Source organism: Acartia tonsa, chromosome 6 (genome assembly GCF_053477335.1).
Source record: "Acartia tonsa isolate MP-2025a chromosome 6, ASM5347733v1, whole genome shotgun sequence".
Lineage (NCBI taxonomy): Eukaryota > Metazoa > Arthropoda > Copepoda > Calanoida > Acartiidae > Acartia > Acartia tonsa.
In genome coordinates, this window is record NC_137265.1 from 14179114 (window position 1) to 14307329 (window position 128216).

At 32.6% G+C, this 128216-nt stretch overlaps 4 protein-coding genes and 3 long non-coding RNA genes across 9 annotated transcripts in view; 4 read left to right on the plus strand and 3 right to left on the minus strand.

The window, feature by feature from the left end:
• Positions 1 to 15412, plus strand: part of Gclc (glutamate--cysteine ligase) — an 18461-nt gene extending 3049 nt beyond the window's left edge. The window contains exons 1-17 of one of the 3 annotated variants that reach the window (XM_080163587.1): positions 590 to 622; positions 4879 to 5044; positions 5484 to 5573; positions 5804 to 5928; positions 6551 to 6649; positions 7071 to 7220; positions 7564 to 7658; positions 8245 to 8304; positions 8898 to 9027; positions 10192 to 10280; positions 10429 to 10556; positions 10943 to 11054; positions 13180 to 13278; positions 13439 to 13538; positions 13785 to 13858; positions 14196 to 14291; positions 14556 to 15412. In XM_080163587.1, coding sequence (XP_080019713.1) covers positions 599 to 622; positions 4879 to 5044; positions 5484 to 5573; positions 5804 to 5928; positions 6551 to 6649; positions 7071 to 7220; positions 7564 to 7658; positions 8245 to 8304; positions 8898 to 9027; positions 10192 to 10280; positions 10429 to 10556; positions 10943 to 11054; positions 13180 to 13278; positions 13439 to 13538; positions 13785 to 13858; positions 14196 to 14291; positions 14556 to 14703 — 1785 coding nt within the window. In that variant the 5' untranslated portion in view covers positions 590 to 598 and the 3' untranslated portion in view covers positions 14704 to 15412. Of the gene's footprint in view, positions 1 to 589; positions 623 to 2319; positions 2354 to 4878; positions 5045 to 5483; positions 5574 to 5803; positions 5929 to 6550; positions 6650 to 7070; positions 7221 to 7563; positions 7659 to 8244; positions 8305 to 8897; positions 9028 to 10191; positions 10281 to 10428; positions 10557 to 10942; positions 11055 to 13179; positions 13279 to 13438; positions 13539 to 13784; positions 13859 to 14195; positions 14292 to 14555 lie in introns of those variants that run through there. The other 2 variants (XM_080163586.1, XM_080163585.1) reach the window with 2 other exon arrangements.
• Positions 15413 to 20670: 5258 nt separating this feature from the next.
• On the plus strand, positions 20671 to 38340 carry Larp4B (La-related protein 4B). The gene is made up of 17 exons (XM_080163588.1): positions 20671 to 20852; positions 21059 to 21663; positions 21970 to 22041; positions 22484 to 22636; positions 23377 to 23474; positions 26047 to 26183; positions 27042 to 27157; positions 27435 to 27571; positions 27978 to 28293; positions 28534 to 28647; positions 29032 to 30124; positions 30426 to 31251; positions 31650 to 31851; positions 34249 to 34303; positions 34554 to 35635; positions 37376 to 37442; positions 37995 to 38340. Exons 2-15 carry the CDS (start codon positions 21112 to 21114, stop codon positions 35024 to 35026), a joined length of 4344 nt encoding a protein of 1447 aa, XP_080019714.1. The 5' UTR covers positions 20671 to 20852; positions 21059 to 21111; the 3' UTR covers positions 35027 to 35635; positions 37376 to 37442; positions 37995 to 38340.
• A 3682-nt stretch (positions 38341 to 42022) lies between these two features.
• LOC145321925 (uncharacterized) lies at positions 42023 to 42581 on the plus strand. Its single transcript, XR_013880454.1, has 3 exons — positions 42023 to 42163; positions 42280 to 42354; positions 42535 to 42581. It is a non-coding gene; the product is annotated as an uncharacterized LOC145321925 (long non-coding RNA).
• Positions 42582 to 45601: 3020 nt separating this feature from the next.
• LOC145322980 (homocysteine-responsive endoplasmic reticulum-resident ubiquitin-like domain member 2 protein) lies at positions 45602 to 48195 on the minus strand. The gene is made up of 2 exons (XM_080165367.1): positions 47502 to 48195; positions 45602 to 46988 (listed from the first exon to the last, which is right to left on the minus strand). The coding sequence occupies exons 1-2, from the start codon at positions 47751 to 47753 to the stop codon at positions 46074 to 46076; spliced, it is 1167 nt and encodes a 388-aa protein (XP_080021493.1). The 5' UTR covers positions 47754 to 48195; the 3' UTR covers positions 45602 to 46073.
• A 6015-nt stretch (positions 48196 to 54210) lies between these two features.
• On the minus strand, positions 54211 to 55683 carry LOC145321926 (uncharacterized). Its single transcript, XR_013880455.1, has 3 exons — positions 55338 to 55683; positions 54854 to 54941; positions 54211 to 54304 (listed from the first exon to the last, which is right to left on the minus strand). It is a non-coding gene; the product is annotated as an uncharacterized LOC145321926 (long non-coding RNA).
• Positions 55684 to 55875: 192 nt separating this feature from the next.
• On the minus strand, positions 55876 to 113821 carry LOC145322981 (uncharacterized). Its single transcript, XM_080165368.1, has 21 exons — positions 113628 to 113821; positions 101279 to 101382; positions 89828 to 89881; positions 88875 to 88928; positions 87420 to 87484; positions 85196 to 85242; positions 78896 to 78951; positions 78192 to 78309; positions 77114 to 77199; positions 76702 to 76789; positions 76232 to 76303; positions 75969 to 76079; positions 75082 to 75142; positions 74659 to 74685; positions 74132 to 74230; positions 73563 to 73793; positions 73071 to 73193; positions 59677 to 60513; positions 58686 to 58792; positions 56726 to 56829; positions 55876 to 56167 (listed from the first exon to the last, which is right to left on the minus strand). The coding sequence occupies exons 1-21, from the start codon at positions 113640 to 113642 to the stop codon at positions 55876 to 55878; spliced, it is 2751 nt and encodes a 916-aa protein (XP_080021494.1). The 5' UTR covers positions 113643 to 113821.
• On the plus strand, positions 65021 to 72319 carry LOC145321927 (uncharacterized). Its single transcript, XR_013880457.1, has 4 exons — positions 65021 to 65223; positions 65782 to 65842; positions 70709 to 70772; positions 71514 to 72319. It is a non-coding gene; the product is annotated as an uncharacterized LOC145321927 (long non-coding RNA).
• Positions 113822 to 128216: the final 14395 nt, after the last annotated feature.

Here is a 128216-nt window from a genome sequence, read left to right on the forward strand (position 1 = left end):
GAGTTATAGTTGAATATATGATTGTGAAACTAGACCACAAGGTAATATATATAGAGTATCTTCACTACTATATGAGAAGTGTAGAGATATAGTTGAATATATGATTATGAAACTAGACCACAAGGTAATATATATAGAGTAGCTTCACTACTATATTAGAAGTGTAGAGTTATAGTTGAATATATGATTGTGAAACTAGACCACAAGGTAATATATATAGAGTATCTTCACTACTATATGAGAAGTGTAGAGATATAGTTGAATATATGATTGTTAAACTAGACCACAAGGTAATATATATAGAGTAGCTTCACTACTATATTAGAAGTGTAGAGTTATAGTTGAATATATGATTGTGAAACTAGACCACAAGGTAATATATATAGAGTATCTTCACTACTATATGAGAAGTGTAGAGATATAGTTGAATATATGATTGTTAAACTAGACCACAAGGTAATATATTTAGAGTAGCTTCACTACTATATTAGAAGTGTAGAGTTATAGTTGAATATATGATTGTGAAACTAGACCACAAGGTAATATATATAGAGTATCTTCACTACTATATGAGAAGTGTAGAGATATAGTTGAATATATGATTGTTAAACTAGACCACAAGGTAATATATATAGAGTAGCTTCACTACTATATTAGAAGTGTAGAGTTATAGTTGAATATATGATTGTGAAACTAGACCACAAGGTAATATATATAGAGTAACCTCACTACTATATGAGAAGTATAGAGATATAGTTGAATATATGATTGTGAAACTAGACCACAAGGTAATATATATAGAGTATCTTCACTACTATATGAGAAGTGTAGAGATATAGTTGAATATATGATTGTGAAACTAGACCACAAGGTAATATATATAGAGTAACCTCACTACTATATGAAAAGTATAGAGATATAGTTGAATATATGATTGTGAAACTAGACCACAAGGTAATATATATAGAGTATCTTCACTACTATATGAGAAGTGTAGAGATATAGTTGAATATATGATTGTGAAACTAGACCACAAGGTAATATATATAGAGTAACCTCACTACTATATGAAAAGTATAGAGATATAGTTGAATATATGATTGTGAAACTAGACCACAAGGTAATATATATAGAGTATCTTCACTACTATATGAGAAGTGTAGAGATATAGTTGAATATATGATTGTGAAACTAGACCACAAGGTAATATATATAGAGTATCTTCACTACTATATGAGAAGTGTAGAGATATAGTTGAATATATGATTGTGAAACTAGACCACAAGGTAATATATATAGAGTAACCTCACTACTATATGAAAAGTATAGAGATATAGTTGAATATATGATTGTGAAACTAGACCACAAGGTAATATATATAGAGTATCTTCACTACTATATGAGAAGTGTAGAGATATAGTTGAATATATGATTGTGAAACTAGACCACAAGGTAATATATATAGAGTATCTTCACTACTATATGAGAAATGTAGAGATATAGTTGAATATATGATTGTGAAACTAGACCACAAGGTAATATATATAGAGTATCACTACTATATGAGAAGTGTAGAGATATAGTTGAATATATGATTGTGAAACTAGACCACAAGGTAATATATATAGAGTATCACTACTATATGAGAAGTGAAGAGATATAGTTGAATATATGATTGTGAAACTAGACTACATGGTAATATATATAGAGTATCTTCACTACTATATGAGAAGTGTAGAGATATAGTTGAATATATGATTGTGAAACTAGACCACAAGGTAATATATATAGAGTATCTTCACTACTATATGAGAAATGTAGAGATATAGTTGAATATATGATTGTGAAACTAGACCACAAGGTAATATATATAGAGTATCACTACTATATGAGAAGTGAAGAGATATAGTTGAATATATGATTGTGAAACTAGACCACAAGGTAATATATATAGAGTATCTTCACTACTATATGATAAGTGTAGAGTTATAGTTGAATATATGATTGTGAAACTAGACCACAAGGTAATATATATAGAGTATCTTCACTACTATATGAGAAGTGTAGAGATATAGTTGAATATATGATTGTGAAACTAGACCACAAGGTAATATATATAGAGTATCACTACTATATGAGAAGTGTAGAGATATAGTTGAATATATGATTGTGAAACTAGACTACATGGTAATATATATAGAGTATCTTCACTACTATATGAGAAGTGTAGAGGTATAGTTGAATATATGATTGTGAAACTAGACCACAAGGTAATATATATAGAGTATCTTCACTACTATATGTGAAGTGTAGAGATATAGTTGAATATATGATTGTGAAACTAGACCACAAGGTAATATGTATAGAGTAGCCTCACTACTATAAGAGAAGTGTAGAGATATAGTTGAATATATGATTGTGAAACTAATCAATGTAATATATATAGAGTAGCTTTGCTTATATATGTATGAGATTGTTATGTAGTAGCTTCGCTCTCAATCACTTTTAAATATACCCCCAGAAGTACTAGCAATTTCAGACATATTTAGATAGATGATACTTTCTTACATTTTGCTTTATCGTCAAAGGAATTACCAAATAAAAAATTATAATGGTATAACTCAATTTATGTGGGCAATTGATGAAAAATCAACCTAACTAATAAAATATTGTGCCAGATTTTTATGTTAATGATTTATTATACTTTATTTTTAAGGGAATCCTCATGCAGGGTTTACATTTGATAGGACGATTATAAAATGTCTTAACTTGAAATCCTAAGTGTAGAAAAAAAGATATTTAGCTAGCAAATAACATGTAGACTTGTAGATCAGCTTCATGTCAGTTCTAAAATTTGATCAGGACTTTCAAATCAAGTTTCTAATTTCACCATGCTTTCTTAGTTGAAAATATCATCAGGATAAAATAAACAAAAAGTTTGTGGTGTTTTGTGTATGATGCTAAAGATCTTTAAAGTTGCGACATAATAACAATTGTTTTTTTTCATTAAAAATAAAATTTGCTTTAGAGTGAGATGGGGTGGGTTAGTAATAAATCCACTTTTTCTTCTTAAAGAAGTTGTATCAACTTTTTTGCTTTTTATTTAAGATAGCTAGCCGGTCCTTTCAGTAAGTAGTAGATGTAAAATTTTTCATAGAATTCAGATATGCAATCGTTTTTTTTGTAGACCTCTTATTTTTTAAGTAATTTAAGTTTTTAAAAAAAATAATTAAGTTGGTTTTAAGGTACTAAAACGCAACAAAATAAAAGAAGAAAATAGCCAGTATAAACAAAAATAGTAAGATCTTTAATTTGACACCTTACTTTTAAAATTCTGTTGAGTAATTGTTGAAAAAATCTATTTTTTTAACCTCGGTTTAATCAAAACATTAAACCTAAATATTTTCTCATACAGACATAAAAAATATGGGTTCATATATACCATTAGAATGAGAAAAATAATATGAATCCATTGTAAGCAAAATTGAAAAAGTTTAAAAAAATTGTAATAAAAAATAGAAAAAATAAAAAAGTTATTTTAAGAATTGTAACTACTAAACTAGCCAATCACAAATCGCAAAAATTGACGAATCGGGAAGCTTAATCTATAAAATTAACCTATAGAATTGCCAGAAAAAAAGGAGAACGTTCATACAATATATACAATAGATACTACAATAAATATAGTGATATTAAAGATCATGTAAAGAATGAAAAATTATGAACAAATATGCATCAGTCTGTTTATAAACTTCAAAACAATGCAGTTAAAAATACATTATTGTTTCTTGTGTTTAAAAAATATCTGCTACATTGCATTGTCTTTTGTTTAGGTTTTGTTCAGGTTTGGTTCAAGCTAACCCTTTAAAGCCGAAAATTATGATTCTTAAAATAAACTTATTTTTTTTATTATAGTTTTATAAAACTTTTTCAATTTTGCTTAGAATAGATTTGTAATATTTTTTTGATTCTAAAGGTATATATGAACCCATGTTTTTTATGTCTGTTTGAGAAAATATTTAGGTCTAAAGTTTTTATTAAACCGAGGTTAAAAAAATAGATTTTTTCAATAATTACTCAACAGAATTTTAAAAGTAAGGTGTCAAATTAAAGATCTTACTATTTTTGTTCATACTGGCCATTTTCTTCTTTTATTTTGTTGCGTTTTAGTACCTTAAAACCGACTTAATTATTTTTTTTAAAAACTTAAATTACTTAAAAAATAAGAGGTCTACAAAAAAACCGATTGCATATCTGAATTCTATGAAAAATTTTACATCTACTACTTACTGAAAGGACCGGCTAGCTATCTTAAATAAAAAGCAAAAAATTTGATACAACTTCTTTATAAGGTTTTAAATAATATTTTTTTGTTAAATTAGAACAAACAAATGTTTTTCTATAATTTTACACAAAGATTTGGTTAGAAAGCTTGAATTTCTTAATAAAACAAATCCAGTTATTTTTCAAAATCATCAAAGATTTATGGTTTGTGTAATGCATTAATTCTTTAATTTAGCTGTTACCATGCAAAAGGACTTCATGCGGCCATGTAATAAGAATTAATTACACATAATATTACCAGTTATGCATGTTTTCTTAAATTACTTATTAATTTAATTTAATTTCAACTAATGGCTTGTTCCCTAGCCACTAGGGGCTCCGCCCCTGCTAGTTAAGGTGAGATTTCTTCTTTTTTTCATTATCAACAAAAAACTCCATAGGATCAGTAGGTTTTTTTTAGAAGCACATCTCGTTGGTTTAGCGGTTTCCGAGATCTTATGCTTTAGACTGATAGACTTTCTACTACTTTGTATTACAGATTGTTTTAGCTTTTTATTGCTACGCTACGAATATCATAATCATTCTTGTCTTTAGGAACGGAGGGCAAGGTTAAGCCTTCGTGCAGAGGAACTGCTGCCACAACTAAACGAGGCCGAGGAGCAGATGAAGGCCGAGATGGAGGCCACTGGCAAATCTGAGATCCAGCCAGAGTCGCTCTGGAGGCCGGAGTATGCCAGCTATATGGTGGAAGGCACTCCAGGTAACATTTGTACTCTTTTATTAGAGATTTTTTATTTTGGGTGGGGTATTTACCCCCCCAAAATTGTTTGGGGGGGGGTAAATACCCCCTCCTAAATGGTTGGGGGTGCCTACGGCACCCCCAGGGTAGAGGTAAATTTTGAATGGGGGGGGGTAATCGCCCCATTACCCCCCCCCTTGGACGCCTATGATAACCCCTAAAAAATTGCACTAATTTAAAATAATTTGTATGCCTAACCTCTGCGAGGGCCCTATACCTGCGGTGCCAAAACGCTGAGGGGCTGCTTAAATACCAATATAACCTAACCTTACTTGGTCAATAGTATAAAATATAAGAAAATGGACAAGAAATAAGTTCCGTAATGGATTTTTCTTAGAAAGTACAGGCACAATATATACCACAAATTTAATTTTTGTCTTTTTTTTATAAATACTATTAGGTATCCCATATGGAGGTAGCATGAGTTATTTCAACACTGTAGAGCACAATATGAGAATGAGGAGGCAAATGTTAGAAAAGCTACTCCAAGGTAAAAATTTCTTCTGTAAGATTTGTCTTCCCTCGTTCTATCGTCTGACATTCTATCCGCATGTATTAAACGTAGTTTTAATTAAAATTTATGTTGCTTTTTCACATTTCAATACTTTACCTTAAATCTTTTAAGATTCAAAAATAAGCAAAATACATATGAAAATAATTTTCTGTAATGTAAAGCACATAAACCCGAGATGATAGACAGTAAGGTGATTTTGTTTTTAGATGATGAAATCTGCATATCTCTGTCTGCCTACCCGCGGTTAGGATGTCTGGATTTCACATCTCCGTTTACAGAACCAGACCCACAGAATCCAGACAACTTTAGCAAATCTTTGTTCTGGCCCAGTCAGGAAAAAATTCATTTATTATTGATTATGTTTACTTTTTTAAAATTGTTTTTTTTCTGTTTTAAACTATTTATCTGCTATACCTAACATGCAAAGCAAATGTCGTAAAATGATTTTTGTTTTCATTAACTGAATTTTGAATATTTAATTACTTAACTGGGTTACACCTGGCACCAAGAGGCTAACGGTTCCAATGCTAGCAAAATATACAAATCTTTAGATCAAATTAAGATTGAATTTTATTTCTGGTGCTTTCCCTCAAAGCTCTGACCCACCCCCTCTTTTCTCTATTTCTAAACTAAATTGAAGGAGGGGGGGTATTTTACATGCCTAACCCATTGGGTCCTATATCTGCGGTCCTTAACCCTGCGAAGCTACCCTGTACCCTGCTCTCGGCGAAGCCCAATCTGTCCTACTTTTGATTCCTGTGACGACATAAAAATGAGGGATTATCCATCTCTTTTTTAGGGGTCCATCTCCCTCATTTTTATGACGTCACAGGAATCAGAAGTAGGACAAATTGGGCCTCGTCCCTGTTCTCGACTAGGCACTTTGATGAAAACTGCCTTCATACTTATTCATCAGTGTTTTATGTTTTCATAATGAAAAGATTTTTAAACGGCAGGCAACCTTTATGGGACACCCTAGATTTTCTAGGTTATCCGCCAATATCAGGGAGAGAAGAGGGGAGAAGGTGGCCATCAATATTCCTATTTTTAAGGTAAGTTTTGATATCTTATCAAATAACAGTTTAAGGCAGGAGTAACTCAGGGAGAGATAGGACATTGGGCTGTAAATTATCCAAAGTTCCATACACATGCTTCCTGATTGGTCGACTCAAACACTTTGGGTACTTTTATTGAATCTTTTTTTAAAAAACTATTGGTGTCCAAACTTTACAACCAACAATTGTAATCTACAGAAGAATTGATTTTATTATCAAATAGAATTTAATCAAATATTGACGATTGGATTATCCCTTAAGATCCCTGGAGTAACTAGATAAACCATCTAAATATATAATAATTTACAGCCCTATTGAAGCATGAACATTTATCTAATAACGTGTTAATGTTGTTCCTGTAAAGGGATTTTTAAAAACTTTTTAGATTTATTGTATCCATCAATGATAATTGTTTTAGGATGAGAAGACCCCAGATCCTTTTGTGGAGGATTACCCGCGGATAGGCAGCATTGACGGTAAGGAGGCAGATGCAGCCCTTCCAGGTCATGTTTACATGGATGCCATGGGTTTTGGTATGGGTCTCTGTTGTCTACAACTTACATTTCAGGCAAGTTAAACATTATATGTGCAGTAAAAGATATTGACTATTTGACTTTTCACTTGTAAAATGTTTCATAGCATATCAAATGCATTATAACATTGTACAATATTAATGATTATTTATGATTCCAATGCTCAATGGTTTAAGACATTTGAATTGACAAACAAATTGATCTTATGATTTCGGGCATCCATCTTTAATATAAGCCGCATAAATCAAATTTTATCTTAGGAAGGATAGTCAAAGTGAGTTATATTTGCTTTGCTACTAAAAGTGCTCTTTTATCTCCAAGCACGGGTTTTTATTTTTTGTAATTTATTAGGAAGATCTTAAAAAATTTATGATTTAGGCTGATAACATAGCAGAAGCAAGAAATTTGTATGATCAGCTGACTCCATTGTGTCCCATCATGTTGGCCCTGACAGCTACTACACCTGCACAGAGGTAAATATATGATCAGCTGTGTCCCATCATGTTGGCCCTGACAGCTACTACACCTGCACAGAGGTTAATATATGATCAGCTGTGTCCTATCATGTTGACCTTTACAGCTACTACACCTACACAGAGGTAAATATATGATCAGCTGTGTCCTATCATGTTGGCCCTGACAGCTACTACACCTGCACAGAGGTAATTATATGATCAGCTGTGTCGTACCATGTTGACCCTGACAGCTACTACACCTGCACAAAAGTTAATATATGATCAGCCGTGTCCTATCATGTTGGCCCTGACAGCTACTACACCTGCACAGAGGTAAATATATGATCAGCTGTGTCCTATCATGTTGGCCCTGACAGCTACTACACCTGCACAGAGATAAATATATGATCAGCTATGTCCTATCATGTTCACCATAAAAGCTACAACAACAGAGGTGAATATATTATCAGCTGACGTCATTGTATCCTATCATGTTGGCCCTGACAGCCACTACACTTGCACAGAGGTAAATATATGATCAGCTAATATTATATTATTAATAGTACATGAAAACGTAAAAAATTAATGATTAACATTTTTTTAGAGGTTATCTAGTGGATACAGATTGTAGATGGAATGTCATTTCAGCTAGTGTTGATGACAGGTAAATAGATAGATAGGTTTCAGGAGAGATAATTATAGATGGCTTAATAGAGAAATACGTGGATAGATATAGGAAAAAATAGCTAGTTTTAAAAGTTGTCATTTTGATACAGACAATAGATGGAATTTCAACTAGTGTAGATGAAAGGTAGTTAAATAGACAGATTTTAGCATAGATAATAGCTTTATAGTGAAATAGATGGATAGATTCAGGAACAAATGGATGGATTGATAGATAGAAAAATCAATGGTATTAAACAATGGAAAGATTGGTAATGAATTGATGAAAAGTTAGAAATATGATCTAAGAGATAAATGTATATGTAGTAATATTGGTAATACTTGATAACAAAGGGGGAGGTAGGTTGAGCAAAAATTCCGTAAATATGTGAGTTTTAAGAATTTAAGATAGAAGTAGAACTCTAAAATTTGGAATGGCAGTTGCTTTAATGGGCTATAACGTGGATATGTACTATATTAGAGCAACAGCCATACAATATTTTAGAGTTCTACTCCTATGTTAAAGTCTTAAAACTCACACCTTTACGGAATTGTAGCACAAACTATTTCCCCCTTATTGGATATCCCTTTCAGAACTCGTGAGGAGAGAGGCCTAGACCCATTGAAGAATAATCAGTTTGTGATCCCTAAATCCAGATATGATTCAATTGATTCATATCTGTCTACATGTGCTGAAAAATGGCCTCATTACAATGATATCAAGGTATGATTAGATAATTATTTGTGATAATCAGACAGAAATATAAAAACTCTACTTATAGAGTAACTGCAATAAGAAAATAAGATTGAGAGCTCTATGTTTGAAGTAGCCTGAAACCATTCCAAAATATGAAATAAAAAGGAAATATACTAAAACCATCCTAGAGCCTATTTCTTTCCATAAATGTAGATCAATTAATCTATTTATCAATCTATACATGAATCTATCGCTAGATTAATTATTATCACACTAAATAGATAGATATCTATCTATTCATATGATAATAAATATATCTAGATTATGTATGATCAGATGAGCTAAGGGAAGATGGAGTAAATGAATTGATAATCTATTTATTAATCTATCCATATGATAATAATTCTATCTATCTATCTAGGTTATATATGAACAGAAGATCTATGATGAGCTAAGGAAGGGTGGAGTAGATGAATTGATAATCTATTTATTAATCTATCCATATGATAATAATTCTATCTATCTATCTAGGTTATCTATGAACAGAAGATCTATGATGAGCTAAGGAAGGGTGGAGTAGATGAATTGATAATCTATTTATTAATCTATCCATATGATAATAATTCTATCTATCTATCTAGGTTATCTATGAACAGAAGATCTATGATGAGCTAAGAAAGGGTGGAGTAGATGAATTGATAATCTATTTATCAATCTATCCATATGAAAATCTATCTATTTATCTATTTAGGTTATCTATGATCAGAAGATCTATGATGAGCTGAGAGAGGGTGGAGTAGATGAATTGATAATCTATTTATCAATCTATCCATATGAAAATCTATCTATTTATCTATCTAGGTTATCTATGAACAGAAGATCTATGATGAGCTAAGGAAGGGTGGAGTAGATGAATTGATAATCTATTTATTAATCTATCCATATGATAATAATTCTATCTATCTATCTAGGTTATCTATGAACAGAAGATCTATGATGAGCTAAGAAAGGGTGGAGTAGATGAATTGATAATCTATTTATCAATCTATCCATATGAAAATCTATCTATTTATCTATTTAGGTTATCTATGATCAGAAGATCTATGATGAGCTGAGAGAGGGTGGAGTAGATGAATTGATAATCTATTTATCAATCTATCCATATGATAATAAATCTATTTATCTATTTAGGTTATCTATGATCAGAAGATCTATGATGAGCTGAGAGAGGGTGGAGTAGATGAATTGATGGCACAACATGTTGCCCATCTGTTTATCAGGTGAGGGGTTTTCATTGGGTCAAAAACTATGATTACTTTTATTACATTTTGATTTCTTATGATTACCTGTGGGGTGCAAAAAAAGATAATAGTAAATATATTTTATATATCAAAAAAAATTATCTATTTAATCTATTGTCATATGAAGGGACTCAGTGAGTATGTTTCGTAACAAGATCCATGAGGATGGTAACTATGAAGAAAGTGATCTGGACCATTTTGAGAACATTCAGTCAACCAACTGGCAGACAATGAGATTCAAACCTCCACCTCCAGGTATAAACATGCAGTAAACCAAATGGCAGACAACGAGGTTAAATCCCTTCTCCCCCTACAGGTATAAACATCCAGTCAACCAACTGGCAGAAAGTTAGGGTCAAACCTCCACCTTCTTGTATAAACATCCAGTAAACAAACTGGCAGACAATGAGGTTCAACCCTCCTCCTCCAGGTATAAACATCTAGTCAACTAACTGATTAGACAATGAGATTCATCCATAGACCTTGTAGGCCTTTCAAACAAATATAATGCAATAAAAGGGTAGGTTTGACCTAAAAGCTTCTTGAAATAATTGAATTACCCCTTGTTTCAGCAAGCGTAATTTTCAAGTAATTAAATTAAAAACTAATGTTAGAAAACCATAATCTATAAATACTTATAGGTGATAGTATTGGATGGAGAGTGGAGTTTAGACCATGTGAACTACAAATTTCTGACTTTGAGAATGCTGCAGTCTGCTGTTTTGTTGTACTACTCACGAGAGCTCTACTCAGGTAAAATTTCAATTAGCTGTGAGACCCCTAGGCACTTGAGGGAAGGGTTCAGTTGATCCTACACTTTCAATTTTAGTTTAACTTCCCTAGACATACAAGAACCTTCACTGTAAAAGAGTTTCATCCAGTTCAGTGGTTAGAGAGATCTTACGTTAGTCATCCTGTTATTATATAAATGAAAATAGTAACCTCTTTAGATGCATTTTAAAGTGATATTAAATAGAACTTATTAGCTAAAGATATTGTGGGAAAGTTGGCCTATTAAACGCTTTAATTAAGTCTAAGGCGTTGCTACAAAAGACCTACTCTACAAAAGACCAACGCCTACAAAAGACCTACTCGTCGGTTCTACAAAAGACCAACGCCTACAAAAGACCTACTCTACAAAAGACCAGCGCTTACGCCTACAAAAGACCTACTCTACAAAAAATCGTAATGCTAGAAGGTCATGGCCGCAGAGCTCGGCCCCCTGGCCTGCCTAGCCGCGGGCGCTCGGCCCCCTTGCCTATAACCTAACCTAACCTAACTTATATGTAATAATGTAATAATGTTTATCGTACATTAACTTAATTATATTTTAGAATTTCGTTGATTTACAAAAAGTGGTTGGTAGATTTTTTTCAAAGAAGGTGTATCAACTATTTTTTTTATAGCTAGCCGGTTCTTTTAGTAAGTAGTAGATGTAAAATTTTTCATAGAATTCAGATATGCAATCGGTTTTTTTGTAGACCTCTTATTTTTTAAGTAATTTAAGTTTAAAAAAAAAAAAATTAAGTCGATTTTAAGGTACTAAAATGCAACAAAAAAAAGAAAGAAAATGGTCATTATGAACAAAAATAGTAAGATCTTTAATTTGACACCTTACTTTTTCAATTCTGTCAGGTAATTATTGAAAAAATCGATTTTTTTAAACCCACGAGAATAAAAACTTTGAACTTAATTTTATTATTTCACAAATAAAAAAATATGGGTTCATATATACCATTAGAATCAGAAAAATATTACGAATCCATTGTAAGCAAAATTGAAAAAAAAGTTTACAATATAGTATATAAACTACAATAAAAGGAATTATATGAAAATATCATATTATGTTGTACAGGCAACGTCTTAATTCTTCAATTGAGTATAAAAATGGGAAGGGGGTAAAGAGGGGGTAAAAAAGGGAAGACAATAGTGTTGTCTGAACAAAAAAAATAATTGGCCATTTCTGTAATTTTTTAATTTTTTAATTTTTTTCAATTTTGCTTACAATGGATTCGTAATATTTTTCTGATTCTAATGGTATATATGAACCCATGTTTTTTATGTCTGTTTGAGAAAATATTTAGGTCTAAAGTTTTTATTATACCGAGGTTAAAAAAATAGATTTTTTCAATAATTACTCAACAGAATTTTAAAAGTAAGGTGTCAAATTAAAGATCTTACTATTTTTGTTCTTACTGACCATTTTCTTCTTTTATTTTGTTGCGTTTTAGTACCTTAAAACCGACTTAATTATTTTTTTTAAAAACTTAAATTACTTAAAAAATAAGAGGTCTACAAAAAAACCGATTGCATATTTGAATTCTATGAAAAATTTTACATCTACTACTTACTAAAAGAACCGGCTAGCTATAAAAAAAAAAGTTGATACAACTTCTTTTAATATTTTTTTACAATATTTAGGTAAGGTTAGGTTAGGTTATAGGCAAGGGGGCCGAGCGCCCGCGGCTAGGCAGGCCAGGGGGCCGAGCGCTGCGGCCATGTATTGATTAGGTATGTATTACTTTATTAATAAATTTGATGTTTATATAACAATATATATTCGTAGGTCTTTTGTAGAGTAGGTCTTATGTAGGGGTAGGTATTTTGTAGAGTAGGTCTTATGTAGGGGTAGGTCTTTTGTAGAGTAGACCTTTTGTAGAGGTAGGTCTTTTGTAGAGTAGGTCTTTTGTAGCAACGCCAAGTCTAAAGAACACCAAATACAAGTTTACATAAAAGTTTATGAAATTATAAAAATAAAAAAAAATAAATGGCTGTCATATTTGTTAAATTATTTTAGCTCCCTAATGAAACTTGTTCAAATTTATAAGAATATATATTATTCTGCTTTGCTATTAGACATAATTGTCCTTGTTTTTAGCTACAAATGGAACTTACTGATGCCCATAAGCTTGGTGGATGAGAACATGAAAAGAGCTCAGAAAAGGGATGCTGTCATCAATCAGAAATTTTACTGGAGGTCAGTTTTAATACAGGGATAGTAAAATGTAAAAAAAATATGTATTCACCCAAGTATCATAATGTATGAAAAAGGACATACGTCCTTACATGCAGCAATCGATGCAATGGCTCCTTCGAAAGACCCAGTATTCAGAGTCTAAATGTTTGACTATATTTAGGACTGATATATTTACCCTGTGTGATGAGACCATGGAACCTGTAATTCAAGAATTAAGCATTGATGAAATTATTAATGGAATTCCTGGCACCGAGTACCAGGTTAGACCTTTCAATTGTACAACCTTTGTCTTAGTGTCATTGTCATAACAAACCACTATGCATACCTCTGGATAGACAGTTAGATAGAATATATGATAGATGAAAAGTTTAAAAATTTAAGATAACATTTATGAAATGGATGAGTTGAAAGAAAATTTGTAGATGAACTGAACATGAACGATGTTAGGTTGAATATAGAACACAATTTTTAAAATAAAATTCTGAATAGTGTTTTTTTTTTTTCAGGGACTTTTAACCTTGGTAAGAGAATATCTGAGGGGCCAGGATGATGTTGAGGTTGATACTAGCTGTACACTCAGGTATATAGATAGATAGACAGACATATTTTAGTTATATTTAGAATATCTGTGGGGACAAGATAATGCTAAGGTTGATACTAGCAGTACACTTAGGAACATAGATAGATAAATAACAAACATACCTTAATAAGTGAGAATCAGACAAACAGAAATGGTTTATCAAGACGGACGTAGGGAATCTAGTTATAAAGTAGCTGTGCTAACTTAGAATCCTTTTGATTACTGGAGTCTATTGTCACAGCAAGCCTCAGGCACGCTAGAATGATTCAGCCAGAGGGACATACGGACAGAATCTAGTTACAGAGTAGCTTCGGTAATTCAAGTATTATAATTTTAGTAATTACTGGAGGCTGTTGTCGCAGCGAGCCTCAGGCAAGCTGGAAACCAATGCAAAATGGATCAGAGAGTTTATCAGAAAGCACCCAGAGTATAAGTAAGCATAATTATACTTTTTATGGGAAGGCGGAAAAAAAGGGGCCTATAGTCTACTCAAATAGATCAAACTTGCCCAGAATCAATATTAGTTCAATTATGTTCCACTAGAGTTCATCATCATTGCCAATTATTTATTCTTTTTAGAGCGTAGGCCACGCACAATGGGTCTCTAATCTTTTTTAGATTTGGGAAGACTAGAGGCATCGCTGAGTTATCAATAAATTTTTCAATAACTAATTTTAATTAAAAATTATTCCGCTAGGGGTGACAGTGTAGTGCCTGACGGAGCTGTGTACGACTTAATGGTAGCCATAGATGAGATCCAGAAGGGAACAAGAAAAGAACCCAAGCTTTTCGCCAATGCTGAAAGAAAGACCAAGACAAAAGATATTAAAAACATTGTAAAATAAAAGACCGCATTTATTATATGTATTTTATATTCAAATATGATTAAAATTATATTTAGCACAAAAATGACCAATACTCCTTTTTTAGAAGCGTAGCTATTCTTCATCGTTTGTTTGTCTGTCCGTCATTTAGTTATTTGAGAGAAGCAAATTATTTCTGTATAGCACTTTGCTACCTATTCTTTTTTCCTGCAAAATTGTGTTGTCTTGTTGTAGCTGCACCACTTTTGGACATAACTGTCCTTGTAAAGAAACATTTTTCACGTATTTTTCTGCCTTTGATAATGTAATAAAATAACATTGAGTGGCAAATACCAATGCAATTTTAGAATATTTCTACAGTTTTATAAATGAATTTTTAACATTTGAACTCTTATTTTCTAAGCATTTCCATAGCAAGTTTTAATTGTTCTTTTATTACTATAAAAAGAATTCTTATATGAAAGTAACAGGATATTTGTTTATCTGTATTCAGATATGACCCTTCTTTGCAAGGAAGCTTCTAATTGGTCACAGAGAGTTTTTTTTATGTAATATTTTTCATGTTATGTTAAATTTTATTTCTACACTAAAATGCAAAATACAGCATTTTGTTTTACTAATGATTTTTTTATTTGTAAAAAATTTGGAAGTAATATTCCTTTATATAGTTTGTTTGATTAAAAAAATTGAAATATGCATTAACAATTATGAATATATGTATTTTTATCAACCTATTAATTCTTCGTAAAGGGTTTTAGAAGCAAAGCGACTCTATATTACTTTCTTTCCTTCATCTCGTCTGTTTCAGGGGGATTTTTTTTATTTATCGATAAGAGTGCGTTAGGGGCATAATTACAATGTCAAATCAACTGTAAGATTGAGTTTTATTTACGTCAGCAGAAAAATTTGATAACTTAAATTACCCTGCATTACAGGATATCCAGAAAAGTCTACTTTTAAAATAGGGCGAAGCCGCTAGTATATAAAATATTTATATATAAAGTAGTAGGATGTTTGTCTGTCGTTAAGATCTCGTATCGTGAATATGGTGATTTATAAGACCCAAATATAAGATTTAAATTTTTTCGCTGCCCAAAATTAAATATACACTTTTTAAGAATTTACATTCTATTTATAGATTGCCTCAAAACGAATTAAGAAAATTTTGCCTTTGAATAACAAAATATATATTGTACCAAACTATACACAACAAATAAAATTTTTAGTTGAGACACCTCGCGGCAAAATCTCAAACTACATATTATACAATTTCCAGTTGAAACTTGATAACATTGTAAACAAAAATCATAATTCAACATAACGTTTTTAGATGCGCAACTACTCTTTAATTGTATATTATATACTAGCGGCTTTCCCCTAGCCTCTAGGGGCTTCGCCCTATGAAGTAATGGAAAGTCAACCCTCCTAAATAGAAATATTCAAAAAAGTTATCCTTTGTTTAATTACTCTGTGGTAAAATTAATCCCATGTTGTGCGCTGTATGCACAAAAATTTCAATTCGTAAAAATTAAACCTAGGTTGTTTTATACACAAAAATTAAAATTTTTTTTTTTTTGGGGGGGGGGTAAAATTTAAAATCCAAAATTTTTTTGGGGGGGGTAATCACCCCCTTTACCCTCCCCCCCCCTCTTGGACGTCTATGACCACAGGACCAGTAGGTATATTCCCTGAAGAGTAGAATCTGATCTGTTTAGTAGTTACCGAGATTTTAAGGGACGGACAGACAGACGGACACACATCAAGCTACTTTGTATTATAGATAGTATGAGATTTACTATGACTGAATTTTAAAGTTGAATGGCATGTCAGATGGAACACCTAACCTAAACTATAATTTTTGTGACTTGTGCTATTCCTTTTATTTCAGAAATATATAGGTAAACATTCCATAAAAGCGAAGCTCTGGATTCAAAACGGTGAACAAACGAACATAAACATTTGTAGAGTGTCACTCAGAACTTTATACATTACAGTACATTAATTTATAAGTCTAAACAAAATTGTACACAAATCTGTTTATAGGATTTTATTATAGAGATGCCTCGTTTATATGTACCTTGTTATCCTAGGAAAATTATGACAAAAAACGAATAAATAGGATTATTTTATCATTTAAAAATTTGTTGCCAACAAAAGTAAAAAATATAATCATCTTTTAAATGGGCGTACGGACTTTTTGGTGGCGACAATAGAGTTGCTACACTTATTAAATTGTACCTAATTATTAAAGGAATCATCATGCAAAGTTTGAAATTGATGGATGAATTAACTAAAGAGCTAACCGTTACGGACGTAAAGACCCTATAATTATAGAAAAGCTTTGCATTAAATTATAATTGATAATTTGAAATTTCAATAATCCACTATTTTATGCACGCTCGCATTCTTATTCATCTAAATTAAGTGGGCTTTTAAAATAAGGAAATCACAGTAGAATTATAATATTTGGTATTGCTGTAGTGTGATGTGATTATTCAATGATCAATGGCTTCAGTTATGATATCCCGGCCACCCCTATAGGAATGTGCTAGAAAGGGAAGGTGGTGAAACAACTATCCATATAGGGAAGTAGACAAGGGTAAAAAAGCCGTCTATAAGATAGAGAAAGGGATAAAGGGGGAGAGTCTAAGAAAAAAGGGGAAATGATTACAATCCGGCTTCGCCATTTGTTCAGGGAGAAAGGGAACATTAAACTGTAAATTTTACTAGTACCCAATATTTTTTATAAAAACTTTCTCTGATTCGTGTAAATGAAATTTTTAGGGGACATACTTTAGTTAATTTTTTTTATGGCGCTATGTCACTTATATTCCTGCATTTGGGAGACAATTTTATGGTCACGGTAACGAGGGAGGAGGGGGTAAGGGGTGAAGAGGAAAAGGGATATATCAAGTAAAACACACACACACACAAAATGTAGCCTGAACGAGTTTTATTAGTAAAATACAAAAGCTAGCTTTACATTTTCCAAAAATTTTAATCGAAAAAAGATTTACAAAAATTAATGCATTTTCAATGAATTAAAATACTATCATTAGGGAAAAGCTGACTTTTGTTTTAAAATGATAAAATATGTATCTAACTAAACTGCGGTGAATAAAATTCTCATGTAATCTAATGCAATGGTTATGTGCAAATGCAGGGAGGGAGGATTTAGTGGTTATCACTCAATCCTTTTCATGCCTTTAAAAAACTGTTTCAACTGTCTTTAGGTGAACTCTATAGTATTCCATGAAACACTGTTTAATACCATCGTAGATAGCTAAATTTTCAAATATACCTTCATAAAACATGTATTGAGACGGGGTTTGAATATTCACCCCCACCCCAACTCTAAAAGAAAGTGTCCAAGGGTGTACAAACTGTACATACAGTTAGCCGGGCGAGGAGACTTATAAAGATGCTATGCCTGCAATGCCACAATTATTACATCGGTGGTCTAGCGTTGTTCAATATTTTCTAAAAACTGTGCTTTTAGTAGGAGTGGAAATTTATTCACATTTATTCTCTACACTTTTCTCCTTTTTATAATCTATAATTTAATCAAAAAGATATATCAAAAAAGAAGACTTTAAACGTGATAATTGAATAAAATTACATTTTTCTTCAACTTTTGTCTTCAAAATCTTTGTTTTGCTCTAAATATTTATTTATTTTTTACTGTTTTCCTTGGGGGGAAAATTAGTATAAAAGTATTTGTCCTTTCTATATGTGAGGAGTGCTATAAGCGCCATCTTGCTAACCCAGCTCCGGTTGTAATGATACTGGCATGCTTTAGGCTTTTCTCGGACCTGACACTGTGAAATTCGGGGCTAGCTCACGCCGTTGTAGCCTAAAACCTGCCCCGAACCGCCGTTGCAGTGAAAAAGGCGATGATTAAACTAATTATGTTAGTTTAAGTGACATAAACAAAAATATGATAAAGTGACTTAGAAAATCAAATTCAGAAATGAAAATTTGTCATTTATGAAAAAGTGAGATTTACCTAATGTATAAGTTAAAATAGCCTAAAACCTGAGACATTGAAGTGACATTAATTACGTGAATATTATATTCAAATAATCTATAACGGTGACAAAATACATTCAATTAAGTTTGATAAAATTGATTAGTTTTTAAAATCCAGTAATTTACAATTAATTTTATTAATGCATATGATTAATAATCCTATCATAAAAATATTAAAGGTTTATTGCTTGTCCGTAAAGATCTTAATATCTACGTACTGAATTGAATAATATCTCCATATTATATAGGGAAGATACTCTAAATTAAGCCGTGAATGAATTTAGAGTAATTTAGATTAGAAATTATTAAGTCTTAGTCTGAATAAGTCAAATTAAATGTCCTCCCTAGCTCATTGGGTGCAGCCACTTGTTAAATCATACAGGGACAGTTTCTTGATGTAGATTATAAGGATTATTAAATGTATCTCAAGATTTGTAAACGCAAGACTAAAAATTACCATAAATATATTTTATCATATCATAAGTAGATCTAGTTAAATAACTGTTATATTCTTCCATGTAGAATTTAGTTTTAAATATTCTCTTCAAGCTTTTTTTCTTTGATAGCAACTTGCATAGACATAGTCTAATCATATATTAAAAGATTGTCTATCATTTTCTTATTGTTAAAGTTAATTTCTACAAGAGAAGCTACCTAAACTTTTTGAACTATACCTTTTTGTTGAAAATATGTTTTCCCTTAACGTATTTGCATAAGCTATATTTAATATCAAAATTTAGTATTTTCTATCATGTAGTTTTCAATTTATAATGTGCATTTCTTTGAATTTCAGACTCTGACCTGACTCTGTAGTTGGGTCACTGGTTGTCAGTGTCTCTCTGTGTATGTAACCTGTAACCAACCTTCTCCTACACATACAATTCTTCTCTTCAGTGGCTGACACACACACATCTACAGTGAGCTTCAATCCTAGCTCTATGAAAATAATATCATATGATAAACATTCCATTATACACATGATTTACTAAAAGGAACGGACATTTTTATTTAAAGAAACTATTTAAATATTTGTTAAGTTTTTTTTTATATTTCTGTTAATTAACAAAAAAAAATTCCTCATAAGGGGGTGCAAGGTGTTGGAAGCTCGTAAACCTTGAGCAAAATGGACTAAATAAATATTGTTTTCTGGAGTCGGCCTTTGATTTACCGAATCATTATAAATAATGTCCTTATGAATCGAAACAGTGTATTCAAGGAAAATCCTATGAAAAAATAAACAAATAAAAAGTAAGTTTCTACATCAAAAATAAATAGACCAAAAAGCCCTAAAAACTCCATTTCACAGGTTTTTTCTCATATAGATGGAGTACCTATTGGACTAAGCTTATGTATAAAGGTTTAAAATTCTAGCTCAATATTTAGTCTATTTCGCTTACGGTTTTCGTGCTTCTGGCAACTAGCACCACCTTAAAAAATCATTTTATTATGTATTAATCAACAAACTTCACTGCATAGAGCATACTTTTTTACATAAATATAATGTCCGTTATTTATCTCAGAATTATTAAAGAATCAGCCACTCCATTCTCCCTCAAATCAGTAAATCCACACTTTTCTCTCTTCAGTTATCTGTTCATGTTGTTCGTCATTTGTTAAAGTAAGTTAATGTTATATCAGAGGCAAAGATACTGTATAACTGTAATTTGTTCGTCCATTAAATGCAATTATTAATATTGGCATTTATCTTTGTAAGATAAGCATTATCAAACAAATGCCTTGGATTAGATGTACTGTTCTTTTTTATATCAATGTCATAAGGTAATGTGTCTTTCTTCTATTAAACCAGATGTACCTAAATATTGTTTTTAAAGTCTCAATTAACTGCTGGCTTACTTTCTGAAAGTCCAAAAATGATGTATTTTTTTCAATGTTGAATTACTATTTATGAAATATAGCACATTAATGTCGATATAAAAATATAATCATAATTTATTTCAGTTTGTTTTGACACACCAACATAACAGAATATTTTATTGTTGTGACTAACCTACCTATCTACTTATTACAAGATAGATTTATCTACCTATCCAAGTCTACCTAATTGCTAAGCAGACGCTAGAGACACAATAACAATGGAATACCAAGCCCCAGTCAGCTCAAGTATTACAGTATTGTAAAAGGTAAGTGCTACACAATTACTTTTTTTTAAAGGCACGTCATACGAAAAGATTTTAAAAATAGCACATGATTTTGTTATATTGGACAACTAGTTAGGACTTGCTAAAAATCTTGCAAATCAATTTTTGGTTGTCCTAATAACATTGATCCTGAAAGTTGCCTTTTCCGTCTTTTATTTGAAATTAACTAATGCGAATTTATTTTGCAGGGTATAAGCTCGGAGCAGAGGGGTGGTACGAGTAGGGCGAGGCGTGCTCTGTTATGTACGGGGCAACTATCCCCCCGCCATCAGTCCAGCCTTCACAGGCCAGTCTTCACCACCACCACCATACCATGGAGTATGGAATACCAGCAGCTGCCGGTATTCCGCAGGCGGCCTTTGCCGACTATGGTAACGCGGTGGCGGTCAATAGTGCCGGCGGTTTAGACATGATGATGATGGCGGCCGCCGCCGGCGGTCCTGGTGCCCACACAATGCATCCAGTCCACCACCCGGCGGCTGTTCAGCCGCAGTCGTACACGCCGGCTGCTGCTGTTTCCGCGTCCGCGGCCCTTGCCTTCAGCCAATACACGGCGGCAATGGCTGCTAATAGCCAACAGCAAGCCGCATCCCAAGCTGTTACTCAGGGCGGACAAGGTCAGGCGGCTGGAACCGCTACCGGTGGTTATGTAGTAGCCCCGGCGGCTGCGGGACAGCAACAGACCAGCACTTTTTCGCCAACCTATACTGGCGGCCACGGTGCCTACATCAGTATGGCCCAGCCGCATCCCAGTTATGATGGATTGGCGGGAATTCCTCAATATATTCCACAGGTAATTCTCACCTAATATCTCTTAAACGGCAAAGGGTTTGATATCTTATTAAATATACAAACGGTAATTTTTGTAGCGAAGCTTATCTATAATAATAATGGTATTTCTTAACGTTTGTTGTATGACAAGTTGACTGTTTTAAATACTTAACCTATGGATTAATTCACAATATACCTTTAATTAAATACTTAAGAATACTTGGTTTTAAGTATTCAGTATTAACTAATATTTAAAAAAAAAGTATAAATTACACATTACATTGATTTTCTTGACTAGGGTAATACAACTAAACTTGTGTATTTTTAGGGTACTACAACACAATTGCAGCTAGTGAGCCCACACCAACCCTATGATCAACAACACATGACAAACACGCAGGTAAATAACAAAACTTGTTTACCTTACACTAGTTACAGGTTTCATGTTGTGTTGACTAAATGTAGGGATTAGATATTTAACAATATTATTAGGGTTTAAAAACTTTGAATACCTATTAGTCAGGCAGGGAGAGAGGGGACATTGAACTGTACCCCAATTTTTAAAACACGTTTCTCTGTCTTAAAGACTTTGTGTTCGTTCTATTAAATCTTGATTGGTAAGTTCAAACTAAGCAATGTCCAAACTTTTGAACCAATATTTGTAATCTACAGAAGTAATTATGTTAATCATTATTGGGAATATACATTGATTTTTCGTCGTCAATTGTTTTAACCCCTCAGATCCCTGTTTAGTTATATGATACACGTTCTGATATCAGTTTATGAAGGATTCTGAAATTTCTATTTTACTTAATCAATGCTAATGACTTACACTATTTCAGGTGCCTCATATTGTTGGAAGCGGCTCCCAGCAGCAGTTGGGTGGCAGCCAGCAGCCGCAGCAGTTGGGTGGCGGCAGCCAACAACAGCAGCAGCAGTCAGCCGCTGGCACACCAGCTCCAACACAACAAGTAACCCAAGGCACTAATTCACAGGTAAAAAATGCTTCTCATAAAAACAAAATTGAAAAAAAAACCTGTTTCTAATATTGAATAAAACATTTTTAAGGAAGTAAACAATGACTTCATTCAATCATACAACATTATGAAATAAATTCTACTTTAGATAATTGAATAACATTTTTTTATACGAACCGTCTGTTTATTCTTGTGTGATTTTTATATCTCTGCTTTCTATGATCGTAACCAAAATAGTGTTGACAATCCGTCTAATTTTTGAAAAATTTTGTAAATAAAAAAATCTAGCCCCTACATCGGCTATTTTCTAATCCTTACTTAACCTAACCTAAAATGACCATGAAAAGCTATTATAAAAGTATAAAAGAAAAAACTTTGAATGCTAACCAACTATTTTACCTGAAGTTAATATACAATAAATTACTTTTTTGATTTATTTACTGTCACATTTAAAAAAAAAAATTTTTAAGTGCTAGGACAAAAGTCATAAAAGTTAACAATCCGAACCCGCAATTTCAATTGCGGATTCGGATTCTGTATCCAAATGGGATCCTTAAATTGGGCGGATTCCAACCCTAACTAAAATAGTTATAAACCATCCCTATACCATAAGGTGCTTCACTGCAAAGGAGAATCCTGTCGGTCCAACGGATATTAGGATCCTCTTACTTTGATATGTGGATATATATTTTTGTTGGGGTAATCAATTAAAAGTCCCATGACCACGAATTATCGAAATTAAAATTGTTTTTATCTAGGTTGGTGTGGAGGGCGGTGCAAAGCCCCCCGACCCCGCAATTCCCCATGATCAGTTGAAGCAGATGCTGCTTAACCAGCTAGAATATTATTTTTCCAGGTAAAACATTTTTTGCCTTACCCTAGGTTTTATGAAATACTTTACTCATTCGTTGGTTATAAAATTGTTATGACTTATTCTTTTCTTTACTAAATCTTGATTGATTGGTTTAAAGTAGCAGTGACCAGTAGCATAATAATTTTGGATGAACATCAATTATCCTCCAATGTCTTAACCTTTAAGATCCTGGAGTCTCGTATGAAAAAACTTTAAAATATATGTTATAATTAAGAATTTAAAATATATGTTATCATTAAGAATTTATGAAATTCAGACATAACTCCTTGCTGTATGAAAAAGAACTTGTCGTTGATATACAAATATAATTCATTTATTTTAAAAGCTTTTCCGTGTTTTGGGAAATTGATTTTATTTTTATCTGATAGATAATCAATTAGGGTGAATTAACAGCTTTTTCTTTTGCAATAAAGAAGTGTATTTTTTTCCTTTTTATTAAATTGAGGAAACACCTGTAGTTATTTACGTTCATGTAGAACTTAGATCGCCCAAACAATAGTACAATGGACGATAAATTGATATACATCCTCAATGACAATTAACAAAACCCCCCCCCCCCTTTCCAAATTTAAAATTTTTGGTTGAGAATTTTGAGACCAACAATTTAAGATTCATTAAAAGTACACAAAGTTTTGGGCCAACGAATGGGAAAACTTGGTAATAAAACTCTAAGTACTGATGTGCAATGTCCCCTCCATACCTGCTTAGTTTTCTAAACCTTTCTTACAGTCAATATGATTTAGTACTTTTTTGTACTCTGTGACTAAAAATCCTTTTTGACTTCGTCACTCATTAAAAAAAATCTTTGTTTATATTTTGACAAGGTCAATTTTATTTATATGTAGCGTAGCATCTTATTATCTAAAACTTCGTGATAAAATGTTAGTTTTAATAAGTGATTTTAAAATGTTCAGATACCTATAACACATTTTTTGTAGTTAGTTAAAAAGATATAACTTTTACAATCAGGTTTTCAAAGAATCACATTAAAAGCTGTCAGTCAATGACGGACGGACAGTATTCAAGTGTGTAAATGATAAATAGCTGCGCTACCTTAGACATACTCTAATGCAAGATTGCACTTTTGTGGATATTTGTGTAAAGATAACCTTTGTTCAGCATTATTCATTAGATTTGGGAACAATACTTTTTATTGCCAGTGGACTATCCATAACACCCTCTCCTCCCCTTTTTAGTTAAAAACTAGTGACTTCGCACAACATATCCTTGTTTTGGTGTCTAAATAAACTGGGGATTTTTTGTCAAAGTTGTCGAGCCGTTTGCGAGATAGTTCTGAATATACTACATAAATTTAAACAAACATCCAGGGTTGCTGACTCCAAACCTGCTTGGATCTTAAACATAAGTGAACCTTCCAGAACAACAAGGAATTACTTGGATCTTACACCAGATTTTCATGTACTCTATTAAAGTAAAACTTATAGCTAGCTAAAATCCCATCCACCCCCTATACCACATCCTCTCCTACTACTGGATGAACGAACTGACCAATTAATGATGTACATGTAAGTTAGCAACCATTCTTTATATACAAATAATGAAGAAAGGGTTAATTGAAGTTCTACTTGCGATAAAGGGATTCTTGCTTTATTCATGATGACATAGTTTTAATAAAATGTATAATGTATATGTATATACATTAATTTGATCATTTATTTTATTTACATTATTTAGCGATATATGGATATTTAAATGTGTTTAAAAAAGATTTTTAAGATTATGTCTTATATATCTCTAGCCGCTTAACTGATTTGAATGTTCTTTTCAAAAAAGTAATTTACGAAGCTCGCGGGTTGGTTTTAGGCTATTTTATTTCCAACTTTAAAGTCTTGGGATGTTTTTAGTACAGCTGTTTATTATTATTGTGCTGTTTAATATTCTATGCTGCGCTTTTTATAAACATAAAATGTCCTTGTTTGCTATTTATATTTTCCTAAAGCCCTTTATTTGTTTAATAATTGCTATTTTTACAACTAATATTGAAAATTGTGACGTCAGAAGATTTTTATTTTTTGCGGATTTTTCCATTTGTTTTCGCGGAAATAACGGGGTGGGCTTATTATACACATTATTATATAAAAGAAATAGGAGTTTTGTCTATTTTTTTTTTGTTTGTGTCTGTCTGTAGCGAAGGATCTTTCTAACCGCTAAAATGATACGGTTCTTTTTTTCATTAATGCTGTACTTCAGACATTTATTAAGCTGTATCTCTTGTAATACTCTAAAAGTACTAAAAAAGCAAATATTCAATCTTAAATTTCACGATTGTTTTCAGGAAGGCCAAAAAACCATGGCAGTAGGGTTAACCTAAATTATCTAAACATTTTGCCATAACCAGCAACCATATATTTGTACCAATACAGGCAACCAACCATTTCTTATAAAATAATGTACAAGTTCTTAGTAGACTATGTATATGATTCTTGTCTGTTAATTCTAGTGATTATTTTTCTGTATTAAGGTCACTATATTTCTAGTTCTGTCACGTGCCTAGCATTGCAGCAGTAGGCAATCTAATGTTTTTTTATTTCAGAGAGAACCTGGACCGTGATAAATACTTGAAGACCCAGATGGATGGTGAACACTATGTACCCATCTCAACCATAGCAGGATTCAATCAGATTAAGAAACTCACAAGTGATATTAATCTCGTAACGCAAGTTCTAAGAGGTGAGTTTACATGGAACTTGTTCTCTTATTTGTTGGTTTCAAAACTTTAGGCATTTTTAAAAATGGTTGGTTAAGCAGCGCCTAAACTTATCAAACAAAAATTGTAATTTACAAAAGGGGTTATTTTGTTTATCATCATTGAGGCCGGGTGAATCTTTTCTTACTTTAGCTGGTAAATATTGGGGATGAAAGGTTGTAGGTTACTTTAACTTATAGTGCTCTCTACCTTCTTGAATGATATGACATGTTATAAATCTTTGTACTTTCTAACAACAAGTGTTACCTAATATTTAACAGACAATTTGATTTTTATTAGATTAAGGCTAAGTTTTAATGGAAAACCCACTCAATAATATTTACCTCGTCTGTTTGTCTGTCGGTTGTTAACTTAAACGTTAGTTAATATATTATTAATGACTAAGTGTAGCCTTTGTTTTAACAACTAAGTTCAGAAGGATTAATGGCATAGAAGTCACCCTTCTTCATTATCATAAGTACATTTCATTCTGACCCTTAGTTCTTTTAATTTAATTCATAATTAAACATATGTTAAATTAACAACCCTTACTTAATTAAAATTAAATTTTTAGAATGTTAATAAGAAAAAAAATTCTGTAAAAGTGGCTTCGTAACTAGCATCTAGAAGCTCTGTATTTTGAAGGAAAGGGGGAATAAAAAAATAGCTTAAATCATCCTAAGACCACAATCTATAGATGAAATAGCCAAAAACCACGCCGTAAACTGTGAAAAGCTTCCCTAAATATAGAAAATTCTTTTATCAATTCAATGATTAATAAGATGTTAATTGATTTTTTTTAGTCTACGGAACTTTCATACTAATTTACATTTGTTACCTAGAATCTCCGAACGTGCAAGTTGACGCGGAGGGGAAGAAGGTTCGTCCCGCGCACACCCGTTGCTCCACAGTCATACTCAGGGAGATACCCAGCGATACTCAGCTACAAGAAATTAAGGTAATTATTGCCGTAACTTACTGTGTCCGTCCGTCTGTCTTCATCTTGAGTAACCTAACTTAAGTGATCCTATGAAAGCACCAATGAGTACTAATTACTAGTGGCTCCTTCCATAGCCTACCAAGGATTTATATGAATCCATTGGGTGATTGCCTCAAACCATCCCAAGACATATACATTGTTTCCATGATAAGCAGAAATTATCAAAAAATATTACTGTAAGCTAGTGCATTCAATATCTTTATAGAAAATATTTAATTTTACTTATTTTTTTAAGGATTTGCTGTCGAACCCGAAATGTCCTAAATTTTTCTCCATCGACATGACGATGAACTTGTGTTACGTGTTCTTCGACAACGACGAGGATGCAATCAAGGCTCTCACCTTCCTCAGGGAGGATGTCAAGACATTCAGGTAGGTCACCTGTCATACGCAGGCCAGGTTTATATCATGGTATACTAATCAAGGCTCTTCCTCAGGGAGGAAGTCAAGACATTCAGCTAGGACACCTGACATTACTTGGTCAACTCAATGCTCATTACACAAGTCCCAAAGTTTTTGATTTGTTGGCTTATAAACTTAGGGTACTGTTATTGATCTTTGATAGCTTGGTTTAATAAGTTGAGTGTTTAAACATTCCTACCACTAACTGAATTCTACAGAAGGGGTAATTTTGTGTATCGTCACTTAAGATTTACATCAATTTATCAGCCATTGTCTTGTCCCTTATGTTTTATATATTTGGTTAATTTAAGTAGGATACCTGCCATTTATAAGCTAATTTAGTAAAGACAGCTGATGTTCATGTCAAACTTTTAAGGGGTACCCCAATCTTGGCTAGAATAAAGCACAAGCCCACCAACAGAATCACAAACTTTGTGGCCAGCAAGACCACGCCAAATGCCGCTGCCGCCGGAACCGCCGCCGTCAACAATCCGCCGCCCACTGCTGGTGGTCCGCCGCAGGCAGCTGTCGCCACCACTGTATACCGTCCACCACCGCCGCAGACGGCCGGAATGCCGCCGGTTGCGGGAACTGCCACCCCGGCAACCAACCAACCACCTCCGCCGTCGGCGGGACAAGCTGTTCAGATTCCATATCCGGTTCAGGCGCCTTCGCCAGCTCAAGTTATCCAGGTAATCTAATTTTGATATGATAAGGGAGGGAAGGTACATTGGATTGTAAGTTACACAGACCGCAAATGGTTATTATAATCAATTTGACTTAAAAACTTGATATTAAGTTTTGTTGGGGTTGTACAAATCCTTTTATCTCCATTGTCTCATGACTTATTATTGCTTACTATATCTATAATCAAAGTTTTATTACCTATGCCATATTATTTTTAACTTTCTAATGATCTCTATCTCTTATAGCAGCCTGTAGTAGTGACAGGAAGTTCTGTGGGTGCAAGTATGGTGTTTACAACTGTTACACCCAGTTCTACATCAACACCCACACCTGCGGCTGCTCTGCCTCAAGGAAGTCAGGTAAAATAGCCATCCGTTAAATGTCAGATACACACCCTATTTTTGGAAAAGATTTGCTTTAAAAACCTTGGTTTGATACCTAAATGATCATTAGAATAAGTATAAAAAGATCAAGTAGTCTATATATATATTTTTTCCCCATAAAATAAGTTTTAAAATAAGTCTTAATGTGATACCTAAATATTTCATGCTAGATACGATTTTTGTTATTAATATAAGGAAAGGTCAATGAAATACAGATTTATCTTTCCCCTTGCCAAAATCGTAAATATCTTTCTGCATTTTAGATATGATTCTACTTTCCTAGAGAATTAGAAAAGTTTAGATATTTATTTTGGTTTCGTTTCCAAAGGGTTAGAATTCAACTTATTCTGTTTGTTTCAGACTTCAACTGGTAATTACATCCCTAACACCGCCTACATCATCCTGCAGACCCCCACCTCTGGTGGACCCGGCCACCATAGCCACATCCAGCCATACTTCCACGCCCAGCCCACGCCAAACAGCGGCCTGTTGCAGCCCGCTTGGGCGGCAGCCGCTGCCGCGGCCCAACATAATCCAGCACAGTTCAACTACTGGGATCCAACTGCTGCCGGCTTTTTCACGCCAGCGGCTGCAGCTGCCGCCGCAGGCATGGCCCAGACTGGGGGCCATAATGGCGGATTCAAACCTCAGTCTTCCAACCATCGCGGCCATTATAATAAGAATAGGCGAGGCGGGGGCCGAGGAGGAAATAACAACCGCGGTGATGATATGCGGTCTTCCCACCATCACAGCCAACACCAGCAGCATAATAATCATTACGGCGGTGGCGGCGTGGCTAATAGCTACATGAATACTATAACCAGCGGCGGTGCTCAACATAATCATTCCTACGGCGGCGGTAATCAACATATGCAACAACAACAATCACAACAACAACCTTACTCTGCCACAGCAACACATCAGAATCACATCCAACAGCCGCAAGCTCAGCAGCAACAACAGCAGAACCAGCACAGCAACAGTGGTGTTGTGTCGGTCAACAGTTTCCAGTCGCGCGGCGGCAATAGCGGGACCCAGCACAACAACACACGAAACAACAACCACAATCAGCCGGGCAACAACTGGGAGACTGGGAGCCAACAATCCAACTCGAGCGGGGCCGGGGGAAAGAAATACAGCAGTGGGTCGATAACCAACACCACCAGTAGCTCTAACCCAACTGGGGGGATGGATAGCACCACGGCGCCTCCAAGCAGTAATAATTCGGCGGGCCACAGTCAGATGAGCGGCGGTAGTAGCGGCAATAACCATCTGCCGGCCAGAAATAATGCACCGCTGTCGCACCAGAACAGTGTTGGCAGCAGCGGCGGAGCCGCCTCTCACCAACATCATTATGGAGCCCCAGTGGTGTCGGGTTCGAATGCTGGCAATAATTCGTCCGCTAGCGGTGGCGGTGGAAATTCTAGCTATCAACAACACAATCATCAACAAGGTAATTCAAATTGGTTATATTTTATTAGTCAAAAATAATTTGTGCATTTTGTTCTTACAATGTTTTTTTTTATCTATTAAATAGGCAACCTTCTAAAGGTTCTTTTATTAAAGGTAATAATGTAAGAATTATCTGTAGCTTTTATATTGGTTTTTATATACATAAATCTCAAGGTGATCAAGGAGAAATATTGATATTAGTAAAGGTAGCCTAATGAAGCATTTTAAATTTTGAAATAAAATATTTAATACCTAACGCATATTGATAAAGAAACTGAATTTTATTATTTTCTATTTTTTAGTTATGCGAGGAAACAAGGACAACTCTGACCAAAGCAGCGTGTCCAACCACCACCAGCAACAACACCACCAACAAGGCCATGTACCACACTATTCATACAATCCTAGCGGTCACCACAACCAGTATAACAACTCCCGCATGTCCTCAGCGGACAAGGAAAATCCGCGGTCCACTCGTGGTGGTGGTGGTGGACGTGGCGGTAGCCGCGGTGGTATGCGCGGCAGTGGTCCGCGCGGCGGCCCAGGCGGTCCCCAGGATGATTATGGTGCTATGCAGACAAACCCAAGCAATTCTGGACCGGCTTCCGGTACCGGTAATCGCGGAACTGGTCTGTTAGGCGGTCCTCCCACTCATTATCACCGCGGCCATCAGTCGGGCTACACCAGCGGTGGAGGGCAGCGCGGTGCTGGCGGTGGCCACAGCGGCGGCGAACGCGGACATCATAATCATAATCACAGCGGCCAAGAGAATATTGGAGGCCACCAGGCAGGCTCAAACCGTGGCGGAACTGCAACTAATGCGGCCGCCACAACCACCGAAGTGAAACAGCCGCCGCCAGAGTTTAACATGAAAACCAACGATTTCCCCGCCTTGCCCGGTGTCAGCCCACCCGCTGTTGGCGGCGTGCCAAGCGTCGGTAAACATAAAACTACCGCTGCGCTGACCGCTGAGCAGGAAGAGCAGCGGGCCGCCTTCCTTGAGGTTGTCAAGGGCACGGGAAAGATAAAGTTGGATTCCGAATCCGGTGATAATCCTGCTGGGGATGTGGATCAACATACACCAGCTGCTGAAGATTCTTCTAGTCATTCTGAGGCAAATAATCACAGGTAACGTGTGGACAAGTTTTTTTTTTTGAGTTTTTCTTCATAAACCGCGTCATACTACAGCTTTATTATAGTATCAACTCTTGTTCGGTTCATGGTGGAATAAAAGGTCTTTTGGGTTAGATAAGATTAGATGGTTGTTTGCCTTACCTTTACCTATGCATTTGTATTATAGACAGATTTAGTAAAAGATAGACTAAATGATGGATTAAAATACTGCTTAGTAGATGGATGAAATGAAAGATCGATTTACCAATTCAATAGAATGCTATAAATAGAAAAATAGGTATGTTTACAGATGGGGAAGGACAATTAAACCTGTTTACTAATAGATTTTATTACAGAGTAAGACATACATTAATTTCAACTTATGTTTTTTTTAAAGAAAATATATTATTTAGATCAAGTGAAAGCAAAGTTACGGAAGTTGTACCCGCCCCCTCCAACGCCTCGGGGGACGAGCACAAGCAGCGCGGGGAGGAGTCTGTCCCCCACGGACTGCCCAATGGTGATGTCAAGAGCTTGGGGGGAAAGCAAGCACCTCCCGTGGTGTCGATTAATAGCTCTGTGGACAGGGAGGGTGCCACCTCCCCTAGGGGACAAGTAAGTGAACTTAACTCCTTAGGAATCTTTTTTTAAAAAACTATAAAGTAAACTGATTTAAAAATGGACTATATCAAAGCGTAATTGGTTGAATAATAGATAAAGTTTCACTCTCCTAACTATAACACACTTGGGCCTATTCCTATATACATATATTTTCGATATCATAACATTTATACTCATAAATTTTCCTCCTTTTACTTTATGCTAAAATATGCGAAATAATTTTAGATACACAGAAATAAGAATTTTGATTAGTTTTCTGGTAAATATTTTATATTCGAAATGGTCAACTAATATATAGATAAATAGTAATCAGAGGGTATAAGGGGATATTAAGCTGTTTATTACACTAGTCCCCAAAGTCTTGTTTCCTTATTCGTTTACTGAACAATCTTGGGGACTTGAATTAAATTCTGATTGGTTCAGTGTCCAAACGTATCAACCACACTATTTGTAATCTACAGAAGGGTTAATTTTGTGTGTGATCATGGGGGATGTGCATTAATTTATCGGCCATTGTCTTATCCCTTTAGATCCTTGGTATAGTAGGCAATATTATTTTCTCCAGATGAGATTTCCCTGTCTGAGTTAATACATATTTTAGCCTATTCATTTCAATTACTGCATTCCTAAATATCATATGCAGGGATTTAGGGATACATCAATTGTAGATAAATAAAGATTTCCCTTTACTCGTATGGGTCGCTGGTTGTTTGTACATATTACGGAAAAAAATGATGTTCATATAAATTTTACCGTCATTGACCTTTCCCTCCCTGGTTAATGTGTACCGAATATTAGACAAAATATTTGTTTTTGCTAGTTGACTCTAACCTCCCCCCCCTTGCTTTTGCTTGATTTTTAAAAACTTTTTTGGCGCTTCTGAGTAGTAGAGAATTTATCAGGTTAAGGGTCCTGTATGGTAGAAGCTGGTCTGATTTAAAAGATTTGAGGGGGGGGGGGGAGTTTTTTACAACATGTAGATAAGCATTGCACTCATTCCTAAATATGTATCTTTTTGTATGTATCCCAATAGAGTGTACAAAATAATGTTATCAGGGTTGAAAAAGGGAAAATTAGGCAGAAAAATGGCCTAAATCCATCCAATAAAGTATCTTCCATAAAATCGGTCCAGATTGGTTAAAAAAAATTAACGGACTGACCATAAATCTTACTGCAATATTATCAACAAAAAAGGAAATTTTTGAAACACATTAAATTCCGGTTGTCCTTTCCCCCCAAATACTTGTATTAATATAGAGAGTACTTTCCTTCAAGTCTCCATGCTGTTGTTCTATCACTTCCACATATTATCATATTCGCATCCTTTGATAAAAGCAACAAGATGGTTGTCTGCCTATGTGTAGCTTAAAGAATCAAATTCCCTTACAAAAGGAAAATTGTTAAAGTTTTTAAAATCTACAATAAAAAGTGGAGGGTAGACTTGATTATCTTCCATTTTCTTTAAAGTTCTTAGGGCGTAGCTGCTGGTAGCAATTAAAGTAGGCGTTTATTTTAAGTGTAGAGTAAAGATACTGTAAATAGGCTTTTTGCGATGTATTTAGCGATTCTGAAATGGCGATACATTTGACGGTATTGATATGACACCCTCCATGCGTTTAGATACAAGGCAATGACCCTACTAGCACTTAATTAACAGTGACACTAGCGTCCATAAATAGCGCATCAATAACAACCCAATATTTCTGCAATTATAATTTAAATTTAAAATTGCATCTTGTTAAAATTTACAACCTCTGTACCTTAGGAAAAACCGTTATATTTGTTAGAACATGTTTTAAAAAAAAATATTTGAAACATTTTTCACGTGTATTTTAAGTATATGTATATAGGAACAAGTTTTTTTTAAATAGCCGAATTGATAAATTTGGAGTTATGAAAAAGTTTATCATAAGGCTATGGTAGTCAGCTAATTTTAATTTGTCATTTAAGATACAGCCTAGAACGTCGATTTCAATTTTAGATCATCTGTAAATGAAAATATGCTGTTTAATCTAATAGTTGTGTGTGTGTAAGTGTGTATGTGTTAATGAATGTGTTTGACATTTCTTTAGATGCATATACTACATGAATGGTATTCAAGTCATTATATTTTATAAAAATCAGGGAGGGGAGAGGATATTGGACTGTAGATTACATTGGTACCCAAAGTTTTATAAACATATTATCTTATTCGTTGGCTCCTAAACTTTGGGTACTCATATTTAAATTTTAATGGTTGGTTTCAAACTTAGTTACCATTAACTTTAATCTACAGAATCTTTGAGAATATATATTGATTAATCGTCCATATTCTTATCCATTAAAATCCCTGAAAAAACTATATATTAGAAAATAATATTTATATTATTACAATTGATTATTTTTTTTTAGGAAAAGTTGTCTTATGCTCAGATGATAAAGAGACAAGAACTGGAATCGGAGAAAGGTAGGCTTACATTTTGTTTTTGTTGTTAACTTATCACATATTTTAATTAGCTATAGTAATACGGATGATTTATATGTTATACTAGCTTCTACGCCCACCATAGAGGCCTCTAGGGGGAACCTAAATTTTTTTAAATAGAAAAAAAATGCATAGTATTTTATTATTTTTTCATTTAAGCTATTTTAGTCTTTGTGTTTAATTTGGTTTCAAAATCTTAATGATATTTATTTATTATTATTTATCTTTTTAGCAAAAGCCGAAGAAGGCAAGAAATCCGGCGGTGACGATTCAAAAGACGGCAACTCAAGCACCGCCGCCAATCCCGCCGACGCAAAACAGTCCACTGTCGGCGACAAGAATAGCTCATCCCTAGATGCAAAACGCGATGCTCATCACTCAGATTCAAACGTTACCTCGCCATCGGCGGCATCCGGCGGCGACTCATCTCGCTATAATAGCGGCGACGGCGGCAAGTATGACGGCGGTTACAATAAATATGATAAACCGCGCATGTCAAGCGGCGGACAGGGTGGTAAAATGATGAACTCCACTGGTGGCAAAGACAGCGGAAACAACAGATCAGGCGGCAATAGACAAGACGGCGGTGGACGCAATAACAGGCCGCCAAATGGTGGTCCCCGCGGCGGCGGAAAGGTGGAGCGAACGGATAGTTCGTCTACCGCCAAGTCGCCGGCCATAGGGTCCAGCGGTGGAAACAAGTGACCTAGGTTTTATTCTTACCATCACCAACCAAATAATTATTATCAATAGTGATCACAAAACAATTTTATATATTTACAATTTGATATTGACAAACAAGAAAAAAAATAACCGCGGCATGCACAGTTTTCTATGCGCGTGTCATGCTCAAGGTAATAAACTTTAGTCTAGTGAAAACTTGGGCAGCAGCCGCGCGGTAAAGCTCACAAATACAGCTTGGAATAGCGCTGCCATTTTACTGGCAGCGGAAAAAAATTGTGCGAAAAAATGCTGCGACTGTCAATATAAAAAATAACTAGCCTTAAAAAGCTGCGAAGCTTATTGTTAAAGTTTATACATTATATATGCAAGGAAAACAACTAAGTTATTTACGATGGATCCTATACGAGATATGAGACAATAGTATTTTATTTCTATATAAGGTTTCAAAAGTGAAAAAATCCTCTAAAATAAAAACAAAAATCTTCCAAAATTTGTTAGGAACAATAATGAAAATATGCTTTTAATGAAGAAAAAACAAAAATCTAAAAAAAACAAGAACAAAATGTTTTGAACAAAGCGGAGCGCAATCCTACAACAACTAACTCATACTCACGGATGCATCGTGTTCAGGTAAGGAATAATTTGTAAAGCGACAGTATGTCTGTGTGTTATTGTTACGAAAGAATCTAGCTATGAGTCTATTTTTTCTTTTGACTACATTCTGTCATAAATGATTTTTTCGCTAAAAGTGTACCTACCTAATATTTTTACCAATGTCATAGAAAAATGTTTTTGTATAGGTTTAACATTATTTAAATAAGATCTCAATAACAGCATTTGTCAAAAATGAAACTACATAGAAGATACGTAGATATTAGGATAGGGGAAAATATCGTCAATTTAGGTTGCTAACATGGACATCGCTTATTGTTCAGTTGGTTCATTCAGTACAATGGAGGTAATTGGGTTGATCTTAATTAGCCAGTTACAAGCTTTATTTTATTAGAGTACATGAAAATATGGTGTAAGATTCAAGTAATAGGTACAGGGGTGTATATTCTACATGGGATCCCCTGCTCAGGGAGGGGGGGGGGGGAAATAAAAAATAAGTGGTTGGAGGGGGAAAAAAATGTAAAAATTTAATTAGGAAAACTGAAAACATTTTTCCCATTCCCCCCTCTCTTTGGTGAAAAAAACTTTTAACAAGGATGACAACATCCATAAGTAGCGAAGCACAAAAAATTGTGGATGGGAATACGTAGAAGTAGATTTAAAGTGTATTTATTAAAATCAAGAATAGATTTATTGGAGAAAATAAACACGAAACCTTGTTTATTTTGCATGATAAAAACGGTTAAGGTAAATTACATACTAGATGCACATAACAATGGGAAAAAATACTTTGAAACTGTTAATGCAAAAAAGTTTTAAAATTGAACCAAAAATACCAAAGATATGGGGAAATGTGTCAAACATATAAAAATAGCCAAAAACCTGCTAAAAGGCAGTTTGGCTGCCATTGTTTCTTTACTTAAAACGCCAGAAATAATTTTAATATCTTTAACTGAAAATTTTTTGAAAATTAGACCATAAACACCAAAGATATGAGGGAAAATGTGAAAAATATAAAAATAGCCAAAAACCTGCAAAAAGGAAGTCTGACCGTCATTGTTGTTTTCTTCAAATGACAGGAAATTTAATTTTGATATCTATAAGTGAAAAAATTTCGAAAATTGGACCATAAACACCAAAGATATGGGGAAAAATGTAAAAAATATAAAAATAGCCAAAAACCTGCAAAAAGGAAGTCTGACCGTCATTGTTGTTTTCTTCAAATGACGGGAAATTTAATTTTGATATCTTTAACTGAAAAAATTTTGAAAATCGGACCACAAACACCCAAGTTATGAGGATAATTTGAAAAAATATAAAAATAGCCTAAAACCTGCTAAAAAGTGAACCGACCGCCATTGATGTTTTATAGTTAATTGTGCTCCTTAATGATAGGAATGTTGTCAAAAAATTTCAGCTCTCTATCTTTTATAGGAGCCGAGAAAATCACGTTTCCCCCAATTCATTAATTACGGACGGACGGACAGTCGGACGGACGGACGGACAGACGGACGGACATTGTGAATTATAGAGTAGCTTCGCTACTAAAAATGTGTGGTAGGAGGGATAAAATATATAAAATATAGAGTTCTTGTAAATATTTTTTCATTTTCCCCCTACTTGGTGAGAAAAAACTAGGGGGGGGGGGAAGAAAAATATAAAAATTTGTAGCAGGGGAAAAAAATAAATCTTGTGCAGAATATACACCCCTGAATAGGTAATAAATCCATTCCAAAATGTAACTTTTTTTATTTTCAGATGGTGCTCTTCGTTATTCATATCCAATGTAGAAACAATTTTTAAATTTAGCTGTAAAAACCTCTAGGTATGTACGTATTTTTATATGATATTATAAGCGCACCAACTTTGTAATTGTATTTGTTTGAATGTCTATTTCACATCCAATACGGTCTGTTATTTGTTGGTTTTGAGAATTTATTTATCTAAGTTTGATTTGGTTGAACATTCTTGCAGTATCAAACCATAACTCCTTTGATCTGCAGTAAGATTAATTTTGTTTATCATAATTGGGTGTTGGTGTACATCAATATATCGTCTATTGTCTTATCCCTTAAGATCCCACTGGACATAAGTGTCTTTGATTGAATAAGATTTAGCATCTTGATGTAGTTAAAATAATTCATATATACATTAAAGAAACCTTCTAATTTCGTAAGGTTTTATTTCAAAGATATTTTATTCTTGCAAATATTATAAATCAAAGGGTTATTGAACTTTCAAGAAAGAGAAAGGAATACTTATTGTTTTTTATTTGAGTAAAATAATTTCTAATTTCTGCCCTCTCTAAAAAAGCTTTGACGTCCTTGCATAAAATCTTAATGTTTTAAAGAAAAACTAATTCTTTTATTATTTTCAGTTAGGATTCAGAGCTGTGAATATTTTGTATTGAAAAAATAAATATGGACTATAATTATAATTATCAAATATACACAAGATGAATATATCTTCAGTATATATATCTCTCCAATTTTGCGAGGAAAATTCACAAGAAAATTAGAAAAAAATACACAAAATGTACCAAAAAACAAGAAAAAAAAGTAATAGAACTCGAAAATTAGGTGATATTTCAGTGAAAAAAAGAAAAGAAATGAAAAACCAAGCAGCCTCCAATTAAAGTACACCCAGCTATTTTTATCATGGGTCAACTTTAAAGTCCCGGTTTTGTTAACAGAACTCTGAAACAGATTCCTACCTATCTTCAGACTCCAGCAAAGTTGGTGGATTATCTGTACAAGATTGAAGAGATGTATATACAATGTTTTTGTACTCACTCGCCACGCCACAGTTTCCTGTCAAACAGGTAGGACAGCGAGGACAATTGTAGAGAAGCTTATCTTCCTTGCAAGTTGTATCCGTTGGGCTGCAGGGAGGGAGGGGACATTGGGCTTCTTATTTTACTTGTCCCTAAAGTTTTATAATAACCTTTTTTAATTTGTTGGATAAAGGGAGGGAGGGGACATAGGGCTCTTAATTTTACTTGTCCCAAAATGTATATAATAACCTTTTTTAATTCGTTGGCCTTTCAACTTTGGGGACTTATTTGATTGGTTAGTTCATAAGTTGAGTGTCTAAACGTTTAAACCACTATTGTAATCTACTGAAGGGGTAATTTTGTGCATCTACAGTGGTGAGGTTGTACATCAATTTGTCAGCCATTGTCCTTGGAGATTTGTTCAAATGCATCGTTAATTGTCTTGATTCTTTTTATCATTATGCATATCGGAAAATGACAAACACTAAGTTTAAGTAATTTTAGAACAACTATTTTCAGGACTGACTGGGCCCCATTGTAAAGCTAGTCCAAACCTGTAATTATGAAAATTTCAGAATATTATACAAGCAGAATTTGTACTGTAGGTAAGGTTTTACATTATATAGATAATGATAATTATCCATGAATAACTACTCCATAATTCAAAATGTTCTTCTGTCCTTAACGCCATGGCAGAAATTATAATTTTCTTAGCTATTCTCGTAGTCTGCTTATTTTTTTTTGGGGGGGGGGGGGGTGGGAGTAGATATTCCTTTCTGGAATGCTTTGTAAAAAACTCACTTGGACTGTCCTTCAGTCTGTTGGTCATGCGACCAATGAAATTTGTATATTGAAATGTAAAGGCTTCGATATTTATATTATTTATCTCATACATATAGTTTTCTAATTTTTTTATGACCACTTGAACGTTAACAGCATGTTAACTCACTCTAAACTTCGTCTCTTGTTGGTGTTGTCATCCTTGTTTCAACAAAAAAATAATTTTAGGTGCCATCGGATCCCAAGAATGTTAGATTGAAGCTCCGGGCAGGAGGGAATTTTACCGCAGCAATTTGCAGTTAGGTACACCTATCCAATGAGATAGGCCAACCTATAAAGAATGCTGTGGAGTAATAATATTTTGCCTGCCCATGGTAACTAGACGAGCTAAACAAAAACAGTGAACACACACAAACACACACCCTACAATAATTCCAAAACATCAACATTAACATACATGCGACAAGTGCACACCACACACTCAAAACACACACACACACAAATCGAGCTTACCAGTCCTACGGATCCAAGCAAAGTTGTGGCCACAGTACAAGTTCTCCTCCAAATATTTTGCTGTTATTATATTAATATATATATTATTATTATATAAATCCTCTACTTATCCCAAAAAAAATCTTCCAATTAAAAGATAAACTCCTCACTCGTTTTGTCTTGTGAAATTCAAAGGCACCAAAAAAAAATCTCCTTTACGCCCCCTCTCCAACCTTCCATTCCAACTTGAAAACTACCATTTCCCAATGTTATTGATTTGATGAATAATATGTGATACATTATGATTTGCCTACTACTTATGTGTGGGTGCAACCCTAAACTGGTTCCAACAAAATTGCCTTCTGTAATTCAATCTCTGAGGTTTGGTTTTAAACAAAATATCAAAGGCAAATTTTTTTATCAACAGCCTTTGACTTCTGGTTCTTTTACACTGAAACGTGAACCCAATAATGCTGTAGTCTTCTAAGAAAATTGAAACTAACTTAAAGCATTCACATGTTGGTATCAAAAGGCCAGAAAATGTCTTCCAAAATAAACCTCTAAAATCTCACTTCAAGAAGATTTAACTAATTTTTCAATTCAAATAGAAAATGAATTTCAAATCCTACTATGCAGAAAAGTTTTGGAGAAAAAAAAATAAAAAATCTTCTAAAACAAAAGAATAAAATGTTCGAAAGTGGAAAAGAAAAACAGAAGGACAATTCAGTGCCACTCCAATCATAAAAAAACTCTTCCAATAGAGTGATAAAAAATACTATTAGATGCTATTAATAATAAAAAGTGATTAGATTTAGTTTTAATATTTGGCAGCAGATTAAAAACACAAATAAAAAAAAAATGAAGTGTTATAATATTGTTACCAAAAGTGAAATATAGAAAAAAAAGTGAACGAAAAATGACAAAACGTCGAAATTGATTTCGACTTCTCGACTAGTTATATATATATCTGGTGTATATAGCTGCATACATATTATTAAAACATTACACTACGGACCAAGTGCCTCAAAAGTTTTTTTCTCTTCATTTTTTTGATCCGATTTGAAACAAGTTACAATTTTGTTGAGAATTTTTTGTGTATATTCTTAAAGTTTAAATAATTTGGGGGGTAAACGTGCCAATATTTTATAATAAAAATGTATTTAACTATAAAATTATAAAGTATAAGGATTTTAGAGATTGATTTCACGGTCTAAAATCCGTTTATTTCCGTCTGAAAGAATAGATTTTATGATTGTAATTTTAGAAATTACACAATTTTGGCATACTACATGATAATGTTTTCCTCCCTTGTTATTTATTCTATTTCAGATTTAAAAACTTTATCTATACTTTTTAATTGATGAAGATAAAAAGTATACTAAGTACCATGGATTTTTTTAGACTGAAATTTACTAGGACCTAAAGAATATAAATTAAAAAATCTGACATATTTTGTAACTTGTTTTCTAATAAATACATTACATAAAATATCTGGCTATAATGAATTAATAATAAGCAATTTAGATTTTTTAGTTTTCTATTTTTTATTTTGAATGTGCCCAAATAGATTTTTTACTATAATTATAAAACACTTGCAGTTATCATTTTTTTTTATTGCAGCTTTTAACCATTAATTTGGCTGCTAATATCTACTCCCTTTTAACTACAAGGTAAAAAATGGTTATTTATTTTAAATACAACTTTTTTTCATCAAAACTAAATCAAATACCTACCAAACAAAACTTAATTTCTTTGGTTTTTTATTAAAAATTGCCATGTAATTAAATGGGAGAATTTCTAAAAAAAAACTAATTGAAAGCGGCATCTTCTTTATATACGAAATGTTATGTGGGCAGTCTAGAAGTATGATTTTAAAATAAAGGGGAGAAAAATAATTTTATGAATTACATAATGGCTTTCTCGATTATTAGGTTGGGTTAAACAGAATTAAGGGAAGCTATTTATAGCTTTTCATTTATTGTTATACCACTAGTAGTTGCTTAAAATATCATTACATTTTTCTTAATATGATATGCTATAATAGTTATTTATCGCGTTGTAATATAGACAGCTTTCCGCGGATATTAAAAAGAAATTTATAAGATTAAAAACTAGTTTTGGTAGCCCCGAGGGGCAAAGGGCCGGTCTTAAAAAAAAACTGGTAGTAAATTAATGATATTTTAATTTTAAATTTCGTAGAAATTGTCTTTAATACGATGCTATACATGATTTCTCAATATGGCTGAGAACTGGTTCTAATCCAGCGGATATAATCGGATTCGAAGACATACTGGAAATAATATTCCTATTTATTCTTATTTATGAAATAAAATTGAATGATATTTTAAACAAATATTTAGTGTCGATTTGTTGTAATTTATTTTGATTTCTATAGATGAATTCTTAAAAAATTGAAAAATTATTTAAACAATATTTTTAAAAACTTATGTTTTTTTCTTTCAATAGAAATTTGTTTGTTATTTTTTGCACACTTATAAAAGGTAATCGGAACTTTTTAGTTTTTACTACAAAAAAAAAAACAATTTTGATATCAGTTTTCTTAATTTCTAATCAATTAAATGGTTAAAAATTAAGAATGTGATATAATTTTTTTTAGAAAAAAACAGCCATGCAATATTTTGGATTAAAAAGGAAAATTTACATTGCTACAATTTTGTCACGTACGGAGGAGGTTGGTCATAGTGAAGCTTCTTTGATAAGCTTACTTTATTTTATAGTTTTATAACTTACATATCATTTAATATCAAGATTAAATGGGTTTGGATAACGTATACATAAGAATGATAAACCCAAAATCCCAGCATTTTTGGAAGATCGTAGCTTCCTAATGATTGACCTTATCCGTACGCAGGTAACTTGTATCATTCGGCTAAACAAATAAATTTGATTTTCACCTAAGTTTTGGTTTCTTACTTTTAGTGTTGGTAGCAGAGCTACTCTTATAGTCATGTGTTGGTATGTCTGAGATCTTTTAACTATTAACTCACCCTTCCAACACCCCTCTTTTAGAACTATTTTCTTTTTATATTATAGAATGTCTTATGACATAGAGTGATCAACACAGTTTAATTAAACATGTTATTTTTAGTAGCGAAGCTACTCTATAATTCACTATGTCCGTCCGTCAGTCAGTCCGTAACGCTATGGGGGAAATGGGATTTACTCAACTCCTATAAAAGATAGGATTCTGAAATTTTTTGACAACATTCCCATCATTAAGGAGCACATTTAACTATAAAACATCAATGGCGGTCGGACGGCTTTTTAGCAGGTTTTAGGCTATTTCTTTAATTTTGCACATTTTCCCCCATATCTTTGGTGTTTATGGTCCGATTTTCAAAATTTTTTCAGTTAAAGATATCAAAATTAAATTTTCCGTCGTTAGGAGAAAAAAATAATGACGGTCAGACTGCCTTTTTGCAGGTTTTTGGCTATTTTTATATTTTTTACATTTTCTCCCATATCTTTGGTGTTTATGATCCGATTTTCAAAATTTTTTCAGTTATACATATCAAAATCAAATTTCACATTGTTTGAAGAAAACAACTATGACAGTCAGACTGCCTTTTTGCAGGTTTTTGGCTATTTTATATTTTTTACATTTTCCCCCATATCTTTGGTGTTTTTATTCCGATTTTCAAAATTTTTTCAGTTAAAAATATCAAAATTAAATTTTCCGTCGTTTGGAGAAAACAATAATGACGGCCAGACTGCCTTTTCGCAGGTTTCTGGCTATTTTTATATTTTTTACATTTTCCCACATATCTTTGGTGTTTTTAGTCCGATTTTCAAAATTTTTTCAGTTAAAGATATCAAAATTAAATTTCACGTCGTTTGAAGAAACAACCATGACGGTCAGTCCCATCCACAAAATTTTGTGCTTCGCTACGTATGGATGTTGTCATCCTTGTTATTTGATAAGTCCAATACACAGTGTTTCATGTTAAAAACAATCTTTAGTTGGGTTCATAAATAACAAGGATGACAACATCCATAAGTAGCGAAGCACAAAAAATCGTAGATTGGGATACGTAGTAGAAGATTTAAAGGGTATCTATTAAAATCAAGAATAGATTTATTGGATAGCATAAACACGAAACCTTGTTTTATTTTGTATGATGACGATGGTCAAATTAAATTAAAGATGCACATAACAATGGGAAAAATTCAAAAAAGTTTGAAAATTGGATAAAAAATAACAAAGATATGGGGAAATATGTAAAACATATAAAAATAGCCAAAAACCTGATAAAAGGCAGTCTGGCCGCCATGGTTGTTTTCTTAAAACGACAGAAAATTTAATTTCTATATCCTAAACTTAAAAAATTTGGAAAATTGGACCATATACACTGAAGATATGGAGAAAAATATAAAATAGCCTAAAACCTGCTAAAAAGGCAGTCTGGCCATCATGGTTGTTTTCTTTAAAAGACGGGAAATTTAATTTTGATATCTATAACTGAAAAAATTTGGTAAATCGGACCATAAACACTGAAGAATTGGAGAAAAATATAAAAATTTAAAATGCCGCCATGGTTGTTTTCTTAAAACGACAGAAAATTTCTATATCCTTAACTTAAAAAATTTTGAAAATTGGACCATATACACTGAAGATATGGAGAAAAATATAAAATAGCCTAAAACCTGCTAAAAAGGCAGTCTGGCCGTCATGGTTGTTTTCTTTAAAAGAAATTTAATTTTGATATCTATCATTGAAAAAAATTTGAAATCTCTTAAAATCCTTACCATTAGTTGAGACAATAAGGAGTTGCTTTTATTTGATCATTTTAGAGTTGATACGCTTTTGTTACACAAGTTTTTAGTAGCGAAGCTACTCTATAATTTGAAATGTCCGTCTATATGTCTGAAACGTTTTGGGGGAAACGTGATTTTCTCATCTCCTACAAAAGATAGAAGGCTGAAATTTTTTGTCAACATTCCCATCATTATGGAGCATAATTAAGTATAAAACATCGTTAGCGGTCGGACTACTTTTAAGCAGCTTTTTAGCCGCTTTTAATTTTCAAAACTGATTTTCTTGGCTCCTTTAAATGAGAGAAGGCTGAAACTTCTTGTCATCATTTCCATCAATATGGAGCATAATTATGTATAAAATATCAATAGCGGTTGGACTGCTTTTAAGCAGCTTTTTGGCCAAATCTTATTGATATGAAGCTTCATTAGGTATTAATAAAAACATCAATAGCGGTCAGACTTCTTTTAAGCAGCTTTTAGCCGCTTTTATTTTTCAAAACTGATTTACTCGGCTCCTGTAAAAGATATAAGGCTGAAACTTCTTGTCAACATTCCTATCAATATGGAGCATAATTAAGTGTGAAACATCAATAACGGTCGGAGTGCTTTTTAAAAACTGATTTTCTCGGCTCCTTTAAAAGATAGAAGGCTGCAACTTCTTGTCAACATTCCCAACAATATGAAGCATAATTAAGTATTCATCACAGTGGCCAGACTGCTTCTAAACAGCTCTTTGCCCGCTTTTACTTTTTGCAATAGATTTTCTCGGCTCCTACAAAAAATACACTACTGAAACTTGCCAATATTACTGACTATACCCCATACTTAGGTATGAAAAATCTTTGGTAGTCTGATTGCTTTTAAGCTGCTTTTCTTTTTAAAACTTTCAGATATAAACCTTATTTTTTCAAAGTTTCATGATTTTAAGTTTTTGCATATTTATTTGCATATCTTTCTTTTCTTTGTTATGGAAACAGTTAATCAACTTGATTAAGTTTTAAAAATTTGTTTTGGCACTTTCCTTTTAATGGCTAGTGGGATTGAACACCCCCCAAAAATCAAAATTGTAAGTCTTTTTTAAGGAATACATAATTCCTATACTTGTAGAGTCGCTTCGCTTCTATTAATGACACAACAAAAAGATAAAAAATGTACACTTGTTTGAAAATTTATTTTTTAACAACATAAATTATTATTTTTATTATATACGTACTTCTACATACAATATAAATAGATTTTATATTTTTTTTATGAGAATTTCTGACTAAATTCACAATTTTTATCACATTTTTGTTAAACATTGAATTTTTATAAATAAAATGTTTATAATAATTTAACAGAAAAATTTTGCAAAATATATTTTGCTACGTTAAAGTAAATTTAATGCAAAAAAAAACTTAAGAAATTAAAGAGATTTTTTGACTCGAAGTTTTTCTTTAAAAAAGAAAAAAAACGAGTTATATTAATTCAAAACTTGGCCTCAATGTTAGGTTTTAAAACTACATGGTATACAATACCAACTGATAACATTAAATACTTTATTCATGTGGAGAAAAACTGGTTTTATTTTATCACTTTATAAGAAAAATGTTTCAAATGTTTTTTTTTCAGCACAACTTTTCTATAGCTGGGTATTTATTGAATAAGATTTGTTGGATTATCTGGAAGAATAGACGAGACCAGGGTACTAACAAAAGTAAATGCAACGCTCAAAATATTTGGCTTTGGTTCCTCCTGTTCTTGTTGAATGCCCTCTGGATCAGCTGTTTCTGCTCCCTGGTCAGCTACAGCTGTTGATTCATCACCATCATTTCCCGCGTTTTCTGGCGCAGCTCCTGTGTTGGTAATTTCATCTCCGTTTGTATTTTCATTGTTGTCTTGTCTGTTATCATCAGCAGGTTGTCTGTTTCTGAAGAAATAAACAGCTGCGAGGGCAATAAGGACGAAGAGCAGCCTAAAGAAGCTGCTATGGGTGTACATAATACAAAACAGAATGGCAACACGAAGTATTGAGTAAGCATACTCAAGAGGATCAACGCCAGCGGCGGCAGCTGCATTATTTTCAACACCGGCAGCATTAACAGGAAGCATTTCACGGTTATCATTGTTAACATTATTTATGTTTCCATTAGCGTTGCCTTCAATGACAGGAACTGCGGCCAAGCTGCCCTGCTGCTGCAGAAACTGTGTGTTAAGGCTGATGTACTGCATGTAAAGCTGGTGGTAGACGGCCAGCTCGTCGGCGGATAAGTTGGGCGTCTGTGAGATGAGCTGCTGCAAGGATCTGTGTATGGACTCAAGTTGGTCTTCATCCGCTGGTGTGTTGGTGGTCTGTAATGCGGTTGGTTGTCTGGTAAAGGCTTGGATGTTATCCTGGTCAGGTACATGCACATTACGGCGGCGCAGGCCGTCGCTGTTGTCATTCGAAGCTGCCTGGCTGCTAACAGCTGCAGAAGCTGCTGGCGGTTGGGGTTGGTGGATCTTACAGACCAAGTGAATTGTATAATGGGCACAATCGTCATCAAACCTGTTTTTAACAAGATATTCAATTAATTATAAGTTACTAGCGGCTGTGCCCCTAGCATCTAGAGGCTCTATATTTGAAGGGCAGAAAATAGCTTAAAACCATACCCAGTCTTATTTATAAAAATAAAATATCCTAAAACCATCTCAGGGCTTATACTAAGCTTCCCTCTAAAGGAGAATCATATCGGTTCAGTGGTTAGCGAGATCCTTCGCTAAAGACAAAAAAGCTTAGTACTTTATATTATAGGGTAAAAGGCAGAATATATAAAATTGGAAAAAGATTTGTATTTTCGCTAGTCAAAGTTATAAAAATTTCTTTTATGTAACAAATTAATTTTTTGTTGATAAGCAATGAAGCGTAACCTTATGTACACAAATGCAAAGAGAATACATTTTGTCTAAATAATGCCTATTTTAGCCAAACGAAAAGTTAGATGAAAAATAAAAAAAACCTTACATCCCATAAAGTGTGTGAAAGTACAAAATATAAGATTCTATTGGTATAAAATTTAAAAAAAGGACAATTTATAATTTTTAGGTCTTAAAAATGCAGTTTTTTATGATAAAAATTGTTTGAATATCTTTCCTAAGGACATTTTTAACTAGATCAGTATCCTGCAGCAGGCGGCCTGCGTACACCAGTTTCTGATCCGCTGCGGCCGGATGGGTCGGATATTCGGCCGTTATCAGCTCCTTGACATGCAGCACTGTGTGGGTAAGCTCGGCGTCCACATAAATATCACCAATAGCCGCGCTGGGGCTCTTTATTCGGAGTTTAACTTCGTTCATTTTTTGTGTTTTTTGGGGGGTGCTTTTGTTTTTTAACCTTGACTAGTAAAGTTTAACTGCGCAAAGCACTAGAACAGCCTGTTTTTATGTGTGTGTGTTTTATTTAACGAAACAAGTGAGTGTGTGGGACAGGCCTAGGTGTGTGTGTGTGTGTGTGTGTGTGTGTGTGTGTGTGTGTGTGTGTGTGTGTGTGGAAGGGAGGTAGCTTAACACACACTTGATCTTTCACTAAGTTTAATGTTTTTCTTACAAACTAACGGGTTTTGGTTCGTATAACTGTTCAATCAATGTTCAGTATCATGCACTTGCAATCTCATTCGTGTACCTTTTAAAGGTTAATATCAAATAAGTCTCTTAGAAATGAGATTTTACTTTTTATCAAGTTTTCATATATATGTAAAGGAATGTTTTGATTTCATCAGGCCTCGGAAAATAACGTGGACCAATGAGAGCGCGGCAAATTTCTGACTCAGCCAATCAGAGGCCGTGAAATATGTTATAATATGTTTGACGTCAATACATGTACATAGGGATGCCAATTACAAAAATATATATAAATCTTTTTTCCATGGAAATTATAGGATAAGTATGTATATAGGAAATAAATAGAATTTATTCCTATTATATAAAGTAGAGTGATTTTTTTTGTCTGAAGCTTAAGAAGCAATAATAACTACTGTACCAAATAGGTATAGGTTCTCTATTTTTGGTAATCTTCACAATTGGTTCTTTGCTGGTTTTAGGCTAATTTTTCAAATTTGAATCTTTAGATGGTTTTATGCTATCTTTCTATCCCCTCTCCTCTTTACCATTGTATTTCTACTACAATACGTCCCTAGATGCAAGAGGCGTAGCATTATAAGCATTCTTATATAAAAGTAACATGATGTTTGTGTATTTGTCTGTCTGTAGTTTAAAAACAGCGTAAAGTGACTCCAAAAAACTACGTCATACAATAAAATGACCAATGAGTGGCCAGTAAAAATTTTACCATTGGTCAATTACAATGTATACTGGCCTATCATTGGTCATTTTATGGTATGATGTAATTTTTTTAGTCACTTTAAGCTGTTTATTTACAGTGTAGGTCCTGAAAGGTTTTAAACTATTTTAAGGTAAGGTACCTCTACCCTTTGCCAAAAGAATTTGTCCTTATTAATACCCTACTTATTTCATATATCTTAGAAAAACTAAAATCAAAATAGGAGTGATTGTTTTTACGAGTGATAGGACAATATAAGATATATTAGTCTTCTCATAAATTCTCACTTTGGGAGCTTATTAATGTCAGTGGAAAAAAATTTAATCGTCTTGGTTTAATATTTTTCAAAAATCAGAATCTAATTGAATGTATTGACATCCCTATTTCATGTTATCAAGTTCTTTAGTTGCATGATTTTGTCCTTTCTCCTTTTAATCCTCTAATATCCAATCCCCTCCCCCCTCCACTCATGCTCTCTCCCCCTTCCCCCCCCCCCTCCACTCATGCTCTCTACCCCTATTATAAAATAGATTTATGATCTTAGATGGCTAATCAGAAACCTCCGGACGCAAAATCAAAATAAATTTATTTTTTAACTCCTATTGTTAACATCTTAATTGGAACTGATGATCTATTTATTACTGAAACAAAAAAATATAAATATAAGATAAGTTATATGTTTAGATTTTGATATCAAGTCTTTTATGATTTTATCCTATAATACGATAAGTGAATAAATCTTTAGACATTATGATTTACCCATTTAAAGCTTTATAATAGGAAATTATTCCTTTATAGCTGACTTACTATATGTGTGAAATTAAAAACCCACAATTTTTACTGATTTCTCTTGGGAGGGTGGTGGCACTCTCCCCAAAAATAGTTATAAGCCTTCCCGGGACCTATAAGGAGCTACCCTGTTAAGGAGAACCTGATCGGTTTAGCGGTTAGCGAGATCCTTCGGTACAAACAAACAAACAGACAGACAGACATCGTTCTACTTTGTATTATAGATAACTAACAATAATGTTCCTACACTATGTTCCAATTAGTATACTTAAAGGATTAAGGATCTAAACATTTTATCTCTATTATAAAATTAATCTCCCCATTCCCTTTCTCTTTATAGGCTTATGCAATACTTGTAACTTGTAAATAAGACGACAATTCCTGGTATGATCGAGGAGACAAATATAAATTTGTTCATAAGTAGCGCAGCAATTATAAACAATTAAGTTCTAAATACTTAAACTCATTGGGAAGAGGGGTTAAGCCACTGTATATAATGAATATATTATTACATGGATTTTTTATGCAGATCAGCATGTACTCTAATAAAGTGCAATATATAGCTGGCTAAATTACCCCATCCTCTCCCATCCTACTGTATATGAACGAACTGACCAATAAATGATGTCCATGTTAGCAACCTAAATTGATAGTATTTTCCCCTGTCATTATATCCTCTTATATTCTATATCAATTGAGACAAGAATAAATTTGATCATAAGAAGCGCAGCAATTAAAAACAAATATGTTCTAAATACATTGATTTATTAGTAAGAAGTATAAGAGAAATGGATATAGTATAGATTATACGTGGATATTTTGACGGGGAAAAAATTGTCGTCAATTTAGGTTGCTTATATGAACATCGTTTATTGGTCAGTTCGTAGGAGGGGAGGGTAGGTGATAATTGAGGGGATGGGGGTATCGTTATTTAGCCTGCTGCGAGTTTGATATTTTTTGATATCATGAAAATCTGGTGTAACATCCAAGAAATAATATATCTTTTGCTACAGTAAAATTGATAGAGCAAATCACAAAGTTTTTTTAAAAAGGTTAAGTTAGGTTTTTATTTGCTGTCCTACTACACTACTCAAGTATATAGAAACTTATTTACAACGTACATGTCTACTAATCTGACTTTCTATTTTGAAAATAAAAACCGAAGCAACTTTTTAATCGATTCCTATGACAACAAGGTACAATATTATAAGCGAGGCATTTTCATAATCAAGTCTAAACATGTGATATGTTCTTAAACAATATCCTGCATAAGGCAGTTTTTATTTACAATTTTTTTAGACTTTTAAAATTCTGCGTATTAAATAATGACTCTCTAAAAAGAACTACATGTCCGTTTGTCCTGCCGGCCGAATTTAGAGCTTCGCTTTTATGGATGTTGTTATCCTTGTTAAATAATATGTGACTAGAGCATTCATAGAAACATTATTCTAAGAAAACCTATTTGGTTGACTGAATAAAACTGTAAGTTTCTTGGCAATTATAATAGAACTAATAAATTATACATTTTGTGAAGTAGAAAATTTTGTAATGTTTAAATCAAACTCAAGCTATCTTGTTAACAAAAAAATATGCCAAAACTCGAAGAAAATCACGAAACCTTAGAATAATAATATTTACATTTTATGAAGCGTGACCGACAGACAGACGGACAAAATAATGTATAGACTCGATGCGCATTTGTCAAAGTAATCTTCACTAAAAATTCCAGATTTCTATCTTAAATAATAGCAAAGAAAATCACATTTCCCCCATAGCGTTACGGACTGACTGATGGACGGACAGACAGAAATAATTATAGAGTAGCTTACAGCTGCTAAAAACAACAAAACTAATAATAAAAATATTAATATATTTATTTATAATAAACTAAAATACATTTTAACTAAATATATTCACAGAATCACAACAGAAAAGATTTTTAACATATCTTATATTTTGTTTAACAAAATTAAGACTTAAATAATCAAAATTTATGCAGATTTTAAAAATTTAACAGATAAAATAATGTTTAATATTTTTTTGTGACAAAATTTGATGAAAATTTGATTTTTAATTTCAATGTTTGATAATTAATATTTTTGCTTTATTATTTAGTGAGGACTTTAAATTGATTTAGTAAAATTGTTGTAAAATGTACTACATGGATCTTAAGGGATAAGACAATAGACAATAAAATGAGTGGACATCAGACTGTCAATTACACTAGTACCCAAGGTTTTAATAATCACGTTTTCGTATTCTTATTCTCATTTCGGATACTCCTATTAAAATTGGATGATTCATTAAGTCAAGTGTCCAAACATGTCAACCAATAGTTTACATCTAAAGAATGGGGTAATTTTGTTTGTCATTATTGGTGATGTACATGAATTTATCGTTCATTGGATTATCTCTTATAATAGATAGTAAAAATGTCGCTCTAGCACAACTAAAACAAGTTAATTTCCTCACTAATAATAATTTTATACAACAGTATGAATTTAAGAAAAATACATATATGAGAATTATGTTTAAAAATTATATGTTTATTGGGATTAAATCAACATGACGAAGGAATGTAATTTTCCGATAACTTTAAAGTCAGAAATCTTAAAGGATAAGACAATTGACGATAAATATATGTACAATGTACTTATTCAATGATAATGAAATCATTTGTTGAAAATTTTGAATCAACTAATCAAACTTTTATAAAAATACAAAAAGTTTTAAGTTAGTGAATAAGAGACAAAAGTTTTTTTTATATAAAACTTTGGGTATCGTAATAATTTACAGTTCAATGTACCTACCCTCCCAGGTTTTTATCAAAATCTACAAACTTTGAGATCAAAAATGTATGGTAAATTATAATTTTTTGCTTGTTTTCTCTAGCTGCGTGACCCCATGCAGAAAATTTAAGATTAGTTTTAGTCCTTATAGGTTTATTAGAAAAAGGACCTCATTTCATAATTTGAGCTTGATCCAAATATCAATTAAATGTACGTAGAGGGATCGATGTGAAATTGGGAATTTGAACTATTGAAAACTTTGTATTAGAAAGAGCGAGGTATTCTTAAAAACAATTATATATTATTAGATTTAGCAGTAACCCTATTATATAAAGTAGTAAGGTTTTTTTGTATAAAGTTTAAGATCCCAATAACTATTGGACCAATTTGGTTCTCTTTTTTAGGTAAGCTTCAAATAGGTCCAGTGATGGTTTTAGGCTATTTCATTTTCAGACTTAAGACTTTGGAAGGTTTAAGCTTATTTTTTGGCCCCTTTGAAAACAGAGCCCCTAGATGCTAGGGGCGCCGCTGCTAGTATTTATGACAAATGCCATTTTTGTATTAAGAATATTTGTCCTAATTCCCTCTGAAGGTTCTTTGCCATTGTCTGGTTTGTCTGCTAGTTATCAGGGAGGGAGGGGACAATGGACTGTTAAATACACTGGTACCCAAAGTTTTATAAACCTTGGGTATATATTTATAGAATTTGGATTGGTTAATTCCAAACTTAGAGTGTCCAGATTTTTTAACCAATAATCTTAATATACAGATAATTATAATTTTTCTTTATCATCATTTGGATGTACATGGTCTTATTTCTTAAGATTCCTGGTTATTTATTGAAAATTGATTTTTATGCACTGATTATTTCATTCACTGTCTATTTCTTTATCAAGTCACAGGGATAGGACAATGGAGAAGTTTATAATTCCCTCTCGTGGCGTGCACATGTTTTTATCAGGGGCGTGTGGGATTTTTATATATTTTAATATTGAAAGGTGTGTTGAATTAAACCCCCTTCTGCATGATCTAGTTGTTAAAAAATCTTTTCTTTTAAAAGTTAAAGCCTAACTCATTTTTTAAAAAAAATACAAGAAGAGAGGAAACATTCTATACAGAAGGAGCACCTTTGTTTATAATCATTTTAGAATTACATACATTTATCTTCCATTGTCTTATCCCTTAACATCACTGACTAATTATTAAACAGAATACTTATTTATCGCATCGTATTATAAACAACTTTCCGCAGATATTAAAATGAGAAATAATAAGATTAAAACCAGTTTTCTTAGCCCCGAGGGGCGAAAGACTTACAAAACTGGTAATATTCTTATGATTTTTATTTTATCATTTGTAGACAATTGTCAATAATACGAGGCTATACATGATTTTTCAGTATAGTTGTTAACTGGTTCTAATCCAGCGGATATCATCGGCTTCGAAGCCGCATTGGAATATCTGTTCTTGAACATATAATGCCACTAACATTTCTTTAAGTCACAATTTTAAGTTTTTGTCTATATCACAGAATGAATTTAAATGCCAAAGATGTCAAAAATGCCTCCAACCACTGATAAACTCTAAATAAAAGGATTAATACTTATAATTCAGCTTAAAATAATATTTATCTTTAGCACGCCAATGACGAGCCAAAATTTTTGTGGTCATCCTTATATAACATGTAACAGGATTTCGCTCTGTATTGCTCTGAACAGATATGGTTCTTCTTTACAATGGGAAGGTTTATAACTAATTTGGGAGGAGACACAACAAACCTTCCATGAGAAATCGCCCCTGTAAAAAATACCCCCTATCTTTTTTGAAACTAAAATTAAAAAAGGGGTGTTTGACTCCCCCCCTCCCCCTCCGACTTCAAGTGCCCTTAGATCCAGTGTCATATTTAAAGACAATGTGCAACGCTACTCTATAACTCATTAAATGTTAAGTATTAATCTTTTCCTGTTCGTCTAATTGTTGATGATCGTTATCTAAATCATATACACCACCAGATAAGTATTAAAACATTCTGTAAGTTGTTCAGAAAATTGGAAGAAAGTGAAAAATCTAATTAAAAATGAGAAAGATATGCTAAATAATTGAAGAAATCTTTAAAGAAATAAATAAATTTGTCTTTTATCGCATGAACAACAGATCGACGACGTACCAAGTATTTAAGTTATTGCAGAAAAAAAAACAGCCTAACTTTCATAGCAGACGATGAAATAAGAACAGACTGACGGTCAGACAAAAAGAACAATAAAGAAGCCTCGCTTCTAAAAATCCATAGAGAAAAATCAATCATCTTTTTCTTAGGCTAAAAAAACTTGTCTGAGATTAGCGACTGAGCCCCTGGCGTTTAGGGGCTTTATATTTGAAATGTTATAGAAAGGCCAAACCTAAAACCACCCCATGACTTCAATGTAAAAATGAAATAGCCTAAAAACTACCCACAACTTATGTAAAGCTTCCCTAAAAGTTATGGACAAAAAACCTTACTATTTTATATTATAGGACAAGTATTTATTGTTGGTGTATACCCTGTTGTACTTGATGTTGTATATTATGGTCCGTGCTATGGTCACCAGATACATTCGAGTCTATTCGATCCTCAGAACTTTTCTGATCCTAAATATTATTTCTTGTTAATTCGAAGCTTTTTTATAATTAGGGTCCGCCAGTATGCAGTATGTCAAAATAATTTAGGAATGTTAGAATTTTTCTATTGATGTCAAACTTGGCTAAATGATTCCTGTAATAATTAGATAGTATGTAATTGTAGAATGCGTTGTTATCAATTTAAATTGGTCTGTCTGAATGGTTGAGATTGTTTTCTTTTTGGTTGGAGGGAGGGTTTAACTCCCCCCCCCCCAAAAAAATGTAAATTTTCATTGACACCATAATGATAAAAATGAAATTTTGTGAATTTGAATTATCAAAGTTTAGAAGGAAATTGTTAATCTTTTTACTTTTACTTGAATATTAAAGATTTAACTTATATAACATTTAAAAACTTATAATTACCTGATCTTCTGTACTTCTAGCGTAGACATCATGTGGTGCTCCGTACACTTGTACGGGTACGGCAACAGCTGTCGCGCCGTACCCAGTATCGTACACCAGTGGCACAGCTGTACTGCCGTACACTAGCAGAGGGGAGGGGGTGCTGCTGCCATAGTGAGGCTTGGGCGAGGGGTGGGAAGGGGGGTTGTATGTTGAGGAGTGATGGTATGGAGTGGTGGGTGGATGTGGGGTGGTGTATGCAGGGGAATAGGGGTCAGTTGTGGAAGCATACAAAGCCTATTTTATTTGAAAAAGTAGGAAAAATTTTTAAATCTTAGCTTTTAAACTTATTTTTTGTTGCAAATTTGAAGGATGCAGGGGTTGTTCCCACCCATTGAGGTTTGAAAAATCAATCCCAAAATGAAAAGCTTAGATGTCACTCTACAGTATATATTTAAAAGAATTATTAGCTTTTTGTTCTTATAGACAAAGTTGGTAAGTGGGTATTCTGTCATTTTTTTATCACATGGCAAAACTTTCAATATTTTGAATAAAAATTCTAAAATTTTAGACTTTCCTGGATATAAGGAGAAACATCATGATGTGGTGAGGGCGGAGCCGCCTCAAGCCTGGCATACCCCTTCTTGTGGCTAAAATAAGGCGGATACTTGGGCTCAGGGGCGTGCTGCGGATAGCGATGTACGGGTGGAGGTGGGGGTGGGGGAGCATCACAAATATAGCAGAGAATCACGTCCTCACAAATTGTGTCACATTTCTTCTTGGGAACTTTGGTGCAAATTTCTTGGGGCACGTTGTGGCAGTTCTCCTTGGGGAACTTCTTACATTTTTTCCTAAAAATTTAATGTAAGGAAAATTCAAAAAGGTGATTTAACAGCCTTCCCCCCCCTCCCCCACTCTAAAAATATACCTATATGGTTTTATACATTTCCCAAAAATTTTTTGTCTTTACAGTTCAAAGCCCCTAGTTTTTACAAATTATTTAAAATTTTGACCCTCAAGTAATCAGCTTGCCAGGGATTAAGGGACAGGAAATCAACTTGAAAGTATTTCTCCTAAATGCAATTTATAATACTGTTTATTAAACCTTAAATTTTGGGGATTCTATTATAACAAACACCTTACTAAAGTCTAAAGTACACAAATTAATTTTACCATATAAATATCAAGCAACGTTCCCTTAAAGTGCCTGTTGAGCGCTAACCCCCCCTTCCCCTCCCTAATAAAATGAAAATTAGGGAGAGAAGTTAAATTTTTTAATTGTGTCACACCCTTGCGTGAAGGTCCTAACCCTGAGGGAAAACGTAAATAACAATAAAATAATATTTAAGGCAAAGCTTTAAAATTTATAACTAAATCTCTTGTAAATGAGATTGTCTAACAATTTATACCTTGGTATAGTGTCACAGGATTTTTTGGGAACTGTTTTACAGTTCTTCTCTGGTACCTGGTCACATTTGGTCTCAAATACCTGTCCACACTTCTTCTTAGGTACCTAGATATTTAGATAGATAGATAGAAAGCAAGTTAGATATATAATCATATAGATAGGTATAAACCTGATTACACTTCTGTGAGAATGTAGGATTATAGACTTGTCTTGGTACATCCATACATTTAGATTCTGGTACTTAGATATATAGATAGATAGATAATCATATAGATAGATAGATACCTGATTACACTTCTGTGAGAATGTAGGATTACAGACTTTTCTTGGTACATCCATACATTTAGATTCTGGTACTTAGATAGATACATAGATAGATAATCATATAGATAGATACCTGATTACACTTCTGTGAGAATGTAGGATTACAGACTTGTCTAGGTACATCCATACATTTAGATTCTGGCACTTAGATAGATAGTTAGATAGATAATCATATAGATAGATAGATAGATACCTGATTACACTTCTGTGAGAATGTAGGATTACAGACTTGTCTGGGTACATCCATACATTTAGATTCTGGTACTTAGATAGATAGTTAGATAGATAATCATATAGATAGATAGATACCTGATTACACTTTTGTGAGAATGTAGGATTATAGACTTGTCTTGGTACATCCATACATTTAGATTCTGGTACTTAGATATATAGATAGATAGATAATCATATAGATAGATAGATACCTGATTACACTTCTGTGAGAATGTAGGATTACAGACTTTTCTTGGTACATCCATACATTTAGATTCTGGTACTTAGATAGATAGTTAGATAGATAATCATATAGATAGATAGATACCTGATTACACTTCTGTGAGAATGTAGGATTACAGACTTGTCTAGGTACATCCATACATTTAGATTCTGGTACTTAGATAGATAGATAGATAGATAATCATATGGATAGATAGATAGCTAGATACCTGATTACACTTCTGTGAGAATGTAGGATTACAGACTTGTCTGGGTACATCCATACATTTAGATTCTGGTACTTAGATATATAGATAGATAGATAATCATATAGATAGATAGATAGATAGATAGATACCTGATTACACTTCTGTGAGAATGTAGGATTACAGACTTTTCCGGGTGCATCCATACATTTAGATTCTGGTACTTAGATAGATAGATAATCATATAGATAGATAGATAGATAGATAGATACCTGATTACACTTCTGTGAGAATGTAGGATTACAGACTTGTCTAGGTACATCCATACATTTAGATTCTGGTACTTAGATAGATAGATAGATAGATAATCATATGGATAGATAGATAGATAGATAGATACCTGATTACACTTCTGTGAGAATGTAGGATTACAGACTTGTCTAGGTACATCCATACATTTAGATTCTGGTACTTAGATAGATAGTTAGATAGATAATCATATAGATAGCTAGATACCTGATTACACTTCTGTGAGAATGTAGGATTACAGACTTGTCTGGGTACATCCATACATTTAGATTCTGGTACTTAGATAGATAGTTAGATAGATAATCATATAGATAGCTAGATACCTGATTACACTTCTGTGAGAATGTAGGATTACAGACTTGTCTAGGTACATCCATACATTTAGATTCTGGTACTTAGATATATAGATAGATAGATAATCATATAGATAGATAGATATACAGATAGATACCTGATTACACTTCTGTGAGAATGTAGGATTACAGACTTTTCCGGGTGCATCCATACATTTAGATTCTGGTACTTAGATAGATAGATAATCATATAGATAGATAGATAGATAGATAGATACCTGATTACACTTCTGTGAGAATGTAGGATTACAGACTTGTCTGGGTACATCCATACATTTAGATTCTGGTATTTAGATAGATAGTTAGATAGATAATCATATAGATAGATAGATACCTGATTACACTTCTGTGAGAATGTAGGATTACAGACTTGTCTTGGTACATCCATACATTTAGATTCTGGGATAGTTCGACACTCCACCCGAGGGTTATTTCGACATTCTGTGAGCAAATTTAACACTTTATAATTATCTTGCGGCTTCTCCCCTATCAATCTAATATTTCGTATTTTAGATTTAAAAGAAGAATTTCCAAAGAAAACTTTTTTGGGGGGGAATTTTTTTTTTTTTTTTTTGGGGGGGGTTAGTCGACCCCACTATTTTAATTTTAGTTTTAAAAAGAAAAATAATTTGCGGGGGGATATTTTAAAAAAATTTTGTCCCAACCCCCATGAAAATAGTTATAAACCTTCCCGGGACCTATGCGAAGCTACCCTGTAAAGGAGAACCCGATCGGTTTAGCGGTTAGCAAGATCCTTCGCTACAAATAGACAGACAGACATCGTTCTACTTTGTATTATAGATACTAGCTGCTGCGTACCTAGCATCTAGGGCTTTGTATTCAAAAAGGGAAGGGTAGATATATAGCTAAAAACCATTGAAATCTAAAACTAAATTGCCTAAAACCATCAAGTAAAGCTTCTATTTAATGGAGAACACAATCGGTTCAGTAGTTATCGAAATCTTAAGCTACAGACATAAAATTCTTATTGCTTTATATGATTTTCAAAACGTTCAGCGTGTCCTATAGAAATATGGTCCCACTTTACCTTATGTAGGTTTATATCTATTTAAGGGGAGGGTACCTCCATTCTTTTAAGACAAATCAACCCCCAATTTTTTTTCTTATTCCAACATTAACATTGGCCTGTTAGTTTCATTGGTACTCTAAGTTATATAACCACGTTATCTTATTTGTAATTATTTTGACTATTAATGGTTGATACCTAAATAATTTAATTCTAGAGAAGGGGTAATTTCGATCATCATTGGATATTTTCTTTAATCTATCCTCCTTAATTATAGAAATTAGAAAGTGTTATTTTCCTTTTCTCTCCACAGGTTTACACTCCCGCCTCTCCTTAGTCTGACACTCCTGACGGGGAACATTCCGACAATCCTCACTTTGCTCAATCCGACACTCTGTCCGCGGCACCGCTATGCACTCCAGCCGCGGAATATTCTGACACTGCTCCGTCTGAAATGTTTCGCAGCGTTCGCGGGGCACAGTGTTGCACACCTGCCGCGGCAAACTTTGGCACACTTCGCGCGGCACAAAACTGCAGGATTGTTTTGGCACAGTGCGGCACTCTTGGCGCGGTATGTTGGTGCATGAAGTTTCCGGCACAGAAGTGCATTCTTGCCGCGGCACCTGCCGACACTGTTCTTGCGGCCTGGTCTGGCATTCACCGCGCTCCAGCTGGCACATCTGTCGCGGCACAACTCGACAATCGCCTTGCGGCAGTCTGTCACACTGACGACGGGTAACTGTTCTACACTGTGTGCCGTTAGACGGCGTTAAACTGTTACCACCAGCGTTTGGGTTGTTGACAGTCCCCCCGACCCCGCCGCCCACAATTACAACAGTTTGCCGAGTATTTCTCACTTTGTCCTCTAGATCATCAGTAGCATATTCCTCCATATTGACAATATCAATCCTATCGTCAGCATCTCCGACCTGATCAAAATCCGCGTCATAATCATAGTTATAATCATAGTCATAATTACCATAATTATACTCGGGCCGTTTTGACCGTTTTCGCCGCCGCCGTCGTTGTTTGGGATCACTGTGTTCCGGCGGTTTTGTCTTTTCGTTTTCAGTCGGCGGTTTTATTAACTTTTCAAATGTGACACTTTCTTGACTGCCGCTGGGTTCGCTGTCTCCTTTATCACAGGGTTTCAGGGATTAGATTAAAAGTTAATGGAGAAAAAAATTTAGTTTAAAGAAAATCTTCCTACTTATAAATTGAAAAATAAAAAAAGGTTAAAATAAATTGCCCCAAACCATCTAGGAACCTAAGGGAAGCTTTCCTTAAATGGAAAGATCAATAGGTTGAACAGTTATAGAGAATTCAACTAACAAACAGAAAACCTTACTACTTAGTATGAAAAGATTACTACTTCATGTATGGACAAAGCTATGCAACTACTAGAGTTTTGAGTTTAAACAAAGATGAGAGATGGCTATATAAAAGAGCCAAATATTACAAAGACTATCTTTTTGAGACAATGCTTTGTAACCCCTTTTTAATTTTGGGGAACATTACTGGAAACGGTCATTGGATGCATATAAGTATACTGTACACTTTCAAAGCAATAATATGGCCGGATTTTTGCTATTTTATCTATTGAGTCACAGATGCTATTTTATTGCTAAGAAGAAGTATAATAAATATTGACAAATTGTTTTTATATTTTTAAAAATAATCGGGTATGGTCCCTTTCGTGACATTAAGTGGCATTTCGTCGTATTTTCACAGTAGATATTCTTCTGTATCTAGCCCATGCTAGGAGCTCTAACCGGCGGGGCAATCACCTAACATAACATTACATAACCTAAAATAAGCAAAAGCTACTGTGAAGGTACGACGAAAACCCCATTAAGAGGCGTTGTCACGAAAGGGACTATACCCAAATTATCTTATAAAATCATAACATGTAGAAAAAGAAGGATTAAAAAACACATGTCAATGAACGCAATTAATATTGCGTTAAAATCCTCTGCATGCAACTTAAACTGTTTTTAACCTATTTTTTTTATCATGTATCAAAAATATACTATGACACCAGTAGAATCAAACTGCAGAGCCCAAATTTGAATTAAGTCCCCAATAAACTTTTTTGGGGGGATTTAAAAATCAATTTTATATGTTGCTGTGATCATTTTGATGGAAGCAAAAGCATTTTTTAGTTTGGGGTCAAATTGTTTCTTACAGAACAATTTGATGTGAATCAGATTATATCAATACAATAATAAAAACTCTACTCTGTACGATGCAAATAATTTTTTTCTAAAACAATAATTTATATAGAAGAAATTTAACATTAAAATAAAACATATTATTCTGCAGTCTGAACCAATTAAAAGTCTTGTTTCATTTCAGTTTTTTTCAATTCAAAAAAGAGTGTTTTCACAAAGTGACTTAATTCCAATGTAGTTAAATAATTTTTATTTAATTAAAATGAAAAGAATGAAAACTATACACATAAAAGATACATGCTTTTTAAAAATATTTAAAAAAATAAGATTGAATAATCTTATAATTTATCATATTTGTATATGTGACAAAAAAAAATTTGTTGTATTGCGCAAACGTTTGTTGTCATCTTTCACTATTTAACCCTTTACAGCCAATTTTTTTGTGTTTTAAATAAGTGATGGAAAACAAGCACGATAAAGTTAATTCATTGATATATTGTAAAGAATTAAGTTTTTAATGAATTAATTTAGATGAAATCAAAAGGCCTAATTTTACTCTATACCAGAATACTATATATATGAAGCAAAACACTCTAAAAGCTACGAATTTTACCCAAATAAAAAAAGACCTTTTGCTCTGATCAAAAAAGACCACAGCAACAGTAAAATTAATTTTTAAATCCCCTCAAAAAAGTTTATTCGGGACTTAATTCAAATTTAGGCTCTGCAGTTTAATTCTACTGGTGTCATAGTATATTTTTGATATACGTTTTAAAAATAGGTTAAAAACAGTTTAATCTCATCCTAAACTATCCTCCACCAGAATATGAAACCAGGGAGGGAGAGGAAATTGGATTTCAAGTTGAAAGTCTACTGAATAAATTCTTTCTGATAAGGCAATCTATAATACAAAGTAGAACGATGTATGTCTGTCTCTCTTAAGCTTAAGATCTCTGTAACCTCATTCTTCAGGGAATATACCTACTGGTCCTTTGATGGTTTTAAGCTATTTTCTTGGAGGGTGGAATACCCCCTTCCCTCCCTCAAAAAAATTCTCCCCCGTAAACAATTTTTTTACTTTTTATTTTTATTAACCAATAATTTAAACATAATATGACTATTTTCAAAAGTAAGCCATTATATTTTTTATATAATTCGAAATGTTTAATCGTCCATATGTTTGTAAGCTACCCTGCAATCTTTTGTGATATCTTTTAATATTTTGTGCTTTGCTACTATTAAACGTTATCATCCTTGTTAATATCTAAATATGTCTGACTTGTTGTTTTTGTCTAGCTATAAATAGAAATAGAAATTCAATTTGCACTAAACATTTGTAGTAAACAAGATATGTTCCAGACAGATGCGTGCAGGAGGGGGGTGCATCCACCTTTATAGAAGTCCAACCCTCTATACCCCCCCCCCTTGGAAATTTTCGGTTAGTTTGAAGAAAAAAATTACCGCGCTTCTTGAGGTAATAAGAGAATAGAGATGCTTTGGTCTTTTGATTATGTTATTGTAAACGATGTGGGGGGGGGGGGTGGACTTTAGGGGGGTGTATCCAGAGTTAATCTCCTATTATTGTCTGTACTACACCCCAGTAGATTTTGGCTGAATGTAAAGGTTTTCCAGTGTGTCAAAACCCTGTGCACGCCACTGCTATGTTTATGCATAGAAGTTTAAAGTGAACAAATTTTTAAACGCATATGTGAATTCTTATTTATAATCATAGTCAAAGGTGAGGGGGGGGGGGGTGCTTAAAATAATTAGGAGGGGAAGAAGCAACGTTATCTATAGGTAAAGGTATTGCTGGATCCAGTATTCATATGTCCTAGATATGGCCTACCTAAGGGTAAAAAACGGATTTTTTAAATTCTCAATGTTATTTTATGTGTGGAGAAAAAGAGGCATAAAGAATCTGATTTAGTATTTTTAGGCACCTTCAAAATATACCTGGATTTTGAATGGCTTCTGATGCCGCCAGGATTAATGGACCAAAAAAAATTCACGAAAAGTTGCCTATTTGAGCCATTTGAAACTCTAGCTTTTTCACAAAATTAAAATGAGATGCAAAAAAAACGTTAGGAGGTGGTGTTTTATCCCCCCCCCCCCCCAAATCCAGTCCCGCGCAATAGGATTAAGTAAAAATGACATGTAACAGTCAAAGATCAGTAGATTTCCCTTTAAATAAAAAATACAAGATTAACAACATCCGTAGCAAATAAAAAATCATAGAAATAAAAAAAAGTTATATTAAAATATCAAGAAAACCAGATGGTAAGAGAACGAAATCAAATCTCATATGTAGATTATGGTTCTCCTTTAATATGTAGCTTTTCACAGGTCCTGGGAAGGGTTATAACTATTTGGGGGAGGGTACCACCGTTCCCCCAAGAGAAACTGCCCCTTGAATCACCGATTGAAAGTTTTGGGTTGATGGACACCCATGGTGAATTAAAGATAGACTAGCGGCTTCGCCCCTACAAAAGGACCAAGGAAATCTTCGGCAAAAAAAAATGGGGGTGATTTTTTTTGTTTTTGGGAAAATAGCCTAAAACCACCACGGGACCAGTAGATATATTCCCAGAAGAGTAGAATCCGATCGGTTCAGTGGTTACCAAGATCTTAAGGGACGGACAGACATCAAGCTACTTTGTATTATAGATATATATTCTCTATTTTTAAAATGGTTTTACCAGAGGCTTGCAGAGGAGGGGTGTAATCACATATAAATACCACCCTGCCCATAGAATTACACATTTCTTGTTATATTTACTACACCCCCCCTAAAGCTCACAACCCTTACACCCCCATCAATTTTATTTATGAGTTGTGTCAAATTTCACTAACATCTTCAGGCTTTTGAGAGGCAATAGAGGACAAAAACACAAACATACATATTAATACTTCATAAATATTGATATTAAGAATTTTAAGTTTACTTCTGTAAAGACGGTCAATCTTATTTTAGAATAGCGTAGTTACTAAGTTCTTAAATTGCCAAAGAAAAAAAGAAATTTAGTCAGTACATTTTCAACTTTTGAACTGCTTACATATTGTTAAAGGTTAAGTTTAACTTTAGTTATGGTCCGTCGGTCCGTCCTCTGTATTGGATAGCTATTTTTAATAATTAAGGCATGTTAAAATAATCATATTTATTTCAAAGTTGGCACTGGAATTTTTGCATTAAGTACTTTAAAAATTTAAAAATGTAGAGATAGTTTTCAAAGATTTTTTAAAATATCGTTAAAAATCTAACGTGATGTTACTTTATGCCTGACAATGATTATTTATCTGTCTGATTAAGTGAGCTTTGTTTTTATGGATGTTGTCATTCTTGTTTAAAAACACATGTGCTATGAGTTTATTTTTATTTAATTTTTAATAACTTTGTTAATCTTTTAATACTGCATTTACTCTATGATTCAAATTGTCCGTCTTTTTAAGTTTTTTTTCGACATGTTATATGGACCCGAAACAATCCTTTTAAAAAAAGTTATTTTTATGCTTTATTTAAGTTAGGAAAGGGTTAGAAGGGCTTAAAAGTGTTAAAGCCCCCGCAGGACTGCTAAGATATTTGTTTTCAAATTGAAAATTAGCAGGAAAAGTATGTTTTTTTCAGAAATAAAATGAAATTGACTGTTCTTTTATTTTGTTTGTTTCTTATTTTTCAGGTAAGAATTATATTTCTTTGTTTAACCTTTAAAATTTGTTTTTGAATTGCCCCCCCCCCCCCTCCCCCAACCTTTGAATATTTTCATCCTAGCAAGCACAGGATACCAGCGATACCAGGTAAACGCAAAATTAGTGTTTGACTGAAACAAAGCATTTTTATTTTACCAAAATACTAAAATATCCCATAGCAGTACATCTTAATAAAAAATAAAGGTGTTGAAGTCAATCTTAGGTACTAGGTATGTTCCTGAAGGTCCTGATCCTCCAGGTCTCCAGCAATCTTTGACAAATTTTGTTTACTTAGAGAGTGGCTTTGCTTATAGCAATATAGATTTTATGGGGGCATCGCAAGGGACAATACTTTAATACGAAGATGATTAAAGTCCCTCCACAGATCATGACGTCATACGATAAAATAACCAATGAGAGGCCAGCATAAATTTTACCATTGGTCAATTACAGTGTATACTGGCCACTCATTGACTATTCTATCGTTTGACGTCATAATCTGTGGGCGGACTTAATACCGTTTACAAGATCTTAAACTTGTATTGAAGGAATGGATCGGTGTGAGTGATGCTTCTATGCGTTGTACAGTGGAATCTTGTTGCAGAACAGGTGAGGCATACATTGGTGAAAGGGAAAAACCTATAATGTCACATGTGACATCAAAAAAAATGCGTCTAAAAAGGAAGGATGAGAGGAGAAGTGGGAAAGGAAACCCCCAAAAAAGAGATGGATTGTTATGACGTCACACGTGACATTTTAGGAGTTCTCGTAAAAGGTTAAAAGAACACTCAAAATTGAAAAGGGGCTTGATTATAAAAAAAATTGAAAATTTTCAACAGAGTATTTCCACGAAATTTTAGTTTAAGAACTTTTTATATTAGTGTATGATTTCAATCTTGCCCATCAAGTAGTGCAGCTATTTTAAAATATACATTGTTTGTCTGTCTGTCAATATATAACGCAATGGGGAAAATGGAAAATGGTTTCTGAGCTGCTATTAAATACGTAGACTGCAATTTCCTGTTTTTTAGATTAAAATTAGTGGTTAAAACGTTTGAACACTCAGCTTAATGAGCCAACCAATCAAAATTCACTAAAGTCCCCACCGTTGTTAAGCCAACTTTGAGGACTAGTGCAATATACAGCCCATTGTTCTCTCTCTCTCTGGGAATTATTTCATAAGTAAGGTCAGCTGAATTTGAGTTGCCGATTGTGTACACTAGATCTTTTCATGAAAATACACTTTTTCGAATATTAGTCTTCTGCTAACCTAAAAAGTTACTTTAGGAGCCCAGAAATACATGTGCAAAATTTCAGCTCTCTATCTCTACTGGCGACCTAGCGCCAGGCATGTAAAATTTCAACAGATAACGGTAGCACGGCGGTTTTAACAATATCTCAGCAATGTGCAGGTTTTAAGCTCTTCTGCATATTTCAATTTAAACACATAAGGACAAAGGTATATTATCCCAAAAATCTTTTGTCAAGGTCTACTCTACACCTAGCGCCAGTCAGTTTTCTAAAATCATGCATTTTATACCTGTGAAAATAGAAATCGCCAGCGCTAGGTGTAGAGTAGACCATGACAAAAGATTTTTGGGATATTATATCTTTGGCCTTATGTGTTTAAATTAAAATATGCAGAACACCTAAATTCATCTTCCAAGCCATTCTCTTAGCATTTTAATTTTTTTTATGAAATAACGGGATTTCAAAACTGCCCTTTGAAAGGGCCTAAAAAATATCTTTTTTTGTCACTTTTTTCACTGCTTATAGTTACAACTTATTAAGATATTATGCTCAGTTAAAAAAAAATTGGCGCCTCCAGCATCAAAACCGGCAAAAACTGGCAGTTAAACTTCTGTGCCCCTACTTGCCCCCCTCATCGGCCATCAGTAGTTATCTCAAGAATTAAAAGAGATATCACACAGAAAGATGACTTTTTAAATAAAACTGAACTAAGTAACCATTACAGATTTCATTTTGGGACTTTCCTTCTAGGGGCTTGTGGAGCAAAAGACCCCCCAAAACACTAAAAATATGAGTTCTGAGCTTTTTTTTAAAGATATCAACCTGTTTTTTTTTTTGAAAACTTTGTTAACATAATGGAACTCAGTAACATTTACAGATTTCATTTTGGGACTTTCCTTCTAGGGGCTTCTTTGGCAAAAGACCCCCAAAAACTAAAAATATGAGTTCTGGACTTATTTTTAAAGATAACCACCTAATTTTTTTTTAGAAAACTTTTTTCACATAACCAAATTCAGCAACCTATACAGATTTCATTTTGGGACTTTCCTTCCAGGTGCTAGTGGAGCAAAAGACCCCCCAAAACACAAAAAATATGAGTTATAAGCTTATTTTTAAAGATATCAACCTGATTTTTTTATAGAAAACTTTTTAAATAAAACTGAACTCAGTAATATTTACACATTTCATTTTGGGACTTTGCTTTGATGGGCTTGTGGAGCAAAAGACCCCCAAAACACTAAAAATATGAGTTCTGAGCTTATCTTAAAGATATCAACCTAATTTTTTTTGAAAACTTTGTTAATATAATGGAACTCAGTAACATTTACAGATTTCATTTTGGCACTTTCCCTCTAGGGGCTTGTTTGGCAAAAGACCCCCAAAAACTAAAAATATGAGTTCTGGACTTATTTTTAAAGATATCAACCTAATTTTTTTTTAGAAAACTTTTTTTACATAACCAAACTCAGTAACTTATACAGATTTCATTTTGGGACTTTCCTTCTAGGTGTTAGTGGAGCAAAAGACCCCCAAAAACACAAAAAGTATGAGTTCTGAGCTTATTTTTAAAGATATCAACCTGATTTTTTTATATAAAACTTTTTAAATAAAACTGAAATCAGTAATATTTACACATTTCATTTTGGGACTTTACTTTGATGGGCTTGTGGAGCAAAAGACCCCCAAAAATACAAAAAATATGAGTTCTGAGCTGATATTTAAAGATATCAACCTTATTTTTTTTAAAGAAAACTTTTTTAACATAACCAAACTCAGTAATGTTTACTGATTTCGTTTTAGGATTTTCCTACTAGGGGCTAGTTGGGCAAAAGACCCCCAAAAACAAAAAATATGAGTTCTGGACTTATTTTTAAAGATATCAACCTAATTTTTTTTAGAAAACTTTTTTTACATAACCAAACTCAGTAACCTATACAGATTTCATTTTGGAACTTTCCTTCTAGGGGCTAGTTGAGCTAAAGACACCACAAAACACAAAAAAATGAGTTCTGAGCTTTTTTAAAAGATATCAACCTGATTTTTGTAAAGAAAACTTTTTAAATAAAACTGAACTAAGTAACCATTACACATTTCATTTGGACTTTTCTTTGAGGAACTTGTGGAGCAAAAGAACCCCCAAGACACAAAAATATGAGTTCTGAGCTTATATTTAAAAATATCAACCTGATTTTTTTAAAGAAAACTTTTTTAATATAACCAAACTCAGTAATGTTTACAGATTGTTGTGAAGCAAAAGACCCCCATATTTTAGTGTTTTGGAGGGTCTTTTGCTCCACAAGTCCCTAGAAGGAAAGTCCCAAAATTAAATATGTAATCGGTACTTAGTACAGTTATTTTCAAAAAGTTTTCATAAAAAACTAGCTCAATATCTCTAAAAATAAGCTCAAAACTCATATTTTGTTTGTTTTTAGGGTCTTTTGTCCCACCTGCCCCAGAAGGAATAAAAGTGTTAAAGAAGTCTTTTACTCCACAAGCCCCTAGAAGGAAAGTCCCAAAATTAAATCTGTAATGGTTACTGAGGTTGGTTATGTTAACAAAGTTTTCAACAAAAAAATGAGGTTTATATTATTAAAAATAAGCTCAGAACTCATATTTTTAGTTTTGGGGGGTCTTTTGCCCAACTAGCCTCTAGAAGGAAAGTCCTAAAATGAAATCTGTAAACATTACTGAGTTTGGTTATGTTAAAAAAGTTTTCTTTAAAAAAATCAGGTTGATATCTTTATATATCAGCTCAGAACTCATATTTTTTTTGTGTTTTTGGGGTTCTTTTGCTCCACAAGCCCCTCAAAGCAAAGTCTCAAATTGAAATGTGAAAACATTACTGAGTTCAGTTTTATTAAAAAAGTTTTCTTTAAAAAAATCAGGTTGATACTCATATTTTTTGTGTTTTTGGGGGTCTTTTGATCCACTAGCTCCTGGAAGGAAAGTCCCAAAAATTAAATCTGTATAGGTTGCTGAGTTTAGTTATGTGAAAAAAGTTTTCTCAAAAATAATTAGGTTGATATCTTTAATAATAAGTCCAGAACTCATATTTTTAGTTTTTGGAGGTCTTTTGCCAAAGAAGCCCCTAGAAGGAAAGTCCCAAAATGAAATCTGTAAATGTTACTGAGTTCCATTATGTTAACAAAGTTTTCAAAAAAAAATCAGGTTGATATCTTTAAAAATAAGCTCAGAACTTATATTTTTTAGTATTTTGGGGGGTCTTTTGCTCAACAAGCCCCTGGAAGGAAAGTCCCAAAATGAAATCTGTAATGGTTACTTAGTTCAGTTTTATTTAAAAAGTTTTCTTTCTGTGTGATATCTCTTTTACTTCTTGAGATAACTACTGTTGGCCGAAGAGGGGGGCAAGTAGGGGCACAGAAGTTTAACTGCCATTTTTTCCGGTTTTGGTGCTGGAGGCGCCAATTTTTTTTAACTGAGCATAATATCTTAACAAGTTGTAACTATAAGCAGTGAAAAAAGTGACAAAAAAAGATATTTTTTAGGCCTTTTCAAAGGGCAGTTTTGAAATACCGTTATTTCATAAAAAAAATTAAAATGCTTGGAGAATGGCTTGGAAGATGAATTTAGGTGTTCTGCATATTTTAATTTAAACACATAAGGCCAAAGATATAATATCCCAAAAATCTTTTGTCAGGGTCTACTCTACACCTAGCGCTGGCGATTTCTATTTTCACAGGTATAAAATGCATGATTTTAGAAAACTGACTGGCGCTAGGTGTAGAGTAGACTTTGACAAAAGATTTTTGGGATAATATACCTTTGTCCTTATGTGTTTAAATTGAAATATGCAGAAGAGCTTAAAACCTGCACATTGCTGAGATATTGTTAAAACCGCCGTGCTACCGTTATCTGTTGAAAATTTACATGCCTGGCGCTAGGTCGCCAGTAGAGATAGAGAGCTGAAATTTTGTACATGTATTTCTGGGCTCCTAAAGTAACTTTTAAGGTTAGCAGAAGACTAAAATTCGAAAAAGTGTATTTTCATGAAAAGATCTAGTGTACACAGTTTCCTCGGTGTTTCCTTATCCCATCTCAATATTTACTACTAGCTATAAAAGCTTCCAACTTCCTAATTTTTTTTAATTTGAAGTTTTTAGCTAGTAGTAAATATTGAGATAGAATGAGGAAACACCGAGGAAACTTTACATAATCGGCAACTCAAATTCAACTGACCATAAGTTAATAATTAAACCCTTTCAGGATGTTTCCGTTATGTACACAGAAATTTTAGCATTTGTCTACCTAAAGGCCTTGCTAGACGCAGGTCATTGCTAAAAACAAGGACAATTATGTACATAAGTAACATCATATCTATACAAATTTTTCTCGTATTTATTCGAATCCGGTGGATAGGAACCGGTTCTCATCCATACGAAAAAACTATGTCTAGCATCGTATTATATCCAGCTTTCTACGAATATAAAAATGTACTATCATAAGATTAAAACCAGTTTTTATAGCCGGTGCCTTCGGCACCGGACAGCCGTTTATAATACGATGCGAAAAATAACTATTATTATTTTCATATAAAATTGACAGTAATCTACTGTCAATACCTTCTAAAAACGAAGCTTTTTCTATAATTAGAATAGGTCCGTCTGTTCGTCCGTTATTAACGGTTAGCTCTTTTTTGAATACTAATTCCTATGACAACATATTACAAGTCCTTAAAATATAATATCCTGTATTTAAGCAGGTTTGCAACAAATTTACTTGATATTTTGTTTTAAATTAAATATTTGTCTTTTGCTTATTCAGTTCTGATACTCTACAAGTGTTAATGTTCGTTTGACCTACCGTTTCAGAGATTCGCTTTTATGGATGTTGTCATCCTTGTTATTTTATGATATGGCAGAAAATAACAGAAACCTCCCTTAGCGTTAGGGAGTGATTGATTGACGGAAGGACAGACAGACAGACAAAATTAATTATTGCCTGTAATATGTACTTTTGTTTAAAAATACTTGCTTTTTAATCAAAAACAATAAACAAATTAATTATTTAGGGGTGAGCTGAACAGGCTAGTAAAATCTGAAATAGGACGAAATTATATGATAGAGATACTGAGTTGTTAATACAAAATTTTAAGTATAATGTGATAAAAATTAATAAAATAAATAATTGCAATTCCAATATGGCTTCGAAGCTGAGGTGGATTCTTAAAGAACTTTTTGGCTCACTGCCTCACTAAAATTAGTCAGGATCTCTAAAATTTTTTTGGAAAAATCCTCCAAAATCGCATAAAAAATCTACAAAACTAAATAAAATCATAAAAGGGTTATTAACATAAGATTTTGTTTAATTTTTGTAGATTTTAAAGCGATTTTGGAGGATTTTTCACAAATTTTTTTCAGCGAGCCTCACTAATTTCAATGAGGCAGAGAGCCAAAAAGTTTTTTTAAAATCCACCTCTGGTTAATATTCGATTCTTAGCCCTTTTGAAATATCATGTATCGTATCATATTACAGAAAAATTTCCACGAATGATATAATAAAAGGCCTAAGCCTCTGGCCCCTCAGTTCCAACAGAACTAGAATTTATCTTATATTTTTTCATTTACTATCCGCGGGAAACTGTCTGTATAACGATGCGATGAATAAGAACCTAGTAATAGTGTCTAACTTTTTATCTTTGTGACGTAACAAAAATCCATCTCTTTTTTAGGGGTTTCCTTTCCCACCTCCCCTGTCATCCTTCGATTTTTGTTACGTCACAAAGATAAAAAGTTAGACACTATTACTAGGTTCGATGAATAACTATAACAAATAATTGTTCATGATAACCTAAAATAAATAAACTTTATTGTAACATTGTCATCATTTTAGTAGCAAAGCTACTCTGTAATTAACATTGTCTGTACGTCTGTCTGTAATGCAAGTGAGTATTTCTGCTTGTAATACACATGAATGCTATTTCTTAGGTAAGATACCATTAACAAAAGAGCATCTAGTCTTTTATATATACTAACTAGCAGCTGCGCCCCTACAGCATCTAGGGTCTCCGAGTCTGTATTTGAAAGGGTAGGGAAGAGCAGACAATATAGTGTAAAACCATCACAAGAGTTAAATAACAAAAAAAATGAGCCTAAATCCCTGCATAAATTATGGGAAGCTACCATAAAGTGGAGAACTCAACCAGTTTAGTATCTAGCTTAAGCTACAGATAAAATACCTTACTACTTTATATACTAGGACATACTTTAATAGGTCTAAGAACAATCTGTTAGCATATAGTGAAATAACAAAAATTCTGTTGGAAGTAGTGAGGGAAGCGGATACTTCAAGAGATGCTACGTATAAAAAATGTTGATCAACGTAAAATCAATATGCTTTTTAAATATAGGCAGAATACTGAAACATTCAAAATTAAATAATCAATTAGGAGCCAAAATTTAATTGAAATTGACCAAAAATTGTAAGATTTTTTGTGTTAATACTTAGAAGATTTTTTATCACTTAAAATCTAAAAATATTGAGAAAAAAATATTGGAAGCATAACCTCAATTAGGCTAAATACTGATGTATGCAAAATTAGCTTATCAATTAATCCCTGTATCCCTGCCTTTATCATCCTGTTTAGTGAGTCTATTTAAGTTTAATGAGTTAAGCCTAACCCCAGCGTCAACGAAAACAGCTGGTGAATTTTGTCCACCTGTGGTCACAGTGTTGGGTAGCGCATTACGACCTGAAACAAATATACAGATTTAACCTTCAAATTATGTAAAAAAGCATAAAACCTGAACACGATATTGTTTTATTCACTTCTACAAGAGACAAAATGCAATGAAAATAATTGTTAAAATCCAACATATCTTTATGAATTATTATAGTCTATTTCTATTAAAAATATATTGAAAAACATACTAACTTTAAAATACGAACAAAAAACAATGTTATATTTTTTGCTGGCTCAATTTATATTCATTGGTTCCAAATTAGATGTGTCTAAATTTTGCAACCAATAATTGTAATTCACAAAAAGAGTAAACTCGGGGATGTTTATAAATTTATCGTCCATTGTCTTATCCCTTAAGATCCCTGAAAGAATTTTTACCTGAATTTCCAGAAAAGCCGGTTGTCGTTCTGAAACCAGTGTTTGTACCTGTGTTGAAACCAGTATTTGTGCCAGAACTAAAACCGGTACTTGTTCCAGTGTTCGAGCTGAATCCGTTTGTTATCCGGTTTCCGTTTGTTGTGGTGGTGCCGCCGGATAAGATCCGGTTTCCGCCGGACACAATCCGGTTTCCACTTGTGTTGATCCGGTTGCCTGTTGTTACTCTGGTCCCTAATTTTGGAAAATATTAATATTATGTTTTCTAAACGGGGTTACCTTCGTTTAATAAGGAAGGGATGAAACATTGGTCTGTAAATTACACTGGTAACAAAGTCTTATGGCCATGTTAGCTTATATGTTGGTTAAATTTTTTTTTTTTTGTTAATTGAATTGAATTGTAATTGGTTGGTTCAAATCTAGTAGTGTCCAAACTTATCAACCAAAAATTTTAATCTACAGATGGGGTGATATTGTTTTTTATCAAAATTGTGGATGGACATAATTTCCATTGTCTTATCCCTCCAGGGAGAGGGGGATTCGTTTTTGTAAAGGAATAAAGTAAAGTATACAAATAAAAAACAAAGAAATTTTCTTCCAAATTCCTGTGTTGGTGTTTGATGTAATTGCTGTTCTTCTCCCCCTGTTACTATTCACTGATATTCTATTTCCTAAGATGAAAAAAGATTTATAAGAATTTTTAAAAATACTGGTTGCTTTGCCTCTAGCCTCTATAGGGGAGGATGGGGGTGATTAGAAAATAGTATAAAACCACCCCAAGTCAACAAACAACGATGCAACACATTCGGTACACCATGATTTGAGATCTGAGAATTCAGACAAAAAAACCTTACTACTTTTATAACAGGTAAGTCTGTAGTATATACTTAATACTTATATAGGTTTCTAGTATCAGTACAAACATATCCTATAATATATAGTAATAATGTTTTAGAGGGAGTAATATAATATGTTTTTTAGAAATTTTGAGAGGAGTAAAATAAGGAGTTTAATCATTTGAGGGGGATAAACACCCCTTTACCCCAACCAAAGGACGTCTGCAGACTGTAAAAATGTTAAATATTTTTGCTTATCTTGCCTGAGTTACTTGAAGTAGTTCTTGAACCCTAACAATTAATTTTTACCATTATGAATAAAAAACTTATCTTTGTCAATATGTCAACCTTCCTAATTATATATGGACATTGTACTGGTGTCCAAAGTTTTATAACAAAAGAGGGTCAAATGCTCTTATTAAGTCAAACTGTACTTAATAATAGACTGTTTCATACATTTGGTTATAATTAAGAACACTTTGACGTAATAAGAGCATTTTACTACAGTCTAATCCCCAATTTTATGGAATTACGCGGAAAAATAATCTCTTTATCTTGTGTACTTTTATTAGATTTTGATTGGTTGGTTCCAAACTAGTAGAGTTTAAACTTTTTAAACTATAACTTTAGTCTAAAGAAGGGGTACTTTATCTGTCATGATTGGGGTATAAATGGTATAAATTATTCCTGGTTGAGAACCGAGTTGACTTGATTTACAGAATTCTGAGGCAAATCACAAACCAATTCCTAAATAAGATTAGTTTTAATCAGCCATCAATCTGAACATCCCTACACCCTGTAGTAGTAGTAATACTACATATAAACTAACTTGAACATCCCTACACCCTGTAGTAGTAGTATTACTATAAACTAACCTGAACATCCCTACACCCTGTAGTAGTAGTAATACTATAAACTAACCTGAACATCCCTACACCCTGTAGTAGTAGTAATACTATAAACTAACTTGAACATCCCTACACCCTGTAGTAGTAGTATTACTATAAACTAACCTGAACATCTCTACACCCTGTAGTAGTAGTATTACTATAAACTAACCTGAACATCCCTACACCCTGTAGTAGTAGTATTACTATAAACTAACCTGAACATCTCTACACCCTGTAAGTAGTAGTATTACTATAAACTAATCTGAACATCCCTACACCCTGTAGAAGTAGTATAACTATAAACAAACCTGAACATCCCTACACCCTGTAGTAGTAGTATTACTATAAACTAACCTGAACATCCCTACACCCTGTAGTAGTAGTATTACTATAAACTAATCTGAACATCCCTACACCCTGTAGTAGTAGTATTATTGTAAACTAACCTGAACATCCCTACACCCTGTAGTAGTAGTATCACTATAATCTAACCTGAACATCTCTACACCTTGTAGTTTATAGAAGTAGTATTACTATAAACTAACCTGAATATTCCTACTCCCTGTAGTAGTAGTATTACTATAAACTAACCTGAACATCCCTACACCCTGTAGTAGCAGTATTACTATAAACTAACCTGAACATCTCTACACCCTGTAGTGGTTGTATTACTATAAACTAACCTGAACATCCCTACACCCTGTAGTAGTAGTATTGCTACAGACCATCTCATTAACAGTTCTACATCTATTTCTCTGATTCACACATTGTTCTACATTTGTTGTTGAACATTCCTGTAAAAAAAATATTTAAGTTCAGAGAGAATAAGAGAAAAATCTTTTTTGGATCTTCGGATTGTTTTAGGCTATTTTATACTTCCTCATCCCCACATAGCCCTTTTATGCTAGTGGTGCATTCGTTAGCACATAATAATAAAGAATCATACCTGTTCAAATCTTGTATTACAATTCTGGTTGTTTATAGTTCTACACTCCTTATCCTGTACTGTTGCACATACCTATATATTGATCTTTAATAATATAGAGAGCAAAAGCTATTTAAACTTCCCCTACAAGGAAAGGACCCCTTCTCAATTTTGTATTGGGTCTCTGAAAATCAGCTGATGATAAGTTTTTGAAATCATAACATTGTCAGGTCCATATAAGAGAACAACAGGCAAAATGTGAACTAAGTAAATAAAAAAAAAATACTTATTGATCTTAAAAAACTAACAAAAACCCTACATGATTAGATAATTTACAGCCACTTTAACCCTTCAGTGGAAAACTAACAAAAACAATGAAAAATTACAAACATTAACAAAGGTATCCTGTATCTTAATTTTATAGAAAGGTTCTTTGATAAATTAATTAAGAAATCAATCCCTCCCCCCCCCCAAAAAAAAAAACTATTTACCTGTTCCTGAACTGTGTTACACTGTTGTTCATTGATGGTCGAGCATACTTGCTCATTTACTGTGTTACATACTGTTTCATCTTCAGTTCTACATAGATAGATAGATAGATAGATAGATAGATAGATAGATAGATAGATAGATAGATAGATAGATAGATAGATAGATAGATAGATAGATAGATAGATAGATAGATAGATAGATAGATAGATAGATAGATAGATAGATAGATAGATAGATAGATAGATAGATAGATAGATAGATAGATAGATAGATAGATAGATAGATAGATAGATAGATAGATATATAGATAGATAGATAGATAGATAGATAGATAGATAGATAGATAGATAGATAGATAGGATAGATAGATAGATATATAGATAGATAGATAGATAGATAGATAGATAATACCTGCATTGTTTATCATCAACTATTCTACACTCAGTGTCAGTGACAGTATTGCATTCTTCCTCCTCATAGGTGTCACAAATTTCCTCCTGAATATCAGTAACTTAACTTTAAGTGTCTCAAAACCAGCCATGTGACGTCATAAAAATGAAGGAGATGAGAGGAGAAGTGGGAAAGAAAACTCCTAAAAAATAGATGGATAATCCCTCATTTTGTGACGTCACATGGCTAGTTTTTGAGACATTTTGTAAAGTTACTAAATATCATATGATAATGGATATAAAATACAGGGATATTGTGACAGCAGAATTTTTGTCCTTAATTTGGGTTGTTTATATAGTTCTCCTTTATGGGTCAATACGATCTATATCCATATATATAGAATGTCTTATTTAACGAAGAGGGATGTTTTGGTAACCATTAGAGACTTTAATGCTCCATAGAAAGATGTTTTTTTTATATTTATTCTTTCTGATTTTTTTCAAGGGTTTTGTTTTACTCCTGTGCACATCTCCCCCTATTTTTTTCTCAATTACTGAAACCCTTAAACTTTCAGATAAAATCAAAATGACAGATTTTTAATGCTCAGGATTGGAACAGTTTTTTTTACCTTATTCTACTAATCCTATGCATTGCATTGTACTAATTTATTATCTATGAACAAAATGAGTTATGAATTGAATCTTCCTTAAAGAAAAAAAAAGATTCTTTAATCTTGTAAAGGAATATTATCACGTTTCACTGCCAATATCCCTATACTTACCTCTTTTGAATCACTTATGTAATTATGAAACATTCTTATAGAAATATTTTCATGTTTTACCTCCCTTATCCCTGTACTAACCCAGGAAGGGAGGGGACATTTGGCTGTTTATTATCCTGGTCCCCAAAGTTTTATAATCACGTTTTGTTATTAGTTGACTAATTAGGGACATTTTAATTTATAAATTTTGATTGGTTTGTTCATTAAGTTGATGGTACAAACATTTCAACCACTAATTGTAATCTACATAATGTAAGAGATTCATATAAATTTTTCGGCCATTGTCTTATCCCTTTAGATCGCTGCACTGGTACTAACCTCTATAGAGTCACAGACTTCATCTTCTATTGTATAACATTCTTCCTGAGGAACATTCTGACACTCCTCTTCTCTGATTGTGTCACAAATCTCCTCATTCTTTGTGTCACACTCCTCCCTATAAATCATATTGATTGATTGTTTTAATACTTTCCATGACGCGGCATCTGCGCTCATTAGTTAAATCCAGGTTATCACGTGTACAGTGTACACTAGTGCCCTAAATTCTGACACTTCTCTGATTGTGTCACAAATCTCCTCATTCTTTGTGTCACACTCCTCCCTATAAATCATATTGATTGATTGTTTTAATACTTTCCATGACGCAGCATCTGCGCTCATTAGTTAAATCCAGGTTATCACGTGTACATTGTACACTAGTGCCCTAAATTCTGACACTTCTCTGATTGTGTCACAAATCTCCTCATTCTTTGTGTCACACTCCTCCCTATTAAACATATTGATTGATTGTTTTAATATTTTCCATGACGCGGCATCTGCGCTCATTAGTAAAATCTTTGTTACCACGTGTACAGTGTACACTAATGCCCTAAAACTTATAAAAACATAAATGATAAGCATACTGTGTTGCCTAAAACTTTTTCACTAGTCAGAAATGATATCATGACTTTCTTTTACAAAATAATTTCATGGCACTAAAATGAGTTGTTGTTACAGACTTCATGTCTAAATAACTTTCTTACCTTGTTACAATATTGCATTTTGTGTCTACTACATTTGTACATGTTTGTTCTTGTACCTAGAATTTATTTTTATTAGAGAAGCTGTTTTACAACAAGGACAGAAAGTAGGTCTGTCCTTCCTAAAATCTGGAAATATGTTTTATATATTTTGAGATGTTTCTCTTGGGAGGATGGTGGTTTAATCACCTAAAATCTTTATAAACCTTCCATGACCCATGAGATGCTGGATTGTATTTAGAACCATATCGGTTCATTGGTTAGCGATATCCTTAAGTACAGACAGTAATCTTATGATGCTGCTATTCTTATGTTATATATTGAACTAGAGGATACGCCACTAGAGGCCTCTAGGGACACTTGAGGAGGGGAGAGTCAAATTTGATAACCCAATTTATTATTTTAGATTTTTAAAGAAAAAGTAAAAACTAAATTTTTTTTTTTGGGGGGGGGTAATTTTTTTTCTAGGGGCGATTTCTCTTGGGAGGGTGGTGGGTACCCTCCCCTAAAATAGTTATAAACCTTCTTGGGACTTATGAGAAGCTACCCTGTTAAGGAGAACCCGATCGGTTCAGCGGTTAGCTAGACCCTTCGGTATAAACATACAAACACACAGACAAACAGACAGACATCCTGTTACTTTAGTATAAGAATATATGTATACCATAAATTTTTAGTATCTATCTTACAGTTTTTACCACAAAAATTTTTATTCAATGGTTATTTTATTTTTACTCCAACACTATTTTTGCAGGGATCTTAAGGGATAGGACAATAGATGATAAATGTAATAATAGTTATTTCTTTTATCGTATTATAAACCGCTTTCCGCGAATATAGTATGTACAATTATAAGATTAAAACTGGTTTTAATCTTATGATTGTACATTTCTATATTCGTAGAAAGCTGGATATAATACGATGCTAGACATAGTTTTTTTCGTATGGATGAGAACCGGTTCCTATCCACCGGATTCGAATGAATACGAGAAACAAAATTACATGTGTTGTTGAAACTTTATGGGTACCAATTTAACTTAAAGCCCAATGTCCCCTCCCTCCCTGCTTTTTTGGGAATTCCAAAATAAAAATTTAAGGTTGGCCTAAAGTACATGAGATGTCTGTATGTCTCAAAAATGATAAATGATAAAATCAAAAGATTATTCCCTTTTTTGTTGGCCCGATGAGCCTACGGCCAGAACCAACTAAAAATCATACTATTTTACAGTTGTCCACAGATAAAGAAATTAAAAGTTACAGAATTAATTCCTTCGATCTATTTCATAATCTATAATAGAAAGTAGAACGCTGTCTGTTTTTACTTTTTTTTTGTCTGTGTGTCTGTTTGTCTGTTTGTTTGTAGCGAGGGATCTCGCTAACCGCTGAACCGATCGGGTTCTCCTTTACAGGGTAGCTTCTCATAGGTCTTGGGAAGGTTTATAACTATTTTCTTGGGGGGTGGGACATCCCCAACCCCCCCAAAAATAAAAATATCCCCCCCCCCAAAAAAAAATTTTTTTTTTAACTAAAATTAAAAATAAGGGGGGGGGGGCACCCCCCCCAAAAAATTTTTTTTTTCGCCCCCCCAATATTTTTTTTATACTTTTAAAATCTAAAATAAGAAATTTAATTTTTAAATTAGACTCTCTCCTCAAGTGCCCCTAGAGGCCTCTAGGGGGCGTAGCCGCTAGTGTATTTATAATTAAGTTGTTTTAATTTTGGTTCGCTATTCATGGCTATAATTGTTTTGCAATCATAAAATTACAGAACGTAATTATATTGATGTAAAAATGGTTTAGTATAACTGTATTACTGTATTAACTTTAACAAGAGTTTGAAAAGTATAAACTTTGTGAACCATTTGAAGTAAAGACATTGCTCATGAAAACGAAAATAAAAATCCTAGGACAATATTAAATGGCTCTTCAGCAGCAGACGCTTTTAACGAATGCGGCTATAGTGAACACGAATCTGCCCTATCTGAATTAGCCTATGCAGCTTTGAAGAATTAGCAGCTAAAGCTGCTAAATTTGTAGTCAACCAAAACCGCTTGCGCTTAAAGTACAGGTGCAAGGCTTTTCATTGATACAACCAATCTTTTACTTGAAATTCTAACCCATTTTTGGCCGTCGCGGATTACATTAAGACCATACGCATCTAAGATGGAAGCTAGTAAAAGTGGCGGCACAGATTATGACGTCAAAAAAATTAACCAATGAGAGGCCACTATAAATTTTACCGTATTGGTCAATTACAGTGTATAGTGGCCTTTCATTGGATAATTTTCTTGACGTCATAATCTGTGCCGCCACTTTTACTAGCTTCCTAAGATGTATAAATTATCCATAATTATTCAGTTAGAGTAAGGGAAGCTAAAACTTCGAGTACTTTTTTGATCAAACAAAACTTTTCAACCCATAATTTTAATCTATAAAATGTGTAATTTAGTCAATCATCATTTTGGATATACACATCGTTTTATCGTCCATTGTCTTATCCCTTAAGATCCCTGGTTCATTGTCTAATAGATACATATTCATACCCAGGGATCTTAAGGGATAGGACAATGAATTTGCATGCCCAGTTAAGATAAACAAAATTAACTCCTCTTTAAATTAAAGTTATTGTTTAAAGAGTTTGGAAAATGTTAGTTCATTACAAAAAAACAAGATTTATTAAAAGTACCCAAACTTTTTGAGCTAATAAAACAAGAGAGCATGGTATTAAAACCTTGGGCTCCAGTAAAATTTCCAGTCTAATGTCCCATCCCTCCGTTCCCGCTTTACACCACATTAGACAATGTAGAGTTTACCACAAGAAATAATTAACAATTATCATAAACCTTAATTCATTTAGCTAGCTGGATTATTCATAATTTACTTTATACTAAGAAGCTTTTCTATAATTAGGGTAAATTGGTATTGGATAAATCTTATCGCTAATTTGGCATGTTAGAATGTAATTTCGGCTTATAACGCGTAGCAACTCTATAATCGTTGCAAGAACGTCCTTACATTCATTTTAAACAATGTGCTGATTTTTTACTTTTAGTCGCTTTTATAGATGTTAACAACCTTGTTTTTTTTTAATCTCTCTGAACATAAAAGAATCTTCACTGTAAAGAAGATCATTACACATCCTATTACTTTCATATAGGGACGATTAATCAATTTTTATAACCACGTTATCTTATTCGTTGTCTAAAAGTACTTTAATTGAATTTTGATTGGTTGATACCAAATTGATAGTGTCCAACCTTTCAACCTATAATTTTAACCTACATAAGGGGTATTTTTATCATAATTGGAAAAGTACATCAATTTATCATCTACTGTCTTATCCCTTAAGATCCCAGATTTTTTTGACCAATGATATTAAACAAATTACCCCTTCTTTAGATTAAAATTATTTGTTGAAAAGTTTGGACGCCATATAGTTGAAACCAACCAATCACAATTCAACTAATAAGAAAACGTGGTTATAAAGCTCTGGGTACTAAACTAGTGTAATTACCAGTCCAATGTCCTCTCCCTCCCAGTTAATAAGTATGAAGCAAAACTGCAATGTCTTGCTTTGTTGGTTTTATTAATTACACCATAGTATGTGTGTGTGTGTGTATGTGTATGTATGTATGTGTATGTGTGTGTGTGTGTGTCTGTGTGTGTGTGTGTGAGTATGTACATATGTGTATGTGTGTGTGTGTGTGTGTGTGTGTGTGTGTTTAAGAAGAGTGTGTGTGTGTGTGTGTATGTGTTTAAGAAGAGTGTGTGTGTGTGTATGTGTGTATGTGTGCGTGTATATGTGTGTGCGGGCATAAGCATGAACAAAGATGCACATTATGTACATTTAATCTTTAATTAAAATGACAATGAGAGAAAAATAAGAAATGTGATCTGTTTTCTTTCAATTGAAGCCTCATATTGGCAATTAATTTTATTTTAAATTAAACTAGTACCCAAAGTTTAATAAACATACCCTCTCATTCTTTGGCTTAGAAACGTTGGGTACTTTTATTTAATCTTTATTCGGTGGTTCAAACCAATGTTAATACTTTGCAATCTATATTTTTTATCTGATGGGGTAATTTTGTTTATTATCATTATTCATTAAGATTATACTCATGTTTTAAAAAATTAAAAGCAGTGATGAAGCAGTTTCCTGCTAATATTAAATACACTAGCAGCTGTGCCCCTAGAATCTAGGTCTACGTATTCGAAGAAGTTTGGAAAGCAGAAAAATAGCCTAAAACCATCCGAAGACTAAAATCTAAAAATGCAATAACCTAAAACCAATGTGAAGCATCAATGAAATTGAGAATTCATTTAGTTCAGTAATCTTAAGCTACAGACAAAAAAACTTACTTCTTTATACGGTTCTAGAACTAACACAGTGGTTAAGCATTTAAAAACCTATAAGATGGTCTAAGGTTGGTTAGGTTAGGTTAAGTATCCACTCCTGCGTTTGTCCACTCCGACGTTTGGGACTCCTGCGTTTGTCCTAGGACCTTTATACAACAGGATATACCGCGGGGTTTTAAAAAAGTTAGTTAAATGATAGCTTCTTTTATATAAATATGAATAATAATAATAAATTTTCTTTGTTTCATATCATTTTAAAACAAAACCAATGCCAAATTTATGTGCATTTGAAAAAATAACAAAAATCATAAAATTTCGCCAAATTATTGTCATTATGCGGCCATGGTTTTTGGGCTATTTGTTTTACTTCAATAATTTTTGCATTAAAATAGCATAAAATTGTTAAAAAATAAATTGAACATGCAAACTTTCCTTGTTAAACTTAAATAAAAAACAATGATTACAACATCCATAAAAGCGAAGCTCTGAAACGATATGACAGACGAACATTAACTATTGTTGAGTGTCAGAACTGAATATACAAAATATGAAAATATAAGGTTTGACAAAATTATACGTAAATTTGTTGCAAAACTTATTAAATGCAGAATTCTGTTTAAGGACATACTGACATTTTAATACTTGATTATAGAGATGCTTCGCTCATAATATTGTACATTATTGTAATAGGAATCAGTAATAAAAAAATCAGATCAATCGGATGATTTTATCACATAAAAAATTGTTATTAAAAAAAGTAAAAAAATCAACATGTTTAAAATGGACGTACGGACATTCTGGTAATGATTATAGAGTTGCTACGCTTTCTAAATCGTACCTAACTACTAGAGGAATCATCATGCAAAGTTTGAAATCGATAGGACAATTCTAACATGCCTAAATTAACGAATAAAAGCTATCTATCTCGGACGGACGTACGGACGGACCGACCGACCCTAATTATAGAAAAGCTTCGCTTTTAAAAATACTAGAAATTTTAATTTCAACAAATAGTCTTTTGTAATTTTTTTAGGGAAAGGGGAAGGTGGATTAATTTTTGTGTGTGTAGAGATGCTCATCTCTGTCTGTCTGTCAGTCGGTCTGTTAGTAATACCTTTTTATTAGAAGTGCAGATAATGATAAATAACTTTTCTTTCTCCTAGCCTCCCCAACCTTTTCTATTTCTCTTCCCTTCCCCTTTTTAATTCCTTACCCATCACTTTACTTATGCGAACTTTATTCTTAACTAATCCTTCAAAATTAAATTTACATTTTATATGCTTTTTTGTATATAATACAGTAATACATGTCTGTGTTTCAAAGTTAAAGTTCAAGGAAATTTGACAACAGTTAACTTGGATAAAGCATTTGTGGTTTCTAAAGGACAATATTAACAGAGATTTTTATTCTGCAAATTCATGTGCTTTTTAATTATTTAAAGTAATAAGCTTTTAAATAACAAGGATACTCTATAATTTACTTTGTAACTCTATACTTAGGTTTGTCTGTTCGTCAGTCAATCCGTAATGCTTCAAAAGGAAAAAAATATTTTAAAGACAACTATTTTTTGTGTGATTATTCCTTGTACCAATGCACATATAATTTACTTGGTCCGACGGTCTTTCGGTCATACTACTAAAAACATTTTAAAATGTGTACACGTTCTAAACAATAATATTGTAGGATTGTTCTAGCACTGTGTTCTTATTGGTCAAATCTAACTGATTATAGATTTAGATATACTATATTATTTTTAGGTGGGAGGGGGGGGGGTCATTTTTTCCAGGTTCGATTTTTCTTCGGAAGGTGGTGATACCCTCTCCCCAAATAATAATAAACATTCCGAGGACCTATGCGAAGCTCCACTGTGAGGAAAAACCATATTAGTTCAGTAGTAAGCGAGGTCCTTCAGTACAGGCAGACAGACTTAAGATAAGGATTTTACCTGTTCGCATTCTGTCTCCAACTCTATTTTACACTCCTCCTTCACAACTAAAAACAATAATAATTGTTTTAATAATGTTTTTTTTTTAATGTTTAAAAGTACTACTAGCAGTTGCACCTAAAACTTAAACATCTTTACATAAAGGTGACTTTTTATTGCAAATAATTCTGTTATTCTAATTTTATCTAAGGAACTGTTCGAAGAATGCGTTTTTGGGCCAAGTCATTTGGCCAAGTCATTTGACATATCTTGAAAGCTTTTCTCTTAAAATTAATGAATTAAAAGCAATATTATGTAACAAAACAAGAATGAAAACATTATATGTAGCAAAGCAAAAACAAAATTAAGTAAAATATTAGAGAGTTTCTTGTAGGGATTCTTCAAAACTATTTCAAAGATCCATCTTACATAGAAGCTGAGAAAATTATAGTTTTACATTATAAATAATTTCTCTATTATAAATTTCGGCTGTCAATTTTAAGCAGACAAGCAAAATCATGTTTCCTCTATGGACATAATGGACAAAGGAAATTATAGAGTAGCCTTGCTACTGCAAAAAGCAAACTGCATAATGCCCTATTAAAAATGCAAGCAATTTACCAAATTATTCACTGTTTATTGTTTAATTTTGTGCATATTAATTTATTAACACAATAACTAAAGTCTGTAAGTACATTTAATATTATAAACTATGGATAAATTTCCAGAAGCAAAGTTTTCCTACGTTAAGGGCAGTATGCTAATCCGTAACGGTTAACTATTGTTGTTAATTTTGGCATTTTAGAATGGTCCTATCTATTCTAAACTTTGCAGGATGATTCATGTAACAATATGCTACAACAAAGCAAATATATAGTCATTACAAGAAAGTCTCTACGCCTATTTTAAGCATGTTTTCAAATCTTATATAATATAGAAATTAGTGTATTGATTCCCTTGATAATGAGGTACAATGTTATCCTAAGCAAAAATCTTTGATAGAAACTAATAATATATACATACTGTATTCAACTTAAAAAAATCCATTATTGACCATAACAATATAAAAATGCGCCTTTATACATTATTATGTATTTTTCAATGTAATCAGTTTTTGTTTGTATGAAATAAAATAATTTATTATCCTTGCAATTTAGATTAATTAGTCTGCACGAAAATTGCATGAAATTTGTAATAAACAAGGATGACAGCATCCCTAAGAAGCGAAGCACAAAACAATCATGGATGGGAATACGGACGTGGAGATTTTAAGAGCATCACGAAAACTTTTCTCTCATCACAAAACCTTTCTGAAATAATTTTTACATTTTCTTATATTTATATTTTGTAGCATGGCCGACAGACCAACGGACAAAGTAAATTCCATAATGGATGCTCATTGGTATGGGAATCTTATACAAAAGAAATAATCCATCTATCATGAATGACAGCTGAGAAAATCACATTTCCCCCCAATGCGTTACGTACTGACGGACAGACAAAGTGGATTATAGAGTAGCTTCGCTACTATCAATAGCAAAAACATAAGACTTGTTATTTGTAAGTTTTGCATGGAGCATAGAGGTTATGCTCCATGGAAGTTACTAAAAAAATTGGAGATATAAAAATATTAACTTAAATATGTAACTAAATCTAAACAAAAAGACATTTGTAATCTCTGCGAGTGCTACATGTAATGCATTAGAGACAGAGTGAGAGATCTTAAGCTGTAAAGAACATGTTTACATATCAATATTATATGGTTCACATTTTCCACTCTACATTTCTATTCACTTTCCCTCAAAGTAAAAAGGATAAAAGAGGCTAGAAGACTGTTTCATATTTAACGAAGCTCCTTATTGATGGGAATGTTGACAAATAATTTCAGCCGCCCATCTTAAGTATAAACCAAGAAAAGTAACCCAGACAGATGTACAGACAAAGTAGGTTATAGAGTAGCTTCGCTACTAAAAAACCTTAAATTTTTCTTTGATTTCTATATCAAACTTTACTTCAGATTTCTACAAATGAATCCCCCCAATTGAAAAAGCAGCTAAAAAGCTCCCTAAAAGCAGTCCGACCGCCATGGATGTTTTATTCTAAAATTTGCTTCATAATTATGAGAATGTTGACAAGAAATTTCAGCCGTATAGATCTTAACTAGGAACCAAGAAATCCCGTTTTCTTCAGACAGACGTACAGACAACATGAATTATAGAGTAGCTTAGCTTCTAATAAAACTTACCAGGTTCACATTTCTCTTTAATCTCTATAACACACTTTACTTCTGTTTCCACTTCACATTTCTCCTCCTGGTCAACCCAATACATATTTCACATTTAAATTTGGTTATTCATTTGTTTAAGAGATATTAAGTAGCAGAAAAGCGGCAGTGACATTTTGCTATGAAATGAGGTTACTTCTTTAAGAGAAAAGTCCCTAAATTTCCCTCAAAGTCCGTATCAAAGACAAGAAGAACTCACCCTTATCTTAAATAGGGGATGGGATGAGTAGTTTTTTTTATATCGTTTTTGCCTTAGGAAAGTGTTATATTGAGTTTAGATCCTGCAGAGTTAGGGCCCTTCTGCTGGGTTTAGTCATAAAAAAAACTAAATCTCTGCTCCTTATTTTCAAATTCTTTCAAAAATAAGGGGAGGGGGTGTTGTGCTCGCTTGGCTTCTTGAGGGAATGAACCCAAATTACTTTCAAATCAAACATATCAAGGATCTTAAGGGATACGACAAAGGACAAAAAAAATTGATTTACACCTTTAAAGATTACAAACAAAATTACCCTGCTGTAGTTGAATTAATTGATTGAAATGTTTGGACATTATCACTTTGGAACCAACCAATCAAAATCAATAAAAATACCCAAAGTTTTTATGACATCGAATAGATGGCGTAGTTTTTAAAAATTGGGTACCAGTGTAATTTACAGTCTATTGTCTACTCCTTACTTACTTTGATATGAACTCTTTCTTACATAGCAACAAATAAAATGAAATGGAAAATTCATGAAAAGATAAGCGGTAATTTTAATTACCAACTAAAAAAATTGAAAATAAAAAAGGAAAAACCAGCAAATTGAAATTGGAAATCCCAAGTCTGTTGCTTCTGTTCAAGAAGGTTGCGGGTTCGAGTCTAGAACTAAAAGTCTCTATAAGATCTTAATCTCAATAGTTGGGGTAATTCAAGTAAAATGTTAAAAAAAGGTTGCCTGGAAACTGACATATTATATTTTTGGGTTGGTGGTGGGTGAGGACGACTATGCTATTAATTATCTATTATTAATTTCTACCTCCACACTTATAGCTATTTATTGCTGTACTACCTACAGATAAAATGCTTCTTGTTAATAACGAAGTTTTTTTTATAATACCGTTGATTTAGGTATGTCAGAATTGTCCTAACAAATTTAAACTTCACATGATGATTCCTGTTACTGTTAAGTATGTCTCATAAAGCATAGCAATCTATTGTAATTACCAAAAAGTCCATATTTCCTTTTAAACATGCGGATATTTAACTTTTTAAACAAGAATGTTTTTGTGATTAATATGATTTTTAGAACAATGATTCCTAGGATAACAAGGTACAATATTATAAAGTTCTACTTATTGAGTTCTGACGCTCCACAAATGTTAACATTCTACATGGATGTTGTCATACTTGTTTTAAATTTTGTTGTGAAATATATTTCCTCAAATGTTTTGCATCTAGTTTCATAATCTGTTTTACACTCTACTTTATCTCTGAAACAAAATGCATAATTAGGTATTTACCTTATAGTATGATTGACAGCTTTCCGCGGATAATAAAATGGAAAATTACAAAATTAAAACCAGTTTTGTTAGCCCCGAGGGGAGAAAAAAACAAAAAAAAATTACAACAAAACAGTCAGAAAATGAAAAGGTGGTTGATTCACTCAAAGTTCCTCCTAGTATAAGAATAGGCTGAGTTATATTGGGTGCAAGTTAGCCCCGCAGGGTTTAAAAATAAAAAATTCTCAATTTATTTTAAAAAGAAAGGGGAAATTTTATATGCTCGCTAGCTTCTTTGAGGGAAAGCACCAAAAAGGAAGAGAACGTATTGATTATGCACCTTTACATATACATAATAGAATGGATATCATCGAAAACAAGGGACGAACCCCAAACTGTCCCACTTTGAATAAGACGATTCCAGTGACGTCATATACGTTTCGGGAAAGAAAAAGGGAAGGGTGGAAGAAAATCTCTTCAAAAGAGATGGGAGAAAAGGGAAGAGATTTTCTTCCCCCCTTCCCTAAACGTATATGACGTCACTGGAATATTCTTTCTCAAAGTGGGACAGTTTGGGGTTCGTCAAACAAGGACGATTTCAACCAACAGTAGAAAAATTGAATATGGTACAGTTCACAGTAAAATATTCCTGGTAGCGGTTATCTCCAAAAATCTATGCGAGTTTTTTTCTACAGTGAAGCTTTCCCTGTGCATCATTAGATCTTGGCTATTCTGGATAATATATATACTTTTCATGTCACTTAAAAATGTGTGCGGACATGACATGTACTTTCAGCCGTATGGCAGCTAGCAGCCTTTAAAGTTAATAGATTTTTAGAAATAATCGTTACCAGGAATATTTTACCATGAACTGAAACTTGATAACTCACCTGACTGTACAATATGGCTCATAGGATATGTCACATTTGGGTTTACACTCTTTACTGAAAATAAAAATATATCTATAATAAAAAGTAGAACGATGTCTGTCTGTCTGATGATCTCGGTAACCGATGAACTGATTTGACTCTACTCATCTACCACTCCCCCCCCCCCCAAAAAAAAATGTTCTTTACATTTTTATATTTAGTAAAAAAATGACGAGAACAGGGGTGTTCCACACATAAGAAAATAGATTGAAAACACCACAGGCTTGGGGTGAAGCTGGCAGCTTAAATTAAAGTTACTTCTTTAAGAAATGCAATACTTAAAACTGAAACAAATAAACTTTTAAATAATAAATAGATTATATATAAATAGGATGTCTATCTAATTGTTGCATAGAATCTCAGTTACGGCTAAGTAAAAATATATGTTATTTTTAAGTAAGGTTTTTAATTGTTGACAGGGATTGAGGGAACATTGGACTGTAAATTACACTGATACCCAGAGTTTTGTAAACATGATTTTATATTCGTTGGCTTCAAAAATTGGATACTTTTACAGAATTTTAATTGGAAGGGTTTTAACTACAAGTGGCAAACACTTTGACATAATTATTATCATTGGGAATGTACATCAATTAATCGTCCATTGTCTTATCTCTAAAATCCCTTATCACTAACTTATGATTAAATCATCTTAATAAGCCTTACTTATGCTAATTAAATTTTATGCTTTGTTTAATTTTCAAAATATTTCACATATTCTTTATGTATGAAATAATTTATGAATTTATGATTTTTTGTTTGTTTTTGAATTAATGTTCTTCTTGTGGTGTATTTTTAATGATTAATTCACACACAAAATATACATAAAACAAGGAGGACAACATTTATAAGAAGCAAAGCGCAAAAAATCATGAATGGACAAATAGACAAAGAGAGTTATAGATCAGATGTTTATTGATCTTCAAAAAAGAAGTAAATAGAAAATCACGAAAAATTGTATAAATAAACATTTATGTCTTTTGTAGTATGACCACCAGACTGACAGATTAAGTAAATATTAAAATGAATGATCATTGGTATAGGAAATCTTTACTGAAAATATGCTTATTATGAATATGAGCTAAGAAATTCATTTCTAATAAAAAAGACGTATTTATATATCTAAAATAAGATTATCTTATATATACTTACTAGCAGCTACGCCCAAAGAGGCCTTTAGGGGCACTTGAGGAGGGGGGAGTCGAATTTGATAACCCAATTTCTTATTTTAGATTTCAAAAAAAAGTAAAAAAGAAATATTTTGAGTGTGGAATTTTTTTTTTTTTTGAGGGGGGGTATGTACCCCCCCCCCATCATTTTTAAGTTAAGTTAAAAAATTTAAAATTTAAATTTAGTTATAAACCTTCCCGGGACCTATGAGAAGCTAACCTGTTAAGGAGAACCCAATCGCTTTAGCGGTTAGCGAGATCCTTCGGTACAGACACACAGATACACAGACACACAAACATCCTGTTAATTAAGTATAAGGATATGCCAAAAAGGCATGCTTTCTTTCCTATTATATATTCAAGTACTAGGTTAGTTTGTCTGAAGCTTAGGCATCTTATATCTATTTATTGAGTTTTCCTTTTTAGGAAACTTCACGTATATTAGGTTGTTTGAAGCTATTATTTTTATGACTCTTAGAATCTCAATGGACATAAAAACGCCTAGATCCTAGTAGGTCTTCTCCTATTTCTAGCCCTTGCGGGGGGATCTAACCCTGCGGGACCAATAACCTAACCCTGTTTGGCAATCACCTTACCCAATATAACCTAAAATAACCTATAAAAAGCCATTTTAAAAAAACGACGAATCGCCCCTTAATAGATTTCATTGTTCAAATTATGTGTCAAAAATCCACTAAATTCTGGGAGGGTGGGGAAATAGGACTGTCACATACACAAAATTATGAAATTCGTTGATTTCATTTCTCTAAAAGTGTATCTGATAAAAATGTAAACATAATTCTTTACTATAATTGTCTTCTTTTGACATGCTTTTCTTTCAAAAAAAACTTCTTATAAAAATAACTTTATATGTCATGTCTGTCTATAGTCAAATAAAAAAAACTATTTCATTTAAATTTGTTGGAACTGAAAAAAAACTTATTTATTGTTTTTGTAAATTTAATTTTTAAAAATTGAGACACCTTGCGGCCAACAGTTAAACTATTGACTTAAAGTTTTATTAGTCAAACATTATTTTGATGAAAAAAGCGAAGTAAGAGCATCTTTACAAAATAAATTGTAAATTTATAATTCGCAAAAATAACTTAAGAATCAATGTAAGATAGTTTCTAAAAATAAAATTTCTTATCCCTTAAAGTCCCTGTCCAAATATACTCTTATTAGAATAAACTGATTAATTTACTTTGGCTTCGACCCCCCCCCCTCGATTTTTGTTAAAAGGGGTGTCAATATTTTTAATGAAGGATACGTTGATATACATCACCAATATTTAGTCATAGACAAAATAACACCTCCTGTATAATGAAACTTAAATTGGTCCAAAAATTTGGACACTGATAGGTTAGAACTGACAAATCAAACTTCAAAAGTAATAATAAGGTATTGTCAATGAAAAAGATTACATGTTAAGGTACAAGTGTATTTAGAAGTCATGTGTCCCCACCCTATTTGATGTATAAATCCAACTGAATTTACAACTAAAAATTGGGTATACAATTTAACCCTTATAAAAACATGGAAATGAAGATATCAAGTACTTCAATGTATCAGGAATTGCTTAACCAGACTTAATTTCATATTGATTATTTAGTTTTCCTAATTATACTTGTTTCTTTTGATTTTACAGTATTTTATCCAATTTTATATTTTAGGTCAAGAATTGCATATCAACACATAAATTCCTTATTTTGTTTTATTTAAAGATAAAATTTGTTGTATTTGTGAATTTTACTAAAGAAAATTAGAGACATCTAGACGCTAAATAATAAACTATTGTATTTAAATTTATTAGTGATAAGAAGCCGTTTACCCTCAAAGTGCATTGATAAGCACACATAATCAAAAATAACTGGGGTCGGTAGTTTTCCGTTATTCTTCTTTTTCTAATGGTGAGGTTAGGTTAAAGGCACAGAAAAAACTATTTATAAAAGAAATTAAAAATAATAAGGGGGAAGGGGGTTTCGTTACACGAATGCAATTTGTGGGAATGCACCGATAATTTCAACATTATTGAAATGAATCATTGTTATTTGTTTATTCTATGCAAATAAAAATGATTATTAATTTATTAGCATATTTTTTTAGCCTAGAGTCTAGGTGTCTAGAATTCAAGAAGGGGATGAAAAGTTTGAAAACAATGTGGCCTAAACCCATCTCGGGATCTATGTAAGAATTCTTTAAAATGGTGAAAGCAATCGCTTTAGAGGTTAGGGAGAACTTGATGGACACCTTACCAAGAAAAATCTTACCTCATAGAAATAGTACAGGCTGTGACCTAATTATAAGAAGGGATATGTAAATTTAAAGGGATAGAAAGGGGGCAGAAAAATAGCCTAAAACTATCCAAAGACCTTACTAAATATTTTATTAAAATTATAATATTCTTAACCTGTCAAGGGACTTTTTCTACCCATTTAAAAACAGAGCCCCTAGAGGATATAAGCGCAGCCGTTATTAATTTAAATAAGAATAACATCTGCTGTGACTATTCAAATTCAAGAACACAGAATAATATTCTGAAAAAAATTTAAATTCTAATCAGAAAAAAATTAAAAATCTGGGATACAGGGATAAGAAATCTTACACATTATCAGGCATCTAAAAGGGATTAGACAAGGGATGATAAATTGATGTACATCCCCAATGATGATAAACAACATCACCCTTTCCTTAGAATGAAACTTTTGGTTGAAACGTTTAAACATTGAACTTAAGAACCAACCAATACAAATATTATAAGATAACCTAAAGTTTTAAAGCCAACCAATAAGAAAACTCAATTACAAAACAATTACAGTCCAATGTCCCCTCCCATCCAACTTATGTTGAAAAAAATCTTATTCTGGTAGATGAACTTTTATAGAGGAAACGTTTGGATGATATTTCATCGTCCTTATATAAAAAGTAATAGGATCTCTGTGTGTCTGTCAATTTTAGTCGACGTTTTATGCATATAGCTTTTAATAGGAAAAAAGTTAGATTCCGTGATTCTTATTCTGTGATATAATTAAGGAACTAACCAAAACTAAGTATAGTTTTTTTTCTGGGTGTGCATTTAATGCCGCACTTGAATCACATTATCAAATATTATAACAACACAAGTTGTTTCTTTCCTGTAGCTACACTAACTCCACTCAAATTACTTTTACTACTATTTGCTTCGCTCCTAGCATAACTAGGAAACTAGCCTATAACCAACCCAAGAAAGTTATAAATCTTCCATGAAATTGTAACTAATTAGGTCATACATTTTTCATAATCTTTAGCTAAAAAAAATCCAGGGACCTATATAAAGGTTCCTTAAATGGAAAACGTTTTATTTTGCGATTTTGAAATAATCGGCGGTTTTGATAGATTACGGAAGTTAAAGAACACCATTTTTCTTGCATATTACAAATTATGACTGTTCAGTGTTCATTCATTATCCTATTGTAGGGCAAATTAAACAGTTACAATACTTCTTAATTTATATATTTTTTAAAATTTTAATTTTATAAAAAAAAATGGACAATTATGTTCATTTGTCATTGTTAAAGCTTTTGATTTTAAAAACAAATAAGCATCTTACTAAAAACTTTGGGTACTGGTAGTACCCAAAGTTTTATAATCAGGGTCTTCCATTCGTTTGCTTAAAAACTTTAGATACTCATTATATGTTCACCAGTCTTAGCTGCTATTTCAAATACTAACAGCTACGCCCCTAGAAGCCTCTCGAGAAACCAGTGGCGTGCGAACCGAAGGGGGCATTTGGGGCAATCGCCCCCCCCCCCCCTAGCGACCAAAACGCCCCCCCTTGCCCCCCCCCCCTAGCCATCGCCCCCCCCCCTAAATGTTGAAAAATGCCCCATTTTGCCCCCCCCTGGTCAACAAAAATGCCCCTTTTTGCCCCCTACCCTAAAAAAAGCAAAACTATCCCAGTTTCCAAAAAAAAGATCAAGAAATACTCAAAAAAAAAAATTTGGTGCTTCGCGCCAAACAGACAGTTACTATTTATTTAACCTTACCAAATTTTTAAATTAGTGTAGAAATTAGGTTATAATCTTTTTTCACTGAACATAACAAACCAGGTAATAGGAAGTATTTTATTTTGTATAATATAAACTTTTTACAAAAGAAATTTTGTGCATCCCCAATGATACACAAAATTACCCCTTATATAGATTACAATTAGTGGATGAAATGTATGGAATCTAGACTTTATCAACCAACCAATCAAAAATCCATTAAATTTCCCAAAGTTGTTGAGCCAATGAATAAGAAAATTTTATATGAAATATTGGGGACTAGTGTAATAAATAGCCCCAAAATCCCTCCCTCTTTGCATATTTGAAGAAAAAAATTTGCGCTTTGCGCCCTTCCAAATGGTTTCTGCTTTTTATCACATTGTATATTTTGTTTTTATTTCTATAAAAACATGTGTAAACAACAAATATTCAATCAAAAAGTTATTTTATATAAAAAAGAAACAGCGTTGAATTTTTGTCTTATCTATATGGCCTGTATGAAAACAATGTGTGAAAACACATTACTGCATACTTCCTAGTTTTTAGGAAACTGCCATTTAAGAAGAAAATTTTTTTTATAAATTAACCATATCAATAAAATTTGACTGTATATATAAATGTATATAATATTCATTTAATTCATTTATTATTTTGTTGTTTTTTTTTCTATGTATGTACACCCAAGAATAATAAATCTAATCTATTTATCTAAGCATTTTTCTCAACACTGTATGTCTGTCTAAATGAATAACTATTAACTATATATGATGTCATATTATTTTCAGGATAAGTTTATCATTTTTTTTGTGTATATACCCTTACAAAAAGACTTTTTTTATGGCAATTTTCATTAAAAACCCTTAAAACTAACTACACTCTATATTCCTTACTTGATAAAATACGCCACTTTTGTTGTCTTTAATTGATTTCAGTTCAAAGGGGGAGTAAATATTTTTAGGTGCGCTTCAAGCACCGCACTTATAAATCCTTGGAAACACCACTTAATCAAAAATTAACAGAGTTTTAAAGTGCCATTTAAAGAGGGTAGGATATGTTGATATAACTTTTTAGCTTCTCTATAATTCACTATGGCTGTCAGTACGTAATGCTAAGGGGAAATGTGATTTTTTCAACTGCAATTAAAAATTTAAGGCTAAAACTTAATGTTAATATTCCCATCATTATAGAGTATAATTAACTATTAAAAATTCATGAAGGTCAGACTGCTTTTCAAGACGTTTTTGGCTGTTTTTTGTATCTTTTAAATTTCGGGTATAGTCCATTTAGTGACATTGCCTCTTAAGGTGCATTTCGTTGTATTTTCACAGTAGCTTTCCACCTATTTATAGCTCCTGCAGGGGCCAATTGCCTAACCCTGCGGGGAAATCACCTGACCTAACTTAACCTAGAATAACCTATTAAAAGCTACTATGAAAATACGACGAAATGACCCTTAAGAGGCATTGCCACAAAAGAGACTATACCCCAAAATTTTACCATATTTCTAAGAGATTTTTATATCTGTAGATGAAAGCACAAGTAATTTTTTTTATTTTTTACATAGTTCTTTATATCTTTGGTTTTTATGGAACGATAAATTTTTTTGTGGATTATAATATTAAAAAAAATAAAATTTCTTGCTGTTTCGAGCATCCATTATGTAATTTACTTTGACTGTCATCACACAATACAGGAAAAAGGATTTGTGACTTTTTCTACCTAAAATATATATTTATTTCAACAGATGCTCTTTAAATCTACTTGTCTGTATTCTTATTAATGATTTTTTGTGCTTTGCTACTTAAAGATGTTGTCAATATTTAAAATCAGTTTTACATATTAGGTTAATTTTTGATAAATTATTTCCAAAATGAGTGTTTTTATCTCCCCCCCAAATTTTTTTTTTAATGGGGTTATTCATCCTTCCAGCTGAGATTTTATAACATCCACTTTCACCCATAAAAAATGTTTTGTGGTGGGGGGGGGGGGGGGGTAAAGGTTAAATTATCTTCTGTACTTTTTTTTCGAAGATGCTTTCTAGCTCCCTTCCCTTCGGTCATTGCAGGGTGGGGAGAAGGGATGGGGGAGAAGAGATGGGGGGGAAGAGAGGGGGGATATAAATGAGAAATAGGGATGGGGAAGAAGGGATAAGGACTAGAAGGCCCATAATCAAATAATCCCACCCCTTAAAACGCCCTTATTTAAAATTATATAATATTATATAAAGTATATATAATCAAAATGTCCCCCCCTAGACAAAGTGCTTCGCACGCCACTGCGAGAAACTTGAGAAAATTGGGGGTGGGGGAAATCGAACCATCATTTCCAATTTTAGTTTTAATAAGGAAAATAATGTCCTTTTTTGGGGGGAGGGGGGGATGCTCTTTTTTGTAGAGGGAGAATTTTCTTGGAAATGGGAGATACCCTCCTCAAAATAACTTTTCCTGGACCTATAAGAAGCTTCACTGTAAAGGAGAACAATATCAGTTCAGAGGTTGGCGAGATCCATTTTCATGAGCATCAGATAATTTATTTGTTCCGTTTGTCTGTTTTAATGCTTTCTGTTTGAAAGTTTTATTTCCTCAGCTGCTATGATAGATAGACGGCTGAATTATTTTTGTGAAGATTCTCCCAAAAACTTCGTATGCACATGCATAATGGAAGACATAATTTAAAAATGCATGTCATTCCAAATAAAACAGTTTAGAATGCACTTTCTGGCCACTAGGAATAACAGACAGCAGTATATGCAACAATAGTCGATGTATAATAACTTGGATGTTGCACCATATATTACCAAACTACTCTAATAAAATGCTCCTTCCAGCTGGCTAATATAACAATTCACCTATCTAAACCAACACCCTCAACTCCTACTGAAGGAATCAATAAATGGTGACTAAAGTAGCAACCTAAATTGGCGACAAAATTATCCACAGTATATATTATATCTATTGTAACAACAAAAATTTTTTTTTTTTATCAACAAATATTATACAATTTGAAAAGAAGAAAAATGCTTTGATTCTGCATAATATTAGAGTTTATTAAGCTAGACTAATCATTAATATTTTAAATTTGAAACTTTCTCTTGTTTTTTTTTTCAAGTTAAGAAATTTAATGCTAAGCAATTTAACAGTTCGAATGTTAATAGAAATTAAAAAATGCCGTTTTAAAAGGATTTCTGATATAGGTTTCTTACAACGTTATTTAACCTTTCAAAATCGACCAACCCCAGCAGTATTTTTACTCCTATCGTAGCTATAAGTCTAAAAACTGTTGTGTAGTTTCCCTTTTTCTGAAACCTTTTCCGACTATAAAGCGGTCATTTTTTCCTCCTTACCGCATTTATTTAGCAACCTTCTTAGATCCTTGTATATTTTTTTCGGTTGTAGTTTATGGCAGCCGATGGCCGTAGCCTGTGTAGATCGGCGGGAAAAATGTCAGTGGATATTTACAAATGTAATTTTTTTTAAAGGTTACAAGTTTCATTTGGCCCACATGCAGGTGGTCTATGCTTGTTTAAGTATATTGTCAGGCCAAATGAAGTATGTAACTAAACTGTTATAAAGTTGCATCCAAAGTTTTAACAAGTTTTTACTTAACAAGGATGACAACATCCATAAAAGCGAAGCACTGAAACGGTAGGACAAACGGACATTAATACTTGTATAGTGTCTGAACTGAATAATCAGAATATAAAAGTATAAGATTCGAAGCAAAATTGTAAGTAAATTTGTTGAAAAACTGCTTGATACAGGATAATGTTTATGGACATACTTACATCTTTAGGGCTTGATTATAGAGTTGTTTCGCTTAAAATATTGTTCTTTGTTGCTCAGGAATCAATATACCAAATATCAGATCAAACGGATAATTAGATCATATAAAAATTTGTTGTTAAAAAAGTAGAAAAATCAACATGTTTAAAATGGACTTACGGACATTCTGGTAATGATTATAGAGTTGCTACGCTTTCTAAATCGTACCTAACTATTACATGAATTACCATACAAAATTTGAAATCGATAGGACAATTCTAACATGCCTAAATTAACGAAAAAAAAGCTATTTAAAAAAGTAAAAAAATCAACATGTTTAAAATGGACGTACGGACATTTTGGTAATGATTATAGAGTTGCTACGCTTTCTAAATCGTACCTAACTACTACAGAAATCACCATGCAAAGTTTGAAATCGATAGGACAATTCTAACATGCTTAAATTAACGAATAAAAGCTAACTATCTCGGACGGACGGACGTACGGACGGACGGACGGATCAACCCTAATTATAGAAAAGCTTCGCTTTTAAAAATCTTGCAGAGAAAGAAATATTGTGTAAAAAAAGATTCTCAACTGAAGTTGTACTTTGCTGTTGGTCCAATTTCATACTTTTTTATAATTTGAAGATTCCCCAGGTGGAGAGAATACATTTGACTGTAAATTACACTGTTACCCAAAGTTTTATAACCAGAATTTATTATTAAACACTAAACATTATCATCATTTGTTATTAAATTCCCAATTATCCGAAAAAATTATTCCGGCCGAAAATTTAATAAATCTAAAGCATTACAATTTTAAAAATCTGAGCATGGTATATATAGAATTTAGAAATATACCATGGAATCGTAAAAATAATTATAGGTTTGATCCCTTCAGAGTTGGCCTTGGACTTTGGTCCCTCAGGTCCAAACCAATATCATTGAACCAATAATTTCTTTATTTATTTTTCGGCGGTCAACTTTCTATTAAACCATACTAGATTAATTTTCAATTAAGACCTTTAATATTTTTTTGATTTTTTTGTGTCGCACTGTCCCCTTTGGATTATATCATCCCCGTTTCCTTGATTAGGACATATGTATTTTTTTCGTGCATGATTATTATATTCAGATTATTTTATAAAATTTCTTGTGCATTTTGTCATCAAAATTGCATGGATTCAAGGGATGTAGCATACAAAATTAAGTTCTTTGGTACTCAAAATTAATCATAAAAGAAGAAATACCAGCAATTTAATTACAAATATAGGCCACAGTGCGTATGAAGGTGCTTTGACTTTAGTGTCAGAACCTAAATTGGGACATAGTGCATTTCATTACCCTAGGTTAGGTAACTTCATTTCACATTTCAATAAAATCTAAAATGCAGCCGTTTTTGAGAAAATTAGATTTGAAAGTTTCAAGTTCAATTTTCATCTACTAGGAGTTACTGCATAATCATGACAAGAAAGATTATTTATTTAAAATTTTGAACAACTTTGCTTTTATAAAGTCTCTCATAAAACCTCTCTATATATAATTTATTTAAGGCTGAATTTCCGTGACCTTAGCAAAGCAACTGATAAAAAGGAACATGAATCAACTCACTTCAGGAGTGATTTTATGAAGAACTTTATTAAAGCAAACTTGTTCCAAATTTTAAATCAATAATCTTTGCTTTTCTTGTCATGGTTATGCGATAACTCTTAGTAGGTGAAAATTGAACTTGAAATTTTCAAATCTAATTTTCTCAAAAACGGCTGCATTTTAGATTTTATTGAAAAGTGAAATGAAGTTTCCTAACCTAGGGTAATGAAAAGCACTTTGTCCCAATTTAGGTTCTGACACTAAAGTCAAAGCACCTTCGAAAGCACTGTGAGGCGGGCACTGTTTAATTTTCCATTGTAATATTATTTTATTTGCCATTTTTCTTTTAAAAAATTCAGAATTCATTTTTATGGAGAAAGGCTTGTCTTTCATACAGAAAATAAAAAAATAAAACCAGCCAGAAAACAATATTAAGAAATAATAAAGATACAGTGCCTTTCATAGATGATTCGGCAATTGTATTCACATTTTTAACTATAAATTTACAGAAAGTGTTCTAATATTATTGAATGGTCATTAACATAGGATTTTAAAAACTTTTGGAGGTTTTTTATGTGATTTTGGAAAAATTTTTATAGAACTATTAAATTTTGAACCAGATGTAACATATATTTTCCAGGGATTTAAAGACAATGAACGATAAATTGATGTACATTCCCAATGAAAATACACAAAATTACCTCTTCTGTAGATTATTATTAGTGGTTGAAACGTTTGGATACTCAATTTAAAATTCAACAAAAGTCTCCGAGCTTGTTAGGCCAACTAATAAGACTTTGGGAACTAGTGTAATAAAGAGTCCAATGTCCCATTCTGAATAATTTTATTTTTTAAATACAATTACCTGTAATGACAATCTGGAGAAATTTTGTAATCAGATTTAACTGTCTTGCAGTGCTCTTTCCCCGTCCAGGCCACACACGTGTACATACACAATATTAGCAATACCTGAAAAATTCATACTTTGGTTAGGTTATTTAGAGATTGTTTGAGCCCTAACTGATAGAACCTTCATAGCTTTATCAAGGGATAAAGGTTCTGGCAAACAAATCTAGAAAAAAAATCAACGAAATCTCTCCACTTTAATAATTTTTTTAAAGTAATTCAGATTATTAGAGCTATAAGTTGTAGAACATCCAAAGATAGATTTTCCTTCTGACAAATTGACAAAGAAAAGTCAACGAAAACTCTCCAAGCAAATGCATATTGTTTGGTTAGGTAATTTATAACAAGGTTGAGCTATAACGGTAGACTACCATTACTATCAATACCTGAAACATAAATTAGTTTGGTTAGGTAATCTATAGTTAGGTATATCCCTATTCGATTAACCATCCATAGATTATTTAGCTAGGGAAAAGGATTCTGACAAACAATTATAGTAAAGAGTCAACAAAACCCCTCCATCTCCACTTAAATGCTAATTGTTTTGTTAGGTAATTTTGAGTTTGATAGAACCTTAATTGATAACATCCATGAATGATTTACCAAGGGATAAAGATTCTGACAAACAGTTATAGAAAAAAAGTTAACAAAACCTATCCACATAAATACAAATAGTTTGGTTAAGCAATTTATAGTTAGGTAGAGACCTAATTGGTTGTTGGTCAATAAGATTAAGCAAGGGACAAAGATTCTGACAAACAATTATAGAGAAAAATCAACAAAAGTTTTGTAGCTATATCAATATCAATCAGAGTTTTGACTTGAAGTCTTTAAAGATTTAAATTCTAGCCCTTGCATTGCGTTCAATCCATGCAGGACCTTATTTAAATGAGATACTAGCCCTACAAGGGCTCTTCTGATATTTACTTAATCTAAACTGAACTAAAATAACCAATGAAAGTTCTTAATGAAAGGACAAAAATTTTACGTTTTACCATATCAAATTAAACCTGCAAATTAGGTTTTTTTAATGAGGTTTAGTTTTTTAAATAAATCTGACAAAAATGCAATTTTGTACATAAAAAGGGAAAAAACAAATGCATGAAAAACTTCTAATACACACAAACAGACCTACATTAAGATACACAGACATAGTAGAAATGTAGAGAATCTTCACACATAAAAAATATATAAATTTCCTCGAGAAATAAATACAATTAATTTACTTATTTGACCTTCACAATTCATTAAGGCTAATCCTAAATTTATGTAAAACCAATAATAACAATAAAATTTTTGACTATAAGAGTACAGTAAAAATTATGGTATCTTATCAAATCCGCAAATAATCATAAATGCATTCCCAAAGTTACTTTTAAAATGATTTATTAAAAGAAAAATAAGTTTGCGATATAAAATTACTCAGGGATAAGACAACAGACGATAATTTGACATACATCCCCAAAAATGATAAACAATGCTACTGTTTCTGTAGATTTTAAAATTATTAGTTGATAAGTTCTGTCACAGCTTAGTTTGGAACAAACCATTTAAATCTCAATAATCAAAAGTTGTTAGCCAACGAATAAGAAAACTTTGGGGACTATAATAAACAGCCCAATGTTTCTTCCTCCCTGATAAAAACTGCGCGGAAATGATTTCATACCAAGATATGTACAAAATAGTTTCCTGATATTGCGGTAAGCAGAAGATTTTTAAATTAATCAGGGTTATTAGGGATAGTATAACAGTAACATGATGCCTTACTGTGTGTCTGCCTGTGTGTGTTTAGCAAAGGATATCGCCAACCTCTGAAACGATATGGTTCTCCTTTACAGTGAAGCTTATCAGAGGACCCGAAGGGCCAGAGCTTGATCTTTAAATCGTTTATAGGTGATTTAAACCGGGGCGATTCATTCAGTGCACCATCAAATTATTAAATACCAATCTTTAAATCGAATTTGCATGGGCGATTTGGATCGGGCAGTGGCGCAGTACCGGCGCGGCAATGCCACTCACCGAGTAGCATTGCCGGTCCAAATCGGGGTGAATCATATGTAATAAATGGATATTTATTTAATTACTTTAATATTTTATTGCAAAACTATCGTGAAAACATTTTTATATTTATTTTTAAAATAAATTATATATAAATGTTTTATATAAAATACCATACTGACACGGCATTTTATATAAAATGCCTTACTGACACGGCTTGAGTAATAAAGTTGTACTGGCGCGGATCGATATTTTAGTGAGTGCGCAAGCGATCTAAAAACACCGCGCCGAAAATCTTTTAAAAATCAATGTTTTATAGGTGCGCTGTGGCTCACAATCAGCGCACCTACGGTTCACCTCTGAATCGCCCCGATTCAGCGTACCATAAAAACGATTTAAAGATCAAGCTCAGGTCCCCAAGAAGGTGTTTGGCATAAAATATCTCCCCCTCGAATAAGAGAGGGAGTGGAGAAGGAATGTTCTGGCTAAAGCACACAAAATTTATTTCTTAACAATAAAACTTATTTGATCAACATGATATAATATATCAAGTTACATCATACAAATATATTTTGGAATGTACTTGATTAGTTGATTCAAAAATTTTAAAACAATTAATTAAACCAAATATTAGTAACTTTGTTTTCAATGTAAATCATTTCATCGTCTATGGCCTTATCCTTTAGAATCCCTGCAGTTTGAATGCTTTTTATGTAGCAATGTTTTACTTTTTCATTTATTACAAAGAAGGTGTATCAACTTTTTTTTTATGGCTAGCCGGTTCTTTTAGTAAGTAGTAGATGTAAAATTTTTCATAGAATTCAGATATGCAATCGGTTTTTTTTTGTAGACCTCTTATTTTTTAAGTAATTTAAGTTTTTTAAAAAAATAATTAAGTCGGTTTTAAGGTACTAAAACGCAACAAAATAAAAGAAGAAAATGGCCAGTAAGAACAAAAATAGTAAGATCTTTAATTTGACACCTTACTTTTAAAATTCTGTTGAGTAATTATTGAAAAAATCTATTTTTTTAACCTCGGTTTAATAAAAACTTTAGACCTAAATATTTTCTCAAACAGACATAAAAAACATGGGTTCATATATACCTTTAGAATCAGAAAAATATTACGAATCCATTGTAAGCAAAATTGAAAAAAAGTAAAAAAATAAAAAAATATAAAAATGGCCAATTGTATTTTTTGTTCTGGCAACACTATCGTCTTCCCTTTTTTACCCCCTCTTTACCCCCTCTATACCCCCTTCCCATTTTTATACCCAATTCAAAAGTTAAGACGTTGCCTGTACAATATAATATGATATTTTCATATAACTCCTTTTATTGTAGTTTATATACTATATTGTAAACTTTTTTTTTCAATTTTGCTTACAATGGATTCGTAATATTTTTCTGATTCTAAAGGTATATATGAACCCATATTTTTTTACTTGTGAAATGATAAAATTGAGTTCAAAGTTTTTATTCTCGTGGGTTTTAAAAAATCGATTTTTTCAATAATTACCTGACAGAATTGAAAAAGTAAGGTGTCAAATTAAAGATCTTACTATTTTTGTTCATAATGGCCATTTTCTTTCTTTTTTTTGTTGCATTTTAGTACCTTAAAATCGACTTAATTTTTTTTTTAAAACTTAAATTACTTAAAAAATAAGAGGTCTACAAAAAAAACCGATTGCATATCTGAATTCTATGAAAAATTTTACATCTACTACTTACTAAAAGGACCGGCTAGCTATAAAAATAAAGTTGATACAACTTCTTTGCATTATGTAAAAATAAAACAATAATTTCAATAATTATAATTAGTTATAATCATAAAAAAGCATTAAAACTTATTTTTTACCTCTATTCAAATGAAATAATTAATTTTACAATAGTAAGCAATTTAAAAAAAAACCTATTTATTAACTTTTATTGTGTTTAGTATATTATTTTTTTTGTTCTTGTAAAATATAATTGCCTTTAGAAGTGCAACTTCTATAAAAAGTTTGTCTGTCAGTATGTCCATCTTTTAGTAATGGGTTTGTATTTAAAATCTACGCTTTTTTCAGAACTGTATAATAATTTATAGTATTTTTTCTAAAAGAAAGTTATTTAATTTTGTGCTTCATGCACAAATTTTTATATTTTCTATTGAATTTCCTTTTATTTAAGTTTCAAAAAAAACAAGAATCTTTTTACAAAAAGGGTTAGTTTGTCTGTCCTATTGTGTCAGATACCCGGCTATAATCTAATTTATGTTAATATTGTCCTATAGATTTTAAACATTAATCCACCATCTTATTATGGTTATGTTTAAAGCTTGGCAATTGAATCAAGATTCGTTTCAAAGCTTTTTTATAATTAGTGTCCGCCCTACCATTATAACGGATAGTTTTGCTCAATTGATAAGGCATGTTAGAATCGTTCTATCAATATCAACCTTACACGAATATTTCTGTAACAATTAGGTGGCATTCCAATTCAATTAATATTTTTTTTTAATAAATACAAGCGGCTGCACCCCTAGCATCTAGTTGCTCTCTATTCAAAGGGGTATTAAAAGTTAGGAAACAACCTAAAACCATACCAGGCCATGGCTCAAATCTGACAATAAAATTGTCTAAAACCATTCTGGAGCCTAAAAAGAATAACTCAATCCTAAGCTTCAAACAAATAAATTTACTTCGCTATAAAATAGAATTCAGGAAAATCGCGTAAAAATTCTAAAACTTAGTTATTTATTTTCATCGTTTATGTTCACGAAATGGATGTAAACATTTTTTATTTAAAAAAAAACAATGTAAAAAAATGTTTAATGAAGCGAATTATTTGGAGTAGTTGTTGTTTACCAAAGGACACTGATAATAAAACCTTAGGACAGTTTAATCTACTTACAGCTTCAATACTTATTCAAAATAACAGGATGTCTGTTTGTCTGTTTGTACCGGAGGATCTTGCTAACCTCTGAGTTTAGCTTTTCACAGGTGAAAGAGGGTTTATAGCTATTTTTTTAAAGGGTAACACCACCCTCCCAAGATAAATCGCCCCTTTAATAAACCGTATCCCTTGTTAAAGCATGCGGCTATGCGAAAAATATCTACAACATAGCAAAAATAAATGAGGGGAGGGACAGTTATCCCCCCCCCCCCTCTGGGCGAAGCCACTAATCAAGCAACACTAGTACATTTGCTGTAAAATAATTGTTTTAAAAATGCAGTTTCTCCAGGGATGCAGGGATTGGACAACTAAACAAAAAATAATTCCCCCCTAAATATTATTAGATGGTTTTTTTTTTGGATGAAAATGGGTTCTAAATTTATTAATCTGGCACTGTCCCCTCCCTCCCCCCTCCCTGAGTTTCTCTGTTCGAGACGATTGCCTCTGTTGTCACACGTTACTCCGCAAAACTAATGAAATATTTAACATATTAGATTTTTAAAAAGCTTTTATGTATATGACAATGGACGATAAATATTTCTTTCCCCCTTGATGATACTGGGGAGAGGGTGGGGGTAAAGTAAAAAGAGCTATTTTACTCTAAATATCGATATGTTTAATACTTTTTTTAGGCGCTATCGGCTGCCCTATAGTATCTAGGGGCTCCGTTTTCGAAATCATTTAAAACGAGATATAAAATAGCCTAAAACTCTCAATGAACCTATTGAAACTTTTCTAAAATGAAGAACTTTAGTTGTTAAAGATCAAGAAAAAAAACCATCTACTTTATATTATAAGAAAACAATATGTACTTTTTAAACTTTAAAGGAGTGCCGTGAAGTTTTATGATTAAAATGTATGTAACTAATACATATGTTAATCTTTCTATGAGTAAAGGAATAAGTAAGTGAACATGTAAATTTACAGAAAAAAAACAGTAAGTATGTTTGTATGTGTGTTTGTTTTTACCGCAGGATCTCGCTAATCGGTGGATTGATATAAGTCTCCTTTACAGTGAAGCTTCTTATAAGTCCATGGAAGGTTTATAACTATGTATATGGCTTAAAAACATAAGATTATTTCAATAAATCCTGATTGATTAGTTTAAGATAGCAGTGCCCAAACTTTTCAACCAATATCTTCAACTTTAGAAGGATTAGGTTATATTATCATCATTAGAGATCTACTTAGAATAATCGTCCATTGCCCTATCATTTCAGATTTTCACGAACACAGTAATAGTGTCTGACTGATTATGACGTAACAAAAAAAAATTTGCCAATGAGAGGCCGATATTGACCAATGGTAAAATTTATAGTGGCCTCTCATTGGCTAATTTTTTTTTGTTACGTCATAATCAGTCAGACACTATTACTGTGTTCGTGAAAATCTGAAATGATGACCAATGGTAAAATTTATAGTGGCCTCTCATTGGCTAAATTTTTTTTGTTACGTCATAATCAGTCAGACACTATTACTGTGTTCGATTTTCACATTTGTGACATAAGTCATTTTGGCCTTACTATTAAAAACATTAAAAATTTACATTCCCCTTTGTCGCTGTTATTTTGTATGCACGCAAAAAAATTACTTCCTTGTAGATATTATACAATAATCAAGAGGTGTATCCAAGGTTTAACTATAAATCTGGGGGGAGGGGGGTTTCTTTAACTATGTATTGGTGGGGAGAATGTGGAATTATGGATATAATATTTGACTCTAAAGTAGTGGTTAATTACTCAATGGATATCATATATACAATAATCAATTGGTGCATCCAAGGTTTAACTCTAGATCTGGGGGGAGGGGTTTTCTTTAATTATATATTGGGGGAGGGAGGAATAGGGTATTGTGTATTTATCTATATGATCATTAAACTCTAAAATAGTAGGGCCATACTTAATGGATACAAATAAACAATCCTAAAAAGAGTATCCAAGGTTTAACTCTAGATCTGCGGGGAGGTGGTTTTCTGTAACTCTATCAAGGTGGGGAGAATGTAGGTATTATCTACAAGTTGGTGCAATTATGGATATATTACTCAACTCCAAAATAGTGGGAATATATCATATGAGCAACAATCAAGAGGTGTATTCAAGATTTAACTCTAGATCTGTTGGGAGGGGATTTTCCTATTTAGGTAACAGTATAACGATTGGGGGAGGAGGGTATCCATATGATTGTTTAGACACTTTATCTTCAAATTTCATAGGTACAATGTTCAAGAGGTTTTTTGATAAAAAGTTTAACTCTTATATAGTGGGCGGGGGGTGGTATGTGACAATAATTATTAAGAATTAACTTGGTGAGTATGAAGGGAGGGGGGGGGGGGCGGGGGGGGGGGTAAAATTCTCTCAAAATTTTAAAAAGTTTTAAATAGTAAGGGAGAGGTATATTCTTAATGAACAAGGGGTTTAAAACGTTCAATAATTGAAAAGAAGATACTAATGATATCTATAATACAAAGTAGAACGATGTCTGTCTGTCCGTCTGACCGTCTGTCCGTCCGTCTGTCTGTCTGTCCCTTAAGATCTCGGTAACCACTGAACCGATCGGATTCTACTCTTCAGGGTATCTACCTATTGGTCCTGTGGTGGTTTTAAGCTATTTTCTCGGGGGGTGGGACACCCCCAACCCCCCCAAAAACCAAAAAATCCCCCCCCATTTTTTTTTTTTTTTTTTTTTTTTTTTTGAAGGAGTTTCCATGGTCCTTTATGGTCTCTCGCAATAATTTTTTTTTATCACCTCTTGGGCAAAGCCCCTAGAGGCTAGGGGCGAAGCCGCTAGTACAGAATAATAAAGAATCTAGCAAATATTTTAAATGTGGAATAAAAATTGAACGATCAATAAAACTTTAGAATTCCTTATGTACTTAATAATATTTTTTTATAGATAAAATATACATATTGACGTTTATGTTTCTTTGAACTCGCTTTGTTAAATAGATAAAGGTAAAAAAAATTTATTGTTTTTGATTTCTCTTAGGAGGGTGGTGGTACCCTCCCCCAAAATAGTTATAAACCTTCCCGGGACCTATGAGAATCTACCTTGTTAAGGAGAACCCAATCGGTTCAGCGGTTAGCGAGATCCTTTGGTACAAACAAACACACAAACACACAGAAACAGACAAACAGACATCCTGTTACTTTACTTACATCAGATTTTCATGTACTCTAATAAAGTGAGACAGCGGGCTAAAATAAGGATTTACCATATCCCTTTCCCTTTCTACTGGACGAACTAATGGACCAATAAAAGACAGGAGAAATAGCATCTTAAATTGATGACAATTTTTCTATTGTCCTAATATCTACGTAGATTCTACATCCATTGATCTGTATCACAGTATATGGGCAAAAAAGTGCCTTTTTAATATATTTCTTTTGATTTAAAAAATCAACATTATTTTTAATTCTGCAAAATAATAAACATATCTATTACACGAACCTACATATATATGTAATGATACATAATGGATATAAGATATACGTGGATATATTGACAGGGGAAAATTTGTCTTGCTAATATGGACCTTAATTATAAGCCAGTTTGTTCATCCAGTAGTAGGGGAGGGGATAGGTTAAAGGTGGTGAATGGTGGGTGTCGTTATTTTAGACAGATGTGACAATCACTTTATCAAAGTACATAAAAATCTGGTGCAACATCCAAGCAATAATATTTCGATTTATATATGTAAAACTATACAGTTGTGGTTTTGTGGTAGAACACAATTCTATTATAGTTAAGAGGGTTAAGGGTAGGGAAACAAAGAGAGAGAGGGGGGGGGGATATCCCCTTAATATTGTTTGACATATATTTCCTTAAAATCCCCATAAAAATATTTACCTTCTGCTAAGGGGTGCCTATTAGAGTATAAGCTTAAATTCTTAAGCCCTTTAAAAATTTTATTAGATTGGGTTAGGTCATTTATTTCCTAATATTATCAGTTTAGGTTAGCCCCAAGTTGGAAAGCTATTGCAAGGTTTAGGTCCTCCGCAGGGACTAGGTGCTTTTGTGAAGTTACAATGATCCAAAACTGACATAATATAGATATAGAATATTTTAATTAATCAGCTAAATTGGCTAATATTTACTGCGACATCAAAACTACAACCATTTCAAATGTTTTCTTATGTTATCGAAATGCTTAAGTAATACTATCATTGAAGTTTGCGAAGTGCTCTTAAATTAGATATTAAATGTTTTGTTAAGATCAAAGTACAACAAATAACAATAAATAATAACAATGATAATCTTCATTAAATAGAGGCTTAACAAAAGTCAGAAAAACAACGTTTCTATACATTGAAACAAAAGAATATAGTTCAAAAATCTGAACAATAATTCGATGTGCTGTTATTCTGTAAAATTGCTATAATCGTGTGCCTTTTTGTCATAGAAATTACCATTTCAAACAAAAATTTGCAATGAAAGGAATCGAAAGAAAGTTCTTTGTATAAGGTTTAAAATCAATAGAACGATTATTAAATGTCATAATTCTAAATTAATATTCTGAAAGAAGGACACTACTTAACTGTAGATATACTTCACAAATAAAAATATTAAAAACAAACACTATTAAAAGCTTATTATTGACATACTTACATTTCATGACTTAATTATAGAGATACTTTAGTACTAACATAATGCCTATTCTTCCTAGGAATCTATATTTTTACGGGTAGCGGTTATATAGTTGCGACGCTTTCTAAATTATAACTTTTTGATTTAAATCGAGGGGACTATTTTGACATACTTTAGTTAACAATAAATTATATCCATTACGTAGAGAAGGACGGACATACCCTAATTGTAGAAAAGCTTCGCTTTAAATAAGATAAATTTATTGCAAAGAATGCTGAGCGCATTTAAATAATCATCTTTCCTATGTAATCAGTTACACATCATTTAATACATTTTTATTCTAAGCATTTTTTCGTAAAATACTTCTTAACCCTTTTCCGAGGATAGAGGTGGGGGGGGGGGGTGTGCTCCTGAAGGTCCATATTCCGGTAGGGTTGGAGGAGAATGGGTATTGCAGGCATAGGAAACCTGAAGAGTTATCAAAACAAACAAAAAAGCAAAATTAATCGACGTGGTACTTTAATTTACCGTTACTTTGTGCAAAAAAGGTAAAAACAATGCGTGGTTTCCATGTGCATTGCAATTTCAAAAATTTAAATATGGGGGTTGCAGGGGCGTCCAAGCTTTTTATTTTGGGGGGGGTAAAAATTTTTTAGGGGGGGGATAATTCGTTTTTGGGGGGGGTAAAATGGCGCGCGAAGCGCGCCGCAAATTTTTTTTACCCCCCCCAAAATTTTTACCCCGGGGGTAAAATTTGCTTGGGGGGGGTAATTACCCCCCCTGAAATCTGTTGGCAGGGGTAAATTTAGTTTACCCCCCCCCAAAATTTACCCCCGGGGTAAAATTTTTGGGGGGGGGTAATTTAAATTTTATTAAATATATAGTATTAAAAATGCGCGCGAAGCGTGCAAAAAATTTTTTTATTATGAAATAAGGATTAAATACGTCAATGTAATTCAAATATCAACAAGAAGTGAAAACTTAATTCATTCCATAAACAAATAGAATAAAGGTCTTATCGCTTTGGTCAATGAGAGTTTAATGAGGATTATTGGAGCACTATGAGTTTTAAACACTTTACCATTGGAAGACTCGAGCTCATTTATAGACGTTTATTTCCTATATAGATCTGTCATGGATCTTGATGCAATAAAGCAGGCCATTTTGTAAATGTTAAAAATTGGATGATTTCATTAAATAAAAGTAATCGCAAATATATTTAGTAAATAAAATTAGTTTATGTAAAGAAAACAATCGTAGGACCTTATGTTGTTTACCGCCAAATCCTGTAAAATTTTATTTTAATTTTCATCTATTTTTATTTTTATTAGAAATATTTTTTATTGATATTTTAATGATTTTCATGTCCCCTATTTAAATTTTCTGTTCTTAAAATCAATTCATCCTTGTTAAAGATGAAATAATTATCTCATTTTTGTCAATGATTTTTACTTGAACCAAATAGTATTGCTTTTTTATTTTATTTGAACAGTTTTAATGGTGAATTTTCCGTATAATTGGAGCAAGGTGGAAATAAACTTCTGTAATTTCAATTTTTGCAACAAAGCTACTCTATAAACACTTTTTAAATGAGTCTCTAACTACCAATCTATCTTTCTATAAATATATAAAACAATCTACCATCTATCTTATTTCTAGTAATTTATCCATTTATTAGCGGCTTCGCCCCTAGCTTCTAGGAGCTTTGCCCCAAGAGGTTTGATCAACCTAATTTTTTTGTATTTTACAATAAAAAAGAAAAAGTAAAAAAAAATAAGGGGATGTATTTTTCATTTTTGGGTGGGTTGAAGGTGTCCTACCCCCCTAAGAAAATATATTTCCTGAAGCGTATAGCCTAAACGGTTCAGCGGTTACAGAGATCTTAAGACAGTCAGTTATCGTTCTAATTTGTATTAAAGATTAAAGAAAAAATAACTATAATGTACATTTCGTAACCAATGATTGCTTTGTAATTACACTGTGTTCCTAATGTTATTTACTAAGTATATTTGCGATTACTTTTATTTAATGAAATCTTCCAATTTTTAACATTTACAAAATGGCCTGCTTTATTGCATCAAGATCCATGACAGATCTATATAGGAAATAAACGTCTATAAATGAGCTCGAGTCTTCCAATGGTAAAGTGATTAAAACTCATAGTGCTCCAATAATCCATAATAAACTCTCATTGACCAAAGCAATAAGACCTTTATTCTATTTGTTTATGAAATGAATTAAGTTTTTCACTTCATGTAGATATTTGAATTACATTGAAGTATTTAATCCTTATTTCATAAATAAAAAATATACGTTCATAATAGAGTAAATCTAAGAAAACTCTATTTTAAAAGAATTCAATTGTGGCGACACTTCCTTTGTGTTAAAATATTAATACAAAAATTTTAATCATATTAACCCTTTGGTGATGGTAATATGAAAAAAATATAATTGAAAAATTCTTTTTAAAATCATTTAAATTAATAAATACTTATAGTACTTATAGAAAACTAGCCAATAGCGATATAGTTATATTGAGCCAACTCTAGTATTGATATATTGATAATCTAGTCTTTCTATATTTACCAGGGCTCGGCACTCGCACGTCAGCTACGAAGAAGCCTCAAATTTAAACCCGTTTGGGTCCTTTGAAAAATGTTTTCGATATAGAAATTGCCATATTTGGGTCAGGTTTAAACTTCCAGCTGATTTTTAAAATTGTAAACGTTTAATTTCCCTGAGGCTTACAGGCGGCTGAAACGCAGCTGCCGAGCCATAAATTATTTCCTTACCTGAAGTACATTCATGTTTACTTGTTGTATTAGTGTGCTGTGAAACTATTTGTTCTTGTTGACAAGGATGATATGTGTCCATGATAATACCATGACAGCGGGATTATGGTAACATGACCAGTATTTTAACACACTATTTTAACTATTATAACATCACTTTAACATTCTTATTTTCATAGACGCATTTTTTATTTCATTCTTGAAAAAATTTATTTTTACTTCTTGTAAAATATTGTTTAATTTAAGATAAATGTAATAATGTAAAGTTGTTTGCACTATACACATATCACACATTGAGAACAAGGATGAAAAGACCCAACAGAATTCGCAGACAGCCGGACAAAATGAGTTATTAAGAGGATGTTTATTTTTAAGCAGAAATTTGAAAGCAAATTTTAGCCATATATATCTTACTAGCGGCTTCGCCCCTAGCCTCTAGGGGCTTTGCCCCAAGAGATGGTAAAAAAAGTGTAAGGTGAAATTTGTAAAAAAAAATATTCCACAAAGGAAATCCTCCACAAAGGAATCTTCTACAAAGGACCAAGGATATTTCTTACAAAAAAAAAAAAAAAAAAAAAAAAAAATGGGGGGGATTTTTTTTGGTTTTGGGGGGGTTGGGGGTGTCCCACCCCCCAAGAAAATAGCTTATAACCACCACAGGACCAATAGGTATATACCCTGAAGAGTAGAATCCAATCGGTTCAGTGGTTACCGAGATCTTAAGGGACAGACAGACTGACAGACGGACAGACGGACAGACATCAAGCTACTTTGTATTATAGATAACAGCTAAGTAAATATTGATACTGAATGTTCTGCAAAATTTGTTTTAAAAAAATTTCATCTATCTTTGATAACGGCTGAGTAAATCATATTTTCCCCTTAGAACTTTAATGTCCCATTAACAAAATCTTTCAAAATCATATAAACAAAAATGAAGATTTTATCATCGATTTTTGCATGAAAAAAAAATAGATACAACAATAAATATTAGGTATATTTGTTTGAGTTTCAGAAAAAAACAATATTTTTTAAAAACTTCTCCTATTTCTTTTACTCAACTAAGGGGCGATTTCTCTTGGAAGTGCGGTGTTACCAACACCCACCCACCCCCCCTCCTAAATGGAAAACAACCTTTAAACCTTTCACAGTTAATGAGAATCTTAAAAGCTCAGTGTTAGCGAGATTTTTCAGAACAACCACACAGACAGACAGACATTTCATAATTATATTTATTAAAAAAAAATCGGATAACAGTTCCTTTGATTTTAAACTGCACTAAATATTATGCAGTATGCACACGAACACACACACAAAACACATATACACGCACACACACACACACACAGACATACACATAAATATATAAGATTAATTAACCCGAAGCTTTTCTACAATTAGGTTAAGTCAGTCTGTAAACTATAACTCTAATAGTTTCTGAATTAGTTTGGTACATATTTGGAAATCATAGTATTAGTAATACTATTTTTATTAACAAAACGTTCGTATGTCCCTTAAATTCTATAAATTTTCTACGGAATTTATTGCAATTATCTTTGAAACGGTGATTCTTAGGAATATTTGGTACACGTAATTAGTGAATAATCTAATTAAACTGTTTTTAACCTATTTTTAAAACATATATCAAAAATATACTATGACACCAGTAGAATTAAACTGCAGAGCCTAAATTTGAATTAAGTCCCCAATAAACTTTTTTGAGGGGATTTAAAAATTAATTTTACTGTTGCTGTGGTCTTTTTTGATCAGAGCAAAAGGTCTTTTTTTATTTGGGTAAAATTCGTAGCTTTTGGAGTGTTTTGCTTCATATATATAGTATTCTGGAATAGAGTAAAATTAGGCCTTTTGATTTCATCTAAATTAATTCATTAAAAACTTAATTCTTTACAATATATCAATGAATTAACTTTATCGTGCTTGTTTTCCATCACTTATTTAAAACACAAAAAAATTGGCTGTAAAGGGTTAAATAGTGAAAGATGACAACAAACGTTTACGCATACAACAAATTTTTTTTTGTCACATATACAAATATGATAAAATATAAGATTATTCAAACTTATTTTTTTTAAATATTTTTAAAAAGCATGTATCTTTTATGTGTATAGTTTTCATTCTTTTCATTTTAATCAAATAGAAATTATTTAACTACATTGGAAATAAGTCACTTTGTGAAAACACTCTTTTTTGAATTGTAAAAAACTGAAATGAAACGAGACTTCTAATTGGTTCAGACTTCAGAATAATATGTTTTATTTTAATGTTAAATTTCTTCTATATAAATTATTGTTTTAGAAAAAAATTATTTGCATCGAACAGAGTAGAGTTTTTATTATTGTATTGATATAATCTGAATCACATCAAATTGTTCTGTAAGAAACAATTTAACCCCAAACTAAAAAATGCTTTTGCTTCCATCAAAATGATCACAGCAACATTTAAAATTGATTTTTAAATCCCCCAAAAAAAGTTTATTGGGGACTTAATTCAAATTTGGGCTCTGCAGTCTGATTCTACTGGTGTCATAGTATATTTTTGATATATGATAAAAAAATAGGTTAAAAACAGTTTAAGTCTAAATAGATGGTATACCACATTAACATCAAATTTATGCTGAGATTGGATATTTTGTTGAGCTTCGCTCTTAAGGATGTTGTCATCAACAGTGAAGTCTCGGAAATCACTGGACCGATTGGTCTTCAATGTTGGGGCTGCTTCCCATTCCCTCTTGAGGCTAAAAATAAAGTCTCTACTGAATTTTAAAATAATTTTGGTCTTTTATTCATTAGATATCTTGTTTTAATATCAAGAGATATCAACTAGAATCAAACCGCTATCGTCTGAAATATGTTTTGTTGAATTAAAAAAATTAAATGAGAAGAAGCCAAACAAATTAATCTTAATATAAGAAGTAAAAGCATTATACAATTAAGACAAAAAAATTCTAAAATAAGAGTAAATCACATTGACGTTTATATTATAACCCTTTGATTGCACGACTGTTTGGAAGTTCTAACTGTGTATGTCGCGAATCTTACAGAGCAGCATTAGTTACAACTTTTAACGTTTAATTATAACGAAGTTTGGGCAGAAATTCGAACCCATTTACTTTTAAGGGGAGCTTATTATTGGTATGTTTAAGGCTATTGTTTCACAAACAAAATTAATTTGTTAATTTACAGTTTCAGTCTACAAATTGATTATTTTTTGGCCAATTTAAAAAAAATCTTAATTATTTTAAATTCCCGTTTTAATATTTGATGTTAAGAAAATTTGTCACAGTTTAAACTGTTTTTAACCTATTTTTTTATCATATATCAAAAATATACTATGACACCAGTAGAATCAGACTGCAGAGCCCAAATTTGAATTAAGTCCCCAATAAACTTTTTTTGGGGGATTTAAAAATCAATTTTATATGTTGCTGTGATCATTTTGATGGAAGCAAAAGCATTTTTTAGTTTGGGGTTAAATTGTTTCTTACAGAACAATTTGATGTGATTCAGATTATATCAATACAATAATAAAAACTCTACTCTGTTCGATGCAAATTATTTTTTTCTAAAACAATAATTTATATAGAAGAAATTTAACATTAAAATAAAACATATTATTCTGAAGCCTGAACCAATTAGAAGCCTTGTTTCATTTCAGTTTTTTACAATTCAAAAAAGAGTGTTTTCACAAAGTGACTTATTTCCAATGTAGTTAAATAATTTTTATTTAATTAAAATGAAAAGAATGAAAACTATACACATAAAAGATACATGCTTTTTAAAAATATTTAAAAAAATAAGTTTGAATAATCTTATATTTTATCATATTTGTATATGTGACAAAAAAAATTTGTTGTATTGCGTAAACGTTTGTTGTCATCTTTCACTATTCAACCCTTTACAGCCAATTTTTTTGTGTTTTAAATAAGTGATGGAAAACAAGCACGATAAAGTTAATTCATTGATATATTGTAAAGAATTAAGTTTTTAATGAATTAATTTAGATGAAATCAAAAGGCCTAATTTTACTCTATACCAGAATACTATATATATGAAGCAAAACACTCTAAAAGCTACGAATTTTACCCAAATAAAAAAAGACCTTTTGCTCTGATCAAAAAAGACCACAGCAACAGTAAAATTAATTTTTAAATCCCCTCAAAAAAGTTTATTGGGGACTTAATTCAAATTTAGGCTCTGCAGTTTAATTCTACTGGTGTCATAGTATATTTTTGATATATGTTTTAAAAATAGGTTAAAAACAGTTTAAATATCAATTAAATTTACATTTTCGTATGTGTGTGTGCGTCACCGTTTCACTGTAACATATACGCAAATTTTGCGTCACTATTGAAGCGCGTCCAAATAACAAAATTGTATGATTTTACTCTGCAGTACGCTGCTTACGCGGCATACGCGAAACAGAACAACAAATATGTTGCTCCCGCGAGCTTCTGTGGTGAACTGAATATTCATCTTAGCTTAATACTCTGTAAATTTCAATGTTAATGATCTAATTCTTGGCGTAATTAGAGAGAGGTTGCGTTATTCGATATACATTATTACTTGGATGTTGCATCAGATTTTCATGTACTCTGATAAAGTGATGCTCACAGCTAGCTAAATTAACGATATCTCCTATCTACCACCTCCACTCCTGAGGTACATATTAGCAAGTTGAATTGACGAAAATTTTCTCTGTCAATATATCCACGTATATTCTATATTCATTGTTGCTTTATACAGTTTTTAAAAATAATTTTGAAAGCTATGCATGTTTTATTCTATACTTTATTCGTGAGCAATACTTTCAATGTTCAAGACAGTGGCGTGCACAGGGTTCGTGAAAACATCTTTAGAGAGATTTTTTACCCTGTAGTTTTCAAAATATGATAATTTAGATTCAAAGGAGATCGTAAGGATGTGATTGGGGTAATACATCGCCTATTTTCAAAAAAATATATTAGATTAAACCATTTTCTTCCCCTCCTCCCCCCCCCCCTCCAAAAAATGCTTATACGTACTTACCTCTTAGAGACCGTTATAAATATAAATTTGTAAATTATTAATATACAGCTTACCAAAGAACTTTGAAGCGAGGCCAATAGGTTTCGCTGATTTACTACTCTCATTCTTGTTCATTTTTCACCAGACTTTGAAGTTTATGATTTTATCTGAAGAGTACCTCTTATCAAAAACAAGGTTGACAACATCCATAAGTAACGAAATCATGGATGAAGAAGTGCAGATGTGTGGCACTGGTCATAAAAAAAAATCACGAAGCTTTTCACAAATGTTTTTTTATTTGTATTAATATGGTATTTTTGAAGCAAGCCATAGATATAAAAAATCTTCACAAAAATTTCAGCCATCAGCCGAGAAAATCACATCTCCCAAGTAGCTTTATATACTGACAAACTGACGAACGGACAGGCAATTTAATAGATCAAAGTAGCTTCGCTACATAAAAGTGTTTTGTTGTGTTGTCTATCTGTAACTCTTCTAGTGGCTTCCAACCACACCCTATCATCATTGAAGACATGATATAAATTATACCAAACTCTGTTATGTCTGTCGAGTGACAGGCGCTATTATATTTACTAGCGGCTTCGCCCCTAGCCTCTAGGGGCTTTGCCCCAAGAGGTGATTAAAAAAATTTAGGCGAAATACGTAAAAGGACCAAGGAAATCCCCTACAAAAAAAAATATGGGGGGATTTTTTGTTTTTGGGGGGGTTGGGGGTGTCCCACCCCCCAAGAAAATAGCCTAAAACAACCACAGGACCAGTAGGTATATTCCCGGAAGAGTAGAATCCGATCGGTTCAGTGGTTACCGAGATCTTAAGGGACGGACAGACAGACGGACGGACAGAAAGACAGACATCGTTCTACTTTGTATTATAGATAATTTTCCAGCTATGGTTGCACAATCATTGGGTGGATTGTCTGTTAGGTGTTGGAATATCTTTCACCATAAGGGAGGTGTCACTTAAAAAATAACAATGGATTGGGCCAACAAACCAGGGACCTTCCCTATATTTTGGTTTTGATTAGTTCCTGCCATTTTAAACTTTGAAATATGCCCTTTTCTGTACAGTAATTAAATATACAATGTACTACTTTAAACTTTTAATACATTTCTTTTTTCATGAAACAATTAAAAATGTAAATAGTATAAGAATAATGTTTAACGGGAATAATGATAATTATTATAATAAAAAAGCATTTGCCTTAGAGCAATAGCTAATTTTTTTTTTTTTAAACTCATAATATTTCATAATCCTATTATTTTATGTTACCTAGCGTGTAACCCACCCCCCCCCCCCTAGATGCCTCTAGGGGCATTTGAGGGGGAGGGATTCTTCGGCCCTACATTTTACATTTTAATATTGAAGGAGTAGTAAACATAGACATCCTGTTTCTTTTATATAAGAATTCTTTGTTTATTTATTAATTTGAATGTTTGTCATTATCCCAGAATATTCTTATTGAATAAGCAAACAAATAATTTTACTTAACGGCCATTAATGACCGCATTAATTTAATTTTTGATCTAAATATTAAATTTAAAATGTAAATAGCAATATTTATTGCAGAAAATGTACAAAAAGTATGACAAAATCCATGATCGCACAATTGGTAACGAGTTTGCTTGCAATCGTGGAGGTGTTGGGTTCGAGTCACTACGTCATACTAAAGAAGTCAAAAATAATACCTACTGCTTCTATGTAAAAAAGTTAGGAGAATTCCTAGGCTCTCAAACAGGCGCAGTTGATTACCTTCCACAATTAGGACTTACAGACAAAGATCTCTGTAAGGGTTGGTTATTTTTCAGATGAAAAATCACAATATTTTATAGAAATTCTTTCTATGGCAAATCATTATGGATGAACGGACGGACAGACATCATCCTTAAAATCCTTATAAAGTAACAGGATGCGTGTTTGTTTGTCTGTATGTCTGTACCGAAGGAATTCGCTAACCGTTGAACCATCGGGTTCTCCTTAACAGGATAGCTTCTCATAGGCCCCGGGAAAGTTTATAATTATTTTGGGAGAGTGTACCTCCCAAGAGAAATCACCCTCAGAAAAAACCCTACCAAAAAATTAAATTAAATTTGTTTAGAAACTAAAATAAAAAATGGTTGGGGGGGGGGGGGTCGATCCAACCCCCTTCCCCCTCCAACAAAATTTGTTTCTCACTTTAAAAAAATTGTAAATTAAAAAAATAGGTTTTGGGATTAAACTCCTCCCCCCCCCCCTTCCTCAAGTGCCCCTAGAGCCCTATAGGGGCTTGCCCGCTAGTAGTTTAATAGAGTAGCGTCGCTGCTTACAAAGCATATTTTAAAAATCTTCACATCTCTCATTGAGTCTAAAGTGTCAATTTAATAATTCACTTATAATACATAATAACTATAATATATGGATAATATGCCGTTACAACAAAACTGAAATCATACAAAAAATAAACACTCTTATATTGTAATTTAAAATGAGCATTATACTTCCCCTTTCTTAATTTCTCCCACTCCGACAAAATTAAGCCATGCATAAAAATATTGGTACTTTCGGTAAAATAGATAATTTTAATAGATAACTTTTAAAAGTATAATAATATAATACTAGCGCCTAAGCTCCTCGAGGCCTCTAAAAGAACTTCAGGCGGGGGGGGGGGGCAGAAGTTGACTACCCATTACATTTTCAATTTTAGTTTTAAAAACAAACCGTAAAAAAATTTGGAGGGTTGTCATTGTTACTAATGGCGATAACTCGTCGTATGGTGGTGGTACCCTCCACCAAAATAGTTAATAACAATCTTAGGACCAAGGGAAAGCTGAATTGTAAAGAAGAACCATATCGGTTAATAGGTTAGCGAGATTTTTCGGCACAGACACATAGACATCCTTTTACTTTTATTTAAGGTTAATATGCCCAAAAAGGGCAAAATGTTTATTTTTTAACTTCAGGATTCGCATCTAACCTCTGAGGGGCGAAACTTGTAGAGTAGCTTTGCTAATGAAAAGATATATTAACTTGGGACATTGAATATCTATAAAATTTTAATTGAGGGTTTAATTTTTAACTCTATTTTTTAAAAGAAGCTCTGAAACCAAAATCTTGGGATTTTTGTTGAAGAAAGTTAGGAATTGCATACACTTGAACTTGGGAAATTCTTTTTTCCCATATGTTTAAACAAAAAAGAGGCCAAAATAGGTTTTTTGAAATGGAAATCCATGTTAGGTTAAATACACTATCATAGATTTGATGAATTGTTACTACTTTTAAAACTAGCTTCGCAACTACAGGCCTCTATGGTTACTTGAGGGAAGGGGAGAAGTCGACCCTCCACTTTAAATTTAGTTTAAAAAGAAAATTTTTAAAATATTTCAATAAAGAGGGTATTTTTGCACAGAAGGGAATTATAAACCTTTCCTAAACCCATAAGAAGCTTCATTGTATAAAGAAGAGCCATATCGGTTGAGCGGTTAAGTAGATCCTTTCATATAAGGATTAATAAATAGAATTTAATCTGCATTTTTGTATGAATTTAAAATCAGTAATAAATAACACAAAACAAAAAATTACTTCAGGCTACTTATAAATGATTAAAACAAAATATTACCATAGTTAAAATTAAATACCGTCATAATTTCTTAGTATTGTCTATATAGAGTAATTATTTAAACATTAAAATTTAATGAATTTATACTTTTAAATCCAATAATTTTTAGGAAAGCATTTGTGGGTCTTGGGTTTAGAACTCTTTGAATCTATAGCGAAGACTCTTATAATCATCTTCTATAATACAAAGTAGCTTGATGTCTGTCCGTCCTTTAAAATCTCGGTAACCACTGAACCGATTGGATTCTACTCTTTAGGGAATATACCTACTGGTCCTGTGGTGGTTTTAGGCTATTTTCATGGGGGGCGAAGCCGCTAGTATTATATAATGTATTAAGGTTTTTTGTCTGAAGCTTAAGATTTCGAAAACTACAGAATTGATTAAGTTCTCTCTTTTAGTGGATTTATACCATTTTGCTGTCCCATCTTTCCCTAGATTCCTTAGATGATAGAGGCGCAGTTGCTTGTAATTTTCAATAGATTATTTGTTATCTATTATTTGTACAATACAAATGATTTGCATATTCTTAAGTATAATTCTTAATACTTTAAAATTTTTCAGTTTTTCCTAATTGCTTTTTTACTTGAAAATATGCATAAATTGTTAATGTTAAAGCCAGGGAGGGGGTGGACAATGACCGTTAGACAAACCTACAACTTAACCCACTCCAAATCATGTTTGAGAAAAAAAATAATTGGATTAATCACAAAGACGTCCAAGGATGGAAGTAAAATAGGTGTTTACCCCCTTCGAACTCCTCATTTTAAAAAAAACACTTTAAATTACCCCCCTCAAACCTTTGAAACCTCTCATTATACCCCCTTCAAAATAAAAAGCTTCGACATCACTAATAAAAGATTAATTTTCATTGTTGTATCCCTATATCCTTAAAGTTTAGCAGTATACTTTAAATTACAATTATGAATACACATACATTATTACATTGCAAGCATCTCATTTCTTTCTCTAGGCCAAGGCGTATTTTTCAAGTAGCGAAACTACTCTATAATTGTTTATGTTTGACCTTATGTCTGTATATTAAAGTTATAAATAGAGGGGACAAGAGTTATATGTAACTTTCCCTACAAGACAAGGACCCCGTTCCAATTTTGTAAAAAAAGGAAAATTATACAGAATATCCTATCGACGGAGGCCGGAGCTACGTCCTACACACTAGCGGCTGCGCCCTAGTAAATTTGTGATCTGTAGTCAAAGGGAGGGAAAGCATAATTAGCTTAACCTGTGTGAAGTTTCCTTAAATTATAGTAATATAGAAATGTGGAAAACGCTTACAAAAATCGAATATGTAAAACATGCCATATGGCCCCTGTTTTAACAAAGAAAATGTTTAGTACAATTTACGAGGAAGGGATATTTCATTTTTAAAAAAATCTATTAAAACGATGATTATTTATATAAAGTTTATCGTTTTTCTACTTTTTAGTTACCAGTTAAATATTATGAGATTTTATGCTCTTAAATAAAAGTAACAGGATGTCTGTCTGTCTGAACCGAATAATCTTGCCATCCGATAAACCGATATGGTTCCTCCTTTACAACCTTCTCATAGGTCTTGGGAAAGTTTATTAATATTTAAGAAATCGAGCCGAAAAAAAATACCCCCAAAAAAGTTGTTTTCTTAAAAAAACTTAAGTTGAAAGTCGTTTAACCCTTAACAGTCGGGCCCCTTGCCGCACCTTAATCGGTCGGAGGGGAGGCGTTCAACGCCCCCCCCCCCCTCCCTATTATCTCAGTTCCTATAAGAGCCAGAGGGCAAAATTTTTTTGTGCAAATCCCCTGTTTGATAATGAATTTTCGACCTTAAGTAAGTCAAAGTCAATTTTTGCTTCCTTCACCCTTTAATTTAACAACCTTTGTTTTTAGGTTTTACTTAAAAATTTCAAACGGCTATAATTTTCTTATCATTGCAGCTAGAAGAAAAATATTTTTGCAGAAAATGTTTATCTTTATGTAAATTTTATATTAAAAACATCAAAATATAAATTTCAGCGACCGCAGCTGTACTTGGCAGGTGCCAGCTGACGCAGTCGGCGGGAAAACAGAGCGGATCTTTATGAAATATTAATACGTAATGTAGACATGTATGAAAAGCTTAAGTTTAAAATTTGAAGTCTCTAAGTCAAAAATTGCGGCCACAGAAGCCTTTTAAAGTTTTCTGGAGACCTGGAGGGTCAGCACCTGCAGGATCATACCTGGATGACCCTGCCAGGTTTGCTGGCATCCTGTGCCCGCCAGGATGGAGATATTCAAAAAATTCCAACTCTCAGTTATGTATCATACCCATACTTAAAAAGTCACGCAGTTTGGTCTCTTTATCTTTCACACACAGAAAATGAGATAGAAAAAAACGGAGGGGGGCGTTCAACGCCCTCCCTCGACCGTTAAGGGTTAATAAATTTCCCTCCCCCTCTCCTGAAGTACTGCTATCAGGCCTCTAGGGGCGTAACCATTTATGAAAAAAGTAAAAAGGGATGAAATGGGGATTTTTTTAGATAAATATCTATTTTCACAATAAATTTCATACTTAAAATATAGACGTTTACACCTGTATATAAATCTCCGTGCTCCGACTATAGACTCTGGGAGAGGGTGTCCCACATCTTTGGGGTTAACGTAATACGCTTTGGTTGTGTGAAACTGAGTTCAAGTATTTCACAAAATTTTTAATTTACACAGAAATTAAGTATACGACACATAAAAGTAAAATTACACACCCACAAGGATGACAACATCCATGCATAATTAGCGAAGGACAAAAAATCATGAAATGGACAGAGTGAGTTATAGAGTAGATGTTCAGTTGTCATAACAAAGAAAAAGAAAAAGAAAAAAAATCACGAAACATTTTAGCTAGCTGTACACTATATATAGTGTACATATCTTCAATAGTAGCTGATAAAGTCACATTTTTATAAAGCGTTACGGACTAGCTGACGGACATTAAAATTTGATCATAATGTAGCTTCTCTACTAAAACACACACACACACACACACACATTTGGTTTTAGTTACTTGCTTCCGTATTGATTTCATTATTATTGCATATCCGCTCTAGTTTTCAATCTTAAACTTGATTTTATTGTCTTAGAATTGCAAAAATAATAATAGTTGCTTCACCCCTAGCCGCTAGGTTACCAGGGCATATAAGTTTAAAAGTACAACCTAAGATGTTTATTAAGCTTCTTTGAAAAACAAAACTAATTTGGACCAGCATTTTCCGAGATCTTAAGGGTAATGACTCCTCTTTTTCGTATAATACCTAACAATAAGCAGAGTATTACTTTTACATAAATTTGTTGCAAAATTACTTAAATACAGAATACTGTTTAAGGACATACTTTCATTTTTAGGCATTGTTGGTAGAGATTATTGTACATTGTTGTCCAAATATTTTTTGTTCTCAAAGTCAAATAAAGAGGAGATAACTATATCATAAAAATTATTGTCAGAATGTTTTAGATAGACGAACTTTCTGGTAACGATTATAGAGTTGCTACGCTTTCTAAATCGTACTAACTGATACAGGAATCATCATGCAAAGTTTTAAATCTATAAAACAATTCTAATATTCCTAAATTAACGATAATAACTATCCGTTGCGGACGGACCTATCCCAATTCTAGAAAGGCTTTTATCTTAAAAATTATGAAAAGTATCTTTATAGAACAGAAACCCCAACCTCATAAAATCAGGAATCTTAAGGGATAAGACAATGGACGAAAAATTGTATCCCTAATCATTATAAGCAAGATTTCCACTTCTGCACATTAAAATTATTGATTGAGAAGTTTGGAACTAACCAATCAAAAATAAATTAAAGTACCTAAAGTTTTTAAGCCAACGAATTAGAACATGTGGAGAAAAAAAAACTTTGAGTTGAAGTGTATTTTACAGTCAATGTCACTTTCCTCCCTGCATAAGATTGAACGGTATTTCTAAAACTGAACCTTATATCTAAAAATTCTAACCACGTCTTTATTAAATTATTAAAGCATTTCTACATATAGGATAAGTCCCTTCATTATAAACAGGTGGCTTGTTAGATTCGTCCAACCACTTTGAATCTTACACGAGGATACCTGATATCGGTCAGAAAGAAAGACACACAGACAACGTGTTACTTTCTTTATATTCTACTCTTCAGGGTATATACATATTGGCCCTGTGGTGGTTTTAAGCTATTTTTCGGGGGGTGGGACACCCCCAACCCTCCAAAAATGAAAATTTCCCCCCCCCCAAAAAAAAAATTCTGTTGCTGCCCATAAATTAGAGGCTAGTATTATATAAATTATAATTAAACTGTGTTGGTCACTATATCTATAATACAAAGTAGCTTGATGTCTGTCCGTCCCTTACGATCTCGGTAACCACTGAACCGATCGGATTCTACTCTTCAGGGAATATACCTACTAGTGCTGTGGTGGTTTTAAGCTATTTTCTAGGGAGGGGGGTGTGACACCCCCAACCCCCCCAAAACCAAAAATAAACCTCCCATTTTTTTTTTGCTGAAGATTTTACGAATTTAGCCTTAATTTTTTTTTGATCACCTCTTGTAGCAAAGCCCCTAGAGGCTAGGGGCGAAGCCGCTAGTATTATATAAAGTAGTAGAGTTTTTTGTTTGAAGCTAAAGATCTCAGAAATAACTGATCAAAACTGGTTGTACTTTTTAGTGAACCTTGATACATGTCCTAATGTGGTTTTATGATATTTTACAGTTCTTTCCCTTTACTCCCCCGGAGTCAAGGGCGAAGCAACTAATATATAGATAATTTGACTTTTATTTAACAGTAGAAACTAATATTAAAACGTTACACTTAGATCCGATGTAACTTAAAAATTTAAGATAATGGGCAGTGAAGGTTTAAATTATATGCTTAAAATTAGTTTTAAATTTAACCGCTTGCCTTTCTTAAAGTTGATAAAAAAAAACTATTTATTTGAATCAAAATGGCAAAGATTAAACAAAAATATTTTTTTTCTTCAAAAAACTAATATTTCATATAGACGATTTCAAACGTATTTTATAAGTTCAGTTTTTTTCCAAAACAAAACTAATATTTTTAACTAATAGGTATTCAAATAAATAAATTGCTTTTTCAATTTTATCAGATTTTGAAAAGGGTATATTGTTCAATTGAAATTTAATATTTGTTGCCGTTAGGCCATTAGTTAACATTTTAAATAAAGCTATGTACCTAATTAAGCGTTAAATGTTAAGCCTATATTTCTCATTTTAGAAAAATCTTACACAGGAATTACGATGGTTTTATACTTTAAAGTTTTTTTAAAATCTTGGGCTGGTTATTGCTACTGACTGCCCTTTCTTCCCTAGATGCTAGGGGCATCTGTAATTTTAATTTACCGGCCATACAAAGGTTTTAGGCTACAAAACCAGCACAAATATTCCATCAATTATATTATGCCATTTGCAAATCAATTTCCAAGCACGCTGCGACCTGTGCAATTATATTTTAGTTCTCTATTTGCCCCACTGTGTGCTGTTAACATTACAGAGTCTTTCGGCAAACCAATAAAACTAAAAACAAGGATGACAGCATCCATAACTAGTGAAGCACAACAAATGATAGAATAGAGAAACAGACATAGTAAGTTGTAGACCAAATGTTCAGTTGAACTTTTATGGAAATCCAGAAAACTAAAAAATAAGGTTGATGACTTTTAGGGCATGACCGACAGACAGACAAGACGGACTAAATAATGTATAGAATGATTGGCAAATTCCATAGGAATCCTCTCTGAAATCTCCAGCTGTCTATTTGATAACAGCCGAGAAAACTTCATTTTCCCCATAACGGCTGACTAACTGACTGACCGAGGGACAGTCATAGTAAATTATAGAGTAGCTTTGCTACTAAAAATTAAATCATCCAGTTAAGATTAGGTAATTTTATATTGCCATTTAAATGTGG

Excerpts from the sequence above, each read along its gene's own strand:
- Larp4B (XM_080163588.1), top strand. The coding sequence starts at position 21,112 with ATGTACGGGGCAACTATCCCCCCGCCATCAGTCCAGCCTTCACAGGCC. Across the intron at positions 28,648-29,031 it reads CTCTGCCTCAAGGAAGTCAG|ACTTCAACTGGTAATTACAT; the intron begins GTAAAATAGCCA and ends TGTTTGTTTCAG. Across the intron at positions 30,125-30,425 it reads ACAACACAATCATCAACAAG|TTATGCGAGGAAACAAGGAC; the intron begins GTAATTCAAATT and ends TCTATTTTTTAG.
- LOC145322980 (XM_080165367.1), bottom strand. The coding sequence starts at position 47,753 with ATGAACGAAGTTAAACTCCGAATAAAGAGCCCCAGCGCGGCTATTGGT. Across the intron at positions 46,989-47,501 it reads AAAACTGCATTTTTAAGACC|ATTGAATATCTTGTTAAAAA; the intron begins TAAAAATTATAA and ends AACTTATAATTA.
- LOC145322981 (XM_080165368.1), bottom strand. Across the intron at positions 89,882-101,278 it reads TCTCCAGATTGTCATTACAG|TAAAGAGTGTAAACCCAAAT; the intron begins GTAATTGTATTT and ends TTTTATTTTCAG. Across the intron at positions 78,310-78,895 it reads AAATGCAATATTGTAACAAG|GGAGGAGTGTGACACAAAGA; the intron begins GTAAGAAAGTTA and ends TATGATTTATAG.